This window comes from Telmatherina bonti (genome assembly GCF_933228915.1).
Source record: "Telmatherina bonti genome assembly, chromosome: 2".
Taxonomy (NCBI): domain Eukaryota; kingdom Metazoa; phylum Chordata; class Actinopteri; order Atheriniformes; family Telmatherinidae; genus Telmatherina; species Telmatherina bonti.
The window spans coordinates 13,704,291-13,848,469 of NC_136620.1; the positions used below are offsets into that span (position 1 = coordinate 13,704,291).

At 38.7% G+C, this 144,179-nt stretch overlaps 3 protein-coding genes across 3 annotated transcripts; all 3 read left to right on the forward strand.

Annotated features, from left to right (window-relative positions):
* The first annotated feature begins 8,795 nt into the window (after positions 1–8,795).
* Positions 8,796–38,336, forward strand: ldhd (lactate dehydrogenase D). The gene is made up of 11 exons (XM_079255700.1): positions 8,796–8,926; positions 21,704–21,816; positions 24,770–24,911; positions 25,021–25,162; positions 27,102–27,261; positions 27,340–27,539; positions 30,939–31,067; positions 32,830–32,957; positions 33,370–33,460; positions 36,048–36,159; positions 37,440–38,336. Exons 1-11 carry the CDS (start codon positions 8,834–8,836, stop codon positions 37,618–37,620), a joined length of 1,491 nt encoding a protein of 496 aa, XP_079111826.1. The 5' UTR covers positions 8,796–8,833; the 3' UTR covers positions 37,621–38,336.
* Positions 38,337–48,809: 10,473 nt separating this feature from the next.
* znrf1 (zinc and ring finger 1) lies at positions 48,810–120,910 on the forward strand. Its single transcript, XM_079250028.1, has 5 exons — positions 48,810–49,945; positions 91,365–91,460; positions 111,053–111,158; positions 115,295–115,386; positions 118,246–120,910. Exons 1-4 carry the CDS (start codon positions 49,552–49,554, stop codon positions 115,350–115,352), a joined length of 654 nt encoding a protein of 217 aa, XP_079106154.1. The 5' UTR covers positions 48,810–49,551; the 3' UTR covers positions 115,353–115,386; positions 118,246–120,910.
* Positions 120,911–124,066: 3,156 nt separating this feature from the next.
* gins3 (GINS complex subunit 3) lies at positions 124,067–128,685 on the forward strand (the record flags this gene model as incomplete). The annotated part of the gene is made up of 3 exons (XM_079248880.1): positions 124,067–124,237; positions 125,408–125,641; positions 128,455–128,685. 3 exons carry the CDS (start codon positions 124,067–124,069, stop codon positions 128,683–128,685), a joined length of 636 nt encoding a protein of 211 aa, XP_079105006.1.
* Positions 128,686–144,179: the final 15,494 nt, after the last annotated feature.

The window sequence follows — 144,179 nt, forward strand, 5'->3', positions numbered from 1 at the left end:
CGCAAGAGTACAGAGATGGGTGGGAGGAGGGGACCCAGAGGAGGGACCAGGGGAAATACAAAGTCCAGGGATACTGGGCCTTGGGGGAAGTCCAGAAGGCCCATCTCAGGGGGACGGCCCAAAGGCAGAGACCACAGGGGCAGGCAAGGCTCTGTGGGACAGCCCGAAGGTTAAGATGACCGAGGTAGGATTTGCTCTGGAGGACGGCCCCGAGGCAGAGACGAACGGTGCAGAGTTCTCCACCGGCCACTGGGTGTCACGAGAGGCTAGGGCTAGGGAAATAAGACATGGTTAAGCTAGCAGACGAAGTAGCCACGTTTACACCGTGTTCATGTCAAGACAGAGATGTTAACCTGTCCGGCTTATTCCCTGTAAGTCTGCTTATGTTTTACTACTGCTGCTAAGCTGATTTAGGTTTCTACGTTATGTATTAGGCATTTCTATGGTGAAATTGCATTAGTTTACGTTCATACTGTTGTAATGTTACAGGGCTTCCTCATCATTGTCATTAAAGTGGTCTGACATGGAGGAGTGTGTTTCTTCAAACGGGGCAGACTTGGTGCTGGAGGACAGCCGGGAGGCCGGCTCGGATCAGCCGGGACGACATTGTTTGGTCATGGCTACTGACCACATGCATAACCGGTTCTAACTTGTGACTGTTTAAAATTTCAGGGTGATGTTTGATTTAATTTAAAAAAAACAATTTTATATTTTGCAACTACTTTACCTTTTCTTAATTAATTTTTTTAAGATAGAGTGGGTATAAAGTAATGAAATTATAAATTGTGAAATGAATTTTGGCTGTACTTCATTACTTTTTAATGACCCAAGAGTAAATTTGAACAAATGATTGGGTCCTACCTCAAGAGGTGCTATGTAGGCCTATGTGCTAAATTCTGGCACTAGACCCTAGTGCCAAGGGTCTCACTGGGTTTACCTAGTCTTGCTGGTAAGATTATCACCAAATATAGCTCTCTCTTTTGTTTTATTTTATCCAATTGTTTTTGGAAATGGTGTTAATGGACTAAAATATTGTCAACTGAACAAAACAAATATGATACAAACATTATCAATTAACATCACATCAGGATATCGGAATACATCTCTCTTTTTTTGGAAAGCAGGTTGTGTTAAGTGTCACGATATTTAATGGAAAGAGTAGTAGAAAAATGTTTATTCAACTGGGACCGTGACTATGTAACTGTATTAATACAGTTTCATTAATCTTAGACAAATGCTTGTGCAACTTGTGTTTAGAGTATCTGTCTCTCTCTCTCTCTCTCTCGTCCTTGAATCGTGTTTGGCTGGAGTCTGCTCCAGCACGCTGCCTCCCCAGCCTGTTGAGCCTGAAAAATACAAGAATGAAATTGCAATTAAAAGATTTATAAGCCTTGACAAATAAAAAATATGTGGGTATTTATATGAAACCAACTGATGCCGAAAATTCCGCAGGTTTCCTGTTCCGCTGCAGACCAAGACGTTTCATCTGCTTCCTGATTAAGCTAATATGATTAAGGAATGCTATTTAAAACGATATTTAAAAAAAAACATTAATAATGATATTTACCTGTAATGTTGAAGCTGCTCTCTGCTTCATACTCTTATGCCGGGCGGACACTGTGCGATTTTGAGGGGATTTCACCACGATTTTATTTGTCGTAGACCACGCTGCATCATCTTGGAAACATTGTAGCGTCGGGATGTCCGGTCGGGAGGTCGTGAGCCGTACAGTGTGAGAACACTCACGAGGAAGGATTAATTGCTGCTACGTTCTAACGACAATGCTGTGACCTCCCGATCAAATTTCTGGTATGTCAGAAATTTTCGCCGTCGCTCGTACAGTGTGAGTGGTGTTACGTCACGATTCTACATTCACACCTGCACAGAAGACACCGGTGGAGCTTTAAACAATGGTGGGCAACCCAACTTCAGACGTGTGCGGTGGACACAGCTGCTAGAAGACAGATTAGTAGAGCTATGGAGAGAACACGAGGTTTTCTTTTTTTATTTTGTTTCAGCGCACAAGACAGCGCACACAACTGCAACAACTTGCTGCCTGCTCACCATCTTGTTGTCAGGCACGCTGTGGTTGTCATAGGAACTAGGAACCTTTGTTTTTCGTTGTTCACACTCGAGCACGTCGTGCCGTCACACGCCGACTGACACCGACAAGTAGTCGTGGTTGTCAATAATTGTGGCTGACAGCAGTCGTACAGTATGAGTACACATGTCGTAGGGTCAAATAGAGTACGAGGGACAAACCCGGTCGTGCAGTGGGAGCATTTCCCCCGACAGTCAGATTTCTAAAATCGCACAGTGTCCGCCCAGCATTACTCTTTATCCACTCGTATAGCTTGTCGACCAGTTACCACGGCAACTGCATCCTGTGCAAATGTTAAGATCGCTCGAGTGTGAGGCTTTCTTTTAGTCCTAAATACTGAATAGTTGCAAACTAAATGTACTCTCAAAAAGCTTTTTATAATGCAACTGCATCAATTTTAAGCAACGACCTGTGAGCAGCTGGACACGCAACAAAGCGAATAATCCCTGGCTGCAGCCTGGAGAATGGGGCGGGCCTGGATATTGGACGGAGTTGGATGTCCAATGGGCGTGGTTAGGGTTAGTGTTGGGGTTAGGTTTAGCAGCATAGACTGTATAAAGAGATGGACAGAGTCTCCGTGACGTCACCCATCGGTTTCTGAAGAGCTGAATTGAAGCTCGGTTCCTACCGTCGCCATCTTGGCAGCGTCATGCACGTTGTCTCGCCCGGAAAATACAAATATGGACAAAGAGGTGAAGCTGAGAGGGGAGCCGTGAGCATCATGGCGGATGATTGACATCGAGCGAACTCCGAGCTTTCTGTAGCTAAAAGCTAACCGAGCTAACCCCGAGATAACGTGAGCTAACCAGCTAACGGAGGTAAGTGGGCTAAAGCTAAGTCATGTTGTTAACTGGCTAAAAACCGCGGTTGTTTTACGTTCTTCTGACTTGAAGCTGGAGATTGGTACCTGTCAATTAAAAGGACATGCCCCTAAATATGCTGAACTTCGAGAATAAATTACTTTTAATTTATTCTCGAATTGTTTGATCGAGTTAGAAAAAATTCACTCCCCCCACAGTTGTCATGAAGGTAAACCTGACCTATAAACCGAAAATGGATTGCTGAACCAGGCTGTAAACATGTTTATTTCTGCTGTGAAGTTGCCCTTTTTAACATGAGAGTCTATGGGGATTTGCTCTGTTTTGGAGCCAGCCCCTAGCGGATGAAGGGGGAACTGCAGTTTTATGCACTTCCGCATAGGCTTCACTTTTAACCACCAAAGGTTGCCGCTTGGTTAGCAGTGGACATGATCAAATCAAAATATTGAGGGGGCGGGGTTGGACATCCAGCCCCATTCAATATCCAGCCCCGCCTCATTCTCCAGTCTGTAGCCAAGACTCTCTCAACGATGGCAGTTGATCTGGACATGTGACTTTGGGGCTGCTGAATAAACAGCTGTGTACCGTCGTATGTAACACTGCAACACTTACGTCATATGGTAGAAACAATCTGGAGCAGATGGGCTCAAGCTACCACCAACAGCGTCTGGTTCTGCAGTTGGGGAAAACTTGATCACAGATCCATCAGAGACTGCACAAATGTCATTTTTGCACTGTAAGTCTGGTTTTCTAATGAGCAACTTAGTAAACATATCTGACCGATATTCCAGTGGAAATAATTAAAAATTTCCGGAGTAATAGTTCAGGAACATCAGAGAGAAGTAGACAGAAAGGATTGAGAGATGAGAAGCAACAATGCAAAGATTGGGCCTTTGTTCTGTTTTATACACATGTTTCATGAAAGTTTAGGAGGGAAAAAGGCCACAAAAACGGCACTGTTTAGTTGCGTTACCATGGTTACTGTCTGGCAAAACTGGAGCTCGATCGTAATGGTAAGTTCAGTAAAATATAGTTTAAAAAATTATTTTCCTGTTGTAAATTGCTTAAAGTTAACAGTAATTAAACTGAGCACAGAAAAATGGCATCCAATTTTACTTTTAAAATGGCGCGTTTCTCTAATAAATGAGCCATTTTAGCATGTTAGTGTTAGCTGCACTATTCGTTAATGTGGGTAACTGAAAATCCATGACTGTTTATTATGCTGTATTATGGTGCAATGTAAAGTTGCGTTAGTAAGGTAAGTAAATTAGTAAAACAATTAAATTCTCCTGCTGTGCGCTGGAGAAGTTGTCTGTGCACCACCAACATCAATATAGAACTCAAGACCAGTTGGAGACCAGCATAGAATTTTTTGTAAGTGTATCATATTAATTTAAATACTTTCTTGCAGAGGTTATTTCTCTAACAGAATGGACATTTTACAACTTTGTAATGTTGCACAACCCCTTCAACACAGATTATCTGTATGGTAATGGTCTCTCTGTGACTCCTTCAGGAATGACAAATTTGTGGTCAGTTACCAATGTCTGCTCTTCAGTTTGTTAATGTAAATGATGAATCTTCTTCACCCACCAGGATAAGTCATGGAGTTCCTCAGGGTTCTGTACTTGGACCAATACTTTTCACATTATACATGCTTCCCTTAGGTAATATCATCAGGTAGCATGGTATACATTTTTATTGCTATGTGGATGACACACAGATCTACCTGCATGTCTTTGGCTGGTGGTACCCAGAGAGAACCCACGCATACACATGCAAACTCCACACAGAAAGGCCACTGACCAAACCCCTCCCCAGATTTTGTGCTTGTGTTGTTCGCACTCATATGTAAGTCGCTTTGGATAAAAGTGTCTGCTAAATGACTATAGAATAGAATAGAATAGAATAAAATCCCAGCCCTACTGTTTTTCCATTTCTGCCAAATTACGTCTACAGGCAGCCAATAGTAAAGAATTGAAATTCTTTTATTTGTTTGGGTTTTGACTGTATTATTTTAAAATACATGAAGTGAGAGAAAGGTTAAGGTTTTAGCAATATTACTGACAAAAATGTAAAACTTTTATCCCTGGTGGTGTGGAATTTTTTTTTTTTTTTTTTTTTTTTTGCTTCCCAGTCTAAATACAAGACAGTCATTCTTTCTTCTTGTGGAGCAAAACAGTTAGACTCTCCAGTTTTGGCTGTCCCGTTGTCAAATTTGTTTCTTTATCAGGGGATTTTCTTCTTTTTTTATTTTGTGGGTATTTTGTATTGTCAGCCCTGTATCATATTCTGTATTGTGTCGGGAGTTAAGTATTTTGTTACACCCCTAATATACACTCTATAACATTCTAGATAATTATGGAAAATTTATTTTAAAAAGCAAGTAGAAAGACACTTAAAAACTGATGCTGGTATAATGCAGGCTTTGTTTTCACCAGCAAGCAGTTCGTGGTCACATGACCACAGAGTTGTAAGCGAGATGAAACTTCCACCAACCAGTTAAAAGTAATGCCTATGCCAGCCTTTTTTAAAGTGTGGTCCCCGGTGACGTTAACAACATGAACAACCTTACTTTATTTGAAGAAGATTTTTGGAAGCGTTGTCAGACTTAGTTTTGCAACAAGTTTGTGACACCAAAACTGTCTTACAATTACTATGTAGCAGTGGCTTGGGACAGGGTCACTTATAAGAAAACTAAATGAAACATCTGTTATAGAAGGAAAGGAGCAACGGCTTGATCGAAATGCCTTCATGACAACTGTAAGAGTAGTAAAATAGTTTCTTGTAACTTCTCTGTTTAATAGTAATCTTGTAATTTTTAAAAATGGAGGACATGTCCTTTTAATTGACAGGTACCTGATATCCCACTGAAAGAAAGCAGAAGCAATTGTGGTTTTTAGCAACATGATCAAGCTTTAGCCTGCCAAAAACCGTTAGCTGGTTAGCTCCCGTTAGCTTAATTAGCTCTTAGCAACAGGTAGGTCAGAGTTTGATAGATGTCAATCATCCACTCTTGCGTTCAAAGCACTCCTTTACGTTCTACGTCTTTGCCCCTTTTTCGCGGAGCAATGGCACACGTAACACCTACAAGATATCAACAGTGGGACCTGCCCAATTATCTTCAATGCAGCTTTACAGAAACCTACGTCTGACATCACGACTACGTCCATCTTTTTGTTTTTAAAAAAAAATACAGTCTATGGTTATGTAAGTTTGTGCCTGCCCATGGATCATTTTGATGTTAGAACTTATAACTTAAAAACTAATCACCAAAACTGATGGGAGGAGAGGGGATATAAAAGGAAGCTAAAATAGCTTGGTGGAGTTGGATGTTTTGTTTAATTTTAATGATAGAATAATCAACATTAGTTACGTTAATCAGGAGATATGTATAAGCTATGTTTAGACTATGTAGTCGACGTGACCCAATCTGATTTTTTGTTAATTGAGTATGACCAACACAAATCTGACTGATAAATCAGACCCACCATCTTATGTGGTGATAGTTCAGTTTAATATCTGTTGTTTTTCAGTGATTTAATGTTGAATGATAACGACACATTTCATCCCACTTTTATTTCACTTAGTGAGACTGTCGCAACGTGCGCCTGTGGAGGCGCTACACAGCCAAATTGAATGCAAACAATGGGCAAAAAAAACTATTAAAAACTTTATCAGCAGAGCTGACCTATGTTTCATTTAGATTCACAGTGCTCCATTTGTCAATTGTTTGTCCTGTTATCCATCACCTGAGCCACCCTGACCTTGCCACTTCAAGCTTTGAACTGTAAACTGATAGGTAAGTAGGTTGCTCAGTGTCCGTCTACCTTCTAAGCTAGCGCCTTATATTTTCTTTGTTTTTTTTTAAACGTAAAAGTAATGCCTTCGCTAGCTAGTTTAATCTGCGACCTACACAGAATGCTAAGTAGCTTGTCGAAAACCAATCAGTATTTCAGGATTTTTTTCAGCTCTGACAGTGTTACTATTAAGTGTTTGTGGTGTTTGAGGGTTTGGTGAATAACTCTCCTTAAAAAACCTACTGTCTCGTCAGCTACAGCACAAATATGGCAGTACTTGTTTTGAGTAGTGATCTGTTTGTGATTTTTTTTCAGCAATATGTCATGTTTCCAGCTTTTCTCTACCTCATAAAGAATTTGGGTATTATCAGTAACCTATTTTTCTTTAAATTGCTGAGTGCATTTAAATGCCTCAGATGTTTACAGATGTGCAGTATTTTCCCATTCAGTACTAAAAAAAACAAAGCTATGGTTTAAAGCTGTTAGAAATAACACAAAAGTTTACCTGTAATAGAAGTTTGTTTTAATATAGTGTATATAATAATATCTATGTATTATATAATATGCACACAATATTTAGTTTATGCTTACCTTTATTTTCACAATAATTTCTACCCTACTTTGTTTACATGTTTGGGATAAATATTATTAAAATAATTTGCTACTACAAAGTGTAAATCTGTAGCGTGTAACTAACACTTCTAAATGAATGCTGAGTGTTGTTTTTTTTTCAGTGGACTGATTTTTATTTTGTATTTTGCAGAAACATAAAACATATTAAAACAGTTGCGGAAGTACTTGTAACAGCAGCTGAAAACATAGCCTGTCATGAACATAGTGATCTCTTAAATTTAGATTTTTATTTTGTTTTATTTTGTTCAACCAGGTGTGCATGACCATAGCTCACATCTGTGTTGGGAAAAGGAGTGAACAGGCCCAACTCATCAGCCAGTTCCCTTTGGAAGGTGCAGGTTTTCAACCAGCAACCATTCATCCCATTCATCCTGTTGACAGTTGTAAGTGCAGCCATCTTTACTTCTGCTCACATAAAGACTAAACTATCCTTTATATCCAATCTTAGGTCAGCCAGAAGCCCATCACCAGGAAAGGTTTCTGCAGAAGTCCATTGTTCTCTGGGATTCATTAACCCAGAGAACATAATCTCAGAAATAATTTTTGACATAGCAAAATGATCTGTCATCCACAGACAGCGCATATCTCTATAGTTTTTTATTTTGATTAATTATGTATTCCTCCATGTTCCCGGATTACCTGTCCACTACTTTGGCACTCTTGAATGCTATACTGAATCCTGTTCGCTTCTCAAGCCATAGCTTAACGCACCTCATATTTCCTTTTTTTTTTTTTTTTTTTTACTCTGCAATTTTCTTTTTCAGTCTTGCAACACTGTGAAGGCTCCTGATTGATGGACAGCTTTTACCTGACATCCTCCAGCCTGCATATATCTTGAATTAGTATGGCAGTTATTTGAATCCACTTGGAGTCTATGTTTTATATTCATTTTATATTTATTCATTTGAATAAAGGCTCTGGGCTGCAGGTAAAGACATTATGCATTTACATCAGCTCTGAAGATCTGAAAACTTTAAAAACGCCTTCATTTCCTTGACCTGGAGCGCCATCTGTAGGCCACACGTTTATTCTGCGCAATCTTCCCAACTACTTCCGAATAAAAGTGTTTGGAAGATTTTCAACATAAAAGCTTTGACTTTTCTAAGGTCGGACTATTATTATTATTATTATTATTATTATCATTTTATTTTTATTATTTTTTTTTTTATTTAAAACTTTGGTTTCAAAGCTCGTATACACATTATAAAGCCCCCGTCTCTCTCATAATTTTGACACATTACGCGTTTTTTAAAAAAAAATTATTTATTTATTTATTTTTTTTATTTAACGGAGTAATGTGTTTACCTCAAAATGGGTTTTAAATGGGTTGTGAAAGTTTGGTTGATATTAATGACCATTCACTGAACGTCGTGATTGAATTTATTTTGAAGGTGACTGAGCAGAAGTAGTGAAGCGCGTGCGTAAACCCTGCTGCGTTTACTTGTTAGGATCTGCGTCATTAGTTCAGCGAAAGGTAAACTATGTTGTCCGGCTTGGTACCAACCCGTGGCACACAGTCTCTTTGGCGTTTCTTAAGGCAATGTCACAACGTCAGCTCAGAAAAAACTACCAGAGTGAGTCTTTTTTTTTTTTTTTACTTAATGCTCATCACAGAATGTGTTAATTTTCGGCAATGTGACAGCAGGTTGCATGGAGAGTGAAGCCGTACTGACTGACCGAAGGTTATGGTGGTGTTGAGGACAGCTGAGTTGTATCTCCTGGTTGTCCGGACCGCTATAAAGTTGTAATACGTAAGAAGAAAATATGTCGCTAGTCTCGTCTAGGTCGTCCGTAGTGTGTTAGCATACATTATATTATCGAACCATTTTATAGTTAGCTTACAATTAAGACCATTTAAAAACATTAAATATTGCATTATAAGTCCTTATCGGTTTGGAAGGTTTGGAAGAATTCCCTTAATCTCAACAACACCTTTGTCACCTTTATTTAGGTAGCTGGTTTTGTATCAGCTTAGGGTTTCTTCGTCATTCATTTAGTGACTACCAGTAGGCTAGTTATAAGTTGACACGTTTTTAGACACGTTTTTATTGTTGTTATGACACGTTTTGTCTCCAAGTGTGACTCTGAAGTGTCCTGGAAGGAAAAAAATGGCGGGTCTTGATAATTGTCATCAGGCATTGGTGGTTCAGTGGTAGAATTCTCGCCTGCCACGCGGGAGGCCCGGGTTCGATTCCCGGCCAATGCAACATAGTGTTTTGTAGCATTCAGCAGTGTTTTTGAGTCTTGCGACAGCTGTGTAAAATCCCCTACTGCAACAATAAGGTGCCATCTTAGGAAAAAAGATAAGATAAACACGATTGATCTTCAAGAAGATGTGCGTAAAAAACACTTTTACATGTGTTTTTTTTTTAAATTTTCTTTGGGATATACCACTGAAGCTAGTGTAAAAGAAACAACATGAGCAAGGAGGTGTGGGCGAAAAAGAAAAAAAAAAAGTGGGCATTTTGACAAAATACACTACTCACAAAAAGTTAGGGATATTCAGCTTTTGGGTGAAATTTCACAACAAGCCTAAAATGCATTCAAACCTGTACAGGTGAACTTAATGTGATCTTCTCTAAGCTTTTAAATGCACATGTCCAACTGTTAAATGTTTCAATAAATTTTGCACAAGTTGCTGTTCTCTAACAAGGAGCTTAACGGCAAAAATCACGGCAGGTGTGTGATCCTTGAATTGACCAATAAATGTCCTGGTTCAATTAGAGCTGGTGTTTAAACAGTTGTCCTCATCATGCTGTTCACATTTTGACATCATGAGACCAAGGCGACACCTAACAATGGAACAACAGTCCCTTGCCATTGCGATGCTTCAAACAGGACGTTCTCAGACAGAAGTGGCCACTGAGCTTGGAGTGTCACAGAGTGTCATCAGCAGGTTGCAACAGAGATATGGAGAGACTGGAAGAGTCACAGAAAGGCCTAGAAGTGGACGTCCTTTGGCCACATCCCGTGCTGATGACCGCTACATTGTGAACACTGCCCTGAGAAACCGGATGATGAATGCCACTCAACTCCAGGCACGTTTAAGAGAGGTGAGAGGCACCCAAGTGTCACGTCAGACCATTCTAAACCGTTTACATCAGCGTGGTCTGTGTGCTAGACGACCTGCACGGGTACCTGACCACACCACCAGGCGCAGGCATCATCGTCTTGCATGGGCCAGGGAGCATTTACGCTGGACGAGGAACCAGTGGGCCTCAGTGCTGTTCTCTGATGAAAGTCGATTCACACTGAGCAGAAATGATGGCCGGCAACGATGTTGGAGACGTCAGGGAGAGCGCTATGCATCAGCCACTGTTGTCACCAGGCGAGCTTTTGGTGGTGGCGGTGTTACAGTGTGGGCAGGGGTGTCCACTTGGTACAGAACTGCCCTACACTTTGTGAATGGTACAGTGACAAGCCCATACTACCTGAATAACATCATTAATCCAGTGATTGTGCCCCTACATGAACAGCACAGGCCTAATTTCATCTTCATGGACGACAATGCTCCTGCTCATCGAGGCCGCATTATCAGGGAACGGCTGTTGGAGACTGGTGTACCTCAAATGGAATGGCCTGCACTCTCTCCAGATCTGAATCCCATTGAAAACCTGTGGGATCAGCTGAGCCGTCGTGTAGAGGCTCGAAACCCTGCACCCCAGAACCTCAATGACCTGAGGGCTGCCCTTCAAGAAGAGTGGGATGCCATGCCTCAGCAGGCAATACGTTGCCTTGTGAACAGCATGAGACGTCGTCGTCAAGCTGTAATTGATGCTCAAGGGACGTATTGAGATGTTCAAATTTTTTGTTGTGGTGTAACTACCATTGTTGTTACCTTTTGTGTTGAATGAATTTATTTAGATGAGGAAATCAGTAGTGCATCCTTCTACTTAAATGTCTTACTTTTATGATATTATATCACTGTAGCATGAACATATTGCATTTTCCATAAATTTCACCTGAAAGCCAAATATCCCTAACTTTTTGTGAGTAGTGGATGTGCGTCAATGGTTTAGTGGGAAAATTCTCGCCTGCCAGCACCACGGCCGTCCAGCCGTGTAGAGTTGGAACCAGTGCTATTTAATAAGAGAGTAAGATAATCCTTGAACTCGCCAACATGGGATCAGATGGTTTATGTAGCCCTCAATAGTTCCAAACAGCTCAGTGTTGTCAATCTGTTTGAATGGGTTCTGGCGGGAGGTATCGCCAGTGCATCAATTTTCATCCCAATTTTTTACCAGTATTACCCAATAACGTGTACTGATTACTATACTGTCTATGTAATTTATCAAAGATTTATTTTTGGAAGCAGCAAAGCGATGAAATTTATTATAGTTTTACACTGTTGACATAAACAAGACGGTAATTATACCAGTAAATATATTTACAGATTATATTTACTGATTGAAAGTAATTTCTTTGTTAATGTTGTGCTCCTATTGTTGCAAGGAAAAGCAGAGCTGGACATGTCAAAAGCTATTTTTAAATTCTGTAATGCATACTGTGCTAACACAGTAACACAGTTACTGCCCACCTAGCAAGACACCATCCTGGGATAAAAGCAAAGCTAACAGCCAAACTTACTGCAGCAGCAAGCCAACAGACACTCAAACCAGCACTTTTATATGTAGTTCAAGCTTTTGAAACAAGAGTAATTCAAACAGCTGGTTCTTATATATTGCTGCTGAATAAATCGTAAAACGGACACACAGTTGATTTTTTTTTTTTTTTATTGGGAAATCTGGCTCGTTGCATTTGAATTCAACCTTTTCAAATGGTCTGGTGTTTAAAAAGCAAACTGAAAATTGGCACTACGAAGGCATCACAATTAAAATATATTTAGCACCCTCCCAAAAAAAAGTAAAACAACTAGAATACCGTATCGTCCCAGCCCTACAACAAGGCCTATGATATTATTCTCTGTTGCCAGGATTTAGTCTCCAAACAATTGGAGCAGTGGAGCAGTCTGTTCTGTCTACTGTCAGATGGCGAAGGAGCTGAATGACAGAAATGATCACAATTAATAATTTCAAAAGTGTTTAAAGTTGCTTGAAGCACAAGTGGCTGCAGATGAATGGTTTTGAATTATTTTTTCTAATCTAATCACTGAATTATAGAAGACAACATTATATCATTACATATGATTATTTAACTTTTTGTTACGTAAACTAAATGAATACATCTGTAACCTTGTTTATTGCTGTTAGAGCCAGAAAACAATTATAAAATAATAAAAGTATTCAACCAAAATATTTTCTGGTTAAAAACATTAAATAAATTTGTCACATCTGAAAAATCACAACTTCCAACCAAGCAAAAACAGCTTGTCTTAGGCCCCTTTCTCCTCTTAGACCACTCCTCCACCCATTGCTTAGTGGCATCCAGCTCACTCGGAAAAAAAGTATCTCTGGGAAAACTTCTCAAAGGGCAATTTGGGGTTTGGAAGGCTCTCCGCGGCAAACAGCTGATGGACTTTCTGAGAACAGTGAAAATAGTTGACTAGTCCTTTTTGGTTAAAAAAAAAAGTAAAAGGATGAAGGATCTATCTTTCTCATAGAGACTTGGGCTGTCTGCAGGATAGACAGGTCTTGGTTTGCTTTTCTTTATGTTCCATTTGCTGCTGCTTCTGCCTCACCAAGATGACCTCCACAATCCTCTCTACAGACTCCTCTGTCAGAGGGGTGGGTGAATGAAACACAGCTGGCTACATGTTGACCAGAGGAATGTTGCTGTCAGGAAATGATGCAACTGCTGTGTCTCCTTAAGTTTCTCGGGGCTGATGTTTTAGTTAAGAACATTTTAGCCTGGTTGTTGACGTAACGTGATCTGTGCATCTTGGTGGTAGGGTGGAACATACTGTTTGGATCAGCCGCAGACAGATGGACCATTTCGGCATACTCATGATCCACCAGCTTCAGCAGGTCCTTCTTCCCATGATGGTTCTGCAACAACTCGTAAATGGCTACAACCATGGGTGGAGTCCAGCGTGTGTGGTTCAGCACAAAAACACGTCCACCTGTCTTGACAGGCACAGTGTGAGCACTCCTTGGTGAGGACTGTATTATGAGGGGCTGGGAAGATGAAATTTCTAGTACACAAGAAATTCAGTTGATAGTTGATTTAGTTGAGATCAATAATAACAGCATGATGTACAACTATGTGTGTTATATCTACTTATCCATTGCAGCTGGAAGCTTCTGAGACAACCCCAATGTGACCTCCTGTTTTTGGACGGTGACAGCAAGAGGGTGGAGCCCAGCTGGAAGAGAATCCTGGGCTTGTAGCCAACAAAGCAGGACGGGTTGTCGTAGGAGCAGGAGCTGGGGTGGGAACAGGAGCAGGACCTTAAGTGGGAGCAGGAGGGGTAAATGGTACATGGACAGGGAGAACTATTCAAGGGGTGATGTTCTGAGATGTAACCACGGTAAAATCGTCTCATGCAGTGGAAAAAGACCAGCTTCACAACAATATTTCTGTTGTAATGGGAGCGTGTGGCACAGGTGTGAAGGAAACAGGCTCACCTGTTCACCCACTGGTGACCAGCCTTGTCCACGCCAGCATCTGTGTATATCTTGGCCAAACCCTGATACATGGGCTGAAAGGACTTGTCTATCTCAGATTGGACCATCACCCAGGACACTATCATCCAGTTCTCATTCATTGCGGCGTAACTAGACATGACCCCAGAGGCCAGTGTGACTATCTGTGCTACTTTCCTTGCGTGGTCAGACCTGAAGACTTTCCCAAAAGTGCCCTGGAGGAGCTTTGAAATGGCCAGCTGCTGATGCTTGATCTCATCAAGTAGACAGTCTGTTAGGTAGTAGCTGGACACAGACGCTGCACCAGCCATTGGGGTCATCAAAAGGCCCAAAGTCACAAGTTGCAATGTCCTTTCTGATAAAGTGGCTGATGGTCCTCTGCTGCCCATATCTGCCTGGCTCTGCATCACTGATATTTTCTATACCATGCAAGAGGCCAGGTGAGCTCGTTCATACTTAAGATGTATGAGTTCATTTATCTGATTGGCCATGTCTGCGGGAGAATTGCCGGTCCGCCACAGCTCATCCATAACAGACCTACAGATGGTCTTTTGTAGGTCACAGAAACAGGCAGAATGTTGGTGAAGTGCCTTGGCAGCTTCTCAAGCCAGCACAGGCTGTCTGCAAACCAGCACCTTTGGCAGGCTTTGGCAACAAAGTCATCAGGCCAGGATTTAGTACTGCCCACTGGTGCCGACAATTACCCGTGGTCTTCCCACACCAGATGACACCACCTGCAAATGGGCGCAGCCATAAAGGCAGGGCAGGATGTAATTGTTCAGTAGCCTCACCATGATCTCACTCTCAGGCTTCCAAGTGAAAAAAGGATGCCACTGGAAAAAACTTTGGTGAAGGCAGGTCAGCCACTGTATCCATGAGCTTGAGTTGCAGAGGGAGATGCCACAGTGAGATGGTGTTGCCTAGATTACGCACTGGGCGGGACCCAGGCCGCAGCCCAAGGTCTTGAAGCTCTGTCTTCATCCACAACTTTTGTTGTGGTGAACAGCTCAAGGTACCCATGTCTTGGTCAGGTGGGAGAACAAGAGCTTGTTGTTGTGTCGATGGTGCTATTACATAAAAACACTACAGATATAACACAATAAAATTAGACTCATTATCTATTAATTACACACACACACACACACACAAAAAGACAGAGTGGAAAATTTGCTGTTCTTACCATCTTTATTTCTAAGGCAAGAGCCCTCTTTGCAGAGGAGGCAGCAGCACTTGTACTGGGATCTGAAATCAAGCAATATCATTCAGTTATGTATTTGGGTTTTAATTATGATTTGAAAACAGTGATTGTATAAATTATACTTGTGTCTATAAATTGCTTGTTGATCGGATATGCAACTGAAAATGTCTGTAGAGGTACCTGTAAATGACAGACTGGTTTTCTTCCTTTGAAAGGAACACCAACTGCAGTGGTACAAGCACAGGGGCTTTTTCCTTTAAAAGTTGTTGAAGCTGGAACCAAAGTAAATTATATTTAAATTCTTTTTATCACATTATTGACCCTACATTTGATTACACAAACAGGAAAAGTGCTTTTATTATCTGCTGTCGATGCCTGTAGTTCAACTTTTGTGTCCACAGGAAGTCTGGACAGTGTTGCAGCTGGGACTAAAAACCAACAACAAAAAAAAGTCATTCCTGCATTCATAGTGTATCCGCATGCTGGTGTTTGTAGGAACTCAAACAACAGTAGTTGTCTTCATTCTCCTGCTTGTCAGGACATAAGTTTGTTTTTTTCAAGCCTAATTCTTGTGTATAAACAAAATTTAACCTTCTTGACCACTTTTGATTATAAAGCAGGAGAAGCTATCAGACCTCATAAACATGTATGCAATCTGGTGTTAGTACTTGACAGTCAGGCAGAAAACTAATGAGTTTTACTTACCCTAAGTGTCGTGGGCTTTCGGAAGAAGAAGAGGAAGAAGGATTCATGCTGTAAAAGGAATAATATCCAAGGGTTTATTGAACACAGAGATGGAACAAGGACTTGGAAACGACAACAAACAGATTGGTGCCTGCTGTGGAGAAATGAGGTGGTTCTAAAGGGAGGTGGTGGTGTTGATTGAGGACAGGTGTGTTCATTCTTGTGATAAGGTGCAGCTGTGGCTGGAAAGGGAGGTTAAACTAAGCAGGGGCAAGTGGATCCAGGCAGGGTATGACAGCACCCCCTCCCCCAAGGGCTGGCTACTGGACGGCCCAAAAGAGAGCACAGAGACGGGTGGGAGGAGGGGGCCTCGAGGAGGGACCAGGGAAAACAAAAAGTCCAAGGATGATGCCGGGCCTGGAGTGAAAGTCCAGAAGGCCCATATCAGGGAAACGGCCGGGAGGCAGAGACGAACGGTGCAGGCTTAGCTCCAGTGGACGGCTGGGAGGTTGCTCAGACATCAGGCATGACTCAGGAGGACGGCGGGAGCAAGCTGGACTGGGGAGGTGGAGCGACCTCCTTGGGCACTGGGGCAGCAGGGGCCGGTGGAGGAAGAGCGACCTCATGGTCGGGCACTGGGGACAGTGGATGAGGAGAGACATCCTCGTCGGGCACTGGAGATGCATGCTGGGTTGCTGAAGACTGACAGACCTCAAGGAGGGTGAAATTGTCCTGAGTGGCATCACACCTCAGAGTCACCATCACGAAGGAGATACCAGGGTTTTTCTGCAACCACGTCAATTACTTTTTTTGCTGAAGTCATCGGTTCAATATGTTGTACGGACCAGCCGGACATAATAGGCCTTTGTGACCCCCTGCCTCGTCCCACCAGCTGAGTTCCGTTGAAGAAGAGTTCACCAGAGGCTGAGAAGTCAAGCGGATGTCTGCAGAAGGAAGCCAGGTAATCTCACGCAAGTCAGCGGAATCCATTTTGTGGACCAGTCCGTTCTGTCATGTGTTTGCAGAAGAAGAATTCACACTGGAAAAGGAATAATATCCAAGGGTTTATTAAACCCAGAGATGGAACAAGGAACTGGAAAAAATGACAAACGGACTGGTGCCTTCTGTGGAGAAATGAGGTGGTTATAAAGGAAGGTGGTGATGATTTTGGACAGGTGTTTTCCGTCTTGTGATGAGGCAGTTGTGGCTGGAGGTTAAACTAAGCAAGGGCAAGTGGATCCAGGCAGAGCATAACACTCGTATTTGGAATCTAATCATCACAGCAGAAATCAACAAACAGCTCTTATAATATTAAGGGCAATAGTAGCATGCCAAACTGTAACAGGAACGTGGCTGGGATGCAATAAAAAAAAAACCAAAGGGCACTATTAAGTTATGGCTCAATTTAGGAGGGATATTCAACATGTGATGAAATCACACTCCAGCCCTGAAACCGCTTATTTTAAAAACCTGGTTTTGACACTTTTGCTGCAGCTGGTGTTGATGGTGATGCTGCAGGTGCTTCTTCTGCAAGATAGTTGCATAATATTGGAAAAATTCATGCAAAACACACTGGCTCAGACTACTGTCAGTATTTGTAATAACTTTTTCCTCTCTTCTCAGTAGCTTCGAGGGCGAGATGCTCATTATGCCAGTTTCCAGCTCAGTCTTCTTCCATTTCTTTGGTGTTGACAAGGATTAAAAGAAGAATTGGTGGATCAGTTTGAGATGAATAATTCTCTTTAGAAAAACAAAAACATGAGCAAAGTAACCTACCCAAAAGATTCACTAGTGGGGCAGTGACATTTTGAGTTAGTGATGGTGTAGAGGCAGATTGCTGCATCCTGCACAGGTACTGTTGCAACTTGTGCATCTTTGTCCCTGGATAACAGCGCTTCTTCATGATGAAGTCTGCATATCCATCACTTCTGCTGTCCCAAATTTCCCTCCAGGTGTTTCTGCTCCAGGAACCAAACCCAACCAGTTGCTGGTCTTCTGAAGAGGCCTCTGCATCCCCCGCTGAACTCGCTTCATAGCTCAGAAGAGAGCTCAGTTCAACAAAACTAAGTGCATAACGCACAAAGCTTAATAAACTGGCTTTGCCATGACCCTCACTCATGCAAATCCCTGCTTCTTCTTCCTTAAGATTTCTGATGAGGTACAAAGTGTACCCAACATCATTCTCCAGAAGCCATCTGAAAGACTTGCTCTTGTACTTTCCAAATTGCAGGATGATCTCCCAACACCTCGGTTCGTCTGAAGCATCTCTACCTCTGTCGAACCACAGTCAGCGCGTTCTGCAGCACAAGGTCCTCCTTAGAAAAGACGAGACTAATTCATTAATTACAGACAAAAATTAAGAAGCAAATCTAAGTTTAGTATATAGGGACCCAGAGGTGGCTATTCCTGGTCCAGAAAGTAAAAGTCCATCCATGTTTTTGGATCTACCTGTACATTTAGAACCGGTGTTTTCACTAACAGGCTCATTTACCTGGCAAATAAACTCTGCTCATTAAATTCAGCTCGTTTAGTGACAGCAACAGCTACCGGATAGGACTTTTACCTTTCTTGAAGGTGTGGTTTATCCTTAAGGGGTTTGTCCTCAGGTGATGGCTCCTGTAGGAGAAAGCCAAGTGAAGTGCAGTTCATATTGAGGAAAAAGCTTAAAGTATATGAGGTTTCAGCTTATATTTTAAGAAATGTAGAAATAAACATGCACAGTTTTGACAAAAATTGTTACATGACTTTTAATATATGTAGCTTTAAAACCTTTATACTGTATATTTTATAATCTTTAAAGAGCTTCAGCTCCAAAGTTTAGGAGCACAATATTTGATCTTAAGTATAAACCAGGGCATTCTTTAAAACGAGGTGTCAATAACACTGTAATAATGTTTTTGATCAAACAGCCTCTTTGTTAAATTAAATTTTTTTTTACAATAATTACCTGAATGATATTGTATTAAAACACATTATCAGCGAGCGGGATGATTTAATTGGGCAAACATATTTACCAAAACTTTACAACAACTCTTTGCAAAACACCTGGAGCTTTAAGTGAATGCAGGATAAAAAAAACTGAATCTCTATATACACAGTGTAAATCATTAGCCTTGTTGCGTAAGTACTGAAGTCATATTTTAAACAAACTTTAAAGTCTACCCGTTATACTCTCCTGTTTACCAATTTTTTAAAATCAGACTTTTAAAATTGTTTGTAAAACTTTAGAATATGAAAAAATACAATATGTTATGAGGTTAACGATTTATTACTTAATCTGGCATATTATTTTACCATAATTTATTCATACTTTAGTTTACTGGTTAGCTGTTGCTTGCTCACAGTAATTACCATATTTTGTGGGCCACAAGTCGCGCTACATTATAAGGCGCAACCACAATGACAGAGTCTATTTTTTGTCTTCGGGTCACACATAAGAATAAGACACTACGTTATTGGGCGCATGCTAAAAATAAAGTAAAACAAAGTAATGAAAGAACAACAGTGAGTTTGTTTTAACTTTATTCAATAACAGTAATGGTACTACTTTTAAAATACACACACATTTTTTAGTCTGTTGTAACAAATGTGTAAAAGCCCTCATCTTCTGTGTTAGAAATGAATAGATGGGCACTTTTGCTGTCAAGCATACCGGGTTCTCTCTCTTTGTTGTCAAACTCAGGACCTTATCTTTATAGGTCTTGTTCACACCAATGTCCAGCAGTTGTAGTTCTTTCGTTAGTACTCCCGAGATGATGGCAAGCTCAGACATAATTTGCTTTCCAAATTTTTTACAGTAGCAGTGAAATGGGCGCGCATGGAGTTGCAGATAAACAGAGACGGTGATGCTAAAAAAAAAACAAAAAAACCCAAACATCTGGTCTCTTTTAGGGCTGGGCGACATGGTCAAAAAATAAAATCTCCGATTTTTTTTAAAACAAATCCGATTTCCGATTTTCATCGATTTTTTTTTTTCTTTTTTCCCCTTACTGTAAAGAAAAAAAATTAAAAATGTCAAAAATTATTCTTTTTCCAAAATGCTTTTATTGCAGTCAGCCTAGAGGTTTACCTAAATTTAAAATGCAACTAAACAAGCTGTTAAATAAGTTTGTAAAAAGAGATGGCAGGCGCTGCCACTGTAAACATTATAAGAAACATGTTTGGACTTAGTGCATTTCCACTGTGAGATAGTGTTTAAGTTTTGATCATACATTTAATAATAGGCCTCATATCACTTGTGTAATTTTTATTCTAAAATAAAAAACTGATAAATAAATAAAAATGCCTTCGCTTGGAAGAAAAATAGTGATTCTTTTTAGAGTATTTTTACATTAAATAACCAAAACAATTTCCCACATTGGCAATGAGGTAAGAAAAATGAATGTTTCTTTACACTTATCATGTGTTTCGAGAAAATTGACCTCTTTGATACAAAATACTAAAAAATCCCTGAATGTTAATTAAAGCTATATTTCTAACATAGAAACATAGAACATTCTTGCGGTTTTTTGTTTATTTACACATTTTTGACAAAAAGACAAGCCTGTCAGCTGCGTTTCCATCACACCTAGAAACTTTGCAAAAACTAAATGCCGCCATAAAAACCAGCTGCTATAAAAGTTTTTACGATCTCAAGAGGTGGTTTTTCAGACATTTCGATATAGAAATATATTGCAAAAGTGTAACGGAAACACTTTTTTTGTGTTTACGTGTCCCCAGACGTGACGTGGGGGTCGTGACCAGTTAATTCCCAGTAAAGAAGGCGCCGTGTGGAATCAACAACAGCGAATTTCAGAGTTTTAGAAAAGAAAATGAGGGAGAAAAGCTTTGAAAATTCAAAGCAAATTCTCCGCAGCAAGTAGAAAAGCATAAAATAATGCTACATGCCCACTTTGCATTAACTTTGCATGTGCTGAACACTGTTCAATGGAAACACCCCCAAATCACAACTGTTGTCTGTCAAAACGTACAAATGTCATTTTTATTTTGCAAAGAAAATGTAATGGAAACGCAGAGGGGGCACTTCTTGTGCTTTTCTAGCTGCCATGTTGTGTTTATGCATTTCTGTGGGAAACCAGTGGGAGCGCGCTGACGTTTCTATAAGGTACGGAAGCCCAAAAGGTGCTGGCGGGGCAAAAAAAATCCAGATTTTCATAAAAATAAATCTTCATAAACAGCAAATTTGAATTAATCGATTATATCGATTAATCGCCCAGCCCTAGTGTCTTTACATACACCTCTCTCAGCCACTTTCATTTTCTCCTTGTATTACGCCCCTTGACAGCGGGATATGGTCTAACAGTCAATCAAGCAGAGCGCTTACTAAAAACGCAAAGCGGCATTTTTACAGATTTTGGGATTCAGCACACACGTAGGGCGCACCTGGTGAAAAGGTGCACCACCGATTTTTGCAGATGTGAGCAGCTTTTTAAAAATTTTTTCATACAATTGTAAATTTGTCAAGGTAATGTAGTTATCTATGATCACGCTTCATATTCTTCATATCATGTCATGTCTTCCCTTTAACTGATGAAGAAGAAATGACAAAATCCTGATAAGTCACAGATCACTTTGCTTGAAAGCTGAAATTTTTTTTAAATCTCCGTCAAGCTGCTTGTTGCTGTCAAATCTCGTTCTGTCTAAGCTTTGACAACAAAAGTTTTCTTTTACCTTGGTGGAAAAGTTAGGGAGAAACAGTGCCCCCAAAATCTCACTCGTGGCCAAAAATATATTACAACCATAGTAGTTTAGGACTACCAAAGAGTGAATGGGAATTGGGTTAGGGTGTTTAACTAAACAATTCTCGGCCCCCACATTCAAATTAAAAGAATGGAAATTTAATTTAAATAGTATAATAGCTGATTCAGTTTCAATCGACATACACAATTTTAAGTTAATTTTCATTCTCTTTTTGTGTCTTTGCACAGAGGTCTGCTGTTGACCGTGTTCTTTCTGCATTCAGAACTATATGTGATGAGGAAGGAGTCTCATTGGGTGAAGCTATCAGAGAACAACATGGCAAAGATGAGTCCGTACACAGGTTAGTCTGTCACTGATAATCTTGCTAAATGATGCTGTAATAGAAACCTTTTTACTCATGTAAAAAATGTTCCCAGTCTAAGAGTCTTTGTAGATCCTGGGGCAGTGTTGTGTTTCATAGCTGACACACAATGAGCAAAATGAACAAACCAGATAACACAATAAAGAAACCATCAAATAAAAACACAAGAAAAAGAAAACGACAGGAGAAGATGAGGGTAACATCATCAACAACTGTAAATATTGCAGGAACATTTGAAGAAGTTTGTGAACGTGTCCACAGCTACGCCTCCAAGTGGTGTTAGAACCAAAGACTATATGTAAAGGATTGATGACGCCTCCGTGATGTCACCCGTATCTTTCTGAAAAGCTAAATTAAAGCTCATTGGGCGGTTTCCACCATTGCCATCTTGGCAGGGTCACACATGTTGGCTATTTTTGTATTTTTTCCCAGATAATACAAAAATAGGCAAAGACGTAGAGCTGAGAGGGACGCTGTGAGCGTAAGGGTGGATGATTGACATCTATCAAACTCCACCCTTCCTGTAGCTAAGAACTAACCAAGCTAACCCAGACCTAATGGGAGCTAACCAGCTAACATAGGTACGAGTTGGGTTGTTAGTCGGCTAAAAACTGAGGTTGTGCTACACTCACTTTTTATATATCGTTTGATTACAGTTAGTAATAAGGACACGTCCCTATTATGCAGCATTTTTTATATTAAAATTGGTTATAAATTTTAAAAAAAAATCACTCCCACCACAGTTGAAATTCCTTTATGCTTATTCCAACCCAGTTTCAAGCTGTTTGCACAAAATCACTCATCCACACCGCTGTGTGGATTAAAAAGGGCAAAATTGCTGAAAAAAATCACCTTCATTTAAAATGGCAAACTTCCAGTTCAGTTGACATGTTATTCACATATACCAGAAATAAACAAACTGCACTCTCTGGTTCTTTTCTTTTTGGGTATACCATGGAAGACCACACAATAATTACTATAATAATAATAATTATTCAATTTTGATTATGATTTTGAAGTAATAGCTCGACACGAGCATACCAGTTCATTTTTTTAACAGACTATGTATGTCATTGCGACAGGACAAGGTAGTGAGCATGTGGATAACAACCTGAATTAACTAGGGTTAGGGTATGAAATGAACATTTACACGATAAAGGAATTAATCGATTTGGATTGAAAATGGGAATAAATTAGTCACTTTGGAACTAAATTTAATTCAGAATGGTCATCTTTATTCAGAATTAGCTGTTTATAAGGTCATTTTTCATCTCTTTAAAGTGTATTTTACTTTTTTTTTAGAATTGAAGAGAAATTAAAACTCTCGTGTAAATGTGACCACTGAGCCTCTGGCCAGAATGCTTGCTTTAGTTGAGCTAAAGTGAGACTGTTGTAACATAGGTTAATTGATAATTCATATTTTAATCCATAAGAACGAAATAAATGTTATTGTATGTAATATGTACAAAGTCCCTACACAAGATTTCCACAACTAGCATCAACTGACAAGGTACTCGATTTTGATTTCCACAATATTTACATCTACCTGATTCATAAACCATCTTCATATTCAAGAGGAAGTCTTAAAGTTTTTAAAAGCCCACATGCTAATTGCTTATTGCCATTTCGTGGCTGAGTGGGTCATTAACATTTCATGGACAAGAAACGCTTGTGCTGTAGACTGTAGACTAAGCTAACAACTGGTGTTTCTGTAACAAGATCTTTATTTTAAATTCTAATCAAAAGCATTTATTACACAGGCTGTCTAATCAGATTCTCTCAGATCACCTAATTTTCTGAAATATTTGTACAAAACACCAAACCCAATTAGCAGTAGCTAAAGCTATAGCTCTCCAAATCTGCATTGAAACTCTTCTGACACAAAATTGCACAGATAGCTACTTGCAGTCAGCATCAAATTGGCCCTACTAAAGAAATAGAAAGAGATAGAACATGGACATACGATTTGACAAAGTTTTAAGTGTATCAGATACATTGTTAACATATGAGACAGCAGAGAAAAAGGACAAAAGCAACGTCCTATAGCCAGTAGGAGGTGCCTTTTATTAGGTGAAATTTGGATATATATTAACAGTGTGTAACAAAATGTATAAAAAAATGTATCAAAATTTTGCTGCATAAAATACAACAAAGTAAAATCCAAAGCTTCACGAAATAGAGGCAATAATTGAGCAATTTTTGTTGTCTTGACATCACATTAAAACCTAATTTTTTGCTGTAAAGTATCAACTTGTTTACTGTTTACAGAATATTTTCTTTTAGATTTTTTGTGAAGGGTCTCAGAGTTTTAACTGTTAATTTTTCCACCAGGTTGCAGGTTTTTGACATTGACAAAATCTTTACAGTTCATTGCATTAACGGTGAGACTGAAATCCTATGTGAGCAATTAAGTGCAGATAACTGGTTATATCTGGATGTTATAAAACCTTCTTGTTTAATGGTGAAACATCAAACTTTGAAGGGCCACCACATCCAAACCCACTGCTGTAAAATGGTGATTTAAGAACTTTTAATCAAAGACTTATCAAGCATGTTTGGAACCGTTTTTATTTAATAGTACAGCCCTAAAATTGCAATTCATGTGACAGAGGAAAAAATTAATGCTAGAAATGCAATAGTCCTCCGTAAAACCTTCAGTGCTCGGGACTAACAAGAAATTTGAGACCAGGAGGACTTGTCTTTAAAGCTCCATTTAACTGGTTGGGGGACAAAGTTATGAAACCCAGACAAATTAAACAAAAATGCTGAAAAAAAGATTTCATATGAAGAGACAAATGTCAAAATTGATTTAATATCTTTATTTGGTTACGTTTTTCTACATGGTGTTAATTGTGTTGTTTTCCCTAGAAATTAAATGAAGAAAACAAATCATGAATGAAGTGTTGAACATCTGTTATGCATTGTTGTCCAGATGTTGCCCCCCAGATGTGGTGGTGTTTCCACGATGTGTGGAGGAGGTCAGTGCTCTGGCCAAGGTCTGCTACGACCACAACCTTCCCATCATCCCCTTTGGAACAGGGACTGGCTTAGAGGGAGGAGTTGGTGCTGTAAAGGCAGGAGTACCTTTTGTATTTGTGCAGAACTAAACTCTCTCTTCCCATTGACACATTTGCAGCAGTAAGGAAAAGATATAATACATAAATCCATATTTTCTTTCCCTAGGGTGGTGTGTGTTTTAGTTTAAGGAATATGGACCAGATTATCGATCTCCATCCAGAGGACTTTGATGTGACCGTGGAGCCTGGGGTAACTCGGAAAGCCCTCAATGCCTACCTGCGGGAGACTGGCCTCTGGTTCCCTGTTGGTCAGTTAGGATCCTTGCTTTACTGATCTCCCATACCACAGCAAAATTTCACTCTAATAGTCCCTTCAGTTAGTGCAAACTCATCTACCGAATTTCTTAAAATGTAATGTCCATTTACACTAAAGAGAAGTGATTTTTTTCATTGAAGTAGATGGCACACTAGCACATTACCAAGCTCTTTCACACCTTACACAGTTTTTTGTATGTATGTGGAATAAAATCTGTTTGTTAAATGTAAGTTAATGTACTTTTAAGTTAAAATAAAGTAGAAGTCCTGCCATGTTTTTGGATCTACTGATGCATTTAGAACAGGTGTTTTCACTAACAGGCTCATCTTCCTTGCAGTGGAGCTGAGCTAATTAAATTCACCTGGTTTAGTGACTGGTTGGCAAGAGACTTTCCAACTAGTTACCAAGGCTTTTACTTTCTACTTCTACTTTATACAACTAATTCCTTGCATGGCATCTGAGTGAATGTAAAGGATGTGGGACATGAAACAACAAGTATGGCAGAAATTATTCTTTTATTTTTAAGCATATGTGAGTGGAGATTGAGGCCATCTGATGGAGTGTAAATTTTTGTCTTTCAACACTAGTTGGATCAGGAGATTCCACCATTAATAAAGATAGAAAGAAAAACAGCACACAGGTCAGCAGAAAAAAACACAAGGAGCAGTTTTTATCTGCCATTTAGATTCGCTCATCTTAAGTGCTCTGGAGGATTAGCTGCCACATCAGATGTCTTCACACTCTGAAAATCCTTGTGTTTTTTGAGTCAGCTGGCTTAGAAATGTCAGCACTCTAGTTTGCGTGTTAAAATGAATTAGGATATGAGTTTGAACAATAAATCAACTCACTTGGTTATAATTGATTAAATTAGAAATAAATGGGTGAACACTTTTATCAAGCTTTTCCTTCCACACTGGTGAATTGTGCATTAACCCTTGTGCTGGATGATTTCCTCTACTTTTAGTTTTTCATTATTTCATAGTGATGTTCTGTCATATTAAAGCAGATGTAAAGGCAGGTTTCAAAATCTGTGTTTAAGCAAAAGAAGACAAAACTACTTTTTGTTTTCGGGGGATTTTTTTTCCGCTATTTATTTAGTTTGTTAATTAAGAGCAGTGGCATGAAATACCTTCCCGATCAGGGCTCAAATTTGACAAACCTTGACACAGTCAGCACCTGGTCAACCAACTGATCTATCTTACCTCTCAAGAAAACAATGTCCAACAAGTATGGTTATATGATGTGTCATGGAGTGATGAAGATGAGGACCCAAACGCAGGCAGGAAGCAAGAGGCACCAGTATGAGGCAGGTAGAATCATGAGATTCTAAATTTAATAAACTAAAGGACGACAGTGAACCATCAAATGAAGATTGAAACCAGGTAGTATAAATACACAGAAAACACAAGACACAGGTGGATTGAATAAACTAAATGAAACCAGGTTAACTAAAGAACAGGAAGGTGAAGCTAAACCAAAAAGTTCTGAACTCTAAATACACATGGGACGACCTACTAAATAAAACAGGAAACCAGAACTAAAGACCACACAAAAACTCTACAAAAGAGGTGCCCAAATACGGTCCTCGAGGGCTGCTGTCATGCAGGTTTTCAGTGTATCCCTGTTCCAACACAACTGGCTTTCAGTAAATGGATCCAACAGCCAATGAAGTTCTGCACAATGAGTCATTAGTCTGAGTCAGGTGTGTTGGAGCAGAATACATGGAAAACCTCCAGGATTGTGGCCCTCGAAGACCGGAGCTGGGCACCTCTGCTCCATATCATGACTGTGTGCTTGTTTAATCAGGCACAGAACCAATTAGAACATAGTTTTCTTTGGGACAAATTTTATTTTAATTTGTCATTCAACTTGTTAAATTTTAAAAGAAACAAAACTCCACATAATTTGTCCAAATAATGTGTTTGACCTAGATCCTGGAGCTGATGCATCTCTGTGTGGTATGGCTGCCACTAGTGCATCTGGTACGAATGCAGTCCGTTATGGGACTATGAGGGAAAATGTTATGAACTTGGAGGTTGTGTTGGCTGATGGCACCATCATTCACACTGCTGGGAAAGGCCGACGTCCCAGGTATGCATCAGCTGTCTAAAACATACTTTGCTTTTCCTCTGTGTGACTTCACAGTCATGTTTTTATATCTGTCTCCAGGAAGACTTCAGCAGGCTACAACCTGACAAATCTATTTGTGGGTTCAGAAGGCACCTTGGGCATCATCACAAAGACAACGCTACGTCTTTATGGCATCCCAGAGGCCATGGTTTCTGCTGTCTGCTCTTTTCCCTCCGTCCAGGCTGCTGTAGATAGCACTGTGCAGATTCTGCAGGCTGGAGTCCCCATCGCTCGCATCGGTAAGGAAGGAGCGAGGAATTTTGATAACTGTGGATTAGTGAGGAGTTGGTGATTCAATTATATTCTCCTAATATAGATCTGTCAAAAATAACTGATGTGACAAGCCCCAGTGTGCTTTGTTTGTCTTAGAATGAGATTTGAGTGTAGTGAGAGCGAGCACCAAATATAGACTTTACCAGCCTTAGTAAAATGTTGGTCAGGCTCCAGTACCTGGGTGGGTTTTAACACCTCATCATCTACATGTTTAGATAAATTCACAAGTAAAGGATTTACACAATTTGCATGCTGCTTGCTGAGCCACCCAGAAGAATATCCCCATCCAGTTTCTAACTTTCAGATCAGTTTTTTTTATCCACTAAGTGCACTGAAGGAATTAAATGTGTAATAAATAAAAATATAATCTTGAACACAATCTGCGTTGTCAGATTTCTATCCCAGAATATGACGTCACTGCCAGCAATCAGCTGAAAGACGGCAGTGAAAAAAGTCATCTGACTGTACTGATCTCTTCAATTAAATCAAATAATTTCAGGGGGTTAAGAACTCCATTTAGCTTCAAACCATCTTCTTTTATCCTATAAAGTCTTGGACTGGCGAACACGAGCGCAACATGACTGAGAAGAATAAAGGAAAATCTGAATTGGGCATATTTCCATGAGAGAATAATGAACTAGACTTGCTATGTAAACAATGCAAACGGGAACCAACTCTCAACACTCCTGCCTTCTTATTTGGGACATTAGCAAAGCCGCACAGCTAGAATTTTAAGAATCAGAAGTCTAGCAGGAAAGTTATGGCTGCTGATTTTTGAGCGGACCTGATGTGGACCTCAGTCTGGCAAGCAAGGCTCATTTTGGGATGATAATTGTCACACTGGTGGACCACCGGTTCTCCCAATGAAAACAATTAGGACAAAAACCACCTAATCGTCCTTATTTATGATGTCTGAGGGTTTTCTTCACCCCAAGTTCAGATGACAGAATGAGATAAAAATGAAATCCAATCGAAAACCTAATACTCATTTAGATTTATCTTCCCACTTGATTACATCTCAATAGAAAACACATGATTACATGCTAAATTCCCTGGTTTCACTTCTGGAAAGTAGCCTTCATATAGAAACGGCAGAAACTACTTTAAAGAGAGATGTGAGCAGGGGTGGCGATGGGATTTCTGAACTGGGGATCGAAGTGGGATCGAAGTGTCATGCATGTTTCCATGCATGACACTTCTCTACATGTGGTTGACACATGTAAATAAACACTGAAATTTCCCATTTGTGTAAAGGCCTATTAGACCAGCTGCTGATGTAAAACTACAAATCTTTACTGAAATATTCTGCACAACATGTAGATCCATTAAAACAGAATAAAGGTGTCAGAAATTATTTGTGAATCGAATATTTGTGAAAATGCAAATTAGGCTAATTTTTTAAAAATGTTTATTTTGCATTTAAAACCACATCAGACCAGGTCCTGAACAAGAACTGCAATATTCAGAATATCCAAACCTGGACCGAATTATCACAGAGAATATCTGGATTCATTTGAACATTTTCTGATTAGTAAAATTTTTATTCTGTTTGTGAAAATACGAATTATGGAAATCTTATGTCCTGTGAAACTTTATCTAACTGAGGCATTTTGCTTTTCTCATTGCCTTAGAGAAGCTAATTACCAACATTATCCGAGAACATGTGCTGAAACATAATCTTGTTTCAGCACTTTGTGTTTATTCTAAAGACACTATTAATACAAATTTAATCCACAATCACTGTTTTATTCGGATGTTCCTCAGTTCATTGTGATGAAAATCATTTAAGAAATTATTTTTTAAAAAAAATAAAAATGAAGCAGCAGCTACAGTAATACAAATAAAATGCATGTCAGAAAAAATTAAAAAAAACAAGTCATAATGGCACAAAACAGTCTCATATAGTGCTCTTCTCCTTGACCAGACCAAAGCTGCTACTGGCTGATCCTGTCCTGGCTTACTGTCAGATATTAATGTTTACTGAAGAAGATTAAAAAAGTTAGAAGTATTCTAATGAGTTGTAGACTTCTAATTAAAAACCAAACTACACAAAACTGTTAATAATTTAATAATAATAAATAATAATAAAAAAAAACAAAAATAAAAAAAACACAAAATATTGACTTAACAGGGCTCTATTATGCTATTTCTAGTTTCCTGAGCTTTCTGAGTGTTGTTATAATGTTGAGTACTCATCAGACGTACGAGAAGCGCCTTTTTTTTTTTTTATCACCTAAACGCATGTTTGAGTTTTCCAGCATTCTCTATGTTCGGTTTCCATGGCGATAGAAATGATTAGTTTTAGAGAGTTTTTTCTACTTAGAAATTTTAGTGATGTCCCGGGGTAGGGACTCAGTGACTGGTCATCTTCTATTGGTTGTGCACGTTCACGAGAAGAAAGTCACACCCGCCTTCAGTGCTCAGTGTAAGTACTCCTGAAAGCTGACCAATCAGATGCAGGCAGGACATGGGGCGGAGCTTTCTCTGTTTGCTTGTTTCTGGCAGAGGCTGATCTGAGAGGACCAATACAAAATAAATGAAGGCATTTGTGAAAAATGCTTGATTATTTCTTGCCCCTCTCGACTTGCATATTAAAACAAATTAGACTGAAATGTGTATAATAGAGACACTTAAAGTTGTTATGTTTTAAAGATATTTGTGGTCTCAAATTGTCAATGTTGCCTGTCCTACATGCCAGATGTCATCTGTTACAACTACATGCATATTAAGTGATGACGCCATTTAGCGACTTTCAGGACAGCTAATATCTACTTTTCTTACTGAAGAATTGGCAACAAGGGTTGTTAATGACATCGCTGTCCATGGATGTGTAATAGTGGTCATTGAAAATGTGATTTACTTCAGTCATCATAGATGAGCTATTATCTGTCTGTCTGTTTGTCTGTCTAAGATTTGTATTTTCTTTGGTTTAAGTAGTAACTTTTGATCAAAAACCTGGAACTGGCAGCTGCCATCTTGAGTTGTTTTGTAAGGTTAATACCCCGACAACAAACTATAAATCATTGTCTTCCTCATGAATCGAGCCCAGTATGAGATCTATTAATATGGGTCATGATGAAAGATGAAGCTGGCAAAAGGAAAACTGAAGGAGAAAGCCGAACCAACAAGCAAGAGATTAAACTTTATTGATTCCTTTTAGAAAATAGATTCCTGTAGTGGGAGATAACAGAATCCATTAGGGAGGGATATATTGGGAAGTTGGCTTTGTAAATAAGTCAATATCCAATCAAAACAACTGAGGGAAAAAAATACGACAGCTATGAAGCAAAAGAATGACCTATTTAGACGGATCACACTTAACCTTCTCCCTCTCTTTTCCCCGTGTGTGTATGTTTGCTATACAGAGTTTCTAGATGACGTCATGATAGATGCGTGCAACAGGTTCAGCTCTTTGTCCTACCCTGTGACCCCAACGCTGTTCCTGGAGTTCCATGGGTCAGAACGAAGCCTTGAAGAACAAGTTAACACAACCGGTATGTGTGTGTTCAGACAACAGTGTTGACTTTTTTATGTGTGTGTTATGTTAAAGGTCAATGTTCTTGAAGAAAATCCAGACAACAAAGACTAATAAAAGTTCATGATAAGGTCTGTTTGTCTGCAGGTTTTAAAATCTGAAATCATAAAATTCAACAGTCTCTGACCGAGGTTTTGGACGATTATTTTTCTGGCCATAGTACAATGTATGTGTGTGTGTTGCAGACGAGATTGTGTGCACGCATCACTGAATCTGACCTTTTGAAAAACGTGTTTTAATCTCCACTGAAGGCATAAATTACTGAAGATGAGACAACCTGCAGTTATTGGTTAATGTAGAACACCTTCGGTTTCTAGTACCTTACAGCTAAATACAAGCTGTCCTCGGGTTACTCGGTTCTTGACTTACGTCATTTTGACTTCATAACGCTCATTAAATAAAGGTGAATAAAAAAAATTGAGCAGCTTACGAAGTTATAAGGGTCCACATAAGCTCTTACAACGCGTGACATGGAGGCTGACACAACGCATCAGTGCGTATTGTAATTGCCTGTACTGTTTTTCTTAATATGATGCATAATACGAGCATTTAGATATTTATTTAGTGATCAAGGGGGCAATATGGCGTATTTAAGGATAAAAGTCTGACTTATGCGGAATTTTGGGTTACATCGCAGAACAAAAGAGACAGCAACAACAGTTACAAACTAGACGCTGTCACTGAAAAATTTTAGCTCATAATAGCAGGAAACCAGAGAACTGCATGGAACAAAGAGCAACTGGGGCATTCCCAAGTGGCAGCCTCCAGCGTTTGAATGTGAAGCCTATGTGGAAGTGCATAAAACTGGAGTACACCCTGCATCCGCTAGGGGTTGGTGGAAAAACAGAGCAAATCCCCATAGATTACCATGTTAAAAAGACCAACTTCACGGCAGAAATAAACATGTTTACAGCCTGGTTCAGAAGTCCATTTTCAGTTTATAGGTCAGGTTTACCTTCATGACAACTGTGGGGGGGAAAGAATTTTTTTTTAACTTGCCCGTTTAAAAGTAATTTAATCTGGAAGTTCGGCATATTTAGGGGTGTGTCCTTTTTATTGACAGGTACCCGATCTTCTGCTTCAAGTAAGAAGAACGTATAACAACCACGATTTTAAGACGGTTAGCACCATGACTTAGCTTTAGCCCGCTTACCTCCGTTAGCTGGTTATCTCCGGGTTAGTTCGGTTAGCTCTTAGCTACAGGCAGCTCGGAGTTTACTCGATGTCAATCATCCACCATGACGCTCACAGCCCCCCTCTCAGCTCCACCTCTTTGCCCATATTTATATTTTCCGGGCGAGACAACACACATGCCCCTGCCAACATGGCGATGGTAGGAACCACCCACCAAGCTTCAATTCAGCTCTTCAGAAACCTACGGGTGATGTCACAGAGGCTATGTCCATCTCTATATCCAGTCAATGGAAGATGATTTTTTTTCCCCTTTAAGGTTGAAAAGACATCCTGATCTTATCAGCTATAATAATATGGTTAGTGATTTTCCTAAAATCAGTTGTATATTTGCACTGTGTTTGGACAGGAGGAACGTTTGTTCCTTAATTTATAAATCTGTTGCCCACAAAAATTCTTTGTTGCCCAAATATGCAATTCAATTTTCTATTCTATTCTCCCTTTTAGTTGATCATTTTCATAACTCCCATGATGGAGCATTTTTTTATGAAAACCTCAAGCAGTGTTGCATCTGGTTTGTGTGTCTACAGAGGAAATCACTCAGAGTAATGAAGGTTCGGACTTTCAGTGGGCTCGAGATGCAGAAACACGCAACCGCTTGTGGAAAGCTCGTCATGACGCCTGGTACGCTGCACAGGCTCTCAGACCAGGCTGCAAGGTAAACAGGAGAACCTCAAAACGTGGATTGCAGATTTTCTTTAGAAGTTCTTTGACATGAAAGGACTGATACAGGGTACACAAAGTTCACAGAGGGAAATGAACTACAAGTGAAAAAAATTCAAAGATCCAAGCATCCACAAAGCAATATTTCCTCCAAACTCGTTTAAACGTTCAAAGGAATGAAAACACTGCTGCACCAACAGTGTGTTATAATTTTACTACTGCTGTGTGGAACTGAGCATCATTATAGGTGAAATAATCCTGCAACACTTAACGCCGTCACCACTCTGAAGTACTTCAGCGTCTCACTTTTAAAAGGCTTTTAGTCCTCAAGATTGCAAAAGACAGGCACTTGATGCCATTCTAGTACTCTGACCGTATCTTCCTTTTGTGTTGGTGTTTGTGTGTAGGCTTACTCCACAGATGTGTGCGTCCCTCTGTCTCGATTACCTCAGATCATCGTAGAGACTAAGGAGGACCTGATTGAGAACAGGCTAACAGGTATGCTTGGGGGCAGAAGAAAATATTGCCTTATTTTCTGGTAGCACTAGTGGTACATTCATGTGAATCTTTTACAGCTCTCAACAACCTCTTAAAGCCTTTGCTTATCATGCAGTTTAAAATAGTGAATATTTCTACACATTTACATTGAAATGTACAACACAGTATGCAAACTTTTATTCAGTTTAGCTAATTTTTGGTACAACTGGGAGAAAAAAAAAGAAAAAATGTATAAAGACAAGTCTTACGACAGACAACGTACATCACCATTTAGATGCACGTTAGATCATCTTATCTGGTTTTTACTGAATGTAAATATTACTTGTTGCAGCTAACTGTCCAACGCCATTATCTACTTCAGCCGCTGCAGGCTAAACACGGGAGATATTGATGACGCGCACTAAGATGTATATTCTCCTTCTTGCGTTTGTTTATTTTAATCGTTACTTTAAATAAATTACAGAGAACAAGCAATACGCAGAGTAGGCCACTATACAAAAGCATCTAATTGTGGTCAACAAAAAGTTCACTACCGAGCTCACCCCACTTCTGCATCCTTACAGCCAAGCGATGCGCTCAGGTGAGTGCAACTATTTCTAACGTGTGCATTCACACCCAAAGTGACACACCCTCCACCCAAGTGCCAATCAAGCATGCACACATTAACATATTTGCAGACATTTATGACTTATAATATGGCTCCTACATTACTGTTATTATTATTATTATTATTCTATTTTTTCAAACCTATTCATTTTCATCTGATATTAATCCATTTAATCTCTCTGTGTTGGCTCTGTGATAGACTGACGACCGGTCTAGGGTGTACCCTACCTTTGGCCCAATAATTGCAGGGCTATGGGGATTTCATTTATTTATTTATCTATTTATTTTTTATTTCGATTACAGGTTGGTTAAGGAGACAGATTATGTGCTTTTAGAGTTGTGATATAGGAGATGGGGTGTGTGTGTGTGTGTGTGTGAATGTGTGAATGATCAGGTGTGTTTAGATGCTTTTTTAAACTCTTCTTTGTTGTTATTAAAATGTGACACACTGCTTAATGCATGAATGGTGGTATACAAATAAAATTAGATCTGATTTGATAAGTTTGGATGCACTTTCCAGTAAAGTGTGTCCAAACTTTTGACTTGTAGGGTAATCTTTAAAGTGGAACTATTATGTGCATTTCAGGCTAATTTATTTTTATTTCTGAGACCAGAAGGGCTGGGATTGATCGAGTTATTGTCACAAATCGCTTTATTTACTTTAGACCAACCCTCTCCATAGGCTGTAAGATCAGCCTGTGGGCAAAACGAGTGGATTGAGACTCTTCCGCATTAAGCCCCGCCTCCCGCCAGATGTAAGTTGCCACTGATTGGTCAGCTGCCACTGCACTACATCGGGAGTGCGCACCGCAACTGCTTTTGCCGTCATTGTAACGTCTCATAAACAGAAGGATTAGGCTCATATGAACTAAATAAAAAAAAAACAAAATACAATGTCAACACATAGCATACAGCCCTACATGTTGGAACCTGAATCAGACCCTGAAAACGAAGTGGAAAACAGCAACCCACAGCAACGAATGCAGCAGGATGTCTCTCTTTGGTAAACTCACCAGCCATCGTTGGAAATAACTTTATTCAACATTTTCCACCCGCCTGATGTATTTGTACATGCCCTTGTTAACCAGTAGAAGGTAACCAATCACCGAACCTTATCCCCGGGACGTCACAAGGATTTCCAAGTAGAAAAAAACTCTCTAAAACGACGCATTTTTTGTCGCCATGGAAACCGAATGGAGAGAGTGCTCAAACTCAAACATGCGTTTAGGTGATAAAAAACAGTGTTATTCACATGTCTGATGAGGATTCAACACTGTAACACTGTAGAAAGCGCAGAAAACTTAAAATACCATAATAGGATCCCTTTAAGTAAACACTTCAAATGGTTGATGTGAAAATCAATATCGGTGTGTAGAGTAACCCTTAACCTGACATCTGCTGGCACTGTGTCCACATAATCAAAGACATTTGATAAGTGAACTTAGGGAATTGTGTACAGCAAAATTTGTTTCAGCTGAGGACGTTTCACAGTGCTTCATAAATAAAGTTGCTGTGGTTTGGTTTGGGGTTCGGGTAATTGAACAAACGGGGTTGCATAGTGTCATCAGAAGGTTGCTCTTGAGGCTACCACATAAACTGCAGAAACCTGGAGGTCACTAACAAGAAAGAAAAATTGCTGGTTAGTTTGGGATCTGAGCTTGATGTGATTATCCTTCCTGCTTGTAATAAACATATTTCTTGAGTGTTGGGACTCACAACACATAAACAGTAGTTAATCCCATCTCAGTTTACAGTGCAGTCTTGACCCGGAGCAGGTGAGACGGCTTCATTTCATTCTTGCTCTTCAGGTGCAGAAGGAAAATTTGTTTAATTCTATCTTTTGTAAACTTTATTTTGTTTTAAGTGTCTCAAAAAAAAACAACAAAAAGCAACAAAAGACAGCAGAAGCACTTCAACTCTAACAAAAAGAAAAATGAAGTAAAAGTAAGATGTAAAAAGCTCGAGTGTATTCTGTCTTTAGGTCCCATTGCAGGTCACGTGGGCGATGGCAACTTCCACTGTCTGATGGTCGTGGATCCAAATGACCCAGACGAGCTGCACAGGGTCCACTTGTTCACGGAGAGGCTGGCCAGGTAATGTCTAACTTCTCCAGTCAGGAGTTTATAAACTCTCAGTTAACATGTTTACTGCTCAGTCCTTGGATATCACATGAACAGTGTATGTACCTGATGCTGATCAATATGTGTGTCTTCATCAATCTGTCTTTGACTGATATTCATTTTGACAGTAAATCTTGATTCAGTTTCATTCAAAGTCTCATGACTAAACCATCTTTTACTTACATTTATTATTCTTAACTGTGTGAGTCAAGATTATAAATGGCACTTGGTTTCCCACTGTGGTTGTCTAATGTCTTCTGTAACTGTGACTTGAATGAGAAATCCCAAAACCTTTGACATTTCATAAAATATGCCAGTCAACTGGCCCGTAATCCTGATCAGATTAACTGCATCTTTGAGCTGGCAGTCTTATAAAAGCACAACTTGCTGATGATATAATGTCAACTGGAGCATGCTTAGTTTTGCATGGATGCCACACGAGTTCCATAGAAATCCATCAGAGCCAATTGGACCATTTTCCCAGTCAGTCAACTACAGGCCTTCCTTGTTCTGATCGGATCAGGCTTTGTACACAACTCAATTAGCTGTGATTGGATCTAATCTTTGCCAAATATTTTGTGTCTCACAGCTCTTGGTTGACGATACAATTTTTGTCTTCATGTATTAAAAATAGTTATTGATAACAATGATAAACAATAAGTCGACTAAATAAACTCTTTTTTTCAATCCATACATAATCAATACCCACCCCCATCTCTCCCAGTTTGTTTACTCCAGAGGGCCAAACATTTAAGATTGTGGTTTTAGAGAAGCTCAGGTTGTTTGTCCATAGATGATTATTTTTGTCCGCTGCCAACACAATCTTCTCTAAATTGGTTTTGTAAAACTTTAAAGAGCTGCCATCTGCTTAGGGGTCAGTCTGAGGACCCCACAGGGTAATATCAGAGGATTAGATGGAGAAAGCCACAGCAGTGCTGAAAATGTTGCAGGTTTATCGCTCAAAATGTTTGTTGTTCCTGTCTGAGAAATTATTTTCAAGTCCCAAGTTGGTGATAAATGTGTTCATATACGGGTTGCTGTATTTATTCTATAATCTAACAGATGTCTTCAAGTGTATATGTTATATATGAAATCTGATTGGGATTTCATGTAGTAGAATACAGATACATTAAGTTGAATCAGGTAAAAAGAGGTTAAGTTTGACTGTATATATCTATTTTTATTTGAATGATTGTGTGTACAGTTTTCAGGTTTGAACATGCAAAGCAACAGCCTTGTTTATTCCCTTGCAGACGAGCGCTGGCCATGGATGGTACATGCACTGGAGAACATGGAATCGGTTTAGGAAAGAGAAGACTGCTCTGTGAGGAGATGGGACCTCTGGCCATGCAGGTCATGCAGAGTCTTAAGGATGCCCTTGACCCAAAGAAATTGATGAACCCAGAGAAAATCCTGCAGCAGGGAGAGTTGTAAACTGTGTCTGTAGATAATAGCGTGACAAGAGCTGTACATCAGTGTGGAATTTAAAATCTGTTGCATTAATAATTGCTCTTAAACCACCAAAACAATGAATGTTGTGTTAAAATGAAGCTAAAATCTGTGGGGTTTTTGATGAATGTCAGATTTTCATTTAGGAAATTAATTTGCTGCTTTTAGTGAAAACCATAAAACCGTAACAAAAGGTGACTGAAATAAACTGTTAAGATATTTATTAATGTTAAACACATCCAGGAATCATGACTTAAAACATATTCATATTTAGGAATCTTTCATTTTATTATATGGTTTTTAAATAAATATTTTAGTCTCATAAGACACAACAGGCCCTGCGATGGACTGGCAAGTTGTCCAGGGTGCACCCTGTCTTTCGCCCAAAGACTGCTGGGATAGACTCCAGCTTCCCCGCGACCCTTCATTGGATTAAGCGGTTAGGATAATGAATGAATGAAGACACAACAGAACAAATTGGGATTAAGATCAGTGTCCAGTTTACTAAAATGAGATTGTTTTTGTCAGTGTGAATCGATGAAACAATAAACACCTACTTTTCTTGTCTGTTTTTTAACATAAAACAGAGTTTTTCCACTAATCTGACTATTCTGTTATTAAGAAACATTCTTGTTAAATCCAGATTCATTTAATTTCCTTTTCTAATGTTCTTAAGGGAAGGCTACCACTCTTCAAGAAACAGGTTTGTGGACTTTTTTAAACTACAGACTCCCAAAACCCCACTTTCTTGAGAAAGACAAACTAATATGTGGAGGTTTGTAGGTTTTATTTGAATAAAGTATGAAAAACACTAACATTTTAGATGTTACACAACCACAGTTTATAAGAGGTTTATTAATCTGTGACCTGTATTTACTTTCAAGTTGGATTATTTGTAACTTGTAAACAAGTTGTAGGTGCTGGCCTCCACACACCAGGGGGCGCTGCAGCCGACATGCAGATTTAGAGGCAGATTTAACCATCAGGTTCTACTATTTCAGCCACAATCAACATCATTTGTATTCAGTTGAGGAAGGAACTAAAATCAAAAGCTAAATAAAAGTTCCACTTGACCTCCTTTTATTGGTAAAACACTGAACTAAATATGAAGAGGGGTGCTAAAATAAACTGACAGGCAGGTCCCGGGTCTAAATCCCACTGCCATTAAACTGGAGGAACTGGTTTGATCCAAACTCCTATCCAGACTTCAAAGCTGAATCCAGTCTTGACATGTGGCCGTGATGATGCAGTACTGCGCTCCTCCACGTGGAGGCAGTGGCGCGTGCTTGACAGAAAACTTCAATCATGCGAATCACATTAGAAGATGAACAGGATGCTTTAGTTCTGCCTCAGTGGTTCGTTTCTAATGCTCCAGCACACAGCTGTAAACTGATCTCAAAACACCCAGCTTCTAAACTACAATCAGTTCCTTCTGTAATGTTTTAACTCGCTTGTATTTTAGTTTCTAAACTGTTAATTTTTTATTATTGATTCGTATAAAAGATAATAAGCACATAGAGTAGATTTACAGCTCTACAAAATGACCATAATGTGGCATAAACAACTGCATAATGACCACATCACCTTTCAACATTATGTCAGTGGTAAAATAATTATCCCAAATAACAACAACCCGACCTTAAACACATACACAAATGATTAGAGAAAAACAACATTAACAGATATGCACAAAATGACCATAAAGTGATGAAAATGGCCACAGAGGTATAAAAACAAAAGGTCATCACTGAGCTAGACTCAGCTGTCTGAAACTGACATGAATCAGCAACAGAGTATTTCATAGTGAAGAGAATAAGCAGAAAAGGACAGAAAGAGAAAATTTAAAAGTAAAGACAACTACAAAGACAAACACAATAACAGAAGCGGACATGAATCAGATGGAAAAGATGCAAAAACAGATCCCACAACAAAGAAAAGAGTGAACCATGACCACTGTTAAAAACAACAAAAGAAGAGAAACTGACCACAATAAATGAACAAATTACTCTAATGAGAATGTCTCAGCTGCAGATTTCCTGGATGATGGAGACAGCCAGATATTTTATTAATTTTGCATCCAAATTTTCTCTCTGAGGCTTTTAATTAATTAAACTGAGAGTTAAAGGAAAACAACTGGGAACACAAATGCAAATTAAAAAGGAAACAACATGAATTACATCCACAAAAACACATAGCTGAAAACCAGGAGTCTACATGAACTAATGACAGAACACGCAGCAGGTAAAACAAACAAAGGAAACCAGGCGTGACAAGGAAAAGGAACAATTAAATTCAGAAAAAAACAGGTTGAAACTGGAAGTAACTGGTCATAAGGAAGCAGAATGAAAAGTCCATGATCGATGACTTTGTGGTGTTTTGTTGTGACTGTACTAAATATTTTACATGTCGTACATTCCCCTGAATTAAATACCTTCAATTAAAATAATTGGCCATCATCAGTTCTCATCATGCCCATAAATATTACTGGTTGGCATGATTTTCTGTCACTGGTTAGACTCAGCAGACTATTATTTACCACAACATAGTCCAAAGTTGTAACTTGTCTCAGGTGATCAGCCGGACTTTCACTCAGGCAGCCGGGGTTTGACTTCTCTTGACTATGAATGTTTGGGCTTCTTTGACCTCAATCAGCAATATCTTCTTACAAGTTTTCTTAAATTTGTTTTAGTTGAGAAATTTCTTACAAAACCGCTATCAGATTCATGAACCGCAGAACTGTTTGTATCTTTTCTCTTAAATAGCAGAATACCAATCCCTGGCAAGTTAAAAGGATGGAGCAGCTGGCACTACTTTGCATAGGTGCATACTACAAAGGAAAAAAAAGAATAGACCGTAAAAAGTCAAGATTTCTGGAAATGGACACATACAGACAAGTAAAAATAGCAAACATGGTGACAAAAGGAAAAATGAAAACAAAAAAAACAATGATGATGTTCCTTGAAGCCTAATTTCCATGTTTTCTAGTTGTTACTTGATTATAAGTAATCCCGTGTTGAGCTTCAAACAGTATAAAAGTTGCTTTATATACAAACGGGTCATTAGTTTCTCTTCAACTTGGACTGCAGTCTGCAGTCTGGTCCGTAAGCATGTCAGGACGCACATCTTTGCAGTGTCAGGGCTGAAGGCGAGTAAATAAGTACATTTTCATTATGTAGCCTCCTGAACCTTCCACTGTTTGTGAAGAACATTTCCACCTGCTGTGGGATCATCTGAGGTATGATTGACCTGTGGAGTGAACGGTGCAACTAAAGAATCAGGACATTGGTCTTCGATGACCAATGTCCTGCAGGTTTTCCAAGTGTCCCTGCTGCAACACACCTGATTTAAATCAATGTGTATCTAGCAGACATGTGCAGAGCTTGTCTGTTCCTGAGTCTGGTGTTTTCCAGCAGTAACACTTGGAAAACCTGCAGGATGCTGGGGCTTGGGGATCCCTGCTCCAGGTGAGTCTGATGGGTATTGTTAACCAAGAGGCCAGGCAATAAACTTCATTTGTTAATAAAACTAATTGTTAGAATAAAAGCCCACTATTACGGTAAATTGCAGTTATTAAACTTCAGCAGGTGGATCTGGGAGTCACAGGTGACTTTGGACATTTGTAAGGCGACGTTGTGGTGGAGGGAACGGATCAGGTTTGTGTGCTGCCTGTTGCTCTTATGGTGTTAAGAAAACCAGGAACAAAATCAAATCCTTCTTGACTGTAACTTGTTCGTGAATAAAATGAAATGAAAAATACTTTATTAATCCCCAAAGGGAAATTCAATCTAAATCCCCAAAGGGAAATTTAATATGAAATGAATGAATGAAATGATGAAAAATAGTTTAATTTTCCCTTTTTAGAGAAATGATCAATTTGGACTATCCATATTAATTAACAAAACACTTTCTACTTTACTAAATGTTATTAAAAAATCTGACAAAACCTTTACTGTCGTTACATTGCTGTATTTCAATGAGCAGAGGAGCAGAAAACGACGTGTTGGTCCGTAGAGTATTCCTGAATGTTCAAGACTTTGGTGAATGTCTCAATAAATTGTAGAATTTAAGAACAAATTTGAAAGGTTACTGAATGAATCCCATTGTTTTATGCTGTTATTTGTTTACTTTAGCATCTGGATTATTTTCTAAGTTTACTGAGAGAAACTGGTCTTTGACACACCAGTGTTTGCAGAGAGATCATCCCCAGTCTGGACTGGCTTGTGTCTTAATGATGGCACACCCTCTGGAGAGAGCAGTTCACCTACATGACACAAAACCTTTACCACCATAACAATTCAGAGCAGACATTTAACCATTCAGACAAAAAAGCACACTTTAAAAAGTGCTCTTAAACCTAAGCAGCTTTGTAGAACAACCTCCAAGTGGTTGGTGGTCACAGCCTCTGACACAACCCCCCACAGCAAGCTTAAACCTTTGGATTTAGTTTAGTATTATTGTTTCCCTTCAAATTGAAAAGTATTTGAAGACATTTTCCTTCTAGGTTTAGAAAATGATGGCATCACAATAAACGTGTTAATTGACTAAATCTAATTGAACCAGAAACGCAAACAAAAGCGTGGGATATATCCAACTCTGTGCACTATAATTGTGCAATGGCTTAATAAGCTGGTAAAATGCAAAGTATGTGAAATATATGTTCAGCTAATAGACCCCGGTATTTCATTCAGCTTTTTAAAAAGCTTGTTTTTCAGAATTTATGGCATCAGACATTTATTATTGTTTTTTCCAAAATGCAGTCATCATTGTGATATTTAACATCCAAAATGATCATTTTTTTTTAGATTTTAAATAAGAATTTATTTTCCTCAATGGCAGGTTTGGACAGCTGGGTACGCTCTGGCGCTGGACGATACTGCAAATTTCGCCAACTGATGCCAATATCTTCACTTTTTTCTTGAAATTTCACATTAATTTGATTATTTTTTTCTTTAATTATTGATCAGGATTATGATCATAATTAGACAATGAAAAAGTTTTTGTCAAGTTAAACATTATTATAAAGAAACCGAATGGCAGAACTGAGAAATTTAAATCCAAGATGTTTTGTTTGTAAACAAAACAAAAACAAACAATCATATCAACAATGTAACAAGATAATAAAAGTTATTCTCTTTTACCACACACACTTGTTTGAGAAAAATAAAGTCAAGAGTGCAAATTAGTTAAATGATTAGATTAGATGAAGATGATAAATCCCATTGGTAAACAGTATTGCTACTTTGATATGTGGATTAAGCCGCCCGGCTCTAGCTTGCTCTTCCATCACATACGACTGTTGTATTCATGTGGTGTTCACATTATAGCTTCAGGGTGAAGGAGGAAGAAAAAAAATGCAGTTTTTGTCTATTTTATTCACATACATTAAAATAAAAAGGATATTTGTATTATGCAATATGAGAAAATTGATCTTTATACATCCAGACCTTAGAGGTGTGGATGCAGAAATTTTAAGGTCGCTTGTAAATCTCAAAGCTAATATTTGCATTCACAACTTTCCTATTCACTTTATTCTTAAAAAAGTCCAAACCTAGTATTTTTGTTTATTTATTTTAGGAAAATTGAGTAGGGCAGGAGATCTTGAGGTGAGTAAAGTGAGACACATCCTGCTCTGCCTATGACTGGCTCACTTTATCCATTAATCATAGCCTTATGCCAAACCTGACCTGGGTAGGTTTAGGCATGATGTATGATAAATTTAAGCAAGCTTGGCCTCCTTATCCTAATAAATAAAAAAAAAGGTGGGATAGAAACAGATGAAAACAAAATAGTCCAACTGGACTCAAAACTTCTGACATCCAACCAAAACCATCTGTTCCAAGCACCTTCCTGCATCTTTAGCTTTTGTGGCCCATTTCTAAAGATTACTGTCTGTATCTCTCAGATGCTTCCAGATATGATGGACATTGCATCATCTGATGTTACTATTAATTACAAACTCACCCACATTACAGTATATATTGCAGTATTATCGACATATTTTCTGTAAGTCATATGTCAAGCATTGTCTTTAGTCTAAATAGTAAATACTTCAACAAATATTTCATCTTTTTACCATCAAGTATCTACAATTTTACATCATATTTTAGATTTTTTTCAAGCAACTATTGGACAACTACTTGAAATATTAATCACCATTTAAACAAATACTTTTAAAATAATTCTTTAACCATTTATGGATAAATTACACTGTTCAGACTTCAGACAATTACAGCTAAATAAATAGAAGATTATGTTTTTATTTTAATGAAACACTGGTGAGAAACGGCCTAACACTCCACGATAAAGATGCCCTCCTGTGCTGGCTGTGTTTTTGTTTTAACCTGTGTGATTACATATATTTTTAGAACCACTTGAGTTGATTGTGTGTCTGGTTTACGTGAGTCTGTGTGTGTGTGTGTGTGTGTGTGAGTGTGTTTACACGAGTGAGTAGCAGAGAGTGGACCATTTATAGGCTTGCTGTCATTATAGCAGGACAGATTAACACCTTTTGTATGACACTAAGTACTTTACCATAGTTTACCTTATTGGGCAGAACAGACCAAGATGACTGCATGAGACCGACTGTGTGTTAAAGTGAGGAAACAAAGAGCCAAACTGAATAAAACCTAACTAATTACACACTCAAACGCAGGATTAGACCAAGTAAATCCCAAACCTAACATGTGAGCCAGTAATCCCAATAATTTAGCATATGGTAGGAAACTCAGTGCATGACTTGACAACAATATCCATGGTTGGTGTAAGGCCTGACAGAGGGGAAAGCCCCAGAGGATCATGGGTAAAGGAGAAGAAGAAGCACATGCAGCTTGTCTGCCGTTCTAATATGACTTGGGGAGTAAACTGAAGCAGTAATTCCTTTGAACTGTAACTTTTCCACAGTAGTTTCTGTTCAAGACTTTTCACAGCTGAATTGTTCAAACAATCTCGTATCTGTTTTATGATCCAAAAGTACCAAACACTGTATAAAAGTGATGAAAAGCATTAAAAAAAATATTTTGCCTGATGTGTAAGTTTGCTGACAGTTGTGTTGTTTATTTCTTGTATGTTTTTGGTAGTTTAAAGATGCACCAGAGAACTTTTGCAGTTTTTTCAGTGACACGCCCTGTACTGTGGATTCTCGCACATCTTTTCTTGACTCTTGTCTTATGTCTTGCCCTGTCCTTTTCTTTCTTTCTTTCCTCTCTTCCTCTGATAATCAGTCACTGTATGTTTATAGCTGTTTGCAAGCATGTGATACATGCAACTCTTCTGCAACATGACGCGGTGTCCCAGATGAAAAAGTTGTATAGCACAGTTTCTCAGCCTCAGGATGGACATAAAGGACATCACTGTGCCATCAAATGAGTCCAAAATGCAGAGTTTTAAGGCTGAAAAGTTACATAATGTGTCTTTAAGTTCATCAAATGTAAATATATTTGTTGTTTTTTCTTCTGAAACTTTGAAGAAAATCCAACATTTTGTTCCTTTTTTTTTATTCCTGAGGAGACATGACAAAATGTCTGTCCATAAAACTCCGAGTTTCATGGCACAGTGACATCTAATATGTACATTTCTGGAGGTGTCGCTGCCCAGCAGCATTCTGAAGCAGAGAAAACACACTATACTATGTACAACTTTTACTTCTGGGATGTTGTTTGACATTGCAGCACAGTTTTGCTTTATACACCCTGGCACATGCAGTTGGCATAAACACACTACAGTCATGAATTCACACCATGATTAATTATCCAAGACAGAAAGAAAGATAAGACAGACTTTTACTGGCTGGAGAGAGCTCACAGTACAGGTAGGACGCAGGACGGATGGGGCATTAGTCATCGCTTAGAGGTGCATCCCTGAGAAAATGGTAAAAGTTCTGTATTGAATCTTTACCTCAAACAAAACTGAAACTCGTGTTTTTATTCAACGTTTTACTGTTTTGCTAGTTTAGCATGGTGTATTAGACACAAAGTAAATAATAAATAGCTCTGTTTGCTGATCTGAAACTTTTGATGGTTTCATCTCATCACATGTCATTTTGTTGCTTTTTTCTTTTTCATGACATCTGTGAAATTGCAATCTGTTTGTTTTGAACTGAGCTGTGTAAACTCAGTGATTAAGCTCTGATTGAGATAATTGTTTACTGGAGGCATGATATAATTACTGGCAATTTATTTAAGTGAATCTAGATAAGGACAAAATGAATGTTAATCAATTTAATAAACAAATGTACAGCATGACTCCATGTATGATTTTCACGACAGGTTTGGAGAAATTGCAGTTTAGATATTATAGTTTATATTATTTTGTAGGACCTGTGCTAAGATATTTACTGGGTTGAAATTATTTTGAAGTTTTTTTTTCAAGGAGTAATGCATTCCAAATATTTTCCTGTAAAAGTACACAGAATAAACAATTGGTTTAAAATGGATCCAGTTTAGATTTATAAAAACACCGAAACTATAATGGATTAAATATTTCAAAAGTAAAGCATGCTGATGGATAGACATAATAAATGGTTTTATGACAATCCACTGTTTTTTATACATAATGTAATAGAGTGGGTTAAGTAATCATCTTAAATATTTTCATAGACCTCTGATATTGTTCTATTCCAACTTTAATCATATAAACATATTTTTTTCAAACTATCATTTAGTTTTTGTCTGTTGAACACTTTAAATAATCAGATTTTGAATAATAAAATGAGATGAGTCGTATAAAGCTAAATGTAAAAGAAAAATGATGTGTTTTTTTTTTAAATTATGTATTTGTTATAAGAACACTTTTTTTTGGCAACAAATCTTACTGGTAGAGAGATTGTTAATTTTTTTTAACCCATTACATTCCAGCATGACATATATGATACATACAATTTCTGAGACATCTGGCATCACTTTATGGTACAAAGTTTGCTCTAAATCCTGTTGAACATAACCTGATACTTGATTTCTGTCCCCTGATGAACATCAGAAAGCAGAAGTTTAAACCAAAACATTTGACATATTATATGGAAATAAATCTCTAAAACTTTTAGGTAGTTTTTAAATTTACATTTTGTTAAAGAGACTAAGACTTCATATTTTTAAAAAAATTGACTTTTTACATGTTTTTTAATGGGTTTTGCCTTAATGGATTAAAGGGTGCCACATTTGTCAAGAAAATGTAATGTATTAATGGGATGATCAGCAAAAGTGATTATGTGGGTTGTGGCAATAAAAAAATTTTTTTTTCTCCATTTCCAAAAAGCTGATTCTGTTATTGACTCACTGTAGCTCATTGGATTGATTGATTAATGTGTGAAAAAAAGAAGTTGTATTCATTTCACAAATGGGAGCATCAGGGGAATCTGGAAAGCCACAACAACCTACATAATGCCATGCTAAAATCTAACGACAGATTACTGACATGATTGACATACATATATATATATATATATATATATATATATATATATATATATATATATATATATATATATATATATATATATATATATATCTATATCAAAACTTAACTTTTATGAGCTTGATTAATATTATATGTTGTAAGAGCAGTTCCCATGGTGATGGTTGCTGCGCTGGGACGGCTTCTGGTGTGGATGAATTCCCAAGATATTGTTTCCTCACCTCAGCGTCAAGCCAGATATTTATCCTTAGATGTTTATATACAATTATATTTTTCATATTGATCTTTTTTAGTTAAAGAGAGAGAAACTTGAAGTTTCAGTTTGTGTTCGTGCAGAGAAGGATGGGGTTGGACATGTGTGCTGTGTGGGTGTGGGCATGATGATATGTACAAGAGTATTATCACGTGTTTATGTGATGGTTTTATATATACTCAGATCTCTCTTTTTTTTTTTTTTTTTTTTTTAAATGTAAATCACTTTGAACTGCTCTTCTACGAAATATGCTTTTATAAATAAAGTTTTATTTGATTTTAAGTAAATGTGTAAAAATATGGGATGTGATTATTTCAAGAAAAATTATAAAATGCTTCACAAAATCTTACTTTAGTTTCCAACACACATGATTATTTCAAGTGAACCTTACATTAAGTCATTGATGGACTCAAAATGGGCCCTGCTTTTCAGCAGAGAATGGTGTGTGAGGGGTTTTTGCTAACTAATATCAGACCACACTTGTGTCTGTGACAGTGCAGCAGCTGCTTGGATATTGGGTTTTAAACAAAAGGATGACCAGACACTGAAGTATAACTTCTTCTTATTTTTGTCTGAAACATGTTTTTTGTACACTGGAAGTATGAAGAAAAGCAGATCATTGCTGATTATATATATATATATATATATATATATATATATATATATATATATATATATATATATATATATATATATATATATATATATATATATATATATATATATATATATATGTATATATGTGTGTGTGTGTGTGTGTGTGTATTTTTCTGTCTAAACCAATTTTACATTTTATGCTGCACACACTCCTGATCTCATCCCAATGAATGACACCAGACATTTACAATGTTATCAGATTTATACCATTAACGGGAGGACAACAAAAAGTAGGCTAATCCATCAACACAAATCTCCTTACTTTATTCACTACATTTCTTAGCAAACAAAGCAGCCTGTACTGTTCAACTTTTAATCGTTCTAAATATGAACGCAGATGTAAAAATATTAAATTATATGTGGCTTGAATTGGTGACAGTAAAGTTACAACATTGCATTTAGTTGTTGTTTTTAGCCTATAATGAACATTATTTAATGAAGAAAAACAACTGACCTCAATTGTTTGCCAGTCACAATAACATAAACCTTGTTTGCCTAAATATATAATGTTTTGGACATGTGTTTGTGCCATGTAAATAAGCTTGTCCAACACGTGTAATGACCACGAATATGTCGTGAAACTGACTTCTTATTCAACAAAGGACACTACAAAAAACAAGAAAACAAAATATGATAAAATCCCATGTAAACTGAGTAACCTACACCTTCTGGTCTCACCACACCTGTCTTCTCCTAAAATACCTCTCATATGATCCAGCAGATGAGACCCCCCTCTAACAGAAAACCAGGCCAATCCCATACTGAGGAATTAAACCAATGTCTTGTCGCTGCACCGTCTCCGTCCCGTCTGTATTTTTGATCCGAGCTTGCGCACTGAAACGCGTCCATTGTCTGGCCAGTAGCGGCGGCAGCGGCGCGGCAGCGGAGCGGCGACGGAGCGGCAGCGGAGCGGAGCGCTGATCTGCGCGCAGGGGAGCGGCTTCACTGTGACCCCGATCTCCGGGGGAGGAAAAAGCGACCGCTGGTTGGAGCTCAACGGACCGGACACACGGCGTGGACGGTGACGACGTCATTTTACCTCCAAGACAGACCGTCTTTTTCTCGGCGGTCAGACAGACAGCAACAGTTGTCACGATATCTGAGATGAGATGAGGCGCGAGCGGCGGAGTGAACACTGCGGCGCTGCTGTGATTCCGGACCGGGCGGGATAAACGTGTTGCTGCCGGATATGCAATGGTAGGATAAGCACCTGGGACGGCGAGGGGAGCATCTGGTTTAGTCGTGCTGGGATTCTAGCGTCATTCGGCTCAGCAGCCACCCCCTTACACACACACACATACACACACACACACACACACCTCCTCCCCGGCCGTGTCTGCGGGTGAGGTGAATCCAGACGTCAGGGCTGGCTCATGTTCCGCTCAGCAGGGAAACGGGCTGTTGCGTCTGCAGAGAGCCAGAGCTGACGAGCCTGCTGACACGCGCGGACAGCCAGGCAGACAGGCAGGCCGAGAGACAGACAGGAGCGAGGGGAGGGGGGGCGACAGCCTGTTTGGGCTCTCTCGACCCTTAGCGGATCGAGCCGAGCCCCCTCCTGCTTCCACACAGAACCCCCACCCATTTCTCTCCCGCTTTGGATGGGGGGAAAACAGAGCACGGCAGGGCGGCCCCGGGGTGCTTTTCCCGGTGTCTCTTCGGATGACAGCGCGGTGCCACCCTCGGCCCACTTTGGTCACTACCGGCCGAGCGGAACCATGGGCCTGCGGAGCCGCTCGGTGAGCTCCGTGGCCGGGATGGGCATCGACCACAGCTCCGCCGTGCCCTTCGGTTTTTACACCCCCAGAGGGACGGACTCGGATCGAGCTGGAGGGGGGTCAGGGGGCACGACCGCGGCCCCCCATGGAACCGGTTACCAGGACACTGGGGGCGGAGGGCACCACACGGACGGGGTGCTGTATTTGGGGTCCCGGGGGTCGCTGGCTGACACCTTGCCCCTGCACATCACACCCCGCTGGTTCAGCGCGCACAGCGGTAAGGTCTGCTGCACAAACACGTCCTCTTTCACACACTCACACCCATCAGCAGGCAGGTTTTTTCTTTTTATTATTATTTTAGGGACGGCTGAGGGATTAATCATCGCACAAACACAATCCCACGGACAGCAGCAGCTCCCATTCCCAGACACCCACCAGCACCCACACCTTGTTTACCTGCTGGGAGTTTGCCACTGCGGTGCCATTAAATTTGGCTGCGCTGAAGGGAAGTTCAGCAGGAAAACGCGCCGACAAAGAAACGCTTTCCTCATAGCAAACTTGATATCTTTCTTGTAGCAAACTGTCTGAAAGTGAAGATACTGAGCATTGGTTTAATCAAACACCCACATGACGGAACTGTTTATAGGCTATTTCACAGTTATGTGCGTGTTTATGCTGGATTTGGATGAGGTGCAGCTTCATCTTTACTGTCACGCGCTGCGCTATCTGCATAGGTCATTCCTTGTTGTGTGAAATGACACTAATAAGCCTGTTGCCAAATCTGGCTGAGTCAATTAGCCCTGCGATTAGAGTGGAAGGAGGGAGGAGAGTGATGGAGGTGGGTGAGACAGGGGAGGGAGGATGGAGAGAGGGGTTGAGAGGGTTGTTCTTGGTGTTAATCATCAGCTTACTTCTCTCCACAATATGCCTCTGTTTTTTAACACACCTCCACAGAGATATAGGACTGCACATGGCCAAGTTAATAAAAGGCCAGTTGAGGTCATTTACACTGAAACAGAAACAAAGTAGTTTCAAAGTAATCTTAAAACACATGTTCCAAAAGTCCAAATATGCTGCTTTGTTTACTCTTTTTCCTGGTTCTTTGTTGCACTGAACTCAGAAAATGGGCTAAATAAATAAGACCTGAAAAACACGGTAAGCCTTTTCTTATCTAAGTTACTTGAAAAAAAAAAGAACCTGAGGATTTTTTAAATGAAATTAAATCAATATAAACAAAACTAATCATCATAAAACTACAAGTGAAGTCACAAGATAGAGGACCTGACATCAATCAGTGGCGTGAATTTGCATGTAATCAGATTATTTAGATCCACATGACTTGAAATAAACATCAAACTTCTTTTTTTTTTTTTTTTTTTTAATAATCCTTGGAATTCTGGTTTTAACCACATTGCCTTGGTTGATTACACAGCAACCGCATCTGCTGAAACGCGCAGCATAAAGTAACTGAGGAACATTATGAGCACTCTTCCACTTCTGTTCCTCTTCTACACAGCAGGTTCAGCCAGGTCCCCAGGCTCTCATTACCAAAACCCTGACCGCCTCACAGCAGGAGGAAAGCAAGTCAGACGTCAACATCTCAGCTGTTTTTACCCTTCTTACATTACCGACTGACTCTGATGTGCTTTCATATCAGGCGAAAAGGCTGAAGGAGTGGAGGGCAATCTGTAGAAAATTGGAAAATTTGAAGCAGTTGCACATGTCAGATAGCAAGGCTGAACAAAGAAGCCTTAAGGAAACAATTTGCAGACTGAAAGCGGCAGTGTTTTCATGACTACATCGCTTTTTGGCCATTTTGTGGGCGGGCTGATATTCTGCAAAGTTCTTCAGAGTTTCATCTGAAGACTTTTAAAGACCTTTTAAAACCAGTGGAAACACATTTCAATACCTCCTGTGATATTAAATTGAAATTTTGCAAGGTTTATGGAGGGCTCATATGGGATTAGCTCCCTAAGGTTTAGTTTGGACCCAACAAGACAACAATAATGATGAAAAACAACTATAAAAAGATCCGAAAAAGCCACAAAAGGCTGTCAAATAACTGTAAAACAATGTTGAAATGAAGTGAAGCAATAACAACTACAGAAACTAGAGAAAGACAAATAACTTCAGAGCAACAATGTAACTACAGCAACATAAAACAGCCAACAAAGGGATGTCAAAGGGTTATAAAAGGACATAAAAGAGCCAGAGAGACATAAAATAATTGCAAAGTAACTACAAAGATAAAAAATAGCGACAAAGAAACCTTTTAGAGACATCAAATGTCGACATAAAACAGTTACAGAGAGACAGCATACCATTACAAAGAGACATGGAGCTGCTGTGAAAGGACATAAAACAGAGATTACACATCACACAGTGACACAAAAAAAGCCACGCTGATGTGAAAACTTCTCACACAGATGCAAAATGACCTTAAAAGCCCATCAGTAACGCCAACGTTATGTTAAAGAGGGACGAGAAATAAAAATAACGCGAAAAGTAATTTCATTTCCAGGTTTGTATCCAACATGTTCTTTCATTTACAATATTTACGTTTTCATATTTCATGTCTGAAAAGTAGCGGGGAGAAGTATAAACGCCATTTCTACAATACACTGTAATACTCCAAAATATTGCACTCAAATTTCACACTTCACAATAATAAATAAAAAAAGTAACGATTTCCACAAAATATTTCTAGTTTTAAATACCGTCACATCAGCATCATAATCCTTTGTTAAACTGTGTTCTTTCAAGCTTATATTAATATCAGCATTTTGTACCTTCGATTAAACTGGTACCAGTTTTAACTTTATTTGACCCGTTAAGCTGTGTTACCACTGTAACACACAGACAACACACACAGATAAAGTTGTTCTGAAATGCTGCATTTTTAAACTATTTGGGCTGTGTTAAACATTAACGGAGATGAAAAATAAGTGCAGGTAAATCCAAAATGCCCGCAAAAAGATAAAACCACGATGAAACAACCTGTTATTTGCAAAATTACCACCAAGTGATAAAAAAAATGCACAATGACACAAATACTTATCAAAGAGCAAATGATAACACGACGATGACAGTAATTAAGCAAAGGGACACAGAGACATAAAAGCAGTTTCAAAGAGACACAAAACAGCCAAAAGAAGGCAAAACAACCACAAATATATGCAAAATAATTCTGAAGGGGTACAAAAAGCCACACAGAGACATAAAAGAGCTGCACATGAATGGCAAATAGCTATAAAGACAATTAAAAGAAATTATATTGCTGCAAAAACAGACAAAAAAACTACAAAAACATATAATGTGACCCCATTAGGGTTCAGAATGACCACAGGTAGAGCTGGAATTACCATGAAGACGCATAAAACAGCAGCAAAGAAAGGTCAAACAGCCATAAAGGGACTCGAAACATCTCCAAAGCGATTCAAAATGACCATAAAGAGGAGAATATTAGATACACTGAAGGGCTCTTTCCATGCCCGAGTGGCCTGAAAGTTTCTTTTTTACAATGTTATTGCAAAGCAAAGTGCTGGAGTGAGTTCAGGAGCAACTTTGCACTCTGTGTTTGGGCCACTTTGGCGCATGAATGGCACGAGGATCAAATCAGAAAGCCAGCAAGTATTCAGCAGCTGACAAACCTCATGATGTAGCAACGGTACGATGAATGAAATAACCTTAAATATGGAATATTTTCTATTTTCTGATGGCGACCTGTTGGACGGACATACACCTTCTAACTGTACGCTGTTGGTTTTTCTATGCATTGAAAAAAACCAGCTGGTCTGTTATAATTAAAAAGTTGAAATGATAGCGATGCCATTGCAACAGCTGTTCTGTCAAGCAGAAATGAAGTTTTTTATGTTCAGAAACACGGAGATATGACAGGATTTAGCAGTGCTGCACACCCCTGACTCAGGTTTCACACATAAAAGATAAACAGGTCACTCAGACGAGCGACAGGCAGCTCGTCTGAGTGACCTGTTGTGCCTCAGATGTGAAAAGGACCATCAGGAGAGGTGGTGGAAGACAGCAAGATTTAAAGAAAAACTCATCTCCAATTAAAGTAAAGGTAAACCTTTATCTGTTATCAGGCGTTTGGAGGTAGATAAAGCTCACTAGATACGATCTGAAGCATGTGACCAACCAAAATGTCACTTCGGAAACGCTGTCATGATTGATTTGCTGCCTTTGTAACCAGTTTTGCCACGTTTCATTCAGAATGCTGAACGTGACCTTTGCTAAATTTTCATTCCACGTGTTGGGGAAGGAGATTTTTCTTGACGTTTCTGCTGTTCGCTGCCTTTAGAAGCACGACGGAGCTGTGTCAGAACATCCGCTGTTTATGGCTCCAGCAGGAAACACTCATCCTGGTCGAGCTGTAGCTGCAGCACAGGGCTTGTTTGTTTGTTTGTTTATTTATGCTACTGACAGCTCTATAAATAAATGATATGCACTTGGTTATAGTTCATATACGCTTATCTTTTCTATGTGTGTGCCATAAGCATCATACTACAGGACATATTTTTCTTTACTCATTTTGATTTCTGGAGTTACATAAAGGTTAAAAAAATGTATAAGTAGATAAAATGCATCCAATAAAATATATAATTAAACAAAAATAACAAGTTACAAATAATTTGAAGCATTGGGGTGTTAGTTTTTCACTACAAAAAAAAGGACTTGTGTGAAAAGAGACTTTTTGCTCATCATGTCAGTGTTTTTACGAGGAGTTTAAAAAAAAAAATCATTTATCTGACAAAAGCAAGGAAAACTAAATTTGATGAGTTTTTTTTTGCCCATTTAGGATATTTGTGACTTTGAGATGATTTTGAGATCTTCTCCCTTCTCCAGAAAGCCCATATTTGGTCTGATTAAGGTGGTATTGAGAGCAAGAAGAGTATTACCAGCTGATGAAAGAGCTGGATTCATTGGGACGTGTTCTCAGCTTTATTTTTCAGTCCAGTTTATATATCCTGCTGGGAACACTGGAAGCAGACACTGAAAACAACTTCTGCAATCTAATTATTCCTTTATTCATGAGATTGTTTGTCATAGAAATAATAAAGTGGTCAATTCATCCAATGCTATTTTGGATATTGATCTTTTCTGGGTGTTGTTTTTGAGTAATAAAAAAAAAAAAAAAAAAACTTTAAAAAATCTCAGCAAAAGGAAGAAAATGTAGAAGCTGAAACTTTTTCTAGAAAAATGTACAACAGCTTCAACTTGGACGTGTAAGTGTATGACAAACTTTTCATTTCTGAAATGCAACTAATATGTACGCGGTTTGCTTAAACTGTTCGCATTGAGTTCAGGTCTTGTGATACGAGGAACACATGTTTTATAAATGCGAGTTAATTATATTTTTGAGTGAAATTTTAGGCAGATAAGATTCTTGTGGAGTTTTTCAATGTACAGATTAAAAATTGAAGGTCAAATAGAACAAGAAAGAAATATGTTCTCTGTTTTTAAACTTTTTACATGTTATAAGCCAAAAAAAAAAAAAAAAATTAAAGAATGCTAAATATTGAAACCATGACTCTTAGTTCTATCATCCTCGGTGGTGGATCATTAGCTAGCTGTTATCAGTGTGATGCTAGCCATACTAATGCTTAATTGTGAATTGATACCAACGTTTTGTTGGACTTATTTTAGTAACCTATGGATAAAGACGCATCAAAACTTGGCTGTGTATATTTAAAGGATGACTGAGAAGCAAGAAGAGAATATATGTAAGAAATACTAAATACTGTATATATTCTCTTTCCTCCTGAGATATGAAAATGTTTAACATGCAGAGGTTTGTTGTGTCGCCGTCGTGCTGAATAAAAACTGAAAATAAACGGTATAATTAGGGTCTTTATGTCTAAAGTTTTCTGATGCCGTTCAGTGCTATCTGAGTCCTGGATGCTCTGAGGAGAACTAAACACTGCTTTAGCGGATGGAGCCTTGTGCACTTAAATCAGTGGTTCCCAAACTGGGGGGGCGGCAAGGCTAAATAAAACTTGGGAGATTTTACAAATTTGTTAGAATACTCATAGGAAATGATCAACAAGAGAGACTTCAAGTAATAAAAAAAGAGAAACTATGATGGAGCATATCCGTCCCTGCTTGACCAGTAATAGTAAAAACCAATGGTTCACAGTGAGGGACTGGAGCCACTGAAACTCAAGGAAAACAACAAATGAAAAACAAATATACCATCACAACATAAACTAAAATGCGCGCTTTTTCAGAATTGTTGTGATGCTACATGAAAGTAATGTCTAACAAAAATATTGGTCTGCGTTGAACAAAATAAATTAAGTGTATGAGTGATGCATTTTTATATTTACCCATGTGTGGCTGTAGACACAGCCATCACAGGGACCGTAGTCTTTAGCATGTACCAAAATATTATCATCCAATATAATGAAGTATGAAGCCAAACAGGTTACAACACCACTTTGGGACTTTTCATCCTCAAAACGAAAGAAAAGCCTGCAGGTTACTTTAGAAATAAACAGTCCAACTATCATATATAGTAAAGTTGTTTTACTAAAGCAGCATCCTCTCATAGAAAACTCCACTCACCTGAAGTAGTTTGCAGAGATTCCTGGTTTAAAATGTTTCACACTAAAGCAGAAGAATGGATAATAATACTGACATGGTTTTAATATAGTTACCTACAATACAGCCACTAAAACCAAACCATGCATTTCTTAGTTTGTTCCTTTGGTTCATGATACGGGACAGGGGCTCGACAATATCATCGTCGATCAAAAGGGGGCCCTGCAGAAAAAGTTTGGAAACCACTGACTTAAATTTTTTTTTTTTTTCTAGCAGTCCATGAACCACGTTCATATAAAAGCCGTTGTTGCTGCTGACCGCATGCTAACAACAACAGCAACGCAATGAGCAACGCAATGTGCACGTTGCTTCAGCCCTTTAGTGTCCGTGAACGTTCTGCGTAGAGTAACAACAGATCAGAGCTGCGTTATGTCAGGATGTGAACATGGTGATGACATGTTGTCAATAGAGAGCCAACAGCAAAGACGGTTTCACCTTGAATTCCATATATGGATCCAGATGTCCTTCTCTGCCATGTTTGGATGTCTGTAACTGATCATTAGACTGAAAGCTTTTTCCAACCAAGTGATTCAAGCCTGTTGCTGCACCTGCACCTGTACATGCTGTTAGTATGCATTATCTCCAGCACTAAATGCACTTTTCAGCCTTCCGTAGCAGTGGTACCACAAAGAAACAGGAACTGCCGCTCTGAAAATGTTGAGCTCGTTTCAGAGTTTCAGTTTTTTGTGACGCTCCCAATTAGCACTGGAGGCACATTGAGACGTCTCTCCCCTCAGGGACTGTAAACCCATCCACATACGCAAATGCTGGTTTCATTTTAAAACAAGGTCTCTGGAGACCCTCATTGCTGTTGTACTGAAAACAGTGTAAAATGGCTGTTAAGCAGGCAGGCCACAGGTTCCTCCTTCCTGCTCGCCCTTGGGAGGGCGGTGTGTTTGTGATAGATGCAGGAAGGGAACAATGGGAGGGACTAACGACAGAGTTAAAATAATCTTTAATAAGGAGAAGACACTGTCTCTTTAAATTATAAGACAGAAGCAAGGTGTGTGTGTGTGTGTGTGTTGATGAAACACTTTTCTAGTGTTAAGAGATGCAGACTAATGTTTATCACGATGCAAACCAGCAAGAGCCACGCAGTTGCATATGTAATGTAGCTACATGCCCTGCCTGGAGATTACATGCTCTTTCTGTTTTTCTCTTAGACACACACACACACACACACACACACACACACACACAGGCAGAAAGCAGCAGCAGTTAAATGACCTCTTCCATCCATGTCTGGCCCGATGCAGGTGGAAGCCAAACATGTCAGCTGCATCAAATGGCTGCTGCCTGATGGTGGATCATGGGCAGATTCAGTCATTCATGTTTAGATTTCAGTACTCCTCTGCTGGCTCCTCACATCTGTGCAGCCCAGACCCAGCACACAGGAACTCTTCTGCAGTTCACAATGAAATATTAAAGCAGATTTTTTTTTTTTAAATCAAAGAATTTTCTATGGTTTGAATGCAAAAGAAGTGTAAATTAAGTGTAAAATGTTGCATCTATTTTCCATCATTAATAAGTATAAGTGAACACTTGGTGTTTTTTTATGTTTAGTTGAAACAAGAACTATTAAGATTAAGAAGCAGATAGAGAAAAAGAAGTAACGTATAGTGTGTTATGTTTTGTCAAGATTCTATGAAAATCATATTAAGTTTGAACTCTCAGACCACAACAAAGACCCGAGAACGCCTAAACTTGCTGTTGTTTTATTGTTTACCTAAACAAGCCGGCGGAAGTGGGAAGATTTCTTTGTTAGATTCTGACCAGTCCATGAGTCTTGCTTCTTCTTTCTCGCTTTCTTCTTCTTGGTCAGTGTTGGGCAATACCACCCCAAACAGAACATTGTAACTACATCACACTGTACTGTTGGTTTGGCTTACTTGCCTTAAGGGCAGTGTGAAAACAAACCAAGCTAAAACAACCGTATTTTGCCAAAACCCATCTGCCTGGGTGTCATGAACAGAAAAATAGGCCTTGCAGAGGTTAAGTAACAGAACCCAAACTGTTTTGCAACGTTCTGATTTTATGCTTTGGTCTCACATGCAAAAGGCCATGCAAGTCTTAATTGCTGTGATTAGTCTCTATGTTCCACATCTGCTGTCAGTGAGAAGCATGAAAAGCTGGACAGTTTGAAAAGGGTTTGAAGTTGGAGTCCTGCCACCAAAGGCTGGAGTCTCTGTAATAAAATGTCAAAAAAACAGACAGATGTGACAGAGCAACTGGGTGTGAAGAGGGAGCGAAATAACAGAGGATGAATCATTAAGGGAAACGGACAGAAAGGAATAATGGAGCTCATTGTGGTGGCTTGCCAGTCTGTTATGAAGGAAGGTTTAAGCTCTGATGCTGAGCAGGAGACGTTCTGTCTCACTCACACACAACTTTGTTTAGCTTGTCGGTGTGACGTGGATACGGAAACCCAACAGAATAATTAACCAACTTTCCAGTCCAACCCTTTGCTTTAGCACTTCTTAGATCTCTACTGTATATCCGTAAGCTGTAGTCATCCTTCAAACCAGTGGGCATCTCCACCATCCTCCTCCCTCTTCATTGACTCCGTCTGTCAATACAGCATCAGTGCTTAATCAATATAGCAATTGCTCTCCTTTTCTAAGCAACAAGTTTAATCCACGCAGACCTCAGACACAAATTCCCCAGCGATACCACACAAGTGCAGATGTGTTTTTAAAGCTTAATTTATGTGGCCAGTGTGTACAAAAAGGGGGAAAAGGAATGAATACTAAACAGAACAATCAGAATCAGTTTTTAAAAATTTTTTATTTATATAAATCACCCAACAGCCTCCGTTTGTGCTGTTAGGGAGTCCATTTGTCTCCCAGATGAGCAGCAGCACTATGTCAGTTCAGGACTCAAATGTTCAGCTAAATGCTGGTTTTAATTGTTCGAACTAAATCCGATTTTAATATCAGTAAATGTAAAAGTTATGAGCTTTAACTTTTATCAGTATCTGGAGAGAATTTACGTTGTGCATTATTGCTTTATTTATCTATTTATTTAGCTTTATATCTAAAGTTTAGCTGTTCTCACTAAATTTCTACTGCAGGGTGCAACATGATTAACACTTTAAGGTCCTGGTCTACCACTTGGTACAGGTAAATTTGCTGTGACTTTTATAACTTCCTTTCAAAAGGTGTGGAAATAAACCTGTCTAAGCATCTCTACCAATTGGTCCTGGTATGTGAAATCCAAACTCAGTGTTTGTTATAACACTGCTGTTTCAAATTTCAATTATTATCATTAATATTAACTTCTTCTTTTTAACATCTCAGCCATTTGCTAAAAATGATTTATTCTGTTTCTTCTTGTCCAAAACAAAAAGAAAAACATGGAAAAGCATTTTCTTTGACCTTTTTGTTAGTGTGAAAGTGACTAAAAACAGTAAAAAAAACAAACCATCATAATTGATCTTATATGTTTTTATGAGTAAATCTAATTGTTTATTGGGAAAGTATTTCCCTGAATAAATGCTCAATAAAGAAGCAATTAAAGCACCACATCAGTTTATAACTATAAAACTACGTGCTTTTGTCTCATTTCGATGCTACACTGACATTTGTTATGCACATTCCTGGATTTGACGTTGTCATGAGGCATCCTGAGGCTGAGAAACCAGACTTCATCATTTCCTTCTTTCAGCCTTGGGCATTAAGTGACAGCTGCATTTTGCCTTATGGCCTTGTGTCACACAGAGGCAACTGGATATCAACATCCTGGCTGTTTTTAAAGACTTATTCAGCAAAAAGGAAGTGAGGAAAAGAGAGGAAGAACAGCGCAAGAGACTAGAGTCAACATTAAACTGACTTGTGCTGCTTGGAGAGAGCTCAGAGAAGAGGCAGAATGCAAGATGGATACCAAATTAGCTTTTGTTAGGGAATGCAACGGAGCCAAAGTTCAGTAATGCCGGTTTATTTGACACGAAAAGTGCCAATTAAACATCTTTTATTTCTGAATATTTTTTGATTTCTTACTTTCCTCTTTTTAAATTTAAAATGCAATTTTCTTTTCGAAACCCAGTATTTGCACTGAAGTTTGGCAAGGCCCATGAATCAGGTTGGAATGATGTCAGTCAAACAAACAAACAACAACAACAAATACTTCAAATATAAAAAGTAACCCACATAAAAAGAAATTTGGCCCATACATGCAGGTTTTCACATAACCCACATATAACCTTAATATTGGTATTGCTAACTAAGCCCATATCCACCAAACATGGTGGATGTGTGGCCGGGTTTGGGCACTTGGGCTTCATCTGGGCCAGATAAGATTTGCTGGTACTGTAGCTGAGCCAGAAATAGCCAAGATTAGACCCAAATCTGTCTGCTGTCGGGGAAAATACCCACAGAGGAAACAGAATTGCTGACTGACCGTATGCTTTATAACACTTCGCATGCTTATTGGCAGGAACAAAGGACACCGTAAACAACAGACTTTTACAGAGATTTGTAATCCAGATTCATTTTAATCCAAATAAAACCATTAATGAACATATGGTATCCACAGATTCAGATTATTACAGATTTGTTGATAAATTTATACCTATTTGTAATGTTTCCTTTAGAGGTTATTAATGATTGAAGAGAATAATGCTAAATAAAGACAGAAACAGAGACTGCAGAGTGGGGTTAAAAACACATGGGGGGAGAAAAATCCTCTAAATCCATGGGCCGAGAAAAAAAAACAACACAATTTCACTCTTCTACACACAAACAGTCAGAGAAAAACACAGCTTTCACCTCTTGAACACACACTTTCTGCTGGTCTAAACCAGGTTAGAGGGTGAAGCAGTGACTCTTCACAATGCTGCGTGTAATCTCCTGCCACACACTCGCTCACCCATTGTAGATACAAAGCAATTACTCAGCAACCCCATCACTTCCTCTGACCCCCACCGCCCTCACCCCTCACATATTATGAATGCTATTGTTCTCAGATTACAGACACGTTAGCAAATCCTTCACCTCTACACGCAGGTGCCTTTTAATTTAAATGTAAATAGTCGAGTGGTGTTCCACCAATTTAGAAGAATTTTTCCCAAGATAGTCCAGCATATTATTCATGATTAGGAGAGAACAAGAAGGAGCTCAGGTTTGTTTTCAGTCGTGTAGCCAAGGCTGATAAACAGTCATACTCTGCTGAGCCATGACACAAGTTCGTAAGACTTACCCGTCCTCACAGCTCTGATAATGAATATGAAGCTGACGTCCCACTGAGTTTCTTATGAGGTAATTAAAGGTGTTTTTCAGGTTAATCACCATGTTGTTCAGACCCTTTCTTTCATACAGACCCTACATTTTATTTTTGAGTACTGTTTTCACGTGCACTGCACCGGACTAATCCCTCAAACAACTATAGTTTTACAGCTCTTTTACAGCTGTGAAGTTTATTTTATCAATCTGGAAAGAACACGCAACACACCAGATAGAGGAAACGACGTGTCTGAGTCCATTTCTACCCAATACGACTAAATCCTGAACATATCCACCCACTGCAAGTAAAAACATATAAATATTTATCGACACAGCAACTGATAAAACCCAAAGGCTATGACTCATTAAAACTAGCACACAACTGGATGGTTTTAAAAGTTAATGATTGGTTTTGTTGAAAAGACATGAGAAGAGATGGCTTTTCTACACGGTTTGATTTTCCTACAACTTTTATTCATTTATTTTATCAAAATATGTTGAAGTCACACAATGCTCCTGCAGAAAAATAAGCTGCTTCAAAGGATTTGTTACTTTGACTCTGATATAAATTGCATCTGTTCAATAAGAACGAAAAAATCTAGTTTCCATTATGGAGGAATGTGAGTGGAGCTTCTCCAGTATGACCAGTAATCCATTCCAGTAAATGAGTTCTACACTAGTTCTCACGTCCTTCTTTGGTTCTGCCATTTTATTGCTTCCTGTAGGGAAAAATCACTTCTCATTCCTTCCTTCTCTCGATCTCGAGAGTGTCCCTCACAAGATGGCAGACATGTCCAACACAGGCTGCTCGTATCTTCATCATCTCAGTTGGGAAGCTGCAAAGCTATAACATCGCTAAGCTGTGTCGTAGTGCTGGAAATGTTGAAGAACACTGAACCATTTATTGATCAGGAAACTATTTACCATTTGTGTGACGCTTAGTGATACATTTTCTCTTGTCGTAGGGATCGTAAAAGTCTGAAACGTCCTGCCTAAAACACAGACAAACCAACCAAGTAGTTACTCTGAGGGATGATATTGATAGTAAAAAGTTAACTCATCATTTAAAGTGCAGTCTCAGTGTGGGCTGATTTCTCTGAGTCATAATCTTGACTGTGCTTGTAGAGATAATATTCAGCTGTCAGTGTCCTGAGTATGGAGGGACGTAACGACCACCTTCATGCTTCCACCAACCATCAACAGCATCGTTTCAACATCAGTTTTGTGTTTGGGAGCTGGTATTTTGTTTGTCTTTATGAACAGCCAGTGCGGAATAAAGTATCCATCACAGCAGCATTTTTATTTGACAGGATTTGTTTATGCTGCCTTTACAGGAGACAAAGAAAAATCAGACGAAACAATCTCCAGCTTTAGTCTGGCAGAGAGAAAGATTAGACGTCTGAGGCCTGATATAAGTCTTCCTCGCTACCGCTCCGCTGATGCTTGCATCATCAGGTTTAGGATTTGGAGGGATGATAAGAGTCGCCCTACAAGATGCAGATTATTGTCAGGAACATAGCGGTGACCACAGTCTAATGCAAACGGGGAGACCAAATCAGCGAGGTGCTGCTTTAAGTACAGAAATAAATCAGCGCGGATCCTCCTACACACTGAAGCAGCGCATGCCAAACAAATACCAACAGCACCTTCTGATGCACGGCATATGCATACGCGAAAACACAGTCGCAGCCACTGCCATCTATAGTTTGGTGTTGTGGTTGGATATTACAACTGAGGTTTTCAGGAACACTGGGATGGAGGAACATCTGTGCCGCTGAACTGTCTGGTAGCGAGAATATAGGTCAGCTCTGCAATTTATTTCTGCTTCCTCTGCCTACCCCCCCCTCCACATCTTTCCTCATCTCTTTCCTTCTCCCTGTTAACTCAGTGCAGTGCACACTCAGGAGGCGTGTGAGGACACAAAGACAGACACACACACATCCTGCGTAGATGCAAGGGCAGAATGAGATGACGGGGAGTGAAGAAGAGACTGCGCGGCGACGTTTGGAGATGGGTTCTTTGTTGCTGTGACAACCACATAGCTGCTTACTGCTGCTGCTGTGGCAGACATGAACACACACAGAGGCATAAACACACACCCCACTGGCTCTGCTAATGTCACCTCAACCTTACTATTCCTTCCCTGAATGACTTTCAAGGCAACATGTACACAGACATATAGGTGATGCTTGCCATGAGAAATAGACACGTGAACACACAACGTTCACCATGAAATCACTGCAAATGACGATCAAAAGACTATAAGTGACCATAAAATTGACAAAAGTACTCAGAAATGCACAGAATGATGATAAGAAACCTGAAAATAACCACACAGAAACAGAAAATATGTGACATAAAACATTAAGCAAGTATAAGGACTCACTAAATAACTATCAAGGCTAAAAAAAGTGATAACAATAAGAGATGTGTCAAAAATAATTAAAACAAATCAGTTGATGATGAATAGTCAAATCAGATCAAAGGAGATAACCACAAAACGACTACAAAAAGACAAAGGATAACAACAAAAACACACAAAATGTCTACATAAGTAAAAAAATAAAAACCAAACACGAACATAAAGACTCAAATAACACAATGAAATCTAGAATCTAAATAAAACAAAAACAAAAAGAAATTGCAAACCAGTTTGTTACAAAAAGACAAAGAAACAAAATTACTATAAAAACACAAACCAACTTCAGTGTTGTACAATTACCCCCTCAAACCGACAGAAGAAAAAAAAGCTAAATCTAGAAATAAAAAAAGACAAAACAACTTCAAAGGGGAATTAACATGAACACAGAAAATGACTACAAAGAAAACGGAACAAGCGCAGTGAAAATATTGACAAAAAAAACCAACAGCAAAGAGGCACAAACAGCTGTAAAGAGACACAAAATCAATACAAAGAAATAAACCAGGTGTGATCCTGGATGTTTTGTTATGCTGCATCCTTGCTTCTAACTCCCTCTGCAGTAAAAGGAGCACAAGGTCATCAAAAGAGTCAGAAAACGAGTCAAAGAGATTTTTCTTTTTCCAAAAGTGTTCTTAACATCATTTAAAAGGGTTGAGAGAGGTCACATGAGTAGTGTGGCTGCAAGTCGACACCATATGTTCTGTAAGAGCAAAGTGCTGGCCAATTATGAGCTGCAAGAGCCTGGGCGGTTGCTGTGGCAGTAATGGGCACGGCGACAGTTGCTATGGACAGCACCTTGATATCGTCACAGCAGAGTAAAGAGACTTTCTAAAGATAAACCTGTGACTTGGGCAGCAAGTGGAGCAACAAACAGCAGGGATCAAACAGTCTGTTTCCAGGCCAGACTAAAATACTGCATCTGACATGTGACTGAACGGGTTTCAGTCAGCGAGGGTCACTGAAAATGCCGCCTCATTAAGAGTCAGATACAATCACTTCAACTCACTGAAATCTGGGAATTTTCTGACTTCTCAGTTTCAGCAGCTGCTGCAAGAATTTACCTACATTTTCCAGAGTACTGTCTCCAGCTGGACTATTTTAATCAGTTTTGGAAGCCCAAAGTCAGACTGATGACACAGATATAGGACATTTGCTGTGTAACATGTGCTTCGGTTGTTTTTCTCATATAGTGTTAATTCACAACAGAGACAACAAAGATATTATTTCAACCTTATCACATTCAGTATATCATAATCTGAACGACACATTTTAGCATCTGGAGCATAGAGTGTATAAAAAAGATGGACGGTGCCTCCGTGACGTCACCTGTAGGTTTCTGAAGAACTGAACTGAAGCTCATGGGGCGGTTTCTTACCACCGCCATCTTAGCAGCATCACACTTGTCGTCGTTCCTGGACAATGCAAAAATGGGCAAAGGGAGAGCTGAGAAGGGAGGCTGTGAGCGCAGGGGTGGATGTTTGTCATCAAGTAAACTCCGACCTGCATTTAGCTAAGAGCTATCTGAGCTCACTCGGAGCTAACAGGAGCTAACCAGCTAACGGAAGTAAGCAGGCTAAAGCTAAAATGACTAAAAGTTACCCGGCTAAAAATTGCAGTTGTTTTACACTCCTCCTCCTTAAAGCGGGAGATTGGGTACCTGTCAATCAAAAAGACATGCCCCTTAATATGCCAAATTTCAAGATGAAATTACCTCTAAATGGAAGATTTAGAAAATAATCACTCCCCCAGCAGTTGTCATGAAGGTAAATGTGACCTATTAAACCTAAAATGTTTTTTGAACCAGGCTGTAAACATGTTTATTTCTGCTGTGAAGTTGGTCTTTTTAACATGGGAGTCTACGGAGATCAGCTCTGTTTTGGAGACCCTAGTGGATAGTTCTGGAGGAACTTCAAATAAGGTTTGATAGTTGTCCAGCTTCATGTTAGTGATAATGGGTGGAAATTCAAGTTTTTAAATATAGTTTAGGATTAAAACTTTAAATGTTAACCATGAAATGATTTTTGCGATAAGTAAGTTTTATAAATTTATAGTAACACTATATTAATAATACAGTCAATTATACTGTTACAGTCTGTGCAGGGTTACAGATTATTGTTTTATGACTGGGTTTCAGTCACACTGGATTTTCAGGCTCATATACTTTCAGCAAATGATTCGGGTAGCTAGCGAACCAAAACGTTGTCTGTAAAGATGTTCTCCAAGTATTGTCACAGTTGAGAAAGGAGTTTATGCACTAGATGAGGTGAAGACGTTGAGCTATGTGATGACAAAAGAAAGAAGAAGAAAAAAGGTAGTGAACTGGAGGAATACCTGTCTGTGCAGACACATCCTGAACTTTTCGATGCCTCATGGAATGAAAGCAGATGAAAACCAGTCATCTTGCTCGTAACTTTTTTGTGTGTGGAGAAACAGACCCGCCATAACTAATGTAAGTTTGCATCCTGGCGTTTTTCTTAGCATCGTTGCTACGCATGTTTGATCTAAACTAACACAATCATCTGCTTCACTGTCATGGCCAAGATTGGACTTATTCAGCTCAGTCCTATGAGGGTTGCAATCCTGCATGTTTTCAGTGTGTCTCTGGTCCAACACACTTCGCTCAAACTGATGAGTCATTATGCATAACTTCATAGGCTGTTGGATCCATATATTTTGAGTCAGATGTGTTGGAGCAGGGAAACACTGAAAACATGCAAGATTAAGGCTCTAATGTGACTGAATTGAATTCTTCCTACAAATCATATCCAGCCAAATACAGATAAAAAGACAAGAAATATACTGTCAGTTGCAACTTTAGAGTCTTGCACACAGTTTTGTGCTTCACATCTGAGGACAGGTGTTTACAAAAAAACTATTTCCCCCCTCAAATACAAATCTCCTTCACAGCCATGCAGATTCTTTTCTGCATATTCACAAACTTGATTTTATTTGGGCAGATTTGTTTTGCAGGATGACACAGCTTAATTTAGAGATAAAATCTTTTAAGTTATTTGCAAATTTTAATTTACAGCTGCAATATCGTTATGACTTATGGTTGCTATTTTGCTACATCTTGTCAGATTGCTGGAATTCTCCGAGCCGCTGGAAGTGGTTGATTCTTGCAAAGTGACACCTGACACATTATGTTGTTGACCCACTTTATGTCTGTTGTCAAAAGGTATCAGTCTACTACTACTTCAGTAAAGCTAGTCAATGGCTCTGCGACAAATGTGCGAGATTACACAGGTATGAGCACATGGGTTTAATGCTCAGACACACAGAACTTTAAAATATCTCCCCAGTCTGAGTACTCAAAAACACTTTTGCCTCACAAACCTGGTCTACAATGAGAAAGGCTAAACCTCTTTTCATGTCACGCATAACCTGTGAAGTAGTCGTGACACTCCATAAAACCCAGCCATTCAAGAGTCTGTGTCTTCCTGTTTGCAGGAAAAACTGTTGTGTTTTATGAAAACGTGGTTCTGACTGTTTTCATCAAATAGTGTTTCCCAACTTTTGTTCCTTTTGTAGTACAAAGAGAATCTGGTTAAACAAAGGTTAACGTAGACCATTACACAAAGGATATTTTTACAAAGTGGTTAATTTTCAGGTCATGCTTAAAAGACAAATTGAAATACCTCAGTTGAGCAAATGAAACAGCAGTTACCTTGAAAATACTTTTGTTCATTATCACTGATTATTAATGGTTTATTAAAGAACAAAACATCTGACATATGTGGCACCCTTTAAATAGACAGGACTCCATCTTGATTTTGGCACTTTATTCACCCCATGCTGCATGTATCTTTTCGATCTTTATAGATTCCTTTGAGGCAGCCAGGACATGTGACGCGACCACGACACACATAGCAACTATTACTACACAGTCATGCGTTGCACGCACTGTACGCAGTCTGATGACATATTTTTATCCACCAGTCCTACACGATCCAGAAGACTACATAATAACAACAAGCAAAACACGAAATCCTCACATGACATGAAGGAAGAAAAACAAAATCTTCGAAACACTGATGAACAACATCTGAATTAGGTATTATTAATGCCTTATTACTTCCAGGCTGCAACACATTTGGAAGGCTTGACTTTTTTTTGTGCATCTTTACAGAAGAAAAACTTGTTCTGTGAGCAAGGAAAGATGTACTCAGAGGAAAACAAACGGTTGTTGGAGTCTTCACAGACTCACTGCTCATGTAACAGTTCGCTTTCATTCAAGGGGCTTTGTAGGACGAGCGTGGCATCAGGCTGAACTGTGACCGGCGTTCAGAGCCATTCCTGTTCTCCGTGTTGTTCACTGCATCCTGTCAGGCCCGCTGCGGTCTCTGGAGGGATGGACTCTGAGGGGTTCATTGAGCATTGGGTGACTCTCTACAGAGCAGACATCCTAATTTAACCTCTGATGACGTTGATTATACAGATCCAAATGGCAGTCCGCGCGTTGTTCAAGCTATAGCTCTGTCTTCTTGTTTTATTTCGTATAATTACACTTTTATCTTTCCTTACCGTCATCTAAGGTTGCATTACTTCCTTTTGTGACAAAAAGACACGTCTCTTGCTTTTCTTTTGTTTCTACACCCCCAGCCTCCGTCCTCTCCATCCCTCTCTTCTCCTTGTTCTGTCCTGTTCCCATGGAAACTGCTGGTCTTTCCAGTAAAGGAAGGAGAGTTTGCTGGTGAGAGTTGCTTTAGTTGTAAGTTATGATATAATCAAGCCCTCAGTTTCCAGGGTTACCCTTTATGGTAATGGCAGTGGGAGGGTGCTGATGGTCAGGCTTCCTCCTGTCTGACTGTGAGGGAGAGGAAGGTAGGGATGCTACTACGTCAGACAATTACAGTTTCTGTTTATGTGTCGGATGATTTGTAAAGCTTTGCGTGCATCTCCCATCAAAGAAAAACTTTAATAAAAGTAAAAAGGCGTGACTGCAGGAATTTCAGGTACAGTTTGACAAGTTTGTTGTAATTCTTCTACTTCTCTACTCACTTACAGGGCGACTCCTTCCATCACCGTAATTAAACATTTACAACAATCACACATAATGATGTTCACTGAAATGAATAACATTGATCATCTAGTTAAAAGATAATGTTTTTATGGGTCTATCTCCTTCATATAAAAGTTGTTGTAACACATAAAATCTACATGAATATCACAGAAAAATCAAAACTATTCCCAACATAAACTCCTAGAAAGCAGTTTTGTAACACAACAAATAAGAGACCAAAGCGTTGATGGGAATCACACAATGAGCTGGAAAACAGGAAATTGAAGAATATCCTGATAAAGATTCTTTTCCCTGGATGTTCATAGGATACATTTAAATGAATAAAAGCCAAGTTCTTAAAACACAAAGATGAAAACTACATGCCATTAAATGTTTTCCAAATCAGTGCTATTCAGATTCCACTTTTTTGTGCTTTTGTTAATCAAAAGAGGAATCCATCTAGCATGCTGAAAGGCTGAGCAAACATCTGCGGTGAACACAGTAATGGTCCAGTAAACTAAGATACTTTGCTGGGTTTGGACATGTCTGGTAGTGCTGAGTTGGTGATGTTGTGTCAGGAGGATTGTGTCATCATTATTTTAGAGACTTTTACCCAGAATTTAAAAAAAAAAAATCCTGGTAATCTATGTGGTCTGTGTTTCCACTGCACTGCAAAGGCATGGAAAATGTATTGTTATTGGTGATAACATTTGTTGGCAGGCCCCCACCCTGACTGCTGTGGTCCTTCAGCTTCTTAAAAATATTGTATCAGTTTGACCTTTTATGGTTGTTTCAGCCAGACACTTGTTTTGAGTTTTGTGTTGTTGACATGAAGTTGCTCGAAATGTCGTCCTGGTAAAAAGGCCCAAAAGAGTCTGGACCTCATGGTACTGATTCCTCTGAGTCCATTTTTAAATGATAAAAACTTTGGGTCAAGTTTGTAGTAAGTTTGTAGTAAACAAACAAGTATTTGTAAATAAATCCTGGAAGTTTGTTCCACCAATCGGTTCTTCAGCAAACGGCCCAACATGTCAAGAATCTGGGGAATCTGAAAAATCCTACTTGCTGCTTAAGTTCTAATTATAGTCTTTTTTTAAATTCCTTTTAATTTTCTAGGCCTTTTATTAATTCCTCAAAAGGAAATGCTTATCATTGCTACTGAAGAAAGGACCATTTTTCACCTGACAATGTTGGTGAAAATGTGCAAAATAAAACCCATCTAAATGAAAAAAAGGAGCTTTAGACTATGAAAACTGTTTGCGACAGGCTGGTTGTTTAGAACAATGGATTTATCATCCTCTCTGTAATACTGTTTGCCAATTTGCTGTTCCCCAAAATTTGCTTCCACTTTGCAGATGACGTGAAATAGTTAACCTTTACCTGTAAGTCCAGTAGTGAAAACCAAGGTTGGTATTGCACATCACATGGCCTTAGTTAAATGAAGCATTTCTGAATACTGGTCATCAGGAACCTGTGCCCTGCATGTTTCAGTTCCTTCCAACTCCAACACACCTGATTCCGATTAATTAAACTGCTCATCAAGTTCTTCGCGAAACTGCTAAGGAGTCATTCATTTGAATTACGTGTGTTCAAGTAGGTTTACTTCTAAACCATGCAGGGAAGTGGTCCCCAAAGACCAGGATTTACTGTTAAAATTCTAGGTGTTAAATTGAATAAGTAAGATTTAATGAAGTTCTGTCGTTGCCTTGCAAAGGGCTTCAATTGCAGACATTACTCGTTGCAGTTGGACTGCTTTCATTTTACACTCACATGGTGGCCCTATTGCAGCTCTTTGGGCAACATTATCTGGGCAGGTATTTAAGATCTGTCATTCCCAAATTCTCATTCACTCTTTTTTTTCTTTTGTTTATCTCCACAACAACAACAGAACAAGTAAAAGTATTGATGCAGAGAGCAGAAGAAAGATATAGCTGTAATACTCCACCACCGCCCCTCCAACCTCAATGTGTGAGGCATTACATAGTTAGAGCTTTTTGAAAAGGCACTAGTTTTAAGAGAAATGTAAAAAAGGAAGTCTGGACTATGTTGACTCCAGATGTGCTTTTGTTTGATAAATTCTTTGTTGTTAAACTGAAAAAAGACAAAAAGATCACGTCCAGGCCTCAAATGCCCTCTTTCCTCTTTTGTACCAAAGCAGTTGTTAATCATTTAACAATCTTAATGTTCTTATCATGAAAGACTTGAACATATATATATATATATATATATATATATATATATATATATATATATATATATATATATATATATATATATATATATATATATATATATATTCGTTTTATAAAATATTGACATGACTTTTTGGAAACACTAAATAATATTCCTTTATGCATATTTTATATAAATAAATACATAAATTTAGTATAACGTTGATTGGTTAAGTACACATCCGCAGAAGTAGAGTAAATTTGTAACTTGACTCTGGACAGTGATATTAGGAAAGCACATCAGTGTATCTGAGTAAAAGTTTACTCAAGTTTATTTCATCACGCATCATTTCCCATTTATGAGCCTGCTTTTGCTCCACAAGGTGTCATAATTGACCACTCAGAGATTTGGGGAAATTAGGACTCGTACATTATATACAGTTGTGCTCATATGTATTCATCTCCTTTTATTGAACTAAAGGCTGAATTTACAACAGTCACTCAAATAACTGGAGACTTAAAAAAGGAACAAGAACTAAAAATTTGTGAATATATAATTTAGTAATATAAGACCCTGTTTTTCATTTCATTGAGTTGAAGAAAGAAAAAAACAAACAAACAAACAAATTGGTCCTGGACAAATTAGAGCACTTTTCTGTTGAACAGTGGGACAAAATACCTGTCAACAGGTGCAGAAGTCTGACTGAGAGGAACAGAAAACACCTGACTGGAGCAGAAACATTAAAGGATCGTTCAACAAAATATTAGTTTATGAGTGATGTAATATGTAATAAATTATCCAATTTTTTTTTTTTTGCTTTTTAAAAAAATAAATATTTCTATTGAACCAGAATTAGAAAATAATGTAATGATTTTCATTAAATTTTTATTTATTATTACCTTGTTCAATTTCAGTTTATTTTACATGCAGCTGTTTTTTTTCCTTCTTTAATGAAAGGGTGTGAATAAATATGAGCACAACTGTAGATATATATTTTTTGGGAAGTATATTCCTGAGTCCAGTTTCTGCTCCACTCCCTTCCACATCCGTCGCTGTAACTGCTCGGGTCTGCAAGCGTGACAAGCAGTGTGACTTAAATCGCTCTCCGACTTTCCATCTGTAGTATTAATGGTGTCTTCTCTCTCCTCCTCTGTGATCTGTCTGCCTGACACTGCCTGCCTAGAGTGTCTCTGTGTGTTAAATCTCTGCCTTCAGTCTGCGGTGCCACAGAGCTAAACCTCCAGAGTGGCTTTGTTGTGCTTCTGCAGTAGAATCTCTGCCTTCAGCCTGTCTGCCAGACCTAAATCTCAGCGTGACTCCCTGTCTGTGTGAGTGTGCATCTGGAGCTGAATCTGTTACCAACTTTTCCTGCCACAGTGCCACAGAAAGCTCCAGTGTCCCCGAGCCACGATTTAGAGCAGGAATCGACAAGAAACATCTTAGGCTTTTGGATCTGATTGTGTACGAAACTTACTCTGACCTGACTGACTCGACTCTGTGTGTCTGCTTTGCCATTAACATAAAAAGCAGTTTATGTCCAGATTTATAAGTTTCAATCTGGTTTATTTAGTATTTGATCTCATGTTGACTTTTCAATTAGACATTTGTCTTTATATTTTATGGACAAAAAGGAAAAATTTATAATTTATTTTCCAGGCTTGCTGATTGGTTCTGCTCCGTCTTTGAGTGTGTTCGTAGAAAATAATATTGCCAATAAGTTAGTTGCCAATAAGTTATTTGTCTAACAGTAAAAATTAAAAACAGTAAAACCAGTGAAATATATGTAGATCAGGTTGAATGAAAAGCAAAGATACCTCTTTAAGCAGTCCTGGAGCATCGCAGAGTAAAGTCATTCTGTCTGTTTGTTTCAGCATTTCTAATCTCTACTTTTTGCCACTTTGAATCATTCACCAGCATATCTACTTAAAATTTATCGAGAGTTGGACTTGTGGATAATGACCTTTGCTGTCTGAGTTGCTAAACTTGCTATGTCACTGCTTTCAAGTCTGCTGCTATCTTAAAGCACCCGTTTCCAGTGGCGCTCCAACATCTGCTCCTGCTGTCTCTTTCAAAGTGACATCCATGGGACCTCTGTGGGTCCTTGAGGGCCACCAGGAGAGTTCTCTGCAGATTTATTGACAAATATAGTTGCATCACAGTGCACAAACTTGATTTTGTTTGATGAATTTTTAAATATAATGAGCAGAAGATTAGATAATTGTTCTTTGTAGAACTATAGGGGGTGGAAACTAAGCATGGTTTTGTCTTAACTGTAAGGGCTCAGGGACTTGAGGGTCTAAAGGTACCCAAAAGCCTGACTTTGAACAGTTGTAAATGATGATTAACATTGTCTGTTGAGGAATTAATAAAAAGGCCAAAAGAAATAAACACGCAAAAGGAATGAAAAAGACTATAATTGGAACTGAAACATGAAAGACTATCAAAACAGATCAGAAAAAACAAACAAACCAAGAAATAACAGAAAAATATAGACACAAAATCAACAGTGCAAAGCCTGAGAGACACAACTCAGCTAAATTCCATCAACATGACAGCTAAAGTATACAGAAAAAAATCAAAACTAAACACAGATAGTATATGAAAATCCAAGAAGTGTACAGTCAAGTGACTCTAGATAATTATCACTGGACAAAAAAGAAACCAATAATAGATTCAGCGTAAATAACAAAGAAAAAAAGTCTTATTTGTAGGAGGATTTACATGTTCAAATATGCTTGTTTCTGCTTCAGGCCGATAACTGATTTAAGTCCTTTTAGCTTCAAGATAACGTGACTCTTTAAATATATAGCTAAAGGGGCTGAAGTTAAAATGATATCTACTTTAAGTACTGGAGCTTGGGTTGGTAACCATTTTATCATGAATTCTGCCAAGAACATAACTGGCTTTTTAACCTGATGCTCACTTCTGCAGCCAGCTCTGTTGTAAGCTTAGTTGCTGCTTGCTTGTATTCTATTAATATAACAAACAAAACATATGACGACATTCTGATTAGCTGGTATATGTGTAATTAGCCCGCTTAGTTTAAAGGTACAGCGTGCAGGAATTACTGACATGTGATGGTAAAGATGGGCAGAGAAATAAATTCAGTACCAACGATCGCTGCAAACGGACGGTGGCCATCAGTGGCTGAAATTCTTCCAGACATGAACATGTGTTCATAAGGGAATCCATAAATAGCATCTTTTAAAATAGAGGTTTCACTCTCCTCCAGAAGCAAGGAAAAATGGAGCTGGATCAGATCCTGGTGGTCTAAGTTGATCAGATTTCTAACTTTGATTATGTTCTTCCATATTTTCCCTCATGTTATTTCACCCATCCAGAGTTGTCTACTATCCCACACACATACACGTTATGTTTTGGTTGTGTTTACCCATGATGCACTTTGTTCTGTAGTCCACTTCCACTGAAATGGATCGAGACCACTTGTTTGATCCAAATCAGCATTCAATTGCGTATTAAAATCACCTCCAAACAAAGTGGACTTTCCATGCAAACTAAGACTCAATAAAGACTTTCTTCATTGGCCATTTTCTCCTTTGAGGCTGAGAGACATTAAACAACAAGAAAATAAAGAAAAAAACTGTTACAACAACTAACAGAAGTTTTCGTGGAGAAGGATCAGAGATTGGAATTCCTATACAAATGAAGGTAAGACCACAAATATATACATAAATAAATAAATTAGATAAGAAGTAAAAAACAAAAACAACCAAAAACACAACAAATAACATCAACAAAAATTTTATAATTTTTGAAACAAAGTTTTGACCTGAGGTGAATTATCCACCTTTTCTTTACTATCCTCTTGATGATCAACCTGTATTAAAATTTATTAATCCTTTAATTTTTGCACAAAAAGACCAGAGAAAAATGTTTCTCTGTGTTTTTCTGTTTGTTTTTAAAAAGAACAAACAGAATAAATGTTTTTTTTTTCATATTTTTTAGCAAATAGTTACAATAAAAAAAAAGGTAATAATAATGTAACAACAGTGAAATGGTTGAAACGTGAATGAGTAGTGTTATAACAAACACATAGTTTGGGTTTTACGTACCCAAACCCATTGGTAGAGATGCTCAGACAGGTTTATGTCCATGATTTTTTAAAAAGAAATTCATCAAAGTCACTGTAAATTTACTTCTACCAAATGGTTGACCAGGACCTTATAAAGGGTTAAATGATCAGAATTTAAAGTTTTTAAATCAATTCAGAATTTAGATCAAGGTCAAAATCGCATATTGTGTTGCGCACATCTCTATACTTTTTTTTTGTTAATAATGAGAATGAATAGTTTAGAACACATGAAGGGTTCAGCAAATTAGCTTAATCATAATCTTATGCTGCTATTAAGAAATGTTCTTTCTAGGCCAAATATGTTCCTGTGTGCTTGTGTGTGTGTGTGTGTGTGTTTGTGTGTGTGTGTGTATTTGTGTATGCTGATGTATAACTGAGAGAGAAGATTGCTGACTAGATGTGAAACACTAGTGGTCAATATGCATGCTGATTATTGAACACATATTGAGTTGTTACAATTAAAATGTGACTCCAAGAGAATCAGAACCTCACCACACATCAGTGGAAACACAACACCTTCAACCTGACACTGGATGAAGAAGTTTCTCTCTTTTTTTTACAGTTTTCATCCTAAGTCTGGCTTAGACTTAGGATGACATCTGAGCAATCTAAATGCGGACGGTGCTCTCTGCCTGTGGAATGTAGACTGAAATTACTCGCCATAGGATTCATTGACAAAATGCTGATTTTTTTGGAGGATGAGGGTGTTTGTCTAACAGTATTGAGGCTGAATGGAGGTGGTCCAGGGGACACATCTAGCTCTCAAACTATACTGTTCACATGTATACGCTTGAGAAAGTGCCAAAATCTTCAAGTCATTCAGGTGGGAGTCGTGAACATTCATGCAAAACGTAAATTCTCTGGTTGAGATCTTTTAGAAAGGAGGTGGTGCTGAATGCGCTGCTCTGAAAGTTGGCATTATCTTTTAATAATCATTTGGTGTATTGACTGTTTACACTTCCAGTAGCTACTTCAAATTAGCATTTTAATGGCTCAGAAAGAGAGCACACACAGGAGCTACTGTTGAAAAATGGATGAAGGGCCCAGCTGTCTCTACATTACTGAGCTGTTCAGGTGATGCTTTGAGAAAACAGCCTTGTTTGATGGCTTGATGTTTGAAGAATTAAGATGCCAGAAAGTGTTTTTCGGTTAATACGACCAGTCTTGTTCAGTTTTTTAATTTTTTTTTACCAGTCTAATTTTCTCCACTTTCTGCGTCTTTTCACTCCATTCCTCAACTTCGATCCGCCCCTTTTGTGTTCTCCTCCCTCATATCTCACCGCTGCTCCCTCACCTTACGATCTTACGAGTGAGCTTCACTTCCTCTATTTAGTCTCAGTTTTTTTTTGCTCTTTCCTCTCTACTGGTCCCTTGTGCAATCTCTTTTTCATCAATTCCGCCTTTGAACTTTCTGTCTAGCCATTCTCTTTAGTGTCCCCTCGATTTTTCCTCCTCTGTCCTCTCCTCCTCCTCCTCCTCACTTCTGCAGCATAAAGTAGACGGCTGGATGATTCATCTCTGCCCCCAGACTGTTGTGATCCTCATTTTATTGCACAGTTAAACAGGCCTCCCCATTCCTTCTCCTGTTGTCTGTCTGTCCTCTGCAGCTATTGACACTTCAACCAAAGCATCAATGCAGACAACAGTCAGTGCTGGAAACAATAAGCCAAGCCCTGCTCAGTAATTATTATTCTGCAGATACTTCATGTTAGAGTTGAATACAGTCAATATTTTGCAGTGCTATTGATTGCATGTGAGGAGTTGTCTTTGCAGCCTTTATGCTCTCCAGGCACCAGCTTGATTTAGACTGGCCCCTGGATGAGTCTGGCTACCTACGGTCCAGTCGTCTTTTTCCTGGACATTACTCATCATTACGAGTTGGGCCAATGCATGTTTAATCAAACCGTCTGCTGCAGTGAGGCTACACATCACGACCATTCATTGCTCATGCATGTCTTCACCAAAGGCTGGCTGAGGTGTTGTTCCAAAGGACTGATGATAAAGGATCGATCCGAAAGATACCTAATTAATGAGTATTTGCTGACTGATGTTTTCCCACCTTGTTTAAAACTACATCAGTCACTCTTGCACATTGCTGCAGGGGTCGGGGAAGCTTGAGCTACAGCACAAAGATGGCAGGACTTTGTAGGTTTTATGTTTGAACTGAGGAGTGTGGGGACATAGTGAGAAAACACCCATGATGCTGTTAGGTACACATGTTCACATGAATTTTGACCTTTTTTTTTTTTAAATTTGAGAAAGCCCCCCCCCCCCCCCCCCCATTGATCACTGGTGTTGTTTATAAAATATGTTGTGAACAGCAGCTGCTATCAGGATTAATTCAATAAGACAAAACAGACATTAAGCTGCAGGAAAAGATGTGTGCTCAACACGTCTGCTTCATCCACGTTGAAACTATTCAGATGAGGCAAGTTAGATGTTATTCTTAGCAAATTTATTTAGGTTATAAAACTCAATAACAGGTCAATTCAAACTGCTTAAAAGAAAAGATAAACCACATTCAAATAAGACTAAAACAGTATACTGCGTACAATGCAGTGAACTTAATCATGGTTGTTTAATTCCAACAGCCAGAGACAGCGGCAAGCCATTAAGTCTTTACCGAGATGTAGTACTTAAATCCCACTTGAACGGGATCTTTGATGCAATAACAACCCTTGCATTACATTTTAATGTTAAATGTAATTTCTGCATGACTAGTAGAAGAGTTTATCTGGAGCATGCCGAGGCAAGTAGCTGCTTGATCAAACTTGCTATAGCAGCAGATCTTTTTCCAAAAACATAGAAGTGCAGTTTTAAAAAGCTGCAACTCTTATATCTCGCTTAAATTTATTTTTTCTTTTCGAGGGGGGGGTTGCACTAAAAAAAAAAAAATCAGCATTATCAGATCTTTGATTGTCATAAACACAGGGTGAAACTCACGCGAGCTCACTAGCTAGTAGCAGTAGCCTGTTTGCTTTCCAGATAACAAGCTCCTACTATTTTTGAATTGCTTCAAGGTTTATGTTCAACTTGCCTGAATAACACGTGGATTTTAGGCTCTTTTGACAGTAAAGAAAAACAAAGTGCCACATCGATACGTTAAAACTCACACAGCCATGGCCATCCAGATGAGTCATGAACAGCAGCACTGTGAACCGACTGTATTTTAAACACACTCTAGTTGTGCTGTTGCTCCTTTTCCTGCCAGCAGAACCATGTCATACCTCATTCTCAAATAGTCTTGAGGTATTCATGGCTGGAAGGTGGTTATTTGGGAGCTCCATCAGGGTCTCAGGCAGCCAAGAGTTAATGAAATATGCATTTGCCAGAGATTGAGTTGAGTGACCTCGCCTGTGCAGGGGTTTGACAAGAGTAAGTCTCCGTGGGACCATTTAATAGCACTTCAGCTCAGACTTTGTGATGGCTCTATCTATTCGACCGTTTTCCCTGTTATTGCATAGTCATTCACAGTGTTTGTGTGTATTTCCAGGGTATTTCGTCCACAGACATGTAGAATGAAATACAGATTGGCTGAGGTTTTTAAACAGGAGCTTTAGGTGGTCTCCCCTCGTTGCACCTGCACGTATCAGAGTTGCCAGTTGTATGATAATTATTGTTTGGAAATGCATGAGATTTCTTTTCTCCTCCATCAGAGTGAAATGCCAGAGATCCAATGACCCAGACTTATTCATCTCAGTCTGATTATATAAAGAATATATAATAGAAAACTGTATCTTCCATAAATAACCCAGTCACACATCAGATCTATCTATCTATCTATCTATCTATCTATCTATCTATCTATCTATCTATCTATCTATCTATCTATCTATCTATCTATCTATCTATCTATCTGTCTATCCTGAATTACTAAAAAAATTAAACTACATACATTATTTTAAATCTACAGACATGTACAGGAATGCTTTCTTATTAACGATGTATTTGATTTGTTTTTATCTAATGATTAAAATATTAATAAAAGTACACATAATTATATATATAATGCAATATTCTATAAAAATTATAAATGTTCTTTTTTTCTTTTTCTGTTTATCATGCAGGCAAACTGATAATTACAATATATGCTGATATATTAAATTATATAATACATTTTTTTCAGTAGTATTGTATCAAATGACAAATGATCTATCCATCCTGGATTAGATTTGTGACTTTGCTCATGAATTTATTTAATAGAACAAACACATTTAGACCATAAATATATATATATATATATATATATCCAGTATATAAAAAGTTATTAAAAAATGTTAGAACTTCCTTTATTAACTGTCAGTGATTTCCTCCCTGAGATAAATAATAACTTCTATGGTGGAAAAGGTTCTCCACGTAGCATGCGAGCTACTTGTGAAATATATGCGACAGCTATACAGCGGCCTAGGGTAGTAGTATGCATGCATTATACATGGACAGTAAAAGAGAAATGCTGTCATAAGAAAGCTTCAAAGCAGCACTAAGGCAAGAAGAAGGAAGATGCACATTCTTTAAGTCAGAGTTTCTGTCAAGAAAAAGAAAAATACTATAACGTCACGCTTTGTTGGGTCTATTTTTTAGTCATAAAAAACATATATGAATGAGAAGAGATGCAGCTTTTACAGTTTTCAGCTTTGACCTAAAATACTGCCCTCTGCTTTGTCATTGTGCCCGTTGTAGTCACGTGAACATTAGTGAACATGTAGTAATGTGAAGTAACGTTTACATGGTCTGACCTTGGAATGAACTTACAGGGACGGCAATTCCTGGGAGACTGTTGTAAATGTTTTCCAGTCATGAATGAGCTCGCTGGTCGCCAGATTGGTCTTGTAACCCTTTCCCAATGTTTGCTAAAATCAATGCTGATGTCTGTCCTCCTGTCCACTGTGTTAACACACACCTGAACACACTTCTTTTATAGATGTGCTCCCACTGATGATGATGATGATGGTCAATTAATCAGGTGTATCTATTCGATGCATCTGGGGAGTTGCACTTAGTCCGCCACACACTGCCTCTGCATTTCAGCTGAGTTTGAGTTATATAAATAGTGACGCGGTAAAGTATGTCATGGGTTGTTGTTTTTATGCATCTGAGCTTGTATTCTGTTGGCTGTTGTGGACTTTTGTCAGATGATCTTTCAGTTTCATAAAGAGACTGCTGGCCAATGTTTAATCATATTAGCGAGCATTTTAGGCATCATTTCAGTCTCAGTATGTCCATATTGGAAAATCATGCAGTTTCATTCAGTTATAATAAAAGAAAATGAGAAATAATTCAGTCCCAGAGGAGAATTGCTAATGCTGATTTATTTAAAAAAAAAAAAAAATCATGGAAACCAGCAGATTGCAATAGATCGTCTCAGTTAAGCTTGTTATTCTGTGTTAAAATGGATTGGTGCACAAAATCTACATTCACACTGCAGACAAAACTGGTTTAATTCTGACTTCCGACAGATGTCCCAATGCTGCACCGGAGGAAAGGAGATCAAATGTAAACAATGGACAAAGCAAGACGATATTTTCCTCCTTTGTCGGCTCTGATTGCGCAACATGAACGTAGCCAACGGGTTGTCGGAGTCCAGTCGTGTGAGAATGAATGAATGGTTTACAGTCACTGTTCAGATCATGAATTGGATCAGAAACACAGTTGGTGGACTAACTCAATAATGTTGTTATAAGCCGATTCATACAGTTCCTTTGCAGTTTCTGTACAGATTAAATGCGTCAAAATAATTGTGACTAAGCATTGGACAAACGTTAGTAATGCATTAAAGTGCTGTAAATTCATCAACGTCATGAATAAAAAACAAGAATAGAGGACCTTGTTATTTACAGAGCCAAAGCAGTGAAGAGTGTTATGGAACTGCTTTATCTTCATATGATTTTGCTTCATATATATATATATATATATATATATATATATATATATATATATATATATATATACACACACACATATATATATGAACAGATTTTGTCCAATCAGATTTCAGTGTGTGATCACACTGTAGCTAACACTGATATTTCATGCACAGTAAGATGGCCACTTTGCTTCAGCTGATGTTATTCTCCAGCTTATGACACAAATTGTATCAAATACTGTTTCCTAATGTTGGCTAGAAGCCCAAACTCAGAAACTGTCATTCACTGATCATTCGTTGATCACGTTTTCTGCTTGTAGATATTCCAAAGGTCTCTGTTTGACCTTTCAATCTTCAGTCTGTTCCCATTTATCCTATAAACTATAATGTATCATGTAATAATAATTTACATTAGGCTCCTGTCTGTCTTTCTCTTTTTAATGGGGAACAAAAAGTCTATTGAAAACAACAGTGATGCCAATTTATCTTCCTTCCTTATTTTAGGATGGATTAATGCTAAATATTTGATCAACATTTGGCTTTCACTGCTAATAAAATTTAGTTTAGTTTGTGATACCTGTTTTTTTTTGTAATGGGATAAATTATTGTCAGTAAATAACACAAGTTGTTTTTTTTTCCAAACCTTTTCCAAAATGACATTATCCTGTTTATTCAGACATTTCTGGGCATTCTTCGCCTCTCCTGTTTGAAGCAAGAGCAGCCCTCATCTGACAAAGAAGTTTACAAGGACCCATCTCGTACTGGAAAAATCCAAGGGCCAAGAAGTTTAATTGTGTTCTGCCAAAATGATTTTTATTGTCTTTTACTTCAAGAAGTGATCACATCTCATATCTCTGGGTGAATGGGAACACTTCAGAAATAAACAATGTGTCAAAGACAAATGAGTTTAAATGAATATGAGCCACAAATGATCATCTTTAGCAACAGCTTGACCTTGGTTTTCTGCTCCACTCTTCATCCGTGATGCAAACTGGTTCTGCCACCGTATAGAGTCATCTGGAGCTTGTTTTTAACCAGTCAGGCTGCTGATCAAGTGGTGCCCCTCCTGACAGAAATCATGATTGAGTAAGATGCCATCCTGCCAGAAAAGGTGAAGCTGTGGGGAAACCCTGACTTGGAAGCTCAACAGCAGGTTTTGCATTTTAGCCATATTGTTTTTGCAGCTTTCAATCTGCAGGATGTTAATTATCACCTTACAGCTTAGTGCTGCTTTGCTCTGCAACTTTTATTCGCTGTTTATCATCACTATGATGTGCCACAGCTGTCCGATAACAGAATAATAATAACAAATCTGAATTTAAAAATGGTAAATTATACAACACCTGCAGCCAACACAAAAGACAAAATGAGGCGGGACAGATTCATTTTGGGATGTAAAATGAAAATGAGTTTTATTTAAAAGACACTGAAACCTCATTTTAATATAACAGCTGTTTGATGAAGCTGAATAAATTTGCTTAAATAAAACATTATGAGTGTAACGGCTGTATTGCCAATTTGCAAACATTTTTCAGAAACATTTCTGTGGCATTTTAGCAAGTAGGATTTTCACACAGGTTTGATAACGGTGAGCCGAACATCACCAATACCAGGAAACTTTCCTGGTCAACTACAGTAACGTTCGCTGTTTTTGTGTATTTATACGCAACAGCATTTTAAGTCATTTTTTAAGCATCATTAGGCAGTCATTAACATGCACCCCACACAGAAACACAAGTTTTTAGCTGTTTTTAAAGATTTTGTGGGTTCAGAATTAGACATGTCCGATATTATCGGCAAATCGATATTATCGGCCGATGTCGACTAATATTGAAAATGATCTGAATTAGTTTAAGTCTCCTCTAACTCAAATTGACAAAATATAAAATATGCCATGTATATTTTTAAAGATATTTTGGTTTGTTTGGCACAACTTGCTGCACAAATATCTGCATCGATTGATATCTGTATCAGAAATCAAGAGATGTAAAAAAAATTGATATATCAGACATTGGTAAAAAGCCAGTGTCGAACATCCCTTGTCAGGTTGTATTGTACAGTAGGTAGATGGAAATGCGGTCAGGGGTGAAGGAGCGTGCAGTGACAAGCAGGCTGGGTTCTAAACCTGGCCTGACTGTGACGAGAAGTGAGCTTAATGTATAATGCAGCGTTTTTGTAATGGTTTAGTAAGGGAGACCACATTGCACTGGTAGAACTGTGGTAAGCTAGTTTCATCCCTGCATAATGTGCATGTGACTGTGTTGTCCAGCTGGGTGAAATACTCCCTGCTTGTCTTTGTTTTGCTGCCATTGCCAACATTCACTCCACTACTACAGATACAAACTCCAGCAGAGACCATGCTGTAAACATTAGTTTCATGTCTCCACCATTCTGCCTAATTCATTTATCTATTAATATCGCCCATCCCTAATATTTATATGGTAGTACAAAAAGAGAAAAGTGAATATAAAACCACAGCAGCGGTGCAATGCCCATCTGAAGCACCAGCATTACTAGTTTTCTCCATATGTATGTGTATATATGTGTGTTCGCTTGGCCTTAATCATCCCCACCTGAGAAATTGTGAATAAAAGGAATGCCAAGGGATGCTTACTTTTGGGTCAGCACTTTTCTCTTTTACAGCTGGAGAGCGCCGTGCTGCTGATTCCTTGCATTTCTGATTTTATCCACACTAAATTTGGAATTACTTTTTAGAATGAAAACTCAAAGTCATCGAGGCAGAAGCTTCTCAACAAAGTCTACCCAAGTTTGAGACCTGGCTTGTGGCCCTTTTTGCTGCTCGGCACATCCCTCTTTTTCGCTGCCCTCTTTCCTGTCAAATGACTTTCAAATACAGCAGACTAAAAAGCACAAAGCGAACTCCTAACGATGTTAACTTTGCTGCAGAGTAAACGTTATGGCGACAAATTGTAACAGATTAGAAATAAGTTCTTAATCTTTCTTTGGTGTCAATGTGTATAAAGTATCCAAACAACCAGTGTTTGGTGCCTGTTTAGCATTAGATAACATATCATGGTTGTACTTGAGAAAATTGCATACATGTAAATATCTATGCATTTATGCATACAGCTTGATCACATACCCGAATCCTCAGGGTGTACAGTACAAAGTATTCAGCCTGAGCGTACTCACAAAATGCGCATCCACTGGAATATTCTCACATAAGCACCAGCATAATTAATTTACGATCCAGAGCTGTGATTTATTTTTGTCCCCATCTGACCTTATGTGCTCCCTGAATATGAAATGTCCTCAAGGATTTGTGGTGCTTGGCTAAGTTGAAAGCAGAAGCGCACACACTGATTGTACAGCGAGAATCTTGCCGGGCCATGTATCATACCCCTTCATTTCTCCTAAAAAAAAAAAAAAAAAAAAGCCTCAACGGTCTCACCTCCTCTCTGCACCTCTTTTTCACTCATTTTCTCCATCTTTCTCTCTCTGCACGTCCCTTTGGTGCATCTGAAAATAGCAGCCAAGGGAAAAGTGGGTCAGCTGCCATGTAATAGAGTACATAGTGAATTTGTCTGTGTGTTTGTAACCTAACAGTCTGTCAAATTACTGTACGTGGAACAATTTTTAAGAAAAAACAGCTCACTTTCTTTGCAGATAGTTTTTTATTTATAAGATTAGGAACACACATGAAGCCTGCTTGTATTTTTGACACTTTCATTGATATATTTTATAATTTTTCTTTTTTTTTTTTTTTTTTTTGCATGATTTTCCAAAAATTCAATGTTTCATGCTCAAGATCTCATCTTAAACAAACAGGGTAGCCCCTAAGTGTCCCTTTCAGACATGCAGCGTCGCATGAGTTTGGAATGTAATAGTTTCTGTATGTGTTGTCATAGAAACATGTTAAATTTGTGCAAAGTAATGTATCTTATTGTGCAGTGGCTAATAATCTTTTCCAAACCCTAACCAAGTTTTATTAGCAAACCTTAACCAATATATTTTTATTTATTAATCTAACAAAATATGTTAAATGCTTAATTATAATAAGTCCTTTATGTAGAAACAAAATTCTTTACTTAACCAAAGGATGTATAAATAAAAATGTCCCATTCTTGGTAGTCACGTGACTTATGTGTCTGTAAACTTACGTAAAACTGAGCGCCGGAGAGTTCTGTTTTCTGCCCGCACTTATTTACAATGAAATCTGTGTTACTTACCATGACAGGAGGATAAATTCTGGAAAAAGGTTTCCTGGACATCTGTAAATGATAGTAAAGAGCTCATTCAAAAATGTGTTTAATTGATATGAGGAACTATTGACTGTTTTTCTGGTGAGCTTAAAAGTCAAACTATATAACTTTCTTAACTTAAAACTCTACTGATATCTGCTGATTTCCCTCTTATCAGTAAGGTTGGCGAAGCGGTTAGTTTTCCAGCAGTGCAGACAAACATCAGTCTGTTGGTACACATTGAGCAAAGCTGTTGATGCCAACAGATCTGAACAGCTCTGCAACAAGAATGACTTGATATTGTCTCGTTACGGGAGCACTGATATGCTCTGCAAACAAATACACATATGAACAAATACACTGATCTCATTACCAGTGTTTTTTATGGAGACCAAAGGACTTCCATTAAGAAGAAGTTGCTAGAATCTTGCGTTAGCTAAAACAATGTTATTGTAGCCAGAAAGTTCAGCAGATGTCTGGCCATAAGAGATTTGCAAGTGGAGTTCTGCATAAGAAACCATCAAAGCAGCATCGAGTTTTATTTAATGATATTGTCATTGCAACTTTGAACACTGTTATTCCATGTCACTAGTTTTCCTGATGTCCTGCACCCAACTATTTTTTTCCTGAGATGATTTATCATTCAAATGCTTAAAAATGTAAAGTATGTTTTAGTTATGTGATAAAAATGAAAAGATTTTTAGATTTTCTTTCAAAATATCAAGGAATAAATTCAATGTAAATTAAGTTTAACAAGATTATTAATGATGTTTTAAAAATTCAATTCAAATTAGATGACTGAGAAAGTTGGAGGATGACTTAGCAGTCATTTTGCTGTTTAAAGCTCAGTTTGCTCAAATATTTTAGGTATGAAATCTTTGTGGCAGAAAAAACTGGTTTGCTTTTTGGAAAGAGCCAAACAGCTCAGCATGGTAATGGTTTAGAGGCCAGCTAGTTGGTAAACTGGTAGATCCCATTACGTTTGTGAAATGTGTGGACCGTTATTGATCTGACCTTCTGTAGCGTGAACTCAAGCTAAAAGGCAACTTTTGCTTTTTGCTGAAATAAATTATGCATTAAGGCCAACATTACACTGAAACCTTTCAAATGTTGTTGCAGAAAATATAATTTCAGATGCAATTAGGTTCAGTTTGAATAAAATCACATTAAAGCAAACAATTTTACATTTCCATTTGTACAGTATAGAGAAAACTAGAGAAAAAGCCAAAAAGCCAAAACACCACAAAGTATGTAGATAACAAACAAAACCAAAACAATGACAAAGTGTTCTTTAAAAGTAAAGCCCCACAGCAATAAGAGAAAAAAATGTCTCAAAGAAATCCCAGATGAAGCTCCAGCTCTAGCATAAACAGGTTTTCTGTATATTTAAATCTTGTTAACCAACCCATGATCAGGGCTCATGGAAATATTTTAGTCAGTTCCAAGGCTGCGACTTTGTCACTAAAGAGTGTTATCTCTCCAACAAACTCTAATCTAATCAGTGAGAAGAAAAAAGAAGCCAAAACAGTTCTACTGAAAAAGAATTTCCACAGTCAAGATGTTGCATTTTTTTACATGCTCATAAAAAACAAACAGTAATCTCATTAAACTAAAATAATCAACCCCTCCAGTCCGATATCTGCAGGAAACACATTCCAGTCCTACAGATCCTGAAATAAAAGGAACGCTGCTGTTTTGAAATCGGGCTTTCCTTTTATCAGAGAAGTCGTGTTTATTTTCGGCTGTGTGCAAACTCGGCTCATGTGGCCCAGTGGTTGATCTAATTATCTCTTATGTGTTTAACTAATATAGTTAGGCCAAATGGGTCCAATCTAAACAGCACAGGAGGAGTCTGCTCAGAGGACTCCAGTGTTATAAAAGTGAGTGGGAGAGTGTGTGAAAATGTGTGAGGATTAAAATGAGACAAACATGCACAGATGAATGCGTTACTGTAAAGTATTTGTCATGGTGGAATTAAGAGATACAGTAAATAATAAGAGCTTCTACTGATGGTTAAACAATACTTTACATCTTATGTACTGTTATATGAGCTGATATGTTTATTGGGCTCCACTGTTTATACCAGCCATGACTGAGGCCGTAACTAATGTAAATATGAGATTATTGTCTTGAACAATTAAACCTCCACAGCAGATGCCCTTAAAATCTCTTATACACTGACCAAAACATATTAATACAATTTGTTTTAGTTGACAAAATAAAATAAAAAACCCCCCCCAAAAAAAACAAACCAGTAATGATCAAAATAGTTTTCATCCTCTCTTTAGGATCTCTTTTAAAAGTTTTTTTTTTGCCCTTTATCTGGGGCTAATTCACATTGGTGTTGGTTGGTACACCGCCTCTCCGGCTGCTCATACTGGACACCTTTTAGTGAAAACCACATAAGGTTTGAGCAGCAAAGTAAAAACAAAAACCACAAGACTGCATAAACATGCTGCTCCATTATTTAAGTGAAACAGTCCTGGCCAATTTATGAGTCCGATTTTCTTACTCTTCCTGCTTTTTGCCTTTTTTATTAGTGTTTTTTTCCCACCCCCAGCGAGTAGTTATTGTAACAGTGTGACATTGTCCCAGTGGTTTGGTCTTCTTGAATAAAGTGCAGCAAACCAAACCAAACCAACGTTAGGTGTGAAATTTTTCAGTGCAGTACAGTGAATCCATGTTCAAGAAACCATTTGGGGATGATGTGAGCTTTGTGACACGGTGCATCATCCTGCTGGAAGTTTCCATCAGAAGGTTCAACACTGTGGTGGACATGGTCAGAAACAACACTCAGATGACCTGAAGTGTTTAAATCATACTCCACTGTTACTTAGGCCAGTCACAATAAGTAATAAGTCAATTGATAACACTATAAGAAAAAATGTGCGCAATAAGTTTGCAGAAGCAATAATTTTCATTTGTCTTTCTTTTCTCTCTCGAGCGCCACATTATTTTTAAGGCAATGTTAACTAAGCACAGCAATTCAACAAGCTTCCATCTGCACTTGAAACACAACCATCAACTGCAAAAAAAACCCTTAACAAACAGGCTAGCTCCATCTTCCCGACAGTCCACAATCACTGTGGTGTTTAACCGACAGATTAAACATAAACAGGACAGTACAAAATGATGTGCACTCATGTTGGTGAAGCAATTCTGCCCTTTAATAATGTTAAAAAAGGTGACATTTTGAAAAATGTTGCAAACATTTCACAGCCAGTATGAATTACCTGGATGAACATACATGTTACAAACGGCAATTCCACAACTTTACAATGACATGAAAAATAATACACTGAAGTCGATCAAAGACATTCAACTACACCATTCCACGTCTGGTCAAATCCAAACATGTCTTATATGAGATGACCATAGACTATGTAACTGTGTTACATAGTGTTTAGAGACTATATGTTGCAGATGACCACATTTCCAAAACCCCAGGAGAAATCCTGATCTGTTTTAGCAGACTGGGGACTGGATGAGCATAAACTAGTCTGCATATCGAGCTAAATGTTCTTTAAAAATTAAAGTATGTTGATCATTAAAAGGGTGTACTTCCATTATTATGGCATTATTGTTATTTAAGTTGAAAATGGTCTCAAAATGACAACAATAATCTCTTTATCGCAATTTCTAAGACAATTTATCGCATGCAAAATTTGTTAACCTGACAGGCCTACTGTTACTAAGTGTACCATTAAAATATCTCCTACTTTATTACCCCAGTGAGTGTTTAAACCATTGATATAAGACAGGATAGATCCATGCTTTCATGTGGTTTCCACCAAATTCTGATTTTGTGGAGCCAACATGGAGACTCATCAGACCACGCAATGCTTCTCTTCTTCTGTTGCCCAATTTTGGGGAGTCTGTGTGAATTGCAGCATCAGTTTTCTGTTCTCAGCTGACAGGAATGGCACCCAGTGTGGTCTTCTCCATGTTGCGTGTCCAGAGATGCTATTCTGCATTCCTTAGTGGTTGTTTAATTTCCTGTTGTCTATTTATCATCTCCAACCAGTCTGCCCATGTTCCTCTGATCTCTGACACCAACAAGATATTTTGGTTCAGAATAACTAGATATTTCCTTTTTTCAGACCATTCTCTGGAAACTTCAGAGTTGGTTGTGTGATAAAATCCCAATAAACCATCAGTTTCTGAAATACATACATGCCTCCATGTATGATGTTGCTGTTATGAGCTAATTAGCCATTTGTGTTTAGAAGCAATAGCACAGGTGGAGCTAGCAGGTAACTTTGCACAGACAATTCCAGGCTGATTTGTTGCAGTCAAGCTTCATCTGTTTTCTTGTGTCAGTTCTACATGTGCTCCTTTTGCATATTTCTGTTTCTCTGCAAGTCGATCAAAGTTTCCTGTTCACAGTTTGACTGGCGTGCTTTTATTCACCCCAAATATGCTGCTGGCTGCACCCCAAGCGTGTGATTTGGTATCACACACTCTATTGACTGATGCAATTCTGTCAAGTTTCTGAATTTTCTTTGTATTCTTGTTTGAATTCATTCAATTCAAGCTGAAAAAATTAAAAAGCTTTCATGTATTCACAGTTTCCTGACTCTTTGGGTGACTTCTTTTGTTTAAATATACTGTGAATTGTACTAACATCAGAGTTAGCTTAGCAAACTGACTAGCTGCTTTCTCAAGCTAGTTGCTCCTGAGCATGTTTCCACACAGTACAGGCATATTTTATACCTAAGTAAAGCTAATTAGTACAAAAAGATAAACGTCTGATGGTACTTTTTTTTTTTTTTTACAAAAATGAGACTTATAAAGCTTTCCTGACATTTTACATTAGCAAAGCATTTGTGTGTCATTTAAACATAAATCTGATAATCTTACTTTTGTTTTTTTCCTGAAAATTCTGCTCTCATTTTGAACTGGGGTCTCTGGGACAATTGACAGTTTTCCTGTCATTTGCTGGCTTTATTGACTTAGATACTTACTCTGAGACAGTAACTTTTTTTCCTACATTGTTTTTTCTTTTTAAACATGGTTATAGAGTGAAAACTTTGGGCCCATACAGTTAGAGTTAAATACATTTTTTTTTCTTAAATCTGTCAATTTCCTCAGTTGTGTTGAGTTCACCTACAGTATTACCATTAACATTATGTTTATTTATTTCAACAGGTTTGTCCGCTTGTCAATGAAAAACATTTTCGGAAGCAGTTTGATGCCTGTCTGAAAAGCTGTTCTTGCATGAACCAATCATATAAGTTGCAATTTAGATCTTATGCCAATCACAGAATGTGCAAGACTGAAAGCAAAAACATTAATGAAATTAAAAAGAATAAAAACCAATGAGAACAAAAAAATATTTTTATAACCAGATTGTAACAAACCACCTAAAACTGAAACTTTTACCTATTTTGCACCTAAAAATTGAGGAACACACCTCCACAACAGGCAGGCCAGCGAATTAAACCTTCACTCTAAGTATTGGAGTCTAAATAAATATGAAATATTGTGTCCCCTATTTCCAGGCTAGTTCAACAAAACAAAGGCCAAAAGGAGAGCAGGTTTACAGGCATGTCTTACACCAAATTGAAAAGCAATTATCTTAGCTATAATTTGTCCTGCTTTCTAGCCTCAAGCTACATCTGACCAGGTATCATCATTCTCTGGATTTCTGCCCCACAAAAGCCAATTTTCATCACAACTCAATCAAGTAAACTACCATTTACATTAAACATCTTTATGTTACAGCCTCTCAAATGAACTTACTGGTGGGCTTTCTGTCAGGGAGCAGCATCCACATGTTGTTTGTCATCGTTTGACATTTGAGGCGAACCAGGAGCCCTGAGCAGCATCACTTAAGTGGTCTGTTGATGGGTAATTTATCATCTGGGCGCCTACACTTTAGATTATTGTGGCAGAAGATAAATGTGTATCATTATTAAAATCTGAAACACGCCTTTCAGCTTCTCTGAAGAAATCTAAAAAAAAAATAAAAAAAAAATGTTTATACACCTTTCAATTTAATGTGTTTGTAATGAAGTTACAGGTAATCAATCAGGACAAAATGGGCTGCAGAAATGAAGGTCATGATAAAACTGGTGCTTTTTTGTGACTCTCTCTTTTTCTACCCAGGATTCAAGTGTCCTGTCTGCTCCAAGTCTGTGGCGTCCAATGAGATGGAGGTTCACTTCATCATGTGTCTAAGCAAGCCTCGCCTCTCTTACAATGGTAAGAGACATCTTCTGTCTGCTTGTGTGGTTACCTCTTTGGAGAGAAAAGACTGGCTCACTGGTGTGCCAGGAAATGAGAAAATGATTTGGTTTTTTTGAGATAAGGTACTGTTTTTCACATTTAGTGGGTTTCTTTTTAATAGTGTGCCAGGTCTCCTGCTGCGGCTGCACTGATAAATATTCATGACAAGGTGGGTGGGTCCACAGGCTAGCGTGTTTTGTTGAACTACAACTTTTGCATCATCATAAATATAAATGAGGAAAATCATAAGGATTCCTGAAGTAACTTTTACAGAACATGACATATTCAGTCATCCAGCTCCAAAAATACAAACACAGATGAGGTTGCAGAGCTCCCTCTTGGCAAATCAACCTTGGCCATAACATGTAACCCTGTTCATTTAACACGATACTACTGGTGTCATCTGACCCTGTTATGTATGTTTATTTTTTAGCAGTTGGCTACATTCTGGAGCCCAGTTAACTCCACAGCGCAGCTTAAAGTCGAGAAGGATTGACCATTATTAGTTATAAATTCACAAACATATTGTGGGAATTTTGCTGGTATATTTGAGAGTTATACTAGATCCAGTTAGTCATTTCATATGGGTTTGAAAAGAAAAGTATGTGCTGGTAGTTCTCTTCATGCTGCATAAAAACCTTCTATGACATTAGTAGAATTAAACCTGCACGAAAGCAGACAGTGTAGCTGCATTATGGAACAGCTGGTCCAAGTCTAACTCCAAGTCTCTGTTCAAATACAGAGAGAATATCAATAAAACAAGTAAACTTCTTGTTTTCATAAAGGGCAAACAGAGAAATGATCCTGCACAACTCATGATACTGCTGCTCCTCAGCAGAGTCAAGTCTTCCTAGTTGAGGATAATATTTCCCCATACAGGAATTGTATTCCTTACATTTGGAAATTTATTCAATACAAATATAAAAATGAATCAACAACGGCAAAATAATAAAATAGCTAGCTAAAGGTCTGAGTTAAGGACATAAACTAGCTTATTTAAATAGCTTTAAGTTAACTATTATGTCAAAGCCTAATGTTTAGCTTGGTGTTACTGGTGTACAGCAGAATAAAGTTGTGGGAGCCAGGCACTCCATAGCCTTTTATTTAGCTACATTGATCATCTGCGTAGTTCTGCTGTGTGTCACATTAGCTCATCCTTCACTGTCTCCCTGCCCACTTTCTTCCTGTTATTCAACCCTCAGTTGACTGATTCAATTTCATGACTGCTAATCTGCTACACCTGATTGTTTTTTTTATTTTTTTTATTACATTGATAACTGCAGTTGGTTGAAGCAGAACCCTTAAAAGTTTAGAGGATTTGTTGGATTGATGAACCAGTTGAAAAGTGATGAAATAGCACTCGGTAGCTTATGGAATTACTCTTTGTTAGTGCTAACACCACTAGCATTTTGAGAGGAGTATTTTACTGAATAGCATGTGCATCAATCAGGGGCAGAGCTAGAGTGGCGAGTTCAAGTAAATTTTAAAATAGTTTCCTAATCAATCAGTTTTTAAAAATATTGAGCTTAGGCATATTTCTAGAAGAGATTTTGTCCCTGCTCAAGTATAACAACTACTGTTTTTAACCTGATGTTAACATTAAGCTATATAGCAATTATAATCTTGTTATATGGCAGCAATAGATTAGTTTTAAGGTAATGTAGGGAAACCTTGTCATATTTACTTGTCAGTGAATGTATTAAGGGACTACACATCAACCCAGTCAGTCAAGCTTTTTCACAGTGGAACTAAATATAAACAATACAGAATGCTGAAAAAATATCTCAGTATCCAAGTCACTTTGCACTAAGCTAGAGCTACAAGATCCAGTGGTCAGACCATAGACCGTATATGAAAGATGGACGGAGCCTACAGCGGTTAAAAGCGAAGCCTATGCGGAAGTGCATAAATAGCAGTTTCCCCCCTCACCCGCTAGGGGCTGGCTGCAAAACAGAACAAATCCCCATAGACTCCCATGTTAAAAAAGACCAACTTCACGGCAAAAATAAACATGTTTACAGCCTGGTTAAAAAATCCATTTTCAGTTTAATAGGTCAAGTTTACCTTCATGACAACTTTGGGGGGAGTGAATTTTTTTCTAACTCGCCCATTTAAAATTAATTTGATCTCGAAGTTCGGCATATTTAGGTGTGTGTCCTTTTGATTGACAGGTACCGGACCTCAAGCTTCAAGTCAGAAAAACGCAGAACAACCGTGGTTTTTAGCCAGTTAACAATGTGACTTAGCGGTAGTCAGCTTACCTCTGTTAGCTGGTTAGCTCCTGTTATCTCTGGGTTAGCTCTTAGCTACAGAATGCTCGGAGTTCGCTCGATGTCAATTATCCGCCATGACGCTCATAGCCCCCCTCTCAGCTCCATCTCTTTCCCCATATTTGTATTTTCTGGGCAAAACGGCACGCATGTCGCTGCCAAGATGGTGATGGTAGAAACCGCACATCGAGCTTCAATTCAGCTCTTCAGAAACCTATGGGCGACGTCACGGAGGCTACGTCCATCTTTTTATATATAGTCTATGGGTCAGACACAAAGGTTTTCCCTGCTACTGCTGCCAGCACACATTAGGCTGGTATTCTTTCAAAATGTGCTGCCATAGCCTGAATTTATAGGCTTGTCTGTTGATTTGTTCTACCAGAACAAATTAGCGTGAGTATTTTTCATACAATTCATGGTTATGTGTCATCAAAAAGTAGTTACTTTGGTAACACTTTACAATACGGGTCACAAAAAAAAGTGTTACCATTATTTTAAATATCTAAAGTAACTGAAGTACCACTCAATCTTAAGAAATAATGTTTGGGTCATTCAAAAATCAAACGTTGAATAAATTAATGAAGGTAGGATGTCTCAACAATGTTTCTGAAACCTGGTCCCACTGAGACCACTGCCCTGCACATTTTAGTTCCTACCAACTCCACTGTATTTAATGCAGATTAACTTAACAGCTTGCCAAGTTCTATGAAAAACTGATAATGAGCCATTGATTTGAGTCAGGTGTGTTAAAGTAGTGTTAACTATAAAACGTGCAGGGCAGTGGGCCCCGAGGACCAGGATTAAGAAATACTGAAAGTATGCTGCCTATATTTTGCAGGTGGGATGATTCTACAGTGTTGCTATCCACATATTATGTAAGAATGAAACACTTAAAATAGTTTCGATAATAGATAATAGAAGAATTTATTAAATAGAATGTTAATAAAATGCACATAAATATCTAAAACTTCTGTTTATAAAAAAAAAAAAGGAAATCTCTCAACACAGAGGTGTAGATGTAAAGATAAGCTCCCTGTGAGGTAGATGTGAAGCCTCAACTTTTTATGTCAACCCATCAAAGTACACTACCTAATAAGGTAGGAAAAAGGTTGGATAGTACAGTGTAAATGAATGCAAGTTTCTATTATTATGCTTTTCTAATAATGAAAAACTCAAAGTAATTTTTATATAGGCTTATAGGCTCTATGAAAATACATAAATCGCATATATGATATAAAATGTATTAGTTTATTTAATGAGGTAGAGCTGATGACACAGTACAACTTGACATGGACTTGAGGATAGCAAGGATTTCTGGGGATGTACTTACTGCACACTGAAATACCAGACCCCACAACAACCAACTGGTAGATCCATATAACTTACCTTTCTATAGACATTTTTTGACCTGATGCAAATACTTCCATTTGGTGTTTCAGATATTTAAGGTACAAATGTTTTATTTCCCATGTCTCTCTAATGTAACTATTTATTACAGCAGTGTATGTGTGTGTGTGTATGTGTGTGTCACAGAGAGGATCACACTAACTTTCTAAAGTTCATGCCTAAAGATGCGAGATAAAACAGAAAATTTACAGCTTTTGTAAAAGTTTGAAGCTATTTCTTTACCAACTTTTGATAAACAATAAGATTTGTGTTTTATAATGCAGAGTGGATTGTTAAAAGCAGTTTCTGTCAGATGAATCATAGTTTATATTAATGCACTGACTGAACTCACCAGATAAGATGCCCTCATCAGTAACTGGGCACCTCTGTCTAACGTCCTCGGTCCAGATATCCATGCTGGTGTCCATGTCGGCAGAGGTTACTGGAACTCACAGTAATCATGGTGCCGGACGATGGTGCGATACACAAATCGGCTGCTGGATAGCTCCTTGTGGTTGCACTGTAGGTATCAGCGGAGACAGAATGTGAGTTCCTTTGGGGTTGGTACATGTATCTGACTTGTCTTGTAGAACCTGTCATGATAGTGTGTAAACTCTCCTCCAACCAACATAGTTCCAAATAACTACCTTGCTATCCTGTTTGGCCTCAAGTTCTCCTGCATCCAGTGGTGTAGTTGTCCATCAAGAAGTGGCTATGCTTTCAATTGTTCGTCCTTGTTTTAAAAACAGAAAAAGAGGTCCAGAAAAACTTTTTCAGAAAAAGGGACATGTAAGACTCAATTTAGTCTACTTATAAAAATCCATCAGTATATTTGCTCATTGTCATATAATCTCTGCTCTTTGGTTTCAGGGAGGAAGAGTTATGAAATGACTAAACCAACACTGGCACACAGACTAGTGAGAGACTGGCACATAGACATATACACATATAGCTTTATTTAGTCTATGTTCAGGCTAAAGTTAGTGCAGCTGTTGACTAACTGCACCAGTGTAACAAAGGTAATCTTAGCTTAGCTGCTGGGTGACGTGGCTACATGTGTAGGGACGTTTGTTACTGTAAAAGCAGCATCACAGGGGATTGAGAAGTGGGTCTACTCAATGCTGACTGAAAAAGAAGTGGGTATATTCCGTATACCTGTGTATACCCTGTATACTACACCACTGCCTGCATTCACATTCTCTTTCCTTCCACCATCACACCACAGTTGTTAGCATTTCCATGGAGCAGACATGCAGGACTGTATGAGTCCATTTGATTCACTGACTGTCACACACATGGCATGAATATACAACAGCGATTAGAATGCCACGCCACTTCCCTAAAATATGCAAATGTGGACTACTATTTGTCACAGTTTAGGCAGTTGTTGTATTATACATATCACGCAGGCTATTAGTCCAATATGTTGTGCAGCCCCACTGCACAGGCAAGTAGCGTAAAAAGTCCTTTTTTTCAAGTCAATAGTAACAGGTTATTTGAATTGCCATATGAATGCATACTCGTATAAACAAAAAAATAAGTAGTCCTGACAGTCTCCAAACTCACATGTTGGCTCCAACATTGCTGCTGAGTTTAAATAGATGAAAGTTAAAGATACTGAATCTATGTAAACAAAGGTAGTCGTGACAGGCTTAAGATTCATAATGGCAGCTTAAAGCGTGCAAACATCCATGCAAATGTCCAACTTATACTCTATGCCCGTACAGCTCCTCAGGACCATCTGTGTTTAAAAATAGGAAGAAGCACATAAAGCTGTTGAGACTCATAATAGACGTGTCTACTCATTGCACCAGCTCATTGACTGACAATTGTTTGGCTTGACTGTGAACACGGACGTGTGGTCAGGTCACCTTGTGGGAGTCTCCATTGGTCCTTATGTTTCTGATTACAATGATATCTAAATCATGTGAAGTTGTTGGAGGCTGGAAAGGCAGGGAAGTAATTTTAGAGCTCCACAAATAGCTGCCAATGTGCCCCACAAGGCCGGTGCTGTAAAAAGTAATGTAGGTTTGAAGAACTGCAGCCAAATTCAAGCTGAAGATTGAGTGACAGAGACAGCGAGGAGAGTGAATCTGTCTCAAGAAAGATGGGATCCAGAGTGATAGAGTACCAGGTTGGCTGATAACAGACGGAAGGAGAGAGGGTAAAAGGAGAAACACTCCCATAATTCCTTTTCTTTTCTTTTTCTGGAGCTCTTTCCCATCCTGTCACTCTTTATTTCCAGCAAATTACTCTCTCCTGTCCTCCCTCTGTCTGTCTCTGCTCAGTGAGTCTGTCTGTCTCTTCCTGCTGTGTAATCTCTTTGTAATTTCTTTTTTCCTCTCTATCTCCCTCCCTCTCTTTTCTCTTTGGTTCTTAAAACCTACAGAATGGGCTGAGCTTATCTCATTTCCCAGCATGTTCAGGAGGTCCAGTCAATCACCTGGCCCTGTGGCTTGCCACACATCAGCACACCTCATAAACACAGTAGATGTACAAATGTAGTCAGAGCATGGTGACGCATTCGATGTGTAAGAGCAAGAGGTGTAAGAACGAGCTAAAACTAGCCTCTTTTAAAAATGAAAGATGCGACTGCATTGATATGAAGAGCCCTAGACTGAATAAATGTGTCATAAACTGTTCAATGACCAGTTAAATAAAAGGTTTTGCTTCAGATCTACATCCAGTCAAACCAGGACTTCTGCGTCAGTGCCTGTGTAAATGTCAGAGTGGATCCACATCATTACCGTGTCAAGACATGGCACATGAACAGTGAACTGCATACCATTTAAACAGCAATCTGCCTGCTAGATGCTCCGCTTTGACGTAGCAGTTAAAGTGCCACACATGCACATATTGTTGCTTACCAATGTAACCATTAAATCTAACGCTTGAAAATAATTTTTTTTAAACATTTTTTTGCCAAGCGGTTTTGCTTGGAATCGGACCATTTAGTGTGGTTTGTTTGGGTAAACTGTGATCTCTGTTGCATTTCCACAACCATCCCATACTCTTACTTGGTTGGTGACATACCAGTTAGATAACGATGGATGCAACAGCGGGTTGTCTAAGTGGTGCAAAATTTCAAATACTAACTAAATCAATTCCTGCTGTGAACTGCTGCCTCCATTGCAAAGTGCACGCTCATGTTTGATGCACGGCAAGGTGCGCTAGACTCTTAATTTCAATAATTGATGCACTTTAAATGTACTTTATATGTCTTATTTGCAAAATAATTACTACCCCAGTAAGATCAAAGACCACAGTTAAAATGACACAAGTATGATGTAGAAAAGCAACTAAAAATATACCCTGTTTCTGACTCACAGTATAAGAACATTCGTTGCACAACTCTAGCAACAGCAAGCAGTCCAGCAAGCAGTCAGGATTGGACCTTTCAATGTTCTACGTGGAACGTTCAGTCTGTCTGACTTGGCCTTCATAAGTCTACAAAAGGTGCTCCGTAGAAACATAGCAGGAATCCTTAACTACAACACTGATGGCTGATTTTGCTTACAATATATTTTGTAACTCATCTCATGAAGCCCATGCAGACTACATCATTATCTGAACAACCACAAAAAAGGAGAATTAGTTGCATACCTCTGTAGAATTTGAATGCTTTAAAGTATCTCTAATTAATCAAGCTCTAAAATGGATAAAAGGCAGCTGCTTTTGAACTATGCTCAGTGGTGTTACACCAGTGTCAGGATAAGGAAAAAGGCAAAGGAGTGATCAAAGGCTATGCCTGCTTAATACTGTAGTTCCACCTGCGGCAATTCAGGCAAACCCAAACTTCCAACGGATCAAAGTGTCTTACAGCGGCTGCAGCAATTGTTTCCAGTAACTGCATCTTTAATAGAAGTATAATGGAAGAAAGGTCACCTCTGCAGCTATCTGAACTACAGTACATTGGTTATATTACCGATAAAGGTTTATCGAGACATTTTTAAAAGGTGAAAGTTTGGATCTCCAAAGTCAAGAAGAGGCGGCTGTGCAGCCATGGAAGCGTCAACGCCTGGTCAAAATAAAATGGATTTGATTTACTTCAATGTGAATTCACAGTGTAGTCATCAAATAAATATAAAAATCAATGTTGTTATTTGTATTTTTTTTGCCTGTCAGTGTTGTGTGGCAGCATGTGGTTTGCCGCAGCAGGTGAGGGTTAAAGGCAGCACACAGAGTCCACGTGAGCTGACCACAGGATCTTTTCTGGGCTTTGGCTTTCAATGATGATATTTTAATGCCTCCTGCTAAATATAACCCATTGCGCTGAGAGCAAGGAGGGGGCAAATACATGAAAGTCACAAGGTTGGTTCAGAGACACAGAAAGCAGAGAGGGAGGTAAAAAAAAAAAAAAGTTGGTGCAGGCAAAGCAGTCCACTTCCAGCATCTTAGGTCGAAGGAGGACAAAGGAAGACAGACAAGAAAACAGGAATTTAGTGCTGTGATTCAGAAAAGGAAAGAGCGACTCCTCTAAGTCATTATTGATGTGAAGGTGCTGGATGCCAAACGTCTGCTGGCAAGACAGCCAGCAGGAGAGACAGCTGAAAGTCAGGAGGGAGGCGGGCAGGTGAGGAGAGAACTAATGATTTAGGGACCCTGGAAGCAGCACTCGGATCCCATTTCACCTTATTCTGATCACAGTTTAATGCTGTACATAGTTCACAGATCAGGAAATAGATTAGTTCATTTTTTTTAGATATCAAACTTATCTCCATTTTCATTTACTGTACTATTTTATGTCTAAATCACTTTTCTTCTTATACAGGTGATTACCCAGTTTCTTTTAGTGTTGCTGCTGTCATGGAAATGCAAACATTAATAATAATAGTCAGGATTTAGATTTATTCTGCGCTTTGTTGCTGAAGGGACTCAATGTGCTTGTATTGGATCCATTATTCAACCTTCCCTCATTCATACTCAGTGATGGTAAGCTTCATGTGCAGCCAGTGGAGGTGTAAAAAGTAAGAGTCCTGCCATGTTTTTTTATTTACCTGTGCATTTAGATCAGGTGTTTTACTAACAGGCTCATCTGCCTTGCAGTGGAGATGAGCTAATCAAATTCAACTGGTTTAGTGACTGGTTAGAACAGCTGCTGGACATGACTTTTACTTTATGGCACCTGGATTATACACCTCTGGCAAGTGCCCTGAGCCAGACTGAAAGAAGCATGGCAGCCAATGAACCTCAACGGCTACTCCGACCACCACAGAAAGAATCATACACATTTATACACAAGATGCCCAAGCTGGCAACAGGTTGGGTGAAGTGTCTTACCCAAAGACAAAACAACAGATGACTGGAGCAGTGGATTTCAAACTACCAGCCTTCTGGTTATTGGACAACCTGCTCTAGCACCTGAGCCTCTGCCACCCACAATATTATTACATTTAATATGGATCTACACTGTGCAAAATAAAGATTAGATAAAGCCTCATTTAAACTCCCTTTACATACATTAATAGGTATGTCCATTTAAAGTTTTTTAGTTGTCACCCTCGTACGTTCCTGCGTCCTTTATGTTCGCAAGGTTGTTTGGCAAGACATCCACTAGAGGGCAGTGCAAACAGCTTCAGATGAGCAAACATGGCGATGGTAGTAAAAATCACTATGATGTGCATTTAAAAAAAATATAAAAGAGGCAGCGTCTTAAATTCTGGTGCTGTGTATTGCCATTAAATACATCACAGCTTCTTCTTCTGTGTTCCTTTTGCTGGTCACATGTGGTGTACAAAACAACACTGCCCTCACTGTTTTCAATGAGTACGCATCCACAAGCGTCCTGAAAACAGACAGAAGTCTCCATCTGTATGCAAATGCATGTTTGTGGACTGCCACCAAAAAAGTCCACGCTGCTCTGATTGATGCGATCTAGTTGGTTGATCAGAAAGGCATTAATCATTCACTGAATGGGAGCTTATGCTGGTAAAGAAAATTTGGAGTGAGAAGCATCACATAAAATATGCCTGTGCATGGATGTTTTAAGAGCCCAGCCTGACATGTATAATATATATGCAGTTTCAAAGACATTTGGCATCACTTAATGGTAAAAACTTTGCTCAGAGCCCTGTGGGAGATGATTTTTGCCTTCTGCCCCTTGATGGACACCAGAAAGCAGAAGATTACAGTATTAGATTTTTGACACACTTCATGGTAATAAATAGTAAAATAATTTTACTATTTATTACATTTTGTCAAAGGGACAAATTAAGAAATCAGAATCAGAAAATTTGACTTTTTAAAAAACATTTTTTATTGAGTTGGGTCTTTCACACTCCTGAAAGCCAAAGCTGCGATCAATGCGGTGAAATCTGGCCGCAGCAGGACTGAGGAGTTAGGGCAGCGACTTCATCCAGATGACCTCATTTTTAAAAGCATTTCACAGGTAAACGAAGCGTGATTGAACAACCCTCTTAACTTGATTATCAAAGCTCAGGTGAGATATTGGACTTAAATTCAATACACTTTGCACTCCCTGTCAAAGAGGCAACATGCTGTCATTTTAATCGCTGAGTTTTTTCTGGCTTTGTTTGCGGCCAGATATGAAATGTGAAGAATAGCTGGAGGAAGAGTAATTTTTTTATGAAATGGGATCTGTAGTTTCGTACGATTTATTCAGGGTTTCTCATAAGGTTCTTTACTGTATCATGTAAGATAAATATCAAAAGGTACTGGAGCAGATCTCTGCTTTTTGGTCACAATTTCAACTTTCTTGTTATTAGAAACAGACTTGTGCGGAGCTTGATGTCAACTTCTGCTCAAGTCTGATAATTACCCATTAATTTGAGTCAGGTGTGTTGCAGCAGGGAAACTCCAAACACTTGCAGGACCGGAGTTGCCCAACCTGAGCTGGCTGAAGTGCTGAGGGATCACAAAAATGGACCCTGCTCTCACGTGACCTACCGATGCGTAGTGAAATTTTAGCATATGCCTTATGGGCTCAACCCACTGGGGGGGGGGCTTCATTAATTTCCTATGGATTAATTAATTCTCTATACCACTCAGTCCAGTTAAGGGTTGTGGGAAAGCTGCAGACTATCCCACCAATCATTGGGGCAAGATGTGGAACACACCCTGGACAGGTTGCCAGTCAAGGTCCAACACAGAGGGCAGACGACCACTCACACTTTTTAAAAACACTTTAGTGAGAATGTCTTTATATATGATTGACATTCTTACATCAATATCTGTACATGAATTGATATTTAATCCAATTTAAATGAAATGAAATGAAATCACGCTGTTGTGAATTAAATCAAACTAATTCAGGAAACTAGAGGCAACACCCAGCTCCATGCTAGGCTGAAGACATGGAAACAGCTTTGTTGACAATAAAGTTTCTGATGAATTTTAACTATTATACGATACCAAAGCAGATTTAATTTAGTTCTTGCTACCTTGAGAAAACATACAAATTTGTTGCAATATATGGCCTTGATGGTAGATATTGAAGGAAGGGAAATATCCTGATATTGTGTTTTGGTCCCAGGTGATGAAATCAAAATATAAATTAATACAGGTCGGAGCTCTTAAACTATTTTTTAGACTTCTTTACCATTTTTTTTTCACCTGCAGTTGCCTCTTTGAAACTGAGGTCACAATTCATTTACGAAACAATTTAAAAATTAAACCATTTTAAAGAAACCTAAGATTTAATTTATGTTTAAAGCCGAAAACAAAAAGAAGAGTAAGTAATTTATGTTAAGAAAGCAAAGCCAGAGTACATGCCTGAAAACAAGCAGGGTCATCAGCTTAGTGTTGAAGATGATATGTGAAAGAAAAGTGAGCAGATAATTGGTGACTAGCTGTGACCAGCCTGGTTCTTAATTGACTCACTGTAGATTAGAAACTGGGTTTAGCGGTCCTGCTTCATCCAGCTAATCCCAGATGCTCGTGGCTGGATGAGTTTAAACAGCTGCAGTTGCAAAAGAAAGTTGCTTTTTGTATTTGTTTTTATTTTTTTATCTTTATTTTATTTTAGTTAATATGTGTGGGATTACTACTCTTACTCTTGGACACAATTTCCATTGGATTTAATGGGAAGGTGCGTCCAAACTTTTGACCGGTAGTGTATAAGGCCATTTTGTTTTAGTCTGAGCAGATTCTCAGACTGTTTGTCATTTCATGATAAAACTTTTTTTTTTTTTTTTTTTTTGTAAAAAGGATATTTCCAAGGTTTATAAAAGTAATTTGTAACTCAGAATTGGTCCTTGTTCTCACAGGAAGAAACCTGTTCATTAATTTATGATATGATGAGAATGTTCAATCCTATGCTACTATTCTTTTCCTGTGTATGTATGTATGTATATATATATATATATATATATATATATATATATAAATATATATATATATATATATATATATATATATATATATATATATATATATATATATATATATATATATATATATATATATATATATATATAGTGGTTTTATTATTATCTGACTTTTCTAGTTAATTGATTGTAATACGATCCATATTGTTGGACAGTTTTTCACCCTGCTGTCCGCATAGCTTGCTTACTCTCACAAAAGTTCACTGAAAAAGCATTAGCTGCATTAAAATGTGATGTCAAGGACTCCTGCTTGAGCATTGGTCTGATTAACTTGGAAGGATTTAAAATGAATGGCGATGATACACAACAGCTGTAAGACTGCATAAAGTTTTTACAAGCATATGATTATATTTGTTTTTCCTTCTGCCAAGGAAAGGGGAAAGGATGCTCTGAGTGCTTTTGTGTGATTTATCACCAGTGATAACTTTACGAGTTAAATTCTAACTTACTCATTTTTACTCACTTTGATGCATGCATGCCTCATATGTCCCATGGAGGTCCCCAATGATGTGTGTAGGGTGGTGTGGCAGGATAGTGTTCCCTGTTTTTAAAAGATGGGACATCAGAGTGTCCTCTTTCCAAAGTGGTGTTGCACAATCCAGCCTCCTTGTAAGAGTTCAGTGCAGGATATTGGAAAGAAATTTTTGACTCATTAGTTGAGTTTCCATTACCCCTAAAATTGCGCAAAAACTAAATATTGCAATTTTAAACAAATGTTAATGGAAGCACATTTAGAAAAAAAAACCAAATATTGCTAAAATGTTTGTACACTTCCATGAGGTGGTTTTTCAGATGTTTTAATATAGAATCATAGAGCAAAAGTGTAATAAAAAAACACTTTTTTCACATTTACGTGTCCCTGGACGTTATGTAAGGGGTCATGTGATCAGTTCATTTCCTAGTAAAGATGGCCCGGCACGGAACAAACAACAGTGGATTTCAGAGTATTACAATGAATTACAAATATAATGCTTCGAAAAGCTGTGGCAAATTCTCAGGAGCAAGTAGAAAACACCAAAATAATGCTACTTTGCATAAGCCGCAATTCTCGTAAAATCTTGTGCGGCTGACGAGGACTGAGTGGAAACAGCTGCAAATCGCAACTGTTGTTTGTGGAAACTCACAAATATTGCTTTTTTGTTGCAAAAACTGTTATGGAAATGCAGCCATTGTTAGATCTCTGATTCACTTGTAGCTGTTGTATAAACCAGATGTTTACTTTTGCAGAGCTGCTGAGGAGGTCATGAAAGACTGACCAGCCAGTCTGTGTTTGGTTGTCGGACATTGAGGGGGCTTACAACCAGAATAACCCTTTAGGGATTCTGTAGGATTTTTAGTGCTTGTTTTAACAACTGCCTGTTCAGGGACAGCAGGAGGAAGTAAGCAGCTTTGCTAAAGCCTGGCATCAAACATGTTTCCCTTTAAGGGCAATGGATTGGTGTGTATGTCTCTGTCAAAGAAATGATTTTGTTTATTCATTTATTAAAGGGTGTTGCGGAAGTACTGGGAACCAGAGTAAATGTTGCAGACCATTAGGTCTCTATATAATCAAAGCAAGGGGGGGATCAACAATTATTGGATCAACAATCAGCTTGTTCATGGCTGCTCCATGCCACTGTTATTGTTTGTGGTGTTTATATGCAGAATCTTGAGGAATAGGCAGAGAGAGGAGGTTGTCTGGTTAGGGAACATGAGGGTTGCGTTGCTCCCTTGTGCAAATGATGTTGTTTTGTTGGCCTGCAAAGACTTGGTCTTCTGCCCACCCTGAAGCCATCTGCAGCCAAGAGGGAAGCAACAAATTTGTATCAAGCAGTGAAGTTTAAGCGTTTCATGAACAGTCTGTTATGGTGAAAAGGAAGATAAGATGGTAGATTTTCTTTCTTTTCACTTATTGATCAATCTGTGTTCCAGCCATCACCTATGAGTTTATGTTCTATAGGTTTGGTCTAGGGGCAGCAAGATCACATATACAAGTAATAAGTTTCCTTTGAAAGGTGAAGGCCAGGCCGAGAAATCGAGTGAGGAGCTTGTGCATGCAGGGGGTACTAGATATAGAGCTGTTGCACCGGTGCATCAAAATGAGTTAGCTTAGGTGGTTTGGACATCTGATTAGGATCGGAGAAGAACCCAAGGCAGCCCTAATGTATTCTGGGTGGAATATATCCCCTCTGGCCTTGAAATGCCTTGCTAAGGACAAGAATATCTGGACATCTCTGCTGGTCCTGTTGTCTCCCCAACTCAACCCTAGTCAATGGAATATGGATGGATGGATGGATGGATGAATCAGACTTATCTATGAAATTTGTGATGTACAGGTCTGTATATCTCAACAACTACCTACAGTTGTTTAAAATCCATCTGATTGTTTACAAATCCCAGAATGGTTTAGGACCAGAATACATCTTTGATATGTTCAGAGAATATAAACCAAGCCGAGCTCTTAGATCCAAAGACTCAGGTCAACTAGTCCAGACCAAAGTCCAAACTAAACTTGGAGAAGCAGCATTTAGCTGTTATGCTGCAAACAAGAAGAACAAGCTGCCAGTGGAAATTAAACTCTCACCAACTTTCAAATCCAGGTTAAAAACGTTCCTTCTCTCACGTGGCTTTGCATGACATCTGCGCAGCAACTTTTAATTGATCTTGCTCTTAATAATTTTGATATAATAAATAAATAAAATATTTAATTAATATTAAAATATTTTATTGTGACTTTGTCATTTGCGTTGACTTTTAAGCTTTTTACACCATCTGTAATTCTTTTAATGCTTCATGTAAAGCACTGAATTGTCTTGTATATGAAAGCTGCGATACAAATAAACTTGGCTTGACTTAAGTTTGAACAGCTTAAAGTGGCTCTATTATGCGCATTTCAGTCTAATTTATTTTAATATGCAAGTCCAGAAGGACAAGAAATAATCAAGTGTTTTTCCACAAACCCCTTCATTCATTTTGCATTGATCCTCTCAGATCAGCCTCTGCCAGAAACAAGCGAACAGAGAAAGCTCCGCCCTATTTTACTGAGCAATGAAAGGTGGGTGTGGCTTTCTTCTCGTCAACGTGCACAACCTAGAAAAGATGACCAATCACTGAGTCCCTCCCCCGGGACATCAATAAAATTTCAAAGTAAAAAAAAAAACTCTAAAACCAATTGTTTCCGAACGTAGACAGTGCTGGAAAACTAAAACGTGTTTCGGTATTAAAAAACAGTGTCGTTCATACATCTGATGAGTATTCAACATTATAACACTGTAGAAAGGTCAGAAAACTAAAAATAGCATGATATAGCCCCTTTAACAAATATAAAAATAGTACACATAAAAAAGGAATAAAATCTTTAGTCACTTATCTATCTGTTAAACCCTGAAAAAGGTTCTGTTAACCAAAGTAATTCCTATTTTTCCCCTGCATTTTAATTCTAGATTAATTTGGTGAATATAACTTAAAAATTTAAGAGATAAACTTAAAGGTTGCGTCATATGAAGTGCAGAAAAAATAAATGGACTAAAGTTCTGCTCTATAGATTGCAAATGTCAAATATCTTTCAGGAATAATAATAATGTATGTTACTGGTATTTGGTGGTCCTAAGTTCTAATCTTTTGTTTTCTTTTACTCTATGTATTATAGTATCGTATATAGTTTATTTCATTAGGATGCGCACACTATGCTTTGTATATGATTGTATAATCTATCATTCTGTCCTTAAATTGGATGATGTATTGATCTATACTCCAAAGAGCCCTTGGGATTTGTCTGGGCTTGGGCCGGCGGGAGGTAAAGAGGATTGAGGAGCAGCATTTTTATGTTGCATGTCTCTTTAAAGCAATTTGAAATTTTCATGTAACATTTTAATCACTAAAACATACAGACTCGCTAAGCACTTTATTAGGATCAGTATACTAATACGGGGTCAGGGCATCTTTTGCTCTCATGCTGTCTCAGTTCCTAATGAGATGTTGGAAAGCGTCCTTTGAGACTCTGCTCTACATGATTGGATCACATTATTTCTGCAGCTTTTTCAGCTGGACTTTCATGCTGCGAGTCTTCTGTTTCACTACATCCCAAAGGTTTTCTCCTGGATTTAGATCGGATGATTGTGGAGGCCACAGAAAGAAAAATGGAGTCATTTTACTGGAACATAGTGACATGCTGAAAATAACCATGAGAATATTGCAAACTGTGGACATGAACACCAACCAAATGATCACCAACGCTAAGACAAGCTGTGCGTACAGCCATGTGTGTTCATATGAAGGGGCGAAAAGTGTGTTCAGAAAAAAAATCCTCACACCAGCAGTTTAATAAATTCATGCTGCTGTTGATTCTGACCTACAGTCTGCAGTGTCAGCACAAATGGAGAATCATCCGACCAGCTTCAGAGTGGAAGCTGCTGTCATCTTTCTGTCAGCTCAAACCAGCCTGGCCATTCACGCCGCTCTGACTAAACCCCAGACACTGTTGTTGTAAAGATCTCATGAGATCAGCAGTGCCAGAAACATTCAGTCCTGCCTGTCTGACGCCAGCAGCCAAACACATTCTCAAACATTCTCATGTTTGACGTAAACATTAACTAATAATCTTTATCTGTAGTAGAGTTTGAATATTATCAAGTTGACCTGTGACCTGTGTTTTCTTAAAATGTGTTTGGTATGTGTTTGTGTGTGGTTAAAATCACATGATTTACATAAACATGAGGAAAAGTGTGGAATGCTTAATCATTTATGGACAATAAAACAAGGATATTCACTAAAACATGAAACCAAAACTTTCACTGTGGCATATTCAACCTGCCAGGATTGCCAGGATTGGACGGTAAAGACGTGATGTCACTGCGGCTTTCTCAGCCATTTTAGGAGAACCGGCTACTGTTAAAGTCTACACTTTCAGGTTTCTCGCTTGTAAACTGTGTTAAAAGCCGTGTTGAGGGGTGTTGACGGATAGAGTCGCTGGACTGAATTGTGGATGAGACAATGTAGTATTTTATTCATCCACTGACAACTGTTCTCTGTTACACACAGAATCTTTAGTGCTTAATTGAGGGCCTATTTATGCTCCTTTTCCATTCATAAGGAGGTACGTCTATGTCAAACGTTGTCAAATTTCACTGATTTCACTGACCTTACATTGGTGTGGTTATTAGGCAAGACATCCTCTAGGGGGCAATGCAGAGTTCAGAGTTCACCTCTAAGTTCCAATGGCGGTTTCGATGACAATATCCAATCACAAACTTGGATGTGATGTAGGAAATCGTGATAATGTACATTCTCAGAAAGACAAATTAAAAGGAGAGACACTACATTGTAGCATTGTCTTCTTTCCAGTGCTGCTTTTTTGTTAACTGCATTTAGGTATGCATTAACAAGCTCTCCGAAAACACAGAATTACACACTAAATGAATCCAGAGATTAAATAGAAAACTTTGCCCATGTGCATAATGTGTATATGTAGTTAATACTGAGCATGATAAACCTTTGGGGTTGTGAAAGTGATTTTCTTTTCAGAAACATGTTGTTTGCAAAAATGTGTAAATTAGCACAATACAAAACAAGTACATGGTGTGCCACAAGAATTCAGGTTACTCTCCTTTGGATTGTGAATATTAGTTATCTTTTAGCAAAGCTTTTGCTACAAATTAAAAATTAAAGGTCAGATGCTCCTTCCTGTGCCATTTCCTTTACAGTGAGGCTTCACAATGGCATAAAATCAACAAAAAAACAGTTGCAATTTTTGTTAAAACCTCTTACAAACCAGACTGAAATGGTTATTATTTAAGCATTTAATGAAAATTGCATAGAGATGAGCTTGTTTTAGTTCAGAAATAATGGTGGTATTATGGTCCAAACTGCTGTTAGTGCTACTTATCTTTAGAGTAGTTAAAGCAAAGTTAAGAAAACAGGATGTGTGCTAATATTTTTTTCAAATTTACTATGGTGTTCATGAAGGGACAAATATCGCAAAAATGCTACATTTTCAGGGAAATTCATGGTGCAACAACCTTATCCAACATTGCAGTCATGTAACTAGAATTTTTATCCAGAATCACATAAATCAGTGCTTCTCCATCCTGGTCCTCTAGTACCACTGTCCTGCATGTCTTAGATGTTTCCCTACTCCAACACACCTGATTCACACATTAATAAACCTCCTTATCAAGTTCTTTGCAAGCCCGCTAATGAGACACTCACTTCTTCAGGTGTGTAAAAGTGAGTTACCGCTTAAACATGCAGAACAGTGGTGCTTGAAGACCAGGACTGAGAAACACTGCCATAAAAGTTAGAGGCGGAAACATTTTAAGAGCAGTTTATGTCTCAAACGTTTTTGGGTTCTGATCTGTGTTCTGCCATGTTGGACAACAATATTATTATAAAAACTGGGCCTTTTCCACCTTTTTTGGTATAGATAAGATGGGGAGTTGCAGTTTACCATTTTACTACTAGATATGTCTACATCCAAATCCAGTCCTTGAGATCTACTAGCCCGTAAGTTTCAGGTGCATCCCTCTTCAAACACACCACTCTTCTGCATGTCATTCTGCTCTGCAGAGGCCTGGTAGTGAGACATTTATTTGATTCAGGTGTGTTGGAGAAGGGATGCATATAAAAGTTTAAGGATAGTATAGATCAGGAGTCTCCAACTCCAGTCCTCGAGGGCCACCATCCTGCAGGTTTAATGTTTCCCTGGTATGACATGCATGGTCCAAATAAAAAGGTTCTCCAATAAGGGTCAGGTACGTTGCTGTGGGGAAACACTAAAACTTGCAGAATGGTGACCCTCAAAGTTCTAAGTTAGTGACCCAAAGTATAGATCTTGAGGACTGGACTAGAGCACATCAGCTCGACATCCTACATGGTGGACCCAGTACGGCTAACTACCACCACCACACTAATGAATCTGTGACGCCAGCAGAGTTTGACAGCTGATGCCACTGAGTTGTTCATCATGTTTCATAACTGCTGCTTCTCATCATGAAGTATACTCTGGTGGTGCAGTTTAACCACGCTTAAAATAATTATAGTTCACTTACATCCACCATTTAGAACCAAATTCTATTTAACACGAACTGTAACAATACTTTGGAAAGTAGCTAAAGGTGTGTTTTTAGTTGTTTTCAACATTGTCTTGGACCTTTAAAGCCACTCTGTGCGAGTTTTGCCATCAAGCATCACAATGCCATTGTGTACAAATGTGTAAACAAGGACATAAAGAAGACCAAATCCAACATCTAACATAAAGTTCTTTTAGTTTTTACCATCAAATGTGGGGAAAAGTGTGGCGTATTATATGTATATGATCCATTCCAACGACTGTATTTTCTGAGAAGAAAGAGAAACACAAGCTTTCATGTGATAGAAGCAGAAACTGGCTCAAGGCTCTTTCTTGTGCATTTTCACTGCTACGAGCAGAAAGTATCAACTGTATCTGCTGTTCAGTGCAGCAAGCCGCTCTCCCTGCTGCTCTCTGCTGTGTTTGATATGCTGTCTGAAACTGTCGATGTTTTGGGTGCATACTGATTCATCTTTCACTACGTGTGTGTGTGTGTGTGTGTGTGTGTGCCTGCCACTTTAGATGATGTGTTGGCGAGGGATGCCGGTGAGTGTGTGATCTGTCTAGAGGAACTGCAGCAAGGGGACACCATAGCCAGACTGCCGTGCCTCTGCATCTACCACAAAAGGTGACGGACACAAATGCACACACACACACACACACACACACACACACACACACACACACACACACACACACACACACACACACACACACACACACACACACACACAGATTTGAGTCACTTCCTGTTATATCATTTTGCAATTTTTCTCCAATAAAAACTAAAAGATGGATGGAAGTGGGTTATTTGTTATGTTAAACTGTGTAATAAAGGCTGCTCCTTGCAGCATTTGTAAGCTGATAATCAGCGTAAACAAATGAGTTCAGGGTGGCGACGACTGATAGCTGCTAGCGCTTCTCAAAACTCTTACAGCTGAGTTGGCATCACCATTCAGCCTTAGTCCTCCCTGTAACAAACAAGGTGCTTTTTTTCCCCTCTCAGTGGATTCTGTGAAAACAAACAGAGTGAGACGTTTGAAGTAAGGCTGGGATATCAGCTGGGAGAAGTAGCCGACTGTTTAGGGACATCACAGAGCGGATGTTCACTAGACTGTATTTCTGTCCTCATATTTAACTTAAAACTGTAAAAATCATCTGAAATCCAGCTTTTATTTACAAAAAAAAAACAAAAAAACAAAAAAAACAGGCTGTAAGTGAACAGCTGGAGTGATAAACGTTATAAAATGAAAAGGATTGAAGTTTAATTTTAATGTTCTAACTTCACAGAGTCTGGTCAATAATGAAAAATCTCAGAGTAGAATTGCCTGCTCCACAATTGGAAACGTTTAAATCGAGCCTCAGTGTCTATTTGATTTTACTGCAGGGCATCCTGATAATTAATTTCCTTTAAGAATCAAACAGAATAACCACTTAAATTTGAAATTTAGCCTTTTATTTCTTTATATTCTAAAGTAGTTTTAACATTTTATTACATCTGCCTAAACCAGGGGTGTCCGGCGCAGTCCTCAAGGATCCTGCAGGTTTTCCATGCATCCCTGCTCCAACACACCTGACTCATATGAATCATATCTTGTGTAGAACTTCATACGCTGCTGGATCCATACAGTGTAAGCCAGGTGTGTTGGAGCAGGGATGCATGGAAAGCCTGTAGGACGCCGGCCCTCTTTGGACACCTCTGACCTAATGCCGGGCGGACACTGTGCGATTTCGAGGCGATTTCACCACGATTTTGCTGTCGCTGGCCACGCTGCGTCATCGTGGAAACATCGTAGCGTCGGGATGTCCGGTCGGGAGGTCGTGAGCCGTACAGTGTGAGAACACTCACGAGGAAGGATTAATTGCTGCTACGTTCTAACGACAATGCTGTGACCTCCCGATCAAACTTCTGGCATGTCAGAAATTTTCGCCGTCGCTCGTACAGTGTGAGTGGTGTTACGTCACGATTCTACTTTCGCACCTGCGCAGAAGACGCCGGTGGAGCTTTAAACAATGGTGGGCAACCCAACTTCAGACGTGTGCGGTGGACACAGCTGCTAGAAGACAGATTAGTAGAGCTATGGAGAGAACACGAGGTTTTCTTTTGTTTTTTCGTTTCAGCGCACACAACTGCAACAACTTGCTGCCTGCTCGCCATCTTGTTGTCAGGCATGCTGTGGTTGTCATAGGAACTAGGAACCTTTGTTTTTCGTTGTTCACACTCGAGCACGTCAAGTCGGCACACACCGACTGACGTCGACAAGTAGTCCTGGTTGTCAATAATTGTGGCTGACAGCAGTCGTACAGTATGAGTACACATGTCGTAGGGTCAAATAGAGTACGAGGGACAAACCCGGTCGTGCAGTGGGAGCATTCCCCCGACAGTCAGATTTCTAAAATCGCAGTGTCCGTCCAGCATAAACCTGTCATGATGTGATGTTTCATGTGTTCTCTCGGTTTTGGTTTCCTGATCTTATTTTGTAGTTTTTCCCGTTTAGTTCCTTTTTGTTGTTTCCTGTTTTGCCTTCCTGTTCATTCAGTACACCTGGACTCAATTAGTTCATCCATGTCACATGTGTCTCGTTCTGTTCCCCAGTATTTACAGCTCTTGGTTTCGGTTCTGTTGGCAAGTTCCTTTTGTTTGCTTCTCAGTAGTTTTGCCTTCAGTTTGTTTTTGGACATGAAAACAGAATTATTCTGCATTCCGGCCTTCTGTCTTGCATTTGGGTCCACACATCCACACAACGGTGACAAAACCATGTGGGATCTCTAAGCCCAAACATAAACACACCATTAAACAGAAAAAACTTTTACAGATTCCATGTTAAAAAGATACTTACCTTTTTTTTTTTTTATTATTTAAATTTATTTATTTAGTCACATAATTAAATCACATAATATACAACAAATGTATTTAGTACAAACACAACATTATATAGTGACTATAAGGTACATGCTGAAGCGTAATGCTTATGTTTAAGTCTGTCTGATTTAAAAGCTTAAACTAGCCATCAACATGCTGTAGCATTACAAAAAAATTTAACAAACCAAAACAAATGAGAAGAAAAAAATCCAATAATAAGTAAACAATCAAATGAAAAAGTAATAAAGCAAAACTCTTAAAATGTATAATTTACAAATAACTTTCGTAGCCCTCAAAAATAACCTTAAGAACCTTCTTTTTGCAAACCAAAAATCAGAATGAACTATAAAAACAAACAAACAAAAAACTAATCTAAACAGTAACTAAAAGAAAAGTCTCCTTATTAGACTGATGGTGTCTCCTCTGCATTTGACGATTCCTTGGCCTCCCTTCCCCTCAGGTAAAGAGTCTGGATCTCATCTTTGGCAGTACCCTGTCACCCCCCATCAACTACCTGGTCTACTTACATCTACCCCCCCCCCCCCCCCCCCCCTCCAATTTTCCATACTTCCTCTATCTTTCTCCACAGCCTCATCACCTTGTGTTCCTTTTCGTAACTATCCTCTTCAGCCTTCCTCAAGATCCCCACCATAAACTCAACATAATATATATATATCTCGAAGGCCACTTATACCCTCGCCCATCCATATTCGTCTGACCTTCCTCACATCCCCACAGCAGCCCACTCCTTCAGATCTTCCTCCCCCATCCAGCTCACTGTGCCCTTCTGCCTGCCTCAGCGTCATGCTTTGGCGCTCGGCCATCAGACACCTGAAACACCTAAACTCTCCTTATTTTCAGATCTAGACTCAAAGCCCACATGGTTGCATGCTGTAGCCTCTGTAGATACACCAACATGGCCTTCATGTCTTCATGCTGATGTGTTTTTCTTTCATTTTTCATGTTGGAAAGACTCCTAAGTGTCTTAAAAGCTGTTTATCAATTAAATCTATTTTTATTTAAAAAAAAAAACAAACAAAAAAACTCTCCAACAATATTTAAATGATTTGAATTGAATGAAGCAGAAAAGATGCTTGTTTTTATAGTCTGTAATTATTTGTTGCAGACTGAAATTGAAAAAGAAGTTTAAACTGATGTCAATAACCATCAATTTGGGGGAAACATAAGTAATAATATGAATATTGCACTCAAATGAATAATTTTTACACTAATGGGATTATTTATTTAACTTTTTGGTTCCTACCTAGTTAAGCAATACTATTAGTCTATTGAATGTGTGAACTGTGGTTTTATTGATAATGTACAAAAATGTACAAAAAGCTGACTAGATTTAAGGAGTTATAAATGTTTTGGTTTTTTTATTTGCATAAATTGCAATTTTTTTTTAACAAGTAGAAACTTGTTTCCTTTCAGTGAGTCACAATATTAATGAGAGATACTTTAGAAACTGGTAGCTGTGATCCAAATTAGCTTTTTTTTCTGGTTTATTTCAATATGTACATTTCATACATGTACATTTGCGACGTAAAAATACTGCTGAAAATATACACACACACTAAGAGGGAAATTGTGTTATAAGAATAGTATTACCAGAAAACACGGAGAAGTTTAAAATAATGTGAATGCTGCTATGAGGTTTCCCCTGAGTCTCATTTATACGTTGCAGGTTGTGTATGTTTTTCTGATGTGGGAGTACATGGAAGCCTTCCAACATGCCTCCATGTTAGTTAAGTGATAACTGTCCACCATTTTTAGCCCTCAGGTCTTGATAAAATCTCTTATACAGCTACCATCAATTATATAAAGTCCATCAAACACTTTTCGTCCAGTTATTCTGCAGTTGTACTGATGTGTGTGTGTGTGTGTGTGTGCTTCTGCAGCTGTATAGACTCATGGTTTGAGATCAATCGGTCCTGCCCTGAACACCCCTCTGACTGACTGACCACCTGGCCCATTCTGATTACTGTTCAAGGTGAGAACACAGCATGCACACACTCTGAATACTAACTATTGAAAGTGAAATGTGTATTTTCACTGAGCAATGACCGCTGATGCATCAACGTTACATCCCGCCTCATTGTTTCCAAATAAATGTTCAAAAAAAGAACCGATTGTAGCGCTAAAGCAAGAGGTGGGTGTTAAAGGCTGAGGAACAGCTCATGAGGAAGTTGAAACATGTTGGGTGTGTAACTAAATTATGTATGCATAAAAAAATCATTCAAAGAAACTTTATCTTCAGAGATTTAAACAACTGATTGATATTTACAGTTGTGCTCATATTTATTCATACCCTTTCATTAAAGAAGGAAAAAAAAAACAGCTGCCTGTAAAATAAGATGAATTGACTAAAGTAATAATAAATAAAGATTTTATGAAAATCATTACATTATCTTTTTATTCTAATAGAAAGATTTTTTTTAAAAAGCAAAAACTAATATTTGGTTGAACAATCCTTTAATGTTTCCGCTCCAGTCAGGTGTTTTCTGTTCCTCTCAGTCAGACTTCTGCACCTGATGACAGGTATTTTGTCCCACTGTTCAACAGAAAAGTGCTCTAATTTGTTTTTTTTTCTTTCTTCAACTCAATTAAATGAAAAAACAATGTCTTATATTACTAAATGATATTTTTGCAAATTTTTCCTTATTTTTCCTTATTCAAATCTCCATTTATTTGAGTGACTGTTGTAAATTTAACCTTTTCTTTAATGAAAGGGGATGAATACATATGAGCACAACTGTGGTCTTAAGTTTCACAATGCAGCAAGTTATCATCTCCTGCTTCCTGTTCATTCCAAGCAATTACCATAAATTACAAATAAAACACAAAATATTTGTCTATTTTTGGTGACTAAGAAAACATTTCCAAGCGAGGTTCTATCCAGCGCTCCTGCTAAGTGCATACGGGTGCCGTGCTTGTGTCGTATCATCAAGCCCACATAGTTCATTGCAGACAGGAAGAACTATAAAAGCAAAACTAATTGCAAGTCATAAATCTATAGTGGTAATTTGTTGTAATGTTGAAATTTCCCTTTTGGGATTAATAAAGTATTTTTCATTCATCTTGCCTCAAACATCTGGATGGAAATGATGTTAGCTTTTCTTACTCTTTGTACTCTGAAGCTAAAACACATAATGTGTGTGATTGGCAGGTGCAATAAAAACATTTGAGGTAGTAATCAAATAGATGTGGGAGGTGTGGCTGTTGTTCAGGAGGAATGGGTTGTTTACAGACAATAATCTCCCCCTTCCCTCCATTTGATGACATTTTAAGCGCGTATGAGCTCATGCGCTGCACTACTATAAATTCACGTTGATGTGAAATGTTCAGAGGAAGAGACTGCTTACAGTCCATCATCCATCATCACATCGCCTCAAACGTCATTCAGTACAGTTCAGCTTTATTAGCATGGCGCCACTTCACAACAGCGTCAACTCAGGACTCTTTGCCGACACATCTGTTCAAGCTAATTCATGAGAAATAGCCCAGATAAGGAAAAACAACAGAGTGCATTGAATCCTGGGAGTTTTTTTTCCCTTTTCACTGTTGCCTCATGCAACATGGGGGATCAGATCTTAAAACTCCCAGGAAAGAGAGAGATACCTGCACTGCAACTTTTATCCAGGAAGACCTGCAGAGAGAGGAGAAATATGTTCATGATGCCAGTGTTGTCATGTGATTCTGCTGGGAAGATAAGGAGCAGAGAGACGAGAAGGAGTGCTCAGCGCATCATGGCAGCATAACTAAGAGATGCCTAGACCACCCATAATGATAAGATTTATCAAAAAGGAAGGTCTGACGCTTCATCTTAAAGTGGAACTATTATGAGCATTTCAGGCTAATTTATTTTTATTTCTGAGACCAGAAGGGCTGGGATTGATTGAGTTATTGTCACAAATGGCTTTATTTACTTCAGACCGACCCTCTCCGTAGGCTGTCAGATCAGCCTGCGGGCAAAACGAGTGGATTGAGACTCTTCTGCATTAAGCCCCGCCTCCCGCCACTGCACTACATCGGGAGCGCGCACCGCACCTGCTTTCGCCGTCATTGTAACGTCTCATAAACAGAAGGATTAGGCTGATATGAACTCAATAAAAAAACAAAATACAATGTCAACACATAGCATACAGCCCTACATGTTGGAACCTGAATCAGACCCTGAAAACGAAGTGGAAAACAGCAACCCACAGCAAGGAATGCAGCAGGATGTCTCTCTTTGGTAAACTCACCAGCCATCGTTGGAAATAACTTTATCCCACGTTTTCCACCCGCCTGATGTATTTGTACATGCCCTTGTTAACCAGTAGAAGGTAACCAATCACCGAACCTTATCCCCCGGGACGTCACAAGGATTTCCAAGTAGAAAAAACTCTCTAAAACAATGCGTTTTTCATCACCATGGAAACCGAACAGAGAGAGTGCTGGAACTCAAACTCAAACATGCATTTAGGTGATAAAAAACGGTGCCGTCCACATGTCTGATGAGTATTCAACACTGTAACACTGTAGAAAGCTCAGAAAACTCCAAATACCAGAATAGCACCCCTTTAATGTCAGAGAGGGCGTCTGCCTCCCGGACCCAAACATAAAGAACCAGTTCAACAGAGTAAATAAGTACAGTGAAGAAACTAAAGGACATAAACACAGTAAGGCAAGTATGGAGTCATGACACAGACATGGAGTAATAAAAATACACGAGTAAAATAAACGTTATTGTATTAATGTGTCTCTTAACAAATGAGTAAAGCTATAAGGCTTCACTGATCTAAATCTGTTTGGTTCTTATCTCTGTCCCTCCGTCTGTCTCTGTCTCTCCCCTCCTTCCTGTCTCCAGGTCAGTTGTGGTCCTACCATGGATATCTGGACACAGACGCAACCAAATCCGATGAAACAATCAAAGTGATCGTCGCATAATCTCCTGACGGAATCCATCTTCCTAAGAGTTTTTTCTTTGTGAACCAAAAAGAGTGTGACTGTCAAAAGCACCATACGTTAAGGGGCCTCTGCTGAGCTCTTCATTGTACATCTGCTGATGATACCGCTTCCAACCCCAGACTCCCCCTCCCTCCCTCCCCCTCGCACCTCTTCAGAATCCCTCAAAGGGCTTCATCTGCTCCCCACTTTGACTCAAACATGGCCAGCTGCCCGCCTCCCCCCCCTCGCCCCTGACGTGCTCAGGTCTTAGCAGGCCTCCCATCTCGTCTCTGGATCCAGGCCTGTCTGCTTCTCGTGTCCAGCCCTCCCACGGCCTTAACTGAGGGGGTGGAGAGGAAACTGAGCAGGGGCAGGAAGGAAAACCACAAGAAGAAGGAGAAGAAAAGGAGAGGAAGAAATGGAGGCGCTTACACTTGATTGGAAAAGCAGACTTCATTCAGTGGGCCTCCCATCTCACTTAACAGGACTCCTCCAACCTGGCGGTGGTCTCCCATGACAGACTGGTTCCCAGTGTGCTCCTCTCTCATCGTTCCCAACTCAGTTCTGCACCCTTACTCACCTGTATGACTCCAGTTAATCCAATCAAATAAGTTCCCACAAGGCTTTCTAGAGCGGGTTCGTGCGTACCCGGGCAGGAAGAGAGGGTCGCTTGTGTGTCAGATTGGGATGCCAGCTTTTCCTGAATGGTTTGGTTTGAGGGAATCTAAAAATGGACTGGGATGTGGTGGAGAGGAGCAGAGGGAAGAGAGGGGAGGAAGCAATGTAGTTTACGCTCTTACTGTGTAGTGTATGTGTGTGTGTGTGTGTGTGTGTGTGTGTGTGTGGGATGCTCCAGTGTCAGGCTTTGCCTGGTATGTGTATGTATACTGTAAGGGTGCGTTTATGTGTGTGTGTGCTTGGACTGGTAACTACATAGCTTTTGCTGAAGCCTTGTGAGCGTGTGTGCGTGTGTGTGTGTCATCGTAGAGGGCTGACTGGGACAGTGCTGTGTGTGTCTGTGTATAGAAATGTTTACAGTCTAAATGTACATGTTCCCCCCGTGTGCGACTGGCAGTCGTCCCTTTACTTTGCTGATGTTTACAGCTACCGAGAAGCGACATGACATGTTGTAAATTTCACATGTAACCTCTCAGTTTTTTTCTTTAACAGATCTGCCAGATTTCTCATGTGATCATGATCAATTGTTTCTTCAAGAAGGCCTCAAATGAGAGTGAGAGTGAGTGTGACTGCGTGTCGCTGTTCATATGACTGTTTGCATGGAAGGATTACTGAATGGGACCAAAGGACCCAAAGAGTCAGGTGGCTCCTGGTGCAAAACCACACTTTTAAATCACACCCATATGACAATGAAGGTATTGTGACAAATAGATGCCAACAAACATCATTAGAGATAAAAAAAAAAAAAAAAAGAGAGAAGTACATAAAACTGGAAGCATATTTAAAATAACCACAAGCTAACCACAGAAAACAATCTCATACAAATACAGAATAACAAAAAGCAAACTAACAAACAACTACAGACTAACAAAGAAACAAAAAAAACAAACTAACACAGACTCAAAATGACTCAAGACAATAGAAAACTGCTTTAAAGAAAGTAAAAACATAACTAACTTATATTTAAAGCAGCAACAAAACGACTTAAAACAACTGCAAATAAGGAAAAAAAAAAACAGCTTCAAAATGACTGAAAAGTCTCAAGACAGAAAACGGACTTGAAGCACTGGGACTTTTATTTGCTTTAAAAAAATGTACTCAGAAAGCATTCAGAATGACTCACTAACCCCTAACCCTTAAAAGCTCGACAAAAATAACTGAAAACAAAATACAAGGAGATTTAAGGAAATTTAAAAGAAAAGTAAATTTAAAGGAAAGACGGTCTCAGTCTGAACACAGATGATTGTATCAAACCATAAATGATCTGAAAAGCCACTACAGACATTTAAAACAAACAGGCAGTGTGAAAATGACCATAATAAGCTACAAAACAACTGAAAGTTGTTACATATGATCACTACTACAAGATTACAGACCACGAAAAAAGAGATACAAACCTTCAAAATGTGCAAATGAGCTGAAATAGCTGCAAAAACTGACTAGAAAGAAGTTAAATACACACATTTAGAGGCAGACTGCCTCAAAACAGCCATCAAGATGCATTGTGATTTGTGCCCAGAGGCCAGTTGGCTCATAATCTCACCATGACTGTGTGTGTGTGTGTGTGTTTGTGATTCAAAAAGGCGCCTCTTGGTCTCTGCTACTGTCGGTTCCCCCACATTGTGTTTCTGCTAGAACACGTCTGGCTTTTCTGCGACTGAAGACGCGAGCCACTCGGACCCTCAAGAGGACTCTGTAGTTCCACTGTGGAGCCACTGAACGGGACTTATTTATTCATTTGCTCATATTTAACAATATTTGTTTAATATTCCAATCATGTGAGGTGTTACTCACTCTTCAGAATGCCAAGAGCTGATGTGTGAAGACTACTATGAATCAACATTCAAGCAAACTGCATTTACAAAGCTACTGTAAACAAATGGTGGAATAAATTGTGCTAGATGACAGACTTCTTTTAAGCTCTCTTTTTGTGACACACATACAACATTTTCAGCAGGATAAGGATGTTTTTATTGTGAATTTTTTGTTATTGTCAAACCGAATGTGAGGTATCCATTTCCAGCCCGTTCCATTCAGTCATTTAGTGCATTTCCCAGGATGGCCTGAAACAGCTCCTGGAGAGGGAGCAACGGAAGGAGCACAGAATGGAGGGGTATTAATAACTCACTAGTTTTTAACATTAAAGACGTTAGAAAGCTTTAACGGGCTTTAGAACGAGCCGATGTCGGCGTGTGTCAATGAATCTGCAAGCCAATGGGAAGAGTGTAACAGCGACAGCCGGTGAAGTACTGTATACTACAAAAAAAAAAAGAGCATAGAAATGATTGTTGAATAAACCAGCTTGAAAAGCTAGAGACTTGTCCTTTAAGAGGATTTTTGGACCAAATTTTGGATGCTGGCAGGAAGTTTACAGATAAAAGCTGCACAATTTAAAAGCACGCTGACTTTTATTTTCTGCCAACAACAGATGCTTCATCTTTCTTTCCTTTCTTGGTACAACTAGTCATTCATCTAGATACACTTGGAAGTATGTGAATGTACGACTGCCACCCACACTGCTTGTTCATTTTAGTCAAACTATCATTTATCTACATTTCCTCCGAGCTAGAGAGAGAAACTGGCATTTCTTTGTCATTCTTGTTTTATTTTCTCACTTTTGCCAAGACACTCCACTAGAAGTAGGACCTCTTCCAGTTCACGCTTCCTTTGGAGTTAAAACCCCTAAAAATGACCTGCTCTTGATGAACACTTGGCTTATGCGCCACAAAGACAACATGGATAAATGCAGTGTTACAAAAACATGACAAAGAAAAAAAATCCTTCAGCTTCTTTGTCACTATGAGGATGTAAATTTAATGCAAATGAAGAATTGTCCTGTATTTGAAGTCTTTTGAAAATATAGCAATTCAACAGAGTCTTGTTTCTTTGGCATGATACAAGCAGCTCTACAGATAGAAAATGTGTAGCCGTTTAAGTGTTGTACATCATGGTTAAAAAATGCTTTTTCATGTGGAGAATTCAAGCGTTTCCTGAGTAATTTAAGCTTACAGTCAATGTTTTAAGTCCATACTGAGAGATCTGATACACCAAGAGCACTACTTTGCTGTGCATCGAGGCAGATTTGCTAAACAGTGTTTACCACCTTTGATTGCATGAAAACACAAAGTTGCATCCATGGAGCTGAAGTCCTGTTCAACAGCTGCTTCATGCAGTCATCATGTCACAGTGAATAATGCCATCTGAAAGTGGCATTAACCATATAAAACTGATGCACTTATGGTCATGGTACCTCTTGAGCTCTGCTTCAGGTTTAGTGTTAAAAGCCTGTTAGTGCCGAGGTCAGTCCTGCTCCTCAATAAGTCCATAACCTCTGGAGGTTTCAGACAGAGGGCAGTGTTAACGTCAGCATGGTCACAGCGCAAAACAGCTGGCCAGCAGCCAAACAATAACTGCTCCTACCACGGCGTGTTTTGGCCTGCAGCTATCAGAGGGGGTTGATCTCTTTGGGAAATGGATGTTCATCAGTTTGGGTTGTGGAATGAAAAGTCTCAGAGGGCTGCCTGCTATTCAGCTCACACAATATGACCATTTAATGCAGCTTCATGTCATTTGACTTCTTTATACTTCATGACTTGTTTTACTTTAAGTAGCTTGCTTTTTCAGTTCAGCAAGAAGTCTCATGACTTTGGTGTTCTTGTACAATCTGTGGGAGGAGCAGTTATGCTACGTTAATGCTGTATCTTATCAAAAGCCATCGTTTCAAAATACAAAAGGTGACCGAGGCGTTATTCCTGTTGCCAAGATTTCTGATCTTAAGATACCATGAGTGAGGAGGAATCATTAGATTACACTGAGGACTTGCTGTCATTTCTTATTTATTATCTAATGAATGCTGTCAGGAGTGACAGAATGTTACTGAAAAGGACATGACTACAGCGTACGAAACTGGCTTCTATTTATTTTCAATCTAATTTAGTCAAGGAAAGTCAAGGTTGACTTCCCAGACCTAGTTTATAGGACTTATAGGAGGTACTGTTATTGCTATAACAGTTCTTAGATGTGTGACTGATGAACAATGTTATTACTGGATACAAGGTGACAATTTGTTTCTGATAGTAATATTCTGACCTCTAATGGTCACATTAAGTTTTGCACAAGATATTTTCTTACAGGAGACAAAGGGCACAATATTATCTTGTATTAAAACAATAGAAATAAATAAATATGACAGGAACTAAAAGGTTTTAGCTGTCGTTAATAAACTTTTTTATATCTAAATGTAATCTTCTATATTTGAAAGACATATATATATATATATATATATATATATATATATATATATATATATATTTAAACTCCTCTCTCAACCACCCCTCCTATCTCCCCAGGGTAGGGCGGGTGGCTGTTCGTCTCTCATGCTCGGGTTCTCGACCAGAGTCCTGGGAGCTTGAGGTATAGAAATGTCTGATGTTTCACCAGGTATCTGTTGGAGCCACTTCTCCAGTGTGGGGGACACGGCCCCCAATGCTCCGATCATTATGGGTCCTGTTGCTTTCACTTTCTAGGCCTTCTCCAGTTCTTCCTTGAGGCCTTGGTACTTCCCCAGTTCTTATGCTCCTTTTTCCTGATATTTCCATTATTGGGGATGGATAAATCGATCACTACGGCTTTCCTCTGCTGCTTATCCATGATCACTGTTTCCTACTGGGACTTAGGGGTCTGTAGTCCATATTCTGCACAGATGTTCCTGTACACTACTTGGTTATGGCGCATGCATTCTTTGCCTGCCAGTATCTTGCACCCTGCTGTGAGGTGCTGGATTGTTTAGGGCACAGGTGTCAGACTCCAGTCCTCGAGAGCCAGTATCATGCAGGTTTTGGTTGTCTCATAAAAACAGACGGACCAGATTACTGCTCAGTTCGATTCAATCTGAATCGTTTACTCAGGTCTGGATCTCCCTGCTGCGCACTGATTGGCTCACGTGTTCTGGCGCCAAAGCAGAAAAAAGAAACGGAAGTGTAAACATCGCGACAAAGCTCTCCACACCGAGGGGTGTATAAACATTTGGTAAATGTGTCTCTTTTGCTGTCAGTAAGTAAAAAATGGACACACAATCGTATCTTCCAGTACCACCTGGAGTAGGAATGGAGGAAAACTTCTTGTCCCTCGACGACATTTTGCTCTCTCATGAGAGGCTGCCTGTCCGGGTAGAGTGCGCTTTCCCACGGCTTGGCTTCTTGGAGAAGTCGAGCGACACGCAGGATATCCTGGAGGTTCGTCTGCCTTAGATTGTACTGCTTCAGAAATTACTTTTCAGATGAGAATAAATTTTTAATGTCTCCCGGATTTCAGCCCCAAAAGCAGCCGTGACAGAACAGCCTTTTTTTTCTTCTTCTTCTTTTTTTTTCTTTTGGGTTGTTTTTTCTTCTCCAAGTTAAAACATAGATCACAAACAAATATGTATCTGATGAATTATTCATGTTGTAAGGATCAGCACAAGTAAAATAGGCATTACTGTAAGTTTCTGTTATGTTTTTCAATTTTTATTTGTATTTTTTTGAAGTTTCTTATGTTTTTTATTTTTTATTATTCTTTTTAAGTAACTTATGTTTTTTATTTTTATTTTATTTTTTTTAAGTTACTGTTTTGTTTTTTTTTAATTTATTTATTTTAGTATCTGTGATGTTAACTCGGTGATATTGCAACTAGTTTAGCATAAATTTTATTGGTAAAATACTTTACAACAACCAAAGTTGACCAGTTGGACAGAGGTAAAAGCAAATAAAAGATAAATAAAATTATAGTACACATAAAAAAAGATGATTAAATGAGGATCAGTGAATGAGTGACACTATTATATATCAAAGGCTGATCTAAAAAAGTATGTCTTTAGCCTAGTCTTTTTAGGCTTCATTACATAAAGTTTTTTGTTTAGGAGACTATATAAGCCTTAATCTGGAAATTTTCTGACCATTACTTTTTTTTTTTTAACCTTATTTTTGGCATTTGATTGAACTAAATATTGCACGAGTATAGTGTATTGCAATTAAAGGTAACTTTTTTTTATAAGCATTTTTTTAGAGATCTCAATTTTTACACTTTCTTGCAGCATTTTCTTTCTTTTTCAATTTTTTCTTTAATTTGAAAAAGCAATGCTAAGACTTTCTTTTATTATTTATTTTATTATCTATTATTTATTTTATTATCTGTCTCTCTCCATATATAATTGTTTTCTTTTTTTTTAAATAAAAAAAGCAACCCTTACACTTTCTTTTATTATTATTTTTATCTTCTTTTATTATCTCTCTCTCTTTCTCTCTCTATATATAATTTTTTTTTCTTTTTTTTAATAAAACAAAAGAAAGCAACACGTAGACTTTCCCCTGTTTGGCCCCCAGATGTCAGGGGCCTGAACTATTCATTTGGATTCTTTCTCTTCATAGGGAACAAAGATGGAGCTTCCCCTGTGGCTCTGCAAGGGTTTGTTTGAGAAGAAGAGGAAGGTGCTGTCCGTTGAGCTTCCCAAGGTGTACAGAGAGGGCTGGAGGACTGTGTTCACTGCCGACCCCAACGTGGTTGACCTGCATAAGATGGGACCTTATTACTATAGCCTGGGATCTCAGATGCTCCACTTTGACAGTCCAGAGAATCCAGACATCGCACAGGCGCTGCTGCAGGTACAAAAACATTAACACACAAGAATTCAAACATCACAGGAGACAGCAGAAAGCTCACAGTTAATATTGACATGAGTCAATTGATTATGATAATCTGTAGTGGAAACTGAGATATAGATCAGACAGGGGTCCTTGTTACACATATTACATGTCACACATTGTGATTTATTCCCTTCATAAAGGAAGCATAATGTCTGCAAATTAATCACTCCCACGCTTGTCTGACCTTTAGGAGGCGAGGCAAACTTGCAGAACAAAAGCACATGTCTCTTATAAGAGGAGATATGAAGTGAGCTCCCTATTATAAGGCACATTTTGATATTAGCTTTTTTTTAATTATTATTAAATATACGTATAACTAACTGCTTGGAGATTATTGTGAGTGTAAACATATGAAGTCAGCCCCTTCATTTTACACATCAGTTGATATTACAGTTTTTCTCTATAGATGATGAAAATAATAATAATAATAATAATAATAATAATAATAATACATTTTATTTGTTGGGCGCCTTTCTAGACACTCATGGTCGCCTAACATCACACATGATGAAATTGCATTAAATAAGTTGAAAACAACAAGCATTAAAACAGACATTAAAAGACAGTGCAGTTATGGGTGAAGTGAGTTGGCTTGTCTAAACAGATGAGTTTTGAGTCTGGATTTGAAGTCTGTGAGTGAATCGGTGTTGCGGAGGTCAGGGGGGAGAGGCGAGAGAGTTCCAGAGCTGAGGAGAAGAGAGGGAGCGGGCAGGTGAGCTGATTTGAATAAGGTTAAACAGGTATGGAGGAGCGAGGTTGTGGATGGCTTTGAATGTGAGGAACAGGATGCGGTGTGAGATGGGGAGCCAGCGGAGCTGTTGGAGGACCGGTGTGATGTGGTTTATGGAGGGTGTGTGTGTGTGAGATGATGCGGGCAGCAGAGTTTTGGACCAGTTGTAGTTTATGGAGAGTTTTGTGAGGGAGACCAATCAGGAGGGAGTTGCAGTAGTCAAGGCGAGAGGTGATGAGGCTGTGGACAAGAACAGAGGTGGAGTGAGAAGTGAGAGAGGAACGGAGGCGGTGGATGTTACGGAGGTGAAAATAGGCAGAGCGGATGATGATGTTAATGTGTGAGGTGAAGGAGAGAGAACTGTCGAGGATCACGCCCAGACTCTTTACCTGAGGGGAGGGGGAGATGGATGCACCAGGTAGTGTCTTATCTATCGAGAAAAATAGCTAGCAATGTGCCGGTTTTGAGGTGTACCATGGTATTAAAAAGTTGCGGTATGAGTACGGCTACATTTTTCAGGATTCTGTGATACCGTACCGGATTCATATTAATGAATCTCATCAACTTCTTTGCACGCTTGTGAAGAAACCATTTATTTAAATCAGGCGTTAAACTAAAGTTGCCTCTCAAACATGCAGGACGGTGATACATGAGGACCAGGATGGGAACCACTGCTCTATGCAGTTGTCATGTCATTTTCTAGCGGTGTCCGAGTGTGTAGAGAGAAAAAAGTCGTGCACTCAAAATGACTTGAAAAGCCGAGAACATTGATTGTCACTAGATGGGTCAATATAGATCACAGTGCAGGAGCTCAATATAGCAAGAATAAAGGCAGGAAAACTATTAATTTAATATATCCTTTGAATGTGCAACAAAGAAAAAATGAAATAAAATATAAGGAAATTAAATATTTTTTGGATTGGATTTGGAGCAACAGCTTCAGACATTGTGGTTGCCATAGTGACAGCTGGTTGCCATGTGATCTGCAAAAAGGAGAAAATAACCAGCTTTGTGTCTGAATTGCAGACAGAATGAGTTTACTATATAGTCTGTAGCCCAACGTAGTGATACAAGGAATAGTGTGGACATTCGGACACAACTTGATTTATCATCAGAAAGTGTTTTAAGCTTTCAGCAGTTGTGTATTAATTGTATCAGCTGTTTTGTTTCTCCTTGTGTTCACTTTTTGCATAGTGTGTGTGATGAGTGATCAGTGTGTTGAAGTGAGCAAAAAAAAAAAAAAAAAGTCCACTCATTGGCACAAAAAAAAGAGCAAGACTTTTTGGAACTGTGTGCAAACCATGAGCTGTGTTCAAGATTTTGACAACAGAGTCCAGATATTAAGAAATATCTGCAGTAAATTGTAATGGAGCGTCTTATAAATCCGGAGAAACTGTGATGTTCTGTATAATGAACGCTGTTGGAGCCCAGATGTAGCTGCAGGTTAATGGAGCCAGTTTCACAGCTAGAGGGCGCAGTCAGCTCAGGAAACATACCAGCTTGCTGGTTGTCCTGTTCAGCTGTTACCAAGCAGATTAACTTTAATCTCATTGTTTGACCGACAGAAAGGGAAACAGACACTGGAAGGCTTACCCTCACCCCCCCCCCCCCACACACACACACACACACACACACACACACACACACACACGACCGTTTCATCTGCCCCTCTTTTAGTCTGATAATTTCACTCTTCGGATTGTAATCTGGCCAAAACAAGATTTTATTAGGAATTTCCAGCATGGCTTCAACTGAAGTCCTTTACAATACGCTACACATGCTGTTCTCTTCAGCTTCCTCCAAAGATGCATGTTAGGTTAACTGGTTACTCTAAATTATGAGTGGGAACGTGAATGGTGTCTGTGTTGGCCCTGTGATGGACTGGTGACCTGTCCAGGGTGTAGCTACCTCTCACCCAGTGATTACTGGGATAGGCTCCAGCTTCCCTGCAGATCCTTAATTGGACAAGCAGTTAAGAAAATGACTGCTGCGCTACACATTTTCTTCTCCTATTCTCTGCCACGTCCTGTCCTCCCTCCAGACGTTCATCGGCCGGTTCAGGCGGACCATGGACTCCTCACAGAACGCCTACAACGAGGACACGTCTGCACTGGTGGAGCGTCTGGACTGCCTGGAGAAGGCGCTGTTCAGGTCTGGTCAGAGCGGCCTGAACAGCTTCCAGAGCTGGGAGAAGGGTCAGGCCTCGCAGCTCACCGCCTCCAGTCTGGTTCTCAACTACCGCAAGAGGAAGATCACAGATGTCCAGGCCTGACCTCAGCTGGTTTAAACACGCAGACGCTGGTTTGATTCCAGTGAATCCAGAGCTCAGCAGGGACAGACTCTAAAGGGGAAGTGAGCCTGTCATAAAACAGTCAGCTTTACGACAGCAACCTTGTATGTATTCCTATTTATTTTTTCCACATGGTTTCCATCGATCAATCAGGTCAGACACGAACCTTTACTTGATTTATAAATATTTTGATTTTAATCAGAGTTTATTAGTAACAGCTTCACGTTTTCTGGTTTGAAACGGAGTTGCTCATCAACGATGTCGCAGCAAAGAAATAATGATAGAATATGAATGTAAATGCGTGATGGCCGGGTGTCCAGCTCTGGTCTTGAGGATCACAATCCTGCAGGTCTTCAATGTATCCCTGCTCCAACACACCTGACTCAAATTCATGAGGCATTGCACTGAATTTCAAAGGCTGTTGGGTCCATTTCATTTGAGTCAGGTGTGTTAAAGCAGAGATGCATAGAAAACCCGCAGGGTAGCGGCCCTCGAGGTCCGACTTTGCACACCCCTGGCTTATGGGCAACATGGTCATTGAACTTTTTCTTGTCTTGTTTCCATTTGTCCAATCGGTGCTTTGTACCTGCTGCAGAAAGCTGAACGTATTAATCCAGATGTTTCTCTCACGACTTTCAGTGTCTGAAACCATGAAACACCTCTTTCAGTGCTAGTATTTGATGATTGTTTGCTCTATAAATTCTGAAACATTAAAAATTGCTAAAATGAAAAATTAATGTCTTGTTTTGTGTAACGAACCATTTAAAAACGTACAACTACTGAATGTACTGAAACACAAAAACACAACAAAACTTATTTCATAGATTTGTTCTGCACTCAATGTCCTCTCTTATACTTATAAAAACAGGTTTCAATAAATATTTTGCGATGCTTAAACTGTTCGCAAGTCTTGAATTAAACTTGGTGAAACATGAAATTGTTCTTTTTTTAAATAAATGTTCATCAGAAAGCACTTTTCTAGTGAACACAGCAGCGTGTCCACAGAAACTGGTTGATGTGGAGCGTCACTAATGACCACCTGCCAGGCTCCAAATGCTGGTAAAATGTGTCTGGTGGGTTTATCAGTGTGGGTATCTCACATACATACATACATACATACATACATACACACACACACACACACACACACACACACACACACACACACACACACACACACTCCATACTGCCTGATTTATTGAGAAAAATTCTATGAATATGAATGTTTTATTAACACCAACCACCCAATAAATCTGTCCACATTGAACCCCTCAGAGACCCAGTGATCCACCCAGAGTTGAGATTATTTCATCACCAGTTGATATTCAGTTGACAACCATTTAAACACTGACAATTGATCATAAGTACTTTCAGCTTAAGTGTGACTAAATGTTACATTTTATTTATGAAACCAATAACAAAAAGTAAAATCTGATTTGGAATAATTAAAAAGTACAAAGAATTCCTTAAAGTCGAGAGATTTTTTTTGAAGAAAAAAAAAAAAAAGAAGCCGCGTCAGTCGCAGCCTAACTTTGCGTCTTGTGTTGGGTTTTCTACTACATCTGTTTTGAGCCACAGATGGGAATTTTCATTTCCTACCAAACTACCTTTGGTCCATGTGAGCAGCGGGTGTGTTGTCCAGTGCTGTAATAACTTTCAGCCAGTAAACAGACAGCAGATTTTATGGAAAGAGATGCTTCGACGCTCTGTGCCATTAATTTATTGCTCACTGCCGGTCTTCCTCTGTTTACGGCAGCTGGTTAGGAGCACAGCTGCAGCTGCTCAGCTTTGCCTGCGATGTAGTGTGAAAATGTCCAGCTGTGACAGATCTTATAGTCCAGAACTCCAAATGCAACGATGCACAACTCTGCTGAACAGTCACGGCTCAGGTTACTCTCAACTAACACTAACAGCTTTTCGTTACAATAACTTGCTTTTTCTCCTGCCATCTCTCATTGTGTTGCTGTTTCATTGCAGACTCATTATAACAGGAAACACATGTGAAACCAACCTGTACTATGCAAAAATCTTGAGCAACCCCTCATTATGTATTATGAAGATAATAAAATTTAAATTATGTGCAGGAAACCTAAAGCATAAAAGGTAAAAATAATGTGTACATTTCAAAGAGCTGGAATCACTAATTTCACTTACCGTTTTTAAAAAATGGCTTCTTGACTGCCACCCTACCGAGGAAACCGGTTCTGATGAGGTTTCAGCTAACAGTAAATGGATCAGCTGAAGGTCAGTTCTGTCTCTCTGGTACTGTGTCAGGGTTTCCAGAATTTCACCCCCCCATCTTTTAATGACATCCTTTTACCGTTATTATTCAGCTGCTGTACATAGAACTTCTTTTGTCCTCTACTTGTCCAGTCTTTTTGGATACGCTACACATCAAGCTGAGATATATCATGCTTTCAGCTAGTAGCTCTTTGGGAATCATCTTATTAGTGCGAATATACTATTTTCTATCTGTCAGACTGTGTTATCTTCAGCATTTTTCACAGTTGCAGCTGAAGAATTGAGGAAAAAAATGGTGTGTTTGCAGAAAGCCAGCAACAAAAAGCCTAAAGATCTGACTTGAAATGGGTTCTTTACTTCACTGTTTGTTAGGTGTAGTCCATAGACCTTAGGCGGTTAAAAGTCGAGCCGATGCGGAAGTGCATAAAACTGCAGTTCCCCCTTCATCCACTAGGGGCTGCAAAACAGAGCGAATCCCCATAGACTCCCATGTTAAAAAGGCCAACTTCACAGCAGAAATAAACATGTTTACAGACTGGTTCAAAAATCCATTTTCGGTTTATAGGTCAGGTTTACCTTAATGACAACTGTGGGGGAAGTGACTTTTTTTCTAACTCGTCCATTTAAAAGTAATTTAATCTCGAAGTTTGGCATATTTAGGGGCGTGTCCTTTTGATTGACAGCGACCCAATCTCCTGCTTCAAGTCAGAAGAACGTAGAACAACTGCGGTTTTTAGCCGGTTAACAACGTGACTCAGGGTTAGCCTGCCTACCTTTGTTAGCTGGTTAGCTCCTGCTATCTCCAGGTGAGCTCTTAGCTACAGAAAGTTTGGAGTTCGCTCAATGTCAATCATTTACAATGACGCTCTCAGCCCCCCTGTCAGCTCCACATTTTTACCCATATTTGTATGCCACTGCCAAGATGGCAATGGTCGGAACCACCCACCGAGCTTCAATTCAGCTCTTCAGAAACCTATGGGTGGTGTTACGGAGGCTCCGTCCATCTTTTTATATACAGTCTATGGTGTGGTCACAACAATGGTTCATCTCCTGGGTTAGGTGCCTTGTTTATGCCTGAATGATTGATGTGTTACTGTGAATGAAGTGGACTGAGAATGAGAGTATTGCTCAGTGTTGATTACCATAAAATTCAATCAATGGGTCACTGTGCAGGACACGACGACAAGCCGCTAGATTCATCTGATTAGAATCAGGTGTGTTGGAGCAGGGAAACATCTAAAACATGCAGCACAGTCGCTTTCGAGTACTGGAGTTGTCCATGAGTCATAGTGCAATTAGTCGGCAAAAGTGTGTCAGTTCAGTCCTCAAGTACTACTATCCTGCATGTTTTTGATGTTTCCCTACTCCAACATACCTGAATCAGATTGACGGATCTCCTACGTCGTTTAAAAGCCTGTTGAGTCATTGATTGCAACCAGGTTGTAAAGTGTAGAAAACATCTAAAACTGGCCAGATAGGAGGATCGGAAGTAAGAAAGACAGGTTTAGCTGCCACAGCAGTTAAATGCTAAAACAACACACACACACACACACACAAACCTTCAGCTCAACCAAATGATGCTACAGTAGTTTCATGGTCTCAGTTCTGAAGACATCACAGATAAACACTCTGTGCGAATGGTGTTGATATTCAGTAAAAACCTTGATGATGGATGGAACCAGATGATGGAGTGAGGAGGCAGGTCACCAGTGATGTAAATATTGATATTGCCTTTGGCATGAAACTATTGACTGACAGAGAGAACTGAACAACAAACACTCACATCACAGCTCTGAAAACTGACCATCTACATTCTGAATCAGCATTGTTTAAAATTTCATGTCTTTGTTTTATTAGTATTATGAAGAACAAGAGAGACCAGTGGAAAGAAGGTGGGGATAAACTAAGAAAGGAAATGATTATGTGCCTTCCTTAAGCACACACACACAAAAAAGATCTTTGCATTTATGATCTGGAATACCAAATGAAATTATTTGCAACAAGTTCAACTAGGTCCATAGAAAGGTAAATTGGTTGTTTTGGGGTGCAGTTTGTGGCGATTGATGTGGGAGGATTAAGAACTTCTTCCCTCAGTGATGTATTGTCTGGTGGTGTCTTGTGTCTGACCACAATGGCTAACTCCATGTTAGCAGATGTCTGGGCTGTTGACAGTGAGGCTGGGATCTGTCTTAGCCCGAACTCTGTCCTTATTTTTTTTTTTTTTTTTTTACACAAAAGTCAGAAAGATCTCCTTTGTCCAGATTCCCCGATCCTAAACAATATCAGACTGGGTTAGAGGCTATTGTGTAACTCTACACATTTTCATGCAGTAGCTCAATTTAAAATCAAGTAGAACTGATTGTCCTCAATTTAAAGTAAACTGGATTATGTAACTTTTGCTCAGTTGGCAACATCAGTGATGTGGATACTGAAGGACGAAGCATTCTTCATTTCAGCTTCAGTAAGAAAATCTTGATTAATTACTTTAACTGCCTAGTAAAAAAATAAAAATTGTCCTCAAACTGATATCGTGGTACTGTGATCCATACAAGTCTGGAAAGACATTGCTGTTATTATTCAGTGATGTATCAAAGACCTGTAGGATCCAGTCATATTTCAAGGAGGGCCGAAGCCGCCCCGGCCACCTCTAGCTCCACGCCTGCATCAAGTCATCATAGTTGCTTTCACTGCTTAAAGGCTTTGATGCTGTTCACCGTCCAACAGTCCTAATAAAGAAGAAAAGAATAGGACACAAAAATGAAATGTATACAATGTGTCTAATTATTTTACGAGAAAAATGATAAATGCAAATCTGTAAGATTAACATGTATCTTGAAAGAGTCAGTCTCTGGTTCTCAAACCACTTTAAAGCAAAGTAATCCCAGCCCTGACCAATAACCAAACACAAGTCAGTTTAGGGTAGGCCTCTACTCAGCCCAGAGTGATGCCAACACCTGCATGGAAAAATCAGCCAAAGACAAAATATCATCACTTATATCACTGAAAAAAAAGGCTGATGTTGACAAGCAGACAATCATCAGGAGCACCTCCGAGAAGAAAAACTGTAAGAACACTAAACAACAATTAACACAAGTATATATGTGCGTGTTCACATGTACAATGTGTGTGTCTTGAATCAGACTTACTTAAATAAGGCTGAGCTGTGTTCAAGGAATGACTTGAAGCTTAATTAAGAGATGAAGCAAGTTTGAGAATAACTTTTTCAGGCAAGTCTGTTTTGGAATGACCCCAGCCGTTCCTTAAAACTATCCATTCAACCATGTTGCCTACTTGTATGTTTCAGACACTACATTAAAAAAATCTTGCCCAGATGATGTGTTGAGAACCCAAAACAGAACCGTGAGAACAACACGCTGGCATTTTCTTCTCGCAACCTTGAGAACAAGTACAAATATACATTATAAAACAATAATGAAGCAAACATGAAATTAACAGAGCTGTATGGTGGCGTAGTGGTTAGCACTGCCTCTTGCCCGATGATTGCTTGAATAGGTTCCAGCTTCTTTAATTGAACTAAATGGTTAAGAAAATGAAATAATTAATGAAATTAACACTGCTGAAACCAGAAATATAAAAAAGGGCCAAAAACCAAGAAACACCGGACCATGATAATGCAAAAATTTACAGGTTAGAGAGGAAAAACCAAAACAAAACAAGGTTTTTACCTTTGAGCGGACTGAGGAGCCCAAATTTACACCTTAACTGTGATGTACCAAGAATCTTAATTACCCACATATTTAAAAGTGATACCATGGGTCATCACCTAAATTTTATGTTCATTTTTTATTTTTTTATTTTTTTTTATCTTTGGTACAACTAAAGGTAAATTTGTTTGGAAAACATGTCAAACAATTATTTTCCACAACTGTGGATAATTGTCCCAAGTCCAGAACCCTGCAACGCCAGGGTTACAGGGAACTCCATGATAAATTCTGATAATGTTTGGAGGACACATTTCATGCAAACTGGCATAAATTAAAACCACAATTGAAACCAAAATGTTGGGTAAAATAAAAGATCTGTCAATTAAAAGCAGAATTAAATAATGTGTATCTCAAAAACCCACATTTCACTCCTAACAGAAAACAAACATCATATAATGACCACCTTAAGGAATTGACCTCAGTATTTTTTTTCAAGGTTTTCTAAAAACACATAAAAAACTCAACTAGATATCTTTTGTTTTTGAAAAATGTAAAATAATGACATTTAAAAAAAATAAATGACGTTATCTGACATTGAAACTGAGATATTATACCATTTCTAGATGAACATGACTCAAGCACTAGCTTCAAGAAGGTTGCTGGTTCGATCCTCAGCTGGGGGGGAGGTTCAGGTTGTGAAGTTTGCATATTCTCCCCGCGTATGCGTGGGTTCTCTCCGGGTACTCCGCCTTCCTCCCACCGTCCAAAGAAATGCATGTTAGGTTCATTGGTTACAGTAAATTGTCCCTAGATGTGAGTGTGAGTGTGAATGGCTGTTTGTCTCTCTGTGTTGGCCCTGTGACGGACTGGCGACCTGTCCAGGGTGTACCCTGCCTCTCGCCCAATGATTGCTGGGAGAGGATCCAGCTTCTCTGCATCCTTTAATTGGAGTAAGTAGTTAAGAAAATGGATGGCTCTTTCTCTTTGATTCGGTGAACTAATTAGTAACTTCAATCAGGTGGTGGTGAACTTTTAATTCAGACTGAAACTTTTTATAGAGGACATTTAGTTCTGGAAATCTGAGATGCTGTTTTTAAGATGACTTTTCAAGAATATTGAAAAAAAAGAGGTTTAATGTAGGTCTATAACTTGATAAATGATGAGAATCAGAAGTTTCTTTTCTTTTTTGTTATCTAATTCTTTGGTGGCTGAAAGGTCTGTGACATATAGCCCATCAAAGCTTGGATTTATTTAATGAATTTCTTTATGATAAACAATTACTTTCATGAAGTTCCTCCCTCGGTGAAGCCTTACCTCTCACTACTTACAAAACTGCTCATAAATCAGTTTTATAAATTAGCCCCCAATCATTAGACTCTGTTTTCCTTCACGACACTAAAATGTGTCAAAGCTCACGGTTTAAATCTGAGACTGTTGGACTTTGCCATAATGACTTTAACTACTGGCTGCAAATTATGCTTTCACTGGGTTGCAAATTGAGAACTTTAAAAAGAGTGACGGGTGTGCCAACGTTCTGAACATGGATGGATCTAAATGTTGGCCAACACAAACAATAAAGCTGTATGTTCTTTCAGCCTGACCAGTAAAATAAAGTTGTATGGCAACTAAAGAAAAACTTGGCAGCAGAAAAAGAAGGGAGTAATTCTCAAGATTTGTGTAACTTCAGTCATGAGTTTTCTATATGCAGGCAAAGCCACAGGCTTTCCTTTACTTGTCTGTGGATCCTGGTGGGCAATCTGAACCGAGGGTTCAGCAGAAGCAAATGGCAGACGGAGGGCAAGCGTCCAGGAAACTGACATATGAGACACTAATGCTGCCTCTGGCTTCTGTCTGCTTTAAGCGCTTCTGACATTTGGTATTTGTTGGGAAACCATTTGTATACATGACAAAATGTTGAGAGGAGACCAACGCTTATACTTCCCCAAGTTTCCTGTCTGACAGTTTTGTATATGCATGCAAGCACAGAATCTCCAGACATTTATTCTGTTGTGTGGTTTTAGGCACAGTTAAAGCCTCCATCTTTGAGGCAGTCTTTGAGGCTTGTTTAAACTCATCACTGATGACACTATAACCAATATTTGATATTCTTGTTTTTTGGGGGATTTTAAGAAAAAAAAAGTAGGTGTAATTGTCTGATGTAGATGGAGGGATCACCAACCCCGAACCTCTTGGGCCAGCATCTTGCAGGCTTTATATGTTTCTCCGACACAGGAACGTGGCTCAAGAGCTCTGGAGTTAGTGATCCCTGCCATAGCTTCTCAGTCATCCAGCTCATGGAAATCCTAGGAGCTTGAAAAAAGACAGGACTTCCTTTAGTTACCTGAAAATGTTTCACCTCTCATCTATAAAGCATCTTCAGTTCTAAACCAGCTGGTGAGGAGTTCCAGGCTTGTTAGCTGTAGTTTGGCCATTCACACTAAATTTAAGTAAATCTAAGTTTACTTGCCTCGTTTTTTGTCATGTTGGAGCAACAATATATCTAATACAGATAAAAACAAAAGACACAGTTTACAGGAGGTCCTTAACAATGTCTAACAGCAGAGCCAAGTGACTGCTGCTTTATCTGATGCTCACATAAATGGAGCAAGTTTTAAACTTCTCATTGAATAAAACTGTGAAAATTACAGTTATCTAACAAGGAGTTGACCCAAAGTGCTTCCCACTCAAGCTGCAGACTAGCTAAGAAAATATGCAAGAATACATTCATTCATTATTTTCTTAACTGCTTAGACCAATTAAGGCATGTGGAGAAGCTGGAGCCTATCGCAGAAATCTTAGGGCGAGAGGCAGGAACACCCTGGACAGGTCGCCGGTCCATCACAGGCAAGAATATATGAAATACTAATAAATAACACAGAATAATAACAAGCACACAGTTAACATAAAAAAATGTTACAACTTTAATAAAATTAGTGAGGTAGGAATAGATGAATAAAACTGTAAATTAAAGACTAAAGTTAAGAAAAAAAAGTGATGAGATTGAGATTAGAATAAAATCTAGAGGTGAAAACACAGTAAGAGGAAGTTCCCGTAAAACTGAATTAAGAGCGCACTCAGAGAACATTGTACAACCTCAGACTGAACAAAAACCAAGACAAATGAGGTGGATCTATATCATTGATTTTGAACTGTTAATGGTGTTACAGAATTTCATGTTGGAAAAACAGAAAGGGCTCAGTCAATTTGGGTTTCTGCTGAGAACTGAATATAGTTGTGTAAAAAGACAAAAGTCAACTCCATGTTAATTCTTTATTTTAATTTGTTTGAACCCCTATTAGCTTGTAGCAGCTAGCTGCGGCTATTTTTCCTGGGGTTCATTATGGTTTGATGAACATTGCATGACCATCTATAAAGTCCCCAGTAGAAATGGTTAGAAAGGGAAGGCATGACATGCCAACATGTAGGAAAGTTTCTGTTAGAACAACACACTTTTCTCTCATAGATGTTGGGTTTGATCACACATAGATAGCTGGAAGCTTCTTATGCCTGTGAGTTTATGAATTTCAAGAGATTCTGAGTTTATTTGTTCAGTTTTACCGAATGATTGTCTGCTTAAAAGACAATAAAACAAGAGGCCCTAGAAATTAACCTTGGGGGATGCCACATTTAATTAAACTTCATTTAACTACTGTTCAGGTAAATAATTTCTTTAAAGTATTCAACATTGAATAAATAATTATTTCAGATAACTTAATTAAAAATTGCAAATGATTAAATGAATGAAAAATGCAAAGTAATTAAAAAGCAGTCAATTATTAAACTTTATGTGGAAATGCCATAAAATTGCCACAAATATGCAACCTGTTCACATTACATTATCTAATCAATATACTTACAACCATGTTACAAAGGTGTAATATGAAATAAAACTGTCAGAAAAAGGAAATGACAAGAAAGTGGGATTAAAGCCTGAAAAAATTAAAAATAAATAAAGAAATCCAATTTAAGTACTTAAAATTAATCCTATTTCAGTTTTTAGTTTTTAAAAACTTAAGTTTATATTCGGCCATCATTTCAGATTTTTTTAGTGAATATGGAACAATTCTTCGTAAGAAAATGTTTTCACAAATGCTAGAATTCATCTCTTAGTTTTACTAACAGTATTTAATGCAAAGGCCTGTAATAAGACTGATTTTAGTGGTGAATAGTAAGAAAAAAATCACAAATTTAGCTATTTCTTTAGAAAATAAAATTCTCACATCACAGAATGCATGATAATTTGTAATAAAGCCATTAAAAGAAAAACAATAAAGGGTTTAATAGGTTTGTTCCATCCACACCTGGCTCTGCTGTGGACGTGCCCACTCCTACCAGACTTCTCCAGCAGCTCTTCAAATTATCCACATCTGCAATCAATCTACTTCAACTATTGAAAGCCCTGCTCCACTCACACTCAGTGTCGTAGCTTCATGCTGGATTCTCCTTCCTTCCCCTTCCCAGTGCCAACTCTCTTGAGATCTGTATTGGCAAGAAACAACCTGTTCAGGCGTTTGTAAGAGTCCTTTATTTTCCCTCAATTGTTAAATAAACCCTGTTAAACCTGTTTTGTTGTCGAAGTCCTTCGTGACAGGGTTGTGTGGGGACAACAACAGTTACATAATTGCTGCGTTTACATGGGAGTTTTAATTCCTGTTTAATTCAGAATGAAAATTAATTCTGCTTTAAACTGATAAAATACAACCATGTAAACATTTAATTCCTAATGCAAACTTCTATTTGGAATTAAACTTAATTCCGATGTAAGTGGCTGGTTTATTCACATTTTAATTCCGAACTATTAATTCCTCTGTCATGTAAACCTTTATTCCGCTCAAAGTTAATTCAGGTCGTTCTGCGCATGCTCGTTACCTTGTCCTGTCCCGATCACGTGCTTTGTATTGCCTCCCGTGTTTGATCTTTCTTCTCCTTCTCAGTTGCTGCAAAAAGTGAAGTAATATCCTCGTGTTGAGCTGGTACTTAAAAATGATAATAAAAATAGCATCGAAACTGGTACTTATTATGTAGTTTTTACAAGTTATGACTGAAAAGACGGGAAGTAGGGCGCCAACTTTGTTTATTTCCAGTGTACGTCATACGTCACGTGCACCATTTGTCCAATCAGAACCCTTCCCAACCCGCCACTCTAAAGAGGAATTAAGTAAGGACGTGTTTCATGTAAACCTCCATTCAGAATTATTATTTTCATGTAAACTCATAGGAGAATATGTTCATTATAAATGATTATATTCCAATTTATCCTTATTAGGATTATTATCCTTTTTAGGAGGACTTGGCATCACTGTGTGTTTATATCACTGCTGGGCACCACAGGAAGTGTAACATGGTAATGTCAGTGAGTTGTAATGATGTTATGTATTGAAAGGAGTCCAAGTTTGTAGCTAAAAAAGTTTTACGCTATAGCTATTGTTGTTTTGTTCCAAGGTAGAGTAAGGAAAAAAGGAAATTATGATGATTTTAAATTAAATTAGATTAAATTATGCCATGGTCAGTCATAAATCTGATGCCAACTAATTTTTCTATATACACACACGTAGCTCGGCAGTTTTAATCAATGTAAAATCACTCTGTTATGGAAGTTACCATAGCACCGCGTTACTCAGCAACGTGTTATTCAACTGGATCCAGATCAGCTGGCTTTTGACAGGTGAATGTGAGAAACATGCTGTAGCTAAATGGTTCTTTAGCATAAAAAGTACATCAAAGCCACCATAAAATAGTTCCTATACTTTTTCATATTTAGCAAGTTTTGTAAAAAAAAAAAGAAAAAAAAATTGTTTTAAAATGTTTACTGTGTCGGACCATGGTATAAGGGGATTAAACAACTCAGATCCATGCATTACACGGTTATAATGCACTTTGTAGAGGAACACCACTCTGCTGCACATCTGTCTAAATGTGTCTAAATGTGCGGTTCCTCATTGTTTAATCCTTAGTTAAGTTAACTAAGGCTTAATAGTGGCGGTTGACTGAAAATAAAAACAACTGCGATGGAAAATATGGAAATCGTTTAATATTTTGGTTGTCAAAAGGTTTTGTGTTTGGGGGTGCACCATGAGGCAGACGTGCCTAGGGCACCCAAATGGCTAGTTGTGACCCTGCCATGTGTTGCAAATTAGATTCATACAAGCGCAGGCAAGCATGTAAGAATTCACTGGAAATAAAACCTACAAACAGCGAAATAAAAATCCAAACATAAGTACATTCTGAAAAAAGAACATTTTAACCCAATAGAGTCCACCGTAACATACTGGATACATACAGTTTCTTAGGGCTAATGCATCACTGTATGGTAAAAGCTTTGCACAAAATCCTGTTGAACATAATCTGATACTTTTCTTCTGCCCTCAAATAGATACCAGGAAACAGAAAACCAAACTTTGACATATCATATGGTAATTAATGCTATATCTTCCCAAATATTAGTATATAATGCTGCTTGATTTCTTATACTACTAACTAAAGACCTCAAATTCATAAAATTGGACTTTTCTTACCATTTCTTTATGGGTCAGATCTGAGACAGTTATTATTTAATTGTCAACACTACACCATCTTTATCCTTGCCTGCTGTGCAGCATTTTATTAATCTTTTCAGTCTACCTAAATCCTACATGATCTCCTCCTTTCTAAATAGAGCTCCACTCTTTCACCCCTTGAGCTCATATTACACAGGAGAGGAGATAAAAGAAGAACAAGACAAAGTGAAGAGGGCTGAGAAATGAGACAGAAGACAGCAGGAAGGGAACTTGGTGTCCAGAAAGGGGGGAATAAGGAGAAGAAAGGAGCGCCCCAGCAGCCAGACACATCAGAGTGATGTGGTGCAAAGATTAGCTGTATTTCAAGCAATACCCTGCTATTTTCTCCGAATGAGTATTATCTCCATCTCAACCCCTTCTCTGCTGTCGGCACAGGAGCAACACCTCATACAATGCCATGTTGTCAGAGGCGGAAGGAGGAGTGAGTCCTCTACTCTGGGCCTTGCTTCATTATCTGAAACAGGTGGCTGACAGCAGGGGGAAAACCAGGCAGCTTTTTAGAAGCAGCCTTTGATAAATGTGTATGTTTCTGTCATCTGACTATATGATGAATTCTGTAAAGTAAAATAAAAAAAAAAAAAAGCCATTTGAGTAATGTTTGAGCTGAAGATTTTACATTTAAAATGAATGTTTCCAACATAATGTCACCTACTGGTTTGCTTTCCATTGTTTCATTTTTACCAACATTACTGGCCATCTTTGGAAAAAAAGAGACGCACCGAGTTAGCTAGATTGGGTAACAAACTGCATTTTATATTTTCTTTAGATGTGTTGGATGATAATCATATCATTGCACAAATTATAATAGCTGTCAGATAAAAAGTATAATTATAAGTACACTGCTTGCACACACAAGTGAATTAATATGTTGGATAATTCCTTACAGCTATCGATCACTTGAACGTGCCTATTTGTATGACATTCAAGTCAGTAAGGCTTACATTTGTTTGGAGTTACTTTCTTCTATAAATCATCACCACCAGAATAATTATCAGAACAAAATTATAGGATGCTATTTAAGCTTTTTGCCTGAGAATTCAACTTTTTCCTTTTCTGTGTATTCCACTTCCAAACAATGCAATCATGCTGCGGCCAAAAAATACTATATGTATATGCATGTGTATGTAGGTTGTTTTCTCTCTTATTCTTTCCTTCTCTCTCTCTCTCTCTCTTTTACTCTCTATGAGATGTTTTTTCTGTTTTTCTACCTTTCGATTCTCTTTCTGTCCCTCTTCTATCCTCTCCGGTCTGGTCCAACAGTATAAACTTTGTAAAACAAACGATTATGCAAAATAAATAGAAAATTAAAATAAGAATCCATAACATCAAGGGGAGCATTATATCTATAAAGTTCCCCTTGACAAAATAAATTTGCTCAGCAAAACACAGCATTCAGATGATCATTCTGCCTGCTAAAATGGTGGACATAACTGCACAAAAAAAAAAAAAAACTGGAGGTCACCCCTAGGTGGCAGTAAACAGCAATAGGACTCTGAACAGGTGAAAAGCTCCATCCGCTGATAACGTTGTACATCTGCTAGTTGCAAACAAGGTCCACGAGGCGCTCTTAAAAACTATCCACCATTGTGTTTACCTGCGATCTCATATTCATGCTCTTTTTTGCATGAGCACCTCTAGCGTTTAAGTCAATATTGCACCTCACTCACATGACACTTTACCTTGCATCGATGTGCCCGGCCTCCATGCTGAGGACATGGTGAAAACTGGTGGGCGCCATAATACTTATGCAGACACGTTGCCAGCTGCAAGTACAGTATATCCCAGGCCTAAGGGTGTGTAGACCGTTAAAGACACAACTCCCCATCGGTTGACCTGCAGCCTTGGAGCAGATGTTCAACTGTTTCCGTGTCTTTGACTTTAACTGGAAACAGAAACCACAGAGCCAGACTGGACCTCGGTACAGCATGTTGCTGCCGTATGTTGGTCCAGCCACTGGTGGCTCTAAAAGACTGGTGTCTCCTCAGAAAATAAATCCCCTACTTTGTTTGTAAAATTAGATTTAGTACAATCTGACATGCTTTCGAACTATCCGATGTTTGACAGACTGGTAATAACTGCATTTATTTTGTTGTGTAAATGTGCCAATTGATTGACAAGTTAAAGCAACAATACAGAAGTTCCCATTTTTAAAACAATGTGCTTCTGACTTGTTTTGATGGCACTGAACGTTGTTGTATGAACGTTGTTTCCCTGCAGCACTGTGAAAATGAGAAGCTGCATTTTATAGCTTTTATTCCAGCATCACCAAGTGGCAACTTTCAGCGGTTAAAAGTGAAGCCTATGTGCCAAAAAAAAGCAGTTTACCCCTCATCCACTAGGGGCTCCAAAACAGAGCAAATTGTTAAAAGAGCAAAAAAGTTTAAAAAAAAAAAAAAAAGGGCATTGATTGACAGGTACTGATTTAGCTGCATTAAGGCAGAATGTAGCACAACCGTGGTCTGTAGCCTTTTAACTGCATGATTTAGCTTTAGCCCACCTCCCTCTGTTAGCTGGTTAGCTCCTGTTAGGTCGGAGTTAGCTTGATAGCTCTTAGCTACAGGCATGTCAGAGTTTGATAGATGTCAATCATCCACCCCCACGCTCACAACCCCCTACCCCTCCTCTTCTTTGCACATTTTTGTCCTTTTTAATGTGACCCTTCCAAGTTGGCGACAGTGGAAACCGCCCACTCCACTTTGACTTTTCAGAAACCTGCATGCGACATTGTGGAGGCTCCCGCCATCTTTTATACGGATGGGCATCACATGACAACTGTTTTTTGCTTTACAGCACAGCATCACAACAAAGATTTGCTTCTATATTCTCTTCAAATTAGTAACATACCACGTCCTTATTATTATATCCTTATTATATCAACTTACAAAAAACCTGGCAGGCAACACATGCATGAGTGGAAAAAACCACTCATGAATCTGAGCGATGCTTCATGATTATCAGACATTTAACAATCTTTACATACATGTAATTACTTGCAATCAGCCCTAAAAATAGA

Coding starts and splice junctions, on each gene's coding strand:
- ldhd (XM_079255700.1), top strand. CDS start 8,834: ATGTTGTCCGGCTTGGTACCAACCCGTGGCACACAGTCTCTTTGGCGT. Junction 21,817..24,769: donor AAAGATGAGTCCGTACACAG/GTTAGTCTGTCA, acceptor ATTGTTGTCCAG/ATGTTGCCCCCCAGATGTGG. Junction 36,160..37,439: donor TTCACGGAGAGGCTGGCCAG/GTAATGTCTAAC, acceptor ATTCCCTTGCAG/ACGAGCGCTGGCCATGGATG.
- znrf1 (XM_079250028.1), top strand. CDS start 49,552: ATGGGGGGAAAACAGAGCACGGCAGGGCGGCCCCGGGGTGCTTTTCCC. Junction 49,946..91,364: donor CTGGTTCAGCGCGCACAGCG/GTAAGGTCTGCT, acceptor TTTTCTACCCAG/GATTCAAGTGTCCTGTCTGC. Junction 91,461..111,052: donor GCCTCGCCTCTCTTACAATG/GTAAGAGACATC, acceptor CTGCCACTTTAG/ATGATGTGTTGGCGAGGGAT.